Source organism: Arachis ipaensis, chromosome B5, assembly GCF_059453495.1.
Source record: "Arachis ipaensis isolate K30076 ecotype BB chromosome B5, ASM5945349v1, whole genome shotgun sequence".
NCBI classification, from domain to species: domain Eukaryota; kingdom Viridiplantae; phylum Streptophyta; class Magnoliopsida; order Fabales; family Fabaceae; genus Arachis; species Arachis ipaensis.
The window spans coordinates 32,462,898-32,607,076 of NC_142440.1; the positions used below are offsets into that span (position 1 = coordinate 32,462,898).

At 35.1% G+C, this 144,179-nt stretch overlaps 5 protein-coding genes across 8 annotated transcripts; 2 read left to right on the forward strand and 3 right to left on the reverse strand.

Annotated features, from left to right (window-relative positions):
- Positions 1–14,010: 14,010 nt before the first annotated feature.
- On the reverse strand, positions 14,011–37,087 carry LOC110271875 (uncharacterized). 2 transcript variants are annotated; one of them, XM_088486329.1, is made up of 4 exons: positions 36,679–37,087; positions 35,424–35,545; positions 35,199–35,317; positions 14,011–14,346 (listed from the first exon to the last, which is right to left on the reverse strand). In XM_088486329.1, exons 1-4 carry the CDS (start codon positions 36,679–36,681, stop codon positions 14,018–14,020), a joined length of 573 nt encoding a protein of 190 aa, XP_088342455.1. In that variant the 5' UTR covers positions 36,682–37,087; the 3' UTR covers positions 14,011–14,017. The 2 variants fall into 2 exon arrangements, with proteins under 2 accessions (XP_088342455.1, XP_088342454.1); XM_088486328.1 differs by having other exon boundaries at positions 35,660–37,087.
- A 1,669-nt stretch (positions 37,088–38,756) lies between these two features.
- Positions 38,757–46,155, reverse strand: LOC107643441 (disease resistance protein RPV1). 3 transcript variants are annotated; one of them, XM_088488238.1, is made up of 6 exons: positions 45,680–46,155; positions 43,069–44,191; positions 41,738–42,130; positions 39,937–41,538; positions 39,505–39,613; positions 39,180–39,389 (listed from the first exon to the last, which is right to left on the reverse strand). In XM_088488238.1, the coding sequence occupies exons 1-6, from the start codon at positions 46,153–46,155 to the stop codon at positions 39,322–39,324; spliced, it is 3,771 nt and encodes a 1,256-aa protein (XP_088344364.1). In that variant the 3' UTR covers positions 39,180–39,321. The 3 variants fall into 3 exon arrangements, with proteins under 3 accessions (XP_016202572.1, XP_020979158.1, XP_088344364.1); XM_016347086.3 differs by having other exon boundaries at positions 38,757–39,613; XM_021123499.2 differs by lacking the exon at positions 45,680–46,155 and adding an exon at positions 44,958–45,135 and having other exon boundaries at positions 38,824–39,613.
- A 143-nt stretch (positions 46,156–46,298) lies between these two features.
- LOC107643440 (uncharacterized) lies at positions 46,299–55,536 on the forward strand. Its single transcript, XM_088488237.1, has 5 exons — positions 46,299–47,095; positions 48,165–49,272; positions 50,560–50,979; positions 52,985–54,574; positions 54,832–55,536. Exons 1-5 carry the CDS (start codon positions 46,605–46,607, stop codon positions 55,507–55,509), a joined length of 4,287 nt encoding a protein of 1,428 aa, XP_088344363.1. The 5' UTR covers positions 46,299–46,604; the 3' UTR covers positions 55,510–55,536.
- A 185-nt stretch (positions 55,537–55,721) lies between these two features.
- On the reverse strand, positions 55,722–72,260 carry LOC107643442 (phospholipid-transporting ATPase 3). The gene is made up of 27 exons (XM_016347087.3): positions 71,667–72,260; positions 69,598–69,663; positions 69,174–69,235; positions 68,222–68,303; positions 67,779–67,889; positions 66,933–67,010; positions 66,754–66,850; positions 65,451–65,557; positions 65,185–65,250; positions 64,438–64,559; positions 64,133–64,223; positions 63,963–64,040; positions 63,765–63,881; positions 62,113–62,259; positions 61,935–62,039; positions 60,793–60,935; positions 59,849–59,950; positions 59,707–59,770; positions 59,403–59,615; positions 58,729–58,894; positions 58,564–58,643; positions 58,223–58,462; positions 57,854–58,075; positions 57,595–57,762; positions 57,074–57,436; positions 56,881–56,987; positions 55,722–56,364 (listed from the first exon to the last, which is right to left on the reverse strand). The coding sequence occupies exons 1-27, from the start codon at positions 71,790–71,792 to the stop codon at positions 56,061–56,063; spliced, it is 3,627 nt and encodes a 1,208-aa protein (XP_016202573.1). The 5' UTR covers positions 71,793–72,260; the 3' UTR covers positions 55,722–56,060.
- A 43,665-nt stretch (positions 72,261–115,925) lies between these two features.
- On the forward strand, positions 115,926–118,673 carry LOC107643439 (uncharacterized). Its single transcript, XM_016347083.3, has 4 exons — positions 115,926–116,203; positions 116,305–116,514; positions 117,315–117,380; positions 118,215–118,673. The coding sequence occupies exons 1-4, from the start codon at positions 116,027–116,029 to the stop codon at positions 118,347–118,349; spliced, it is 588 nt and encodes a 195-aa protein (XP_016202569.1). The 5' UTR covers positions 115,926–116,026; the 3' UTR covers positions 118,350–118,673.
- Positions 118,674–144,179: the final 25,506 nt, after the last annotated feature.

Genomic DNA, 144,179 nt, shown 5'->3' on the forward strand with positions numbered 1-144,179 from the left:
ATTTCATTCGCCGGTCCATCATGCTCACGAGTAACCAGTCCGAGTGTACTGCGGACCGAGCAGTCATGATCCACTGTATTCTGTTGGGAAAGCCAGTGGAGGTGGCAAACGTTATTGCTGATCAATTCTACCACATCGTCACCAACACCAAGGACAATGCTAGATTGGGCTTCCCACATCTCATCTTCCGCCTCTGTGATGCTGCTAGAGTGAAGATAGAGAATGACTTTTCTATCCCAACCGAGAAGCCCATCACAAAGAAACAGCTAGAACAGACAAGGGAACATTGAAGGCACCCCATAGAACAGGCTGAGGAAGGAGATGAAGAAAAGCTACCTCAGGGACAAGATCAGCCACCACAGGAGTATTGGCAGCAGCTTGCATCCTCCATGGAGCAGATGAGGGTCGCCAATGACAACCGCTGGCAGCAGTACATGGCATCTGTTGATGAGATGAGAGCCATACAGAATAGCCGATGGGAGCATCTCTGTACATCCCTTGATGAGATTAGAGCAGATTAGCGCTCTCAGCGGCAGGAGATCCAGCAGCTGAGGCAGGATTACAGCCGTCTGAGAGGACCCTACGGAGCTCAGCCCGAGGAGAGAGATCCCCATCAGGGAGATTGAGGTGGCTCAGTTCCTTTTTATCCTCATTATCATTTTACTGTTATTTTTATGATTAGGTTCCTGTTTTCTGTTTATTTTGTTATTGCATGATCAGTGGTTATTTCAATTCCTAAGTCTAGTTAACTTATTACCTACTTCATTATTTTATTCTCATTTTTATGCTAAAAAAAAAAAGAGTGTCTCATGTATTGCTCACTAAGCTTGAAAATCAAAAGAAAAGAAAGAAGTGATGTAATGCATGAAAAGAGTGAGTTTATATCTAAGATTTATCATATTTACTTAAATATGGTGGTGTTATTTGTAATTCTGAATGAATGACATGAACAGAGCATATTTGAATTTGAATCAAGGGATGCTGATGTATGAGGAACAGGGATTTAGAGAATTATTATGACTTCTCTGAAATAAAAAAAATTTAATCCTTGAAGTAAAAGAGACAGCAAGATAAGCATAAAAGCAAGGTCCAAGGCTCTGAGCATCAATGACTAGGGAGGTCAGACATGATTAAAAGCTCAAAGAGTTGTTTCCCTCGTCATATGCTTGTGGTGTTCTTGTGTCAAGTAATCCTTGAGACAAAACATTTAGAGTCGAGATCAAATGCAATTAACGGAGTATGCCAAAGGCTTTGAGCACCACTGTCTGGGAGTAACTGAAAAAAAAAAGGGAGAGAAAAATCAGAATTTAGAAAGAGTTCCCCAGTCAAGTGCTTGTGGTGTTTCTGTGTCAAGTAAAGCTTGAGACAAAACATTTAAAGTCACGGCTAGGCTCAAGGTGCAAAGCACCAAAGAAAAGAGAATTAAGTTAAATCTTGCTGTGTTCAAGGATTAAACTGGAGTATAGAGATCAGAGAATTCATAATATGATCCGGGTTCTAATTCCGCATGACACTGACATTCCTCTGATTCAAAGGAGAGTGAGATACTAAAACTGTTCAGAGTTACAATGAATAAACCCCACTTTAAGAATATATTTGAGCATAACTGAACTCTTACTTTTCATGCAAATTCACATCTTAATCATGCACTTATTTTGGTTGCTTGAGGACAAGCAACAATTCAAGTTTGGTGTTGTGATGCGTGAGCATCTTATTTATCTTTTCCTTGTGAATTTGCACTTGAATTGATAAGTTTAATCAAAATTTAAATATCTTTTAGCCACTATGGATGCTACTTTGAGTTGTGCACAATTCTATTTATTTCAGGTAGCATTCGAATGGATTTGACGGAGTTTCGTAGCAGAAAAGGAGGAAAGCGAATGATGTTGTCAATCCTGACCCCCCTGCACTCAAACTGAAATAACTTGAGCTACAGAGGTCCAATTGACGTGATTTCAGCGGCATTGGAAAGATAACTTCCAGGCCTTTCCAACGATATATAATAGTACACATTTCTTCTCCAGAAAACTCTGCCCACTCCACGTTGAACTTGGCCCCTGCCAAGTTCAACGTGAACTTGAAAGCTTCCAGGGGAAACCACACGTTACATCCCACGCTGAACTTGGGAAAAGCCAAGTTCAGCGTGGACTCAAACCTATGCGCACAAGACTCCACTGTATCATCCACACTAAACTTGGGAAAAGTCAAGTTCAGCGTGGACCTCAACATCTCCAGTGGTCCCCATTCACTCCAACAAAGGCTACACACAGAATTTAATTTATTTTTTTATTAAACTTTTATTATTTTTTATAATTAGGAAAAGATATTATTTTATTTAGAAAATATATTTTACATTAATTAGGATTAGATATAAAAGGGAAAAGAATTATCCCTTCGGGCTCTCTTCTCTTCTCTTCTCTTCTACCTCATTCCGCAATTTAGAGTTTTTTAGAATCCTTATTTTTCTCTCTGAACTATGAGCAACTAAACCTCCATTGTTAAGGTTAGGAGCTCTGTCTATTGTATGATTGATAATATTATCTTTCTATTTTAATTCATGTACTGATTTATATTTCAAGAATTGTTTTCATTCTTTATCTTATGAATTTGGGTGGAATGGAAGTATGACCCTCTTTCTAATTGAGTTCTTGTATAACTTGGAAAAGCTCTTTACTTGAACAATACCTTGAAAACATATTCTCCTAAATTTCTAATTATCTGGACTTAACGGGATATGTGACATATAATCCTCTTATATTTGGGTAATTAGGATTTCTGTGGCACATAAACTAGAATTGAACTTTATCCTCTAATTGGAATTGAGTGACCAAGGAATTGACGGTTGATGAAAGTTAGAGTAGACTAAGAAGGTCTAAGGAATTAGGGCTTAGTCATATATAGTTTGCCATGAATTGAATTTTGCATGATTAAAATAGTTAGTAAGAAAAGTCAATCCGGAAAATAGATATCTCTGAAGCCTTAACTGTTTCTCCACATATTATTCACAACTCGTTTACTGCTTGCTTTCTAATGAATTTACTGTTTAATGCTTTTGAACTCTTAAACACTATTTTCTGCTTGTCTAACTAAGTAAATTAATCAACCATTGTTGCTTAGTCCATCAATCCTCGTGGGATCGACCCTTACTCATGTAAGGTATTACTTGGTACAACCCGGTGCACTTGTCGGTAAGTTTGTGGGTTACAAATACCGCACCAGTAATCGTCAGGATGGAGTGCGAAAAGGCAAGGGTAAAAAGGACATTTCTTTTCGCTTTCAAATTAGTCATAAAGAACATTTAATGCTCTTAGAACAAGTATCGAAACGACGCGCCCAAGCAACAGCTGGGGGCAACTCACGCGCACTAAAGGCGGGACCTCGTCAACAGGTTCCCGAGCAAAGAAAGGCCTAACCCGAGAAAATGCAAGTAATTCGAACGTGCCAACCGTGAGCCTTACGGCTCGCCACGTTGGGAGTACTGTTACGGCCCATCCCAATAAGGGCCGGAGGTGCATTTCACGAACCAACGACTTGATGGGTATTCGACCCGTAGTAAAGGTGATCTGTGCGTCACCTCACGCCTTACTGAAAACTTGGATAGCTGGCAGAAGTTTTCAGGCAGATGGGCCTAAGACAAATGGCCCACCCGAGTACAGAGTATAAATGGGATGGACCTACCCCTTCTCAGAGGTACTTCACTCTTACCCTAATTTGCCGCCTCGTTGTACGGACACTAACTTTGGTATCGGAGTGTCCTTGTAGGTGGTCCCACTCGCCGACCCACCAACAATCAAGACAACCCTCACCTCGAAGAGCTCGCGTTCAAATCCAAATCTTCCTTCACACGAACTGTTACTCTTGACCCACACCATTCGATCTGCCACTCCCACGAGCAACCGAACAAAATACTGTTTATTAAATAAAAAATGTATTTTTTATCAAATTAAATAAAATTTATTTTTTATTTATTATATTTTATATCAATAAATTAGATTTAAAATTTAAAATTTATAATTTACAGTTTAAAAAATAATAAAAAAATAATTTAAACAATTTAAAATTATTTTATTTAATATTTATTAATTAAAATTAAATAATTAAATAATTTTAAATATAATAAATATATATTATAAATATTATATATATAAAATTATAAACATTATGTTATATAAAATAACTTTAACTATTATTTCTCTAGTATTAAAGATATTATTACGCATAGGAATCACGGATATATGTTACCATGTTATATTCAATAAATGCTTTTTTAGAAGATTTTTATTAACACGATTTAAACTAAGTTTTATTTTTTTTTTTCTTTAATAAATATGTTATACACATTTAAGTTTTCACCAAAAAAAAATGCACATTTAAGTTTTTTTAAAATTATATGACAATATCTAAGTTGGCAACTTGACGGTTATTTGAAATAAATCAAATAATAAAAAAACCTAAATATTGTTTGAAATTACGTTTAAATGAAAATATGATTTTGTAATTTTAAATTTAATTTAAATATAATCAGTCGGATGTAGTTCGAACAAATAAATTTTAAATTTTGCATTTATATTTAGAGTTATATTTATTGGTTTAAATCAAATAGTATATAATTTTATATTATAAGCTAGTATATGTTCCCGTACACACTGTACGGGGTAATTAATAAAAATATATAAATTTTTTTATTAAAAGAGATTAAACAAAAAATATATATAATAATTATTAATATAAATATTTTATAAAATTATAATTAAAATTAAAGTTTAATTATTTTTAATGTTAAAAATATTAAAAATAATCAGTATTTGTCTTAACTGATTTAGATTGGTTGAGTGGTCATCTCACTCGTCTAAAGTATTAGAGTTTCGAATCCCATCTTGTGTATGTAACAACTCATTGGCTAGCGGCATATCGTTAATAAATGGAGCTTCAATCCGTGAAAGATTAGTTTTTGACCTGCTGAGTTGGAAAATACAGTGAAAGAAAATAGTATTTGTCTTAAAAGTAGAACGATTCTCATCGATGATAGCATACTTATGGAGATTTGCCTTTGTTGAAATTTAACTGTGATAGTTTTATTTATTAGTACCATATTCATTCAAATGATGTCAAATAATATGATCAACGATATTACCGGTTAAAATTTTATATTTTATGACATGACTTTCAAGCTTCTAAACTTATAAACTTATGTCATTGCAAAAGCTATTAGATTTATTAATATTTCTTAGTAATATTACCAAAATACCGTCGTTGAGTATTAGTTTATTTAAAAAAATATATAATAACTTTTATTATTCAATATATAATTTATACTATTGAAAAATAAATTATTATTCCTAGATTGGTAAATATATTTTTCTCTATTTTTATATAATTTTTTGGCAATAATTTCCATTAAAAAAATGAATGATTACAGTATCTTATAATATGATGTATAAAATAATTTTTTATTTTAAAATTAATTCTGGTTAGTGAAAAAAATTCAAAATATTTTCTTACACAAATTTAAATTTAAATTTGAATTCAAAATTAATTAATAACTCATATTTTTTAAAATTTTAATTAATAACAAAAATAAAATTAGTTAGGTGTAAATTATTCAGCATTTAAATTTCAATTATAAAAAATTGAGTTAGAAATTAATTATAACTTAATAATCGATAATATATATATATATATATATATATATATATATATATATATAATTTAATTTTTTTTAAGAGAGCTCTTGTACAATTTATTAAGAATTAATTTATTGTCTAAATTTTTTTATAAACTTTGTAGTATGTGAAAATAGTGATCTTATTTTTTATTATTATTTAAAAAATTATTCATAATTTTTTAATATGTAATTAACTTAATTAATAATCTTTATTATTATTTTTCTACCAAAAAAATCATGTTTATATTATTTTGTATATTTTTTAATACTAATAAATATGTAGGTATTTGTACTATTATATTTATTGTCTTAGATAATGGCTTAAGTTACTTATTTCGTATGTTAAATAATATAAATTATATTTTATATATTAAATTCATCATTTATCCATATTAAGAGCAAAAAAATTATGTAATAGATCGTATGTTATAAAGATTAGTTGATTTACATATAAATTATCTTTAGAAAAATAAAAAATAATTTATCACATATAATAACCCTTGATATATGTAGTGTCATGTATATATTAGGATGATCTATTTTAATTATGTAAGTAATTATTATTATTCACTTTTTCATTAAGATAGTAAATAATATTTAAAATTAAAAAAAAAAGATAATTAGAATTTTTTTAGTTTGATTACAAAATCTATTGTAAGTATACCTAATTTTTATATATACTAAATATAATTATATTTAATAGTATAGTATTTATTACAGCAATGACCCAAAATATTAACTCAAGTGAGTAAGATCAACTTAGGCCTATTGTTAGAATCCTAAATCCGAATTAGGTTTGTTGTCTTAAAATCCAATGCAGATAAAGTTCATGTGTCCTATCTCAAATCGGCTCAAATTGAATTTCCGTTGTTAGTTAAATATAGTAATAGATACTCGTGGGGGCACAGCGGACCTCTTTTTCCGTCTTTCACTTCCGTTTAAAAAAAAAATATATCCCCTATCCTCTCTCCATCTTCGTCGCAAGTCTCCCTATTTAATTATCCCCTCGGCAAATGTCTACCCACGATTATCTATGGATATCTTTTAAAAATTTTAAAAAAAAATAACAAAAAAAACTATAATATAATAATTATAAAATAATCAATTTAATATAATTCAACACAACTCATAATATATTCATTATAAAAAATAATATTTCAAAAAAATATATAAAAATATTTTTCAACATAATATAATATTTTAGGGCGAGACTAAGTGACAAAATGACGAATTTAAGTGGTAAAAAAAGTGAGTTAGAGAAAGAGTAGATACAAAATCAAGGCTAAGGATGAGTCTAGAAGAAAAAAAAGAGTTTAAATTAGAGACAGAAATTAGCATTACTAAATTTAAGATATATATATATATATATATAACGGGTCTCTTGAAGAGGGTACATATGTCCCCATCCCAGTCTATTTCACGTGGACAAGTCTCCACCCGTAAAAAATTTACAGATCCCTATTTAATCCCAAATTGCAAGTAATTCAGCGAATATCCATTTGGCTGGTCTTTTTATCATTTTAATTGCTAGCATTTGTTGGTTCATGATGTAAAACTACTCTAGCCACTTAATCATTCTCATAAAATCACGTGTATCCTTGTTACAACAATATTAATCGAAAATAAGTGGTTAAACACTAAATGAATTACATTTTTCATATATATAACAATGGCTAATATCACATATTATAACTTGTGAAATTATATTATAAAATATTAATAAATTTGAACAACTTTAAAAAAATAAAAAATATTAAAAAATTACTGTTTGATTCATAAGATTTTATTTTTAGAAATTTGTCTATAGTTTATGATTAATAATGAAATTACATATATGCTATTTATTTTATATGTATTTTGTTTTATTTGATAGAAACTTATACTTTTTTTTGTATCGACGATGTTAATGATAATAGAGAGATTTTTACCATTAAATAAAACTATAGAGAAATTAAAAATAAAATTTGTTGATATTTTTTTGATAATTTATTTAATTTTTAATTAAAATTAAAATTAAATTATATATTTAATTTATATTTATTTGTTTATTATAATAATTATTTGTAATAGATAATATATTTAAGTATTTTTGAAAGAAATAATTTAATTTTACGCAATTAAAAGATAACCATGAAATTGAATTTAAGAAGAAGTAAAATATAATAAACACATTGGGAGTAAAAGTTAAATAAATAATTAAAAATAAGATAAAAAAAGTAACTAAAAGAAGTAGAAATGGACTGCAAAGACTATACATATAGTCGATAAAAAATACACTGCAAGAAAAATTTAGTATAAATTAATGAATATAAAATATGAAAGACAAAAATTAAGATATGTTCCTATTAAAAAATTTCAAGAAAAAATTATGAAGAAGAACTTATTAATAAAGTTCTAAAAAAATATTACGGAAAATTTGAAATATTAATAAACAAAATAATAATATCTTTAAAAATTATTAATTAAAATACATAAAAACATATATAAAACAAAATCATCAAAAATTTTGGCAAAATAAAGAAATGACAAATATTATAATAGAAGTACAAAAAAAAGAGAAAGAAAGTATAAAGTACATTTTAATTTTATATATATGTGTGTGAAAGTTTTAAATTAAATTCATTTATTTTATTTTTTATTTATTATTTATTAAATAATTTAATATTTATTTTGGTCAAATCAAATAATTAGTATAATTAATTATTTATACTTAATGTTATTTATCTAGTAGTATAACTGAAACATATTAAAATATTAAGAATAAAACTAAAACTAAATATTAAGGATCAAATTAAAAAATTTATATTTACTATCTTATAATTTTTTTAGATAAAAATAAGAAATAATATATTTATAAATAAATAAAAATTATTATTAAAAATTGAATATCCAAATAAAATAAATTAAAAATAAACTATAACTTGTAAAAGCAATTTATAAGATTTGTTACACAAATATTAAAATGTATGAACCGTGATGTCGCTAAGGTAAGTTTGGAAGAGAGACAGAGACTGAGAGACTGAGACTAAAACTGAAATAAGTTCCAGTATTATGTTTGGTGTAAAGTGAGAGACAGAGACTGAAATAAGAATGATCTCTAATTTAATTTGCATAAAGAGTAAAGTTGGAATTAATTAATTGAAATGAAGATATTTTAGATATAAAATGTTATTAAAGTTCAATTTTCATTCGAAAAAATTTCAGTCTTGTGTCCCCACTTTTTGAAAGTACTGAAATATTGAAATTTTGAAAATATAGACTGAAATTTTAATACCAGTCTTTGGGCCAACAAACATGATATTGAGTTTCAGTCTCTCAGTCTCTGTTCTAGTACAATACAAATACAAATCATACAATATAAACAAATGTATAAAAGTAGAAATAAAATCTTCAAACTCAATTAATATAACAATAAATGAAAATTTTGTTATTTATCTACTAAACACAATAATAAATATTGGACAAAATGAAATCATATTTTTATAAATATACTTATAGATAACTAAAAAATTAAAAACAAACACACTAAACAACATATAGCATCAATGGTAAAATATAACCTAAAAAAATCACTTAAATTCAAAAAGAGCGCGCATGTGATGAAATATAATAAATTTATATATGAGAATTGAGGAGTAAAAATAAAATAAAAAATAAAATAAAGAGAACAATTAAAAAAAGTAAAAAAGGTAAAACAAATAATGTGTGGAATAAATAAAAAATGTATTATAATGGAAGATTAATATAATCAATAAATATAAAAGATAAAAGAGAAAAATTAAAATACGATCTCATTAAACAAATTTTAAGAAAAAAATTTTGAAGAAGAATCTATTAATCAACTTTTATAAAAATATTATAAAAAATTTAAAATGCCTTTAAATAAAATAATTTTATTAATCAAAATACATAAAAAAATAATTGATATAAAATAAAATTATAAAAAAATTTAGCAAAATTAAGATAGAAAAAACCAAAATAAAAAAATTACAAACATTATACTCGAAGCACAAAATAGAGAAGAAAAAGGGATAGAAAGCACGTTCTAATTATATAATGACTAAATACAATAAATTCTGATGACTAAAAATAATAAATTAAACTAAAGAAAATTTAAAAATATAATATGAGAATATAGAAATCATAGAATATATAATATAGAAGTATATATACATTAATAACCAAATAAAATCGTAGCATATAGAATTGGAATTCTTCAATATTTTTAAATGAATTAAATTAATTCATTTAAAAATAATAAATATTCATTCACTACAATTATTAATACCCGTTTTATTTACTGGACCGTACTAATAAGAGAGTAATTAAAAAATATATTTGACCAGTTTAAATAATTTATTTAAGTATCAATTAATTAAATGAATTCATTTATTTTATTGCCTTATATATTATTTATTAAATTATTTAATATTTATGTGGTTTAATGAATCAAACAAAGTTTTAAATAATTTATTATCTATTTTAATTAAATTAAATATTGGATTAGTTATGATTGATGTAACTTAATGAATTAAATAAAATATTAAATGATGAAATATTATTTATTCTAATAAAATCAAATCAAATATAATTATTTAGTTATAATTTATATTTATTTTATAAGGACACATTTTAAAAATATTTATTTTTAAATAATTTTTAAAAAATATTTTTTTATAATGTTTCTAGTTTATGCTTTAAGGGCACAATTAGCAGAATCTATTAAAAAATACTTAATTAGTTAATATAAATAATTAGTATACTTGATTTGGTTCAATAAATTAAAAGAAACAAATGTGAAAGGAAGGGATAAAAAAAGTGAACGAATAAAAATGTGTAGCTATCAAAAGATAATAAAAAAAAGTCTTTTTTAGTTTTTTTATTTATTAATTATTAACTTATTATAATTAATTTTACACCATTTATTATGTGTCATTCTCATTCATCTTACAAATTAACACAATCAATTAGTTTAATTATAGATAATTAATTATAATTGATATAACTTATTTCACTATATTTTCTAAAAAAATAATTAAAAAGACACGTTTTAATTTTCTGCTAAAGTAAAATAAAATAAAATACATAAATTGAATAGATATAAATCTAAAAATTATAAAATTTTATTAACAATTCAAATAAATTAGTACTATAAAACTAAATTTAATGTCTATTTAAAATAATTACCGACTTTCTATTCTTCTAATTATTAATAATTTAAGTAAAATAATACCCTATAACTTAATTTTTTATTTATTTTAAGTAATTACTAATATTTTATTTTTCTAATTATTTTCTTGTCTTATTTATCATTCATGCTTTCGATCAAATACACTAATAAACAAATAAACTAAATTAACTACCTCAATTATACTTGGACTATTCAACAATTCAACATAATTTTTTCAATTTGGGATTAACTATTAACCATAGAAAATAGAAAATTTAGAGTAATTTAGTATTATGAACATTAATTATGTATTGTGAAATAACCTAAAATCATAATGTAATTTATTTTTAAAGAAATAATCAAGCATTATTGTTAATTATGAAATAACCTAAAATTATAATGCATTTTATTTTAAAAAAACAATCAATCATTAACATTAATAAATAGAAACTATCGTCAAAATATTTTGATTAAAAATATGAGGGATTAATTACTATTCATTATTAATAATATATCGATTATATTAAAAAATAAAAATATAATTATCCACATATATATATATATATAAATGAATTTAAAAAATAAAGATGGTTAAGTAATTAAGATTTTTTTGAAATAAATAATAAAAAAAACAAATGTTATAAACTGTATTCTTTCAAAAAATAATTCTTATAGAAATAAATGTTAAATAAGAGAAATTCTAAAAACATATATTAAATTATAACTAAATTTTGTATATTTTATTTTAAACATAATACAAAAATTTAATTTAAATTTATTTTTTTAAAATTTTAGCCTTTCTCCTAAATACAACCTTTCAGATGTTATAGTAACGTAAGTCAGGTATAGAAGTGTGGTATATTCTCACCTACAAATTCAAAAGAGATTCTCGCTAGATCTATGGATGCTTTACACATTATACAGGGAAAGAAATCAAAGGATAACATCTATATCATCGTATACATACGGCGGATGAAATTAATTAATATTATTGTAATTTCTATAGTAAAAGTTTTAATTAATTAGGAGCTTCCAGTAGATGATCAAAAGAATTATTTTTCCCCCGTAATTAACATGCATGAATATGTAGCTAATTCTTAGAAGAAGGGGTAAATATATATAATAATTTATGTATATATTCTTTGTCAATAATTTTATGTAAATTGTGTGTAATATGAATGTAATAAATTATATTAGATTCATATATATGTAAGTTTGAATAAAAGCTGATAAAATATAAAAAAATTAATGTATTAATAAATTATTTAGCATTTATTAATGGTTAATATTATTTATCTATTTATATACTAAATTAATGCCTGACTTTGTATCAAGTAACTCATTTTAGTCTTTAAAATTAAATATCATGCACCAAATTAGTCCTAATATTTCATATTAACAATTTAATGGACAAATCCAAAAATATCTATACGATAATGTCCTAATATTTTAGCATACTGTAAATTATATTATAATTTTATATATTATATTATAACTTTAAATCAACTCCTTAAACACATAAAGTACAGATGACAAAAGAGAATATTACAAATAAAATTATAATAAGATTATTTAAAAATACCGTAAAAAAGATACATATCTTTTGTTAATCAAAAGTTAGAAGAAAAAAAATATACGCCTAATAATGGAGCAACTAAAATAGATAAAAATTTTTAAAAAATATAAAAAAATAAAATATATAAGTAGAAACAAAATAAAAAAATTAAATAAATTACAAAAATTGTACCCTAAATACAAGAGAGAGAAAGAGAGAAAGAGAGAAAGAGAAAAAAGAGAGAAGGGAGAATGAATGAGTAAAAAACATATTATGATCTCGTATAAATAGATGACATTGAAAAAAATAAACTAATTAAATTAATTCATGCATTTCGTTATCATAGTTATTATTTACTAAAATAATTTGATATTTACTTCAATCAAATCAAATCAAATAATTAATATAATTAACTAAATTAATTAATTGATATAATTAATTATAAATAATTAATTTATATAAATTATAATAAATTGTGAGATTTGAATGTCTAATCAAATTAATTAATTGATATTATTCATTAGTTATAATTAATTTGCTTTACATAATTAAAAGAAATAAATCAAAAAACACTCTCAGAAGCATGCCACGTCAGCTCCATCATTAAATACAGAAATCCGATTTTTATATAATAGAATAGATAGATAAATTAGTGTGCTTAAATTATATTAAATAGTTTATTATTAATTTTAAGAGTAGTTAATAAAAATTAAACTCTGAAAAGTTTATTAATTTCTTCTAAACATGGAAATTTTACGCTAACTTTTTATGAAATATTAAAATGTTACCTAAATCATAATAAGGTTTTTTTTCTTAATATTTTTTGTATGATTAACCAAAAGAATAAATTATTTCTGATTAATCATTTCTTAATATTTTTTAATATCTGTACCGCTAACCTTTTATGGAGTATTCGATGATTAATTATTTTTGTTGCATTTATGTTATGTTTAACCTAACTCCCATTTTTCGCTAAAGAAAATAAATCGTTAACATTTCTAATTTATTGTATAAATATTATGTTAACATCAGGTGCAAACGTAGGGATTAAATATCCTAGTTTAACATAATAATATAAAGAAAAATGTTAAAAGATTATTAGAATTAATTATTTTTGGTTATCAGTTAGTTATTAATATTTAAAAGTATGAGATAAAATATATTATTAAATTAAATTAACAGTCAAATGATAGTTAAAAATAATAAATTTTAATAATTTCTAATATTTCTCTAATATAAACTTGTGTTAAGAATATATATGTTAGAGAAAAACTCTAATGACTCCTGACAATTATCTCAAAAGACAATGAAGTTCTTGACAAAAAAAATATCCAATTCGACTCCTAAATTTTATTTTTATGGGATTGATTAGTCCTATATTAAAAAAAGTCAATATTATTTTTTTTTACAAAAATTAATCAGTAAAAAAAAATCAGAAGCCGAATTGAGTATTTTTTTGTCAAAAGACGGGGTGAAAATTGAATCACACGGGGTGCACGGGAGTTGATAGGCTGTGTTTTGAAACAACTCCGAGAGGAACAAAACCAAGAGGCACATTGAACATGGAGCAAAGGAAACACAGTTCTATATATGAAAATTGACCGTTAGCTTTCTCTCCGTACAATTTCTACTCGTTCATCTTTCTGCCTAGTCTTATGAGTAATTTAGGGAGAACGGAATATACTCCGGTCGACCACCAACCAACGGAACAAGAACAAGACCTCCTCCAACGCAGTGTAAAAAAGGTCAGATAAGGTAATGAAGGTTTCACTGGAACTACTGCGCTCATCCCTCGGGTAGAAGACTGGATGCAGGAGGAGCCAGAACAAGCAAGGAAAACATATGCAAGCATGGTCAGGGGCTCATCCAGAGTAGGCGAAGCTGACCCCATAAAAGATGATCCTTTGGAAGATGAAGACAATAGAATGGACAGCAAGGAGAAAGAAGCCCCAACACCTGCAAAAGACGAGTCAAATGAGAACTAGAGTAACATAGAGAAGTCAGATATCACAGTGCAAGATATGGGAGAGGAACTATTTAACATCGTCATAAGTGAAAAGGTTGAAAGAGAACTATGGAAGCCATGGTGGAGATCACTAATTGTTAAACTACTAGGAAGAAAGATAAGTTATCCTGTCATGAAAAGAAGGCTTGAGATCATGTGGGGCAGATTTGGAGGTATTGATGTTATCGACTTGGGAAACGATTTCTACCTCGTCAAGTTTTATGCTCAAGAAGACCTCGACCACGCTCTTCTTGACGGACCATGGAAAATATATGATCACTACCTAGCAGTCAGGCTCTGGGAACCAAACTTTAATCCACTTTTAACTTTTATAGACAAGATAACAGCATGGATCAGACTTCCCGGCCTGCCCATAGAGCTGTACAATGATAAAATTTTGAAAAAAAAACAGGGGATCTGATTGGCAAGACATGCAAAGTTGACTATAACACTTCCGATCTATGCAGGGGTAAGTTTGCTAGATTATGTGTGGAAGTTGATCTAACCAAACCACTCTTGGAAGTATACATGATCAATGGTAAATTTTATCAGATTGAATACGAAGGAATACATCAGTTATGCTTCCTGTGTGGGAAAATAGACCATGAGCAAAAACAATGCACCCTAGGAAAAGAGATAGACTCAGAGAGAGGGCAGCACATACAGGTGAGAGACGAGAACCATAAAGAAACAAGCATGCAGCAAGCTGAAGGGCAAAACACTCATGGAATGGATGCAAAGGTAGAGGAAGCAAGAAGAAAAGAGAAGGGCAAAGAAACAATACAACACACCAGCAATAACTTTGGTCCATGGATGATTGTCCAAAAACAAAGAAGATCTAGGAGAGCCAACAGAGGAAGGAAACAAAAACGGTAAAGGCACAAGCAAAGCAGCAGAAAAGGAGAAGAAAAATGAAAATTCATCCAGATTCAAGGTGCTAAAAGTAGAGGAGACCCAACAAGAAGAGGAAGAACTACAACAAAGGGAGGAAGAAATAGATACTAACAAGCAAACTACACACAAAGCAGCCCCACAGAAAAACAAAGGGAAAAATCAAATGCAATAGAACCAGAAAAAACTAAAGAAAAACAACAACAACGGGTCTCTCACTCAGAACTTACCTAAACAAATAGCACAAAGTAAAGGGAAAGCAATAGGATCATACAAAGCAATTAAGATTACACAAGGAAAGACCTCCAGCCACAACCAAGAAAGACCAGTAGAGAAAACACACAGAAAAAACTGGAATGAGACAAATGATGACACACAAAGTACTGAACTAGAGGAGATACAATGCACAGAATTAAATCATAATTTTATGGAAGAAGGGAGACCTCCAGATCCAGAAAAATCATATTGAAACCAGGAGGATAGCATGGAGACAGAGATGCAAAAAGAGATTGAAAACCTAATAGAAGGTGTGGACTTCGAAACACCATCTATTAGTGAGCCCAAAGACAATGAAGCCGTAGACATGCAAGTACAATAAACACCCCATGAATATGTTTATCCTATCCTGGAATGTTAGAGGGGCGGCTAGTAGCGCTTTTAGACGCACTTTCAAAGAGTTACTTAAACAATACAAGGCTGATATAGTGGTACTCATGGAAACCAGAATAAGTGGAGATAACGCTAGAAATGCTATTAGAAACATGGGATTCAATCACTTCATTATAGAAGAAGCACAGGGTTTCGCTGGGGGTATATGGATTTGTTGGAACAATGACAACTTGAAGATAACCAAGCTGGAATCTCACTCTTAATACATTCACACCAAAATTGAGGCTCCGTACAAGGAGGAGTGTTATCTTATTGCTGTTTATGTGAGCCCTCAAGCTCAGAATCGCAGATTCCTTTGGCCCCTCCTCCAAAATATTGCAAATAGATTAGACAAGACGTGGTTTCTCACTGGGGACTTTAATGAGCTCAAGGATCCAACTGAAAAGAAAAGAGGGGGTGATACAAATAACAGAGTTTGTAAAAAATTTAAGGAATGGATTAATCACTGTGGTCTTATTGACCTCGGTTTTGTTGGGACACGATTCACATGGCACTACAACAAATATGGCCTTTAGCAATGTCAAATTTTGCAACGCCTTAAAACCGTTCTCTTAGATAGGTTTAGACAATGGTTTTTTAAAGTGTTACTGTTGAATTCAATTTTTTATCAATATACAGCAACAAATTAAAACTGTTCTCTTTGACTATTTTAAAGAACGATTTTATAACCGTTACCATGATTTGCATTTAAGCAACGGTTTTTTATTGTTGTTTAAAGAATTATACAAAAGAAACGTATTAAAACCTTTGCCGAAATGCTACACTTTAAAACCGTTCTATTAGATGGTCTTAAACAACGGTTTTTACAGTGTTGCTGTTGAAGTTCATTTTTTCATTACGCTATAGTAACAAAATAAAACCGTTCTCTTTGACTATTTTAAAGAACGGTTTTACAACCATTACAACAATTGTTTATAAAACAACTATTTTTTAATATTATTTAAATAATTATACAAATTAAACAATACCAATAAAAATAATTTCAGATAATCATATAAATATAAACTATTTTTTCTATAAATACTAAATTTATAAAATACTCAAAAATTATTGTTATAAATAAATAATAAATATTATTTTTAAAAAAATAAAATTAAAATAAATTTATAATAAATATTATATATTATTATTATTATAAATATATAAAAAATATTATATTTTGAAAACATAAAGTTAAAATAAATTTATAATAAATATTATATATTTTTATTATAAATATATAACAAATATTAATATAAAAAATAAAATTAAAATAATTTTAGAATAAATATTATATATCCATTGAATAAATATTTTACTTTATAATTTTATTAAAATCTTTATATTATCTTTAATTTTTTTTTTCTTAACCCTGACTCTATAACCTAATTTCCAAATTAACCATACATAAACTTAAAGAAAAGAAAAGAAACAAGAGAAAAGGGAGCTCGAAGGGGGGAAACCAGAAGGGCGAAGAAACAGAGAAGAAGAGAGGGAAGAGATGGAAGGGACGGCGCCAGCAAGGGTTCCACCATTGTCGCTGTCGCCGTCGCCGTCGCCGTCGCCGTAGAGTGGAGGTGGAGGAGTGACACACAGAGAGAGAGAGAGAGTCTGACGTGAGGGAGAAGAGAACGCGAGAACTAGGGAAGGAGGGAGGCTCTATTCCGCGTCGCCATTCCTTCACGCCGCCGAAGGAGGTCACGTCACCGTCAGATCTGAAGCCGAGGAGCCGAACGCCGTCGAAGCCGCACCGTCGCATCACCGTGGCTGTGCCTCCGTCGAACCCGTCATACCGCCGCTGCCATGATGTCATTGCTGTCGCGAGGGAGAAGAGATGCGTGAGGAAGGAAGCTCGTAGGGGAGAAAAAAGACGCCGCCTGTGCTGCCAGCTCGATCGCGTCTGATCTCCACTGTCGCCGTCGAAGGTCCGTCGCCGAGGACGTGGAGAGGAGCCGCCGTTCATACTTGTCGCCACCAAAAGAGGAGCCGCTGCCGCCATCGATTGTCACTGGAGAACACACCGTACCGCCGTGCCTCTGGTCGCCGGAATCACGGACCGGAGAGAAGGGGGCTGCCTCTCCTGTTGCTGCTGCCTCGTTCTTTTATTGTAAGCCATCTCTGTTTTGAATTCCATTGAATTCATTTTTGTTTTTGATTCCATTGAGTTTGAATTCTCCATTTTGCTGCAACCATGGTCACTGTTGTTGGAGTTTAATTGATTTGGTTTCTGTTTTGATTTGAATTTTGATTTGGTATAATGCTGCCTGTTTTGGTCACTGCTTCTCTGAGTTTAAATGATGGGTTCTCTCAGTGATAATATTCTAGGTGATTGAGTGATGCAACTTTTATGTAAATTAAGATTTATGACACTCCCTGTAAACATAGAGATGGATTATCACACTTCACCACCCTAAAGATACTGTAAACATGGAGATGGATTATAACTGGTGACTATTTCCTTATGAGGAGTAACATTCTAGAGTTATGCATGAGTTATAGAGTTCATGAGTACATGCAATCCATCTTTTTGATTTTGTAGCACTATGCTTTTGCTATATTTCAATGTCAGACTTAATTTGATACCCTGAACAAGCTGCTCTTACATTGTATTTTTATTGTTGCTATACTGTGCATTATTTCTACTATTATTTTTGCTTTGTATATGACTAATATATGACCTGTTTTCACATTAAGATTGGTGTATTAGTACTTCTATTGATTAGGCACATCTTATTAAAAGATGGGAATTTTTTTTCTGCTTTTTGCAATAGGTGTGGAACATGGAAAGGAGATAAACTCTGCAGTAGTTACAGACAAGTGCGGTACTGCTCTGAGAAACACCAGGTAGCCGAATTGTTTAGATGTTTTATTTAGTCTTCTTTCCACAAATTTTATCCTAATAGTTATCTTTTGTTTTCCTCATCCCCTCTCTCTATTAGTAAACATTATTAGCATTAGGCTTAGTATTATATTTAATTTGCTAACTTTTTTGTTCACTGGAAAATCATTATGAAGGTGAGGGAGAACTTAGTATTATATTTAATTCTGCTTCACTGCTTCTACCTCGCTGCTTCTGCTTCACTGCCTTAGCTGATTGTGGGTTGTCATCTGTGGTAAGTGGTCTTTTTCTGATTTTCTTTTGTTTAGTTAGGGCGTGTTTGGGTGTTGGCCATTTTTGTTGGAGTTAAGAAGAAGAAAGGAAAGCGGTGTGTGAGTTTCTGCTTTTGTGTTTGCTTCAGTCCTTTGAATAGTGATTAGAGTTTGGATTATGAGATGAGACATGATTAACTGATTATGGTGTTGCGATTAGGGAGCAGAATAAAGTATGGGAATGTGGGATTTGCTAATCTTTTGCTGTTGCTTTTGTTCACTAAATTACTATTTGGAAATGTTGTTGCTTTTGTTCACTAAATTATTATTTGGGGGCGGCAGGGCGGGGGTTGAAAAAGAGTGTTCGGTGAGCATGATGATGAAAATGGTTGTATGTGAGGACATGGCTTTTTGTTATTTTCATTAATAAGCACGATTAATTTACTTGAATTGATTAATTTGAGCTAGGCTTTCAATAAAATCAAGACTCAAGTTAAATAGCAAAACCCGAACAAGAAAATCAAGACTCAAGTGTTAAATAGTTAGTTTTCTTATAGCAGTTGTGAGAGTCTGTGACTTTTACTTGGTGCACTAGGCTATAAATAACTCTCTCTCTCTCTCTCTCTCTCTCTCTCTCTATATATGTCATTGAGTTGTAATTGCTGTGATTTTTCTATAAATAACTCTCTCTACGCAGCTGGAATAAATCATTAGCAATAGTGAAATTATGGAATTTTATTCATCTGGCTAAATGGATGAAGCAGTTTTTTTTTTTCAATTAAATGTATATAAATCGATAAGAGGGATGGTATATAATGCTAAAAATATTAATGTTTTAGTCTCTTTGAATATATTATGGTAATTTTTGTAACACCCTAACTACCAAAGCTCACGCTTCCGGCTGCGCAACTCTGATAGCTCGGGCATTACGACGACACTTATACTATTTAATACTAAAATATGAGCCTGTTTAAAACTTTAAACCGTGATACCGCTCCCAAAAATACTTTCGTTCGATAACGTACATCTATAAATACCATACAACTTACAACAACTCATAAAGAGTACATCCATATATATATACATAAATACATATAAATAACTTTACAAGCATTAACCAATACAATTCCTATCCCTCTTACAGATTATATCAAGATAAAGGCGAGGGTACAATAAACCATAACTAAAACAATACAGAGCATCACAACAACAATTAAATAAGCTCTTCGTAACTTCTGCGCCCATATCCTGAAAGGGGAAAAATGTAGGGGGGTGAGAACATCATCCTCGAAAGGGTTCTCAGTAGAGGGTTTTTGGGAATTACTGTAATAGGATACATGAAGATAAACCGTACCAGTGATTAATAACCGTCTTATGCCTCTTTTCAAAAACAACGGTTTACAATAAAAGAGGAATCGGAAATCTTTTCTGAAAGAGGAACAGTTCAATTCTCAAAAACTCAAAAGCCTTTCAAAACGGTTTATCTATGCTGAACCAAAATAGCCTTTCACGCATTTCCAAACCATAACCACAATACCGAAACCAACCATCGGTCCATCTCAATTCAACCACGGCCCTAGGCCCAAACAATCCAACCAACAACCAATCACCACAATCCAACAGAGTCCCAGATGCAAACACAGGAAGGAAGTTCAAGCACAAACAAACAGTTATTACAAGTAGAACAGTTAGCAATTAATCACATAGGCAAACCAAGTATAATATGCACACCCAAACAATGTCACATAAATGCATATGATGCATGCCTGTCCCTAGTGGCTGATGATATCATCTGTCGGTTATAGAGCCAACCCGACAAGTCCTGGTAGCTAACCATTGGACTGTCCCTCTGTCGTGCATCCCTAACTCGAGTTATACTTATCATAAACTTGATCATAATCATGATCCATATCCATCACCCTTACTGGTGAATATTTATCCATCACCATCACTGGTGAATATTCATGGGGGCGAGCTCATCCGGGACTTTCACAGTGCCCGGCCACACTTACGACATAGGGTCAACAGAGTATCAAGTCTCAACCTGGAGCACGTGGTGGCTAGCCACTGCTACTACCCAGGGAAACTCGTATCTCAGATAGTGGAAGTGCAACATTCACATTTATCAATGATTCAGCATAAACATGCAATCAATCTCATCCATGGATCAACATCCATCTCAGCCATCCGGCTCACGGTTCATTCTAGAACCAGCCAATATTCATATCATACACAGCCATTCCGGCTCACGGTTCAATCCAGAACCAATCAGTATGTATAAACATACACAGCCATTCCGGCTCTCAATAAAACAACACTTCCACATTCAAAATCATCAAATTCATGAAATCGGCATTTAAGCCATAAATCATTTTCTCGACTCATTTCACTTTGAAATCAAGTTTCAACTCTTTTCAGCCTTGGCTTTAAAGATCTCATTTCTCAAATCATCTCAGGCTCATAAGCCACTTTTACTCAAGGTAAATTCTCCTTTCAAAACAATGCCACTCTCGGCATCTTCTTTCCAAAACTTCCATAATCATGGCAAGTTAAAAGCCTCTTTGAGATATTCAAAATCACCCATCCAACAATGGGATTTTATAACAAAAGTTTCTCGGCAGAGTCCCAAGTCTTTAGGGGAGAATAACATATCTCATTTCACCAAATTCCTTTAAAATCATTAAAACATTGGCTTTCTGATTTGAGTAAGAAAATAGGATCTAAGCCAAACCGAGTCACGTAATCTTCACTTCTTTCAAAACCATTTCCTTTACTTAAACAAAACCGGCTTCAATTCCATAACTAAATCTGAAGCGTTTCAAACTGATAAGAGAATCATCTTTGTTGTGTTAAACTAGAGTTCAAAAGATACTTTGAATCTTATTTAAAACGTCAAAATAATGAGGCTCATCAATCGAAATCCAATTCCTTTTAAAATCACGAAAACTCTCCCAAGGGACAATCTTTGTGTTTAATAGAGAAAAATATAAACCCGTTTTACCTTTTAAAACAGCCTCAAAGCAAAATTCTCTTTCAAATGACTTGTACCCAAAGACATACTGTTCTTCTTGGAAAATAAGGATAAATCATGATTCTCTTTTCAATAATTCTTTCAAAGCATAACTTCATTGCTTTCTTAATTGTTCTAAGTAAAGGTAATAAAGAAGCCATAATTTTACAATCCTCAAAATAGATAGGAAAGGCATTAAACTCAAAATTCCCCAATTAACATTTCAAATAAGGACTCGGATTCTATAGAAATTTCGGCAGCACCTCCCCTAAAACTTGGACTTTTGCCACCCGGTTCGGGTCCCAACTAAACCGTTTCTCATTCCTTTTCAACAGCTCAAAACCAGAAATCAATTCAAAAGCAAGCTAAATCCAACAGTCGCCTCAGTGGCATATCTCAAGGAAGCCATTTCAAAAATCAACTCAATATCAACCGATTTAACTCATTTCTAAAGCTTTAAAGAATCGGTTCAGCAATAAATCATTTATTAAAACCAAATCAATTAAAGCAACCCAGGCTGAATTTCAAGAGTATTCTATCTTTCACATCATCAAAATAATTGACTCAATTCAAACCAATCCTCAACGGATTAAACTCATTTCAAATCTTTAAAGAATCAACTTCAAACATTACATTTCACAATCCACACAACAATTCGGCCAAACCAATATCCATAGTCATTCGAGTCAATCAAATAATACATAAGGCAGATACAATCACCAAATACACAATATCTCACATCAGTACCCATATGTAATAATTCCAATAATAAACTATAGTTTTTGGAAAGCGCCCCTACCTCAAAACGCAATTCCATAATCCAAACGCCTCATCAAGTCCTTTCCGCCTCAACCCGAACTGACGGCAACCAAAACCTCAGCTCACAGCCACGTTCACAATAACCATAGCAACACTAATCGCAACATACAATAATCAGGACTCTATCCCTCGTTACCAAAATTCATATTCATTAACCAAACAAAACGAAATACTAACGCGAGGCTTTCTGAAACATACTTATCGAAACGAAGAAGGAACGGCTGAACCGAACAGCGGCGGTCTCTGAACCGGTTCGGCGGCAGCCCGGCAGCCACCTCAAGCGACAGCAGCGACCGGACTCCGGCGTTGGTAACTGAAACCCACATACAGAGGTGATAAAGCTTCCGGAATCTTAAACGAATGAAAACCAAATTCAAAGCCCTTACCGGTAGAGTTTTCCGGCGACGGCAGAAGTAGCCAGAGGCTCCGGCGGCGGTCCTGGAAGTCACAGAACCACTCCCGGCGGTCAGTATCACAGAGACGCAGCTCCCTTGTCCGGCAGCGGCACCTGCGACGGCCTGAACACTCTTCTGGCTGCATTTCAGCTTGCCATCACCTGCAGCGGCGAGCTCAGATGGTGGCAGACACAACCTTCCTCCTTACTCGTTCCGATCTCCCTCTCTCCAGCGGCAACAAGGGAATGGCAGATCTTTCACAACGGCGGCGGCAAGCTCGCGGCAACAGCCGGCGACGAGCAGACCGGCTACTAGGCGGCGCGACCCTTTCCCCCATCGCGGCTCTCTCCTTCGCCTCAAATCTGCTCTGCGACGGCGCAAGGACGGCGGCGCAGCTGGATTGGGTGCGGCGGTTCCAACAGAGACGAGTTCCTCCGGCTCGTGCAGCAGCGTCGTTGGGAGAAGCAGCGGCGACAGTGCGGCCTCAGGGGGACGGCGACGCCTCCCTCCGCGGATCCTCTCTCTCCATCACATCTCTCTTCAACTGGCGGCGATGAAGGTGATCGGCATGGTGACGGGCTCGGCGGCTGCGTCGCTCTCCTCCCCTCCCCCACCGGCGAACTCTTTCCTTCTTCCCCCTCTATTTCGTTTTCTTTCTCCCCTTGGGTCTCACTGTGTGCGTGTGTTTGTGTTCATCTGCGCAGCAAAGAGGATGAAGGAGAGACTGTTGGCTGCGCAGCATGAAGAGAAGGGTTTTTGGGGATGGTGTATCAAAATTAGGGTTAGGGTTAAGCTAGGGGTAGTTTTGTAATTTCACATAAATTGAGGATAATATAATAATTGAAACCCAATTTAAATCCAACACTAATTATGTATAGAAAATACTATTTGCTCACCAATTTCACAAATTATTTTCAATAAAATATCCAAATCAAATAATTAGGAGTAATATAATTAAATTCTTTATTTTCCAAAGTAGCAGTATTAATATTGAAAATATTAATTATTTAATTCAAATCATATAGAAATCCTTATTATTTCACAACTACCAATTTTATACTCTGAATATAGAAAATAATCCAATAATTGTGAAATTGGATAATAATCATAACTTATCTCAAATCCCATAAATCAAAACTTGCCTTAATTATCTTTAATAAAATGATTTCCGAAATTAAGGCTATAAATAACAATATGATTTGAGACTTGATCAAAATAAGACTTTTCAAAGTTCTGGGTCTTACATTCTACCCACCTTATAAAAATTTTCGTCCTCGAAAATTGATACAAAACGAAAGAAATTTCATAACAGTTCACCTTTGAACACATTTAAGAAAGAAGCAAAAATATCTCAACATATAAACATATATACGATTTTCAAATACTTGGATGGTTGTATGCATAAAGATACAAAGGCAGGAGTGTGATTGTAAAGCAAACGTTATAAGATAGGCTCAATGTACAAGGTCATATGACCTCAATGTTTCACAAAACTTGAGGTGCCAAAATAGGGTGCCAAATAAGATAGGCGTTCACAAAGCAAAGATGACATGGTTCAAACATGTGATAGTAAAGCAAGGCATCGAAGGCTATAAAACATGATGGGGTTAAAACGACGTGCTTAACATCCGCACACTAATCTCATATCAACCTCAAGGCTTCAACTTTCCAACTCCGTCAAGCACTTTTCAACCTCATAGCCAAACATAAGCCTAACACCCGCAAGCTCGTTTGCAAGGGATAAAACACCCACAACTCATCATAACGTTACACACCTACCGCTTTACCTTCCATATATACATATCACGTCTTAAAGAACTAACGCATCGCGTTACTATATCTACAGATCGCACGTGATATCAAAACAATTCTCGAGTCTACTCAGAAGAATACGAGGTCTTAAAAATAGAGACAAATGTCAAGGACAATACTCATAGATTTGAAGGAATATATCCAATTCCAGATGAACAAGGATGTTCAAACAATGAAGTTTGCTAGAAATAGATCAATAGGAAGAAAACCAGCGCACCAGTTTGAAACAAACTCAAGCCAAGTCGAAGAAGTATAAGGTTTACACAAGAGAATATTTCAAACCCAAGGCAAAGCTCACAGAACTCAAGAGCACAATTACAAATACTTTCGAATACATTGTTCATGAAGGAACCGAAACTTGCGGAAAAACCACTTCGCAGTCTAAAAGAATGGTTAAGTGACAAACATTCTCCAAGAGAATAACAAAAGCATAATCGTGGCTTTACTTCAATACAATTTCATGTTGAAGTAAATCATGTAGAGTTTTAAAAACAAAATGCACACAAGTTTCGCTAAGAGCTAAAATATTTCCTCAAATATTTTAGAAAGATAATTAGGTGCACAACTTAACCAAAAGTAATTCATAAAACTCGGAAGAGAAATCAGATGCTTGTTCAAAAATTCCCAAAGTTCATATTCAAACAAGCGTGTATAACATTCATAGCAAGGGTGAAAGAGGAAGTCAAACTCTTTTTAGAAAAGAAATTTCGAGCTAAAAATTTGCTTACCATCTGGTAAGGAAATAGGTGGTGCGTTACAAACAAACCAATTTCCACTAAACAAGGGAGCTTTCCAAAACCTCATTTAAAATAGCGCTTGCCAACTTTGAATTAACTTCGTCAAAATTGAACAATGGTTTCAATCTCAATCAAGCAACAGAAAATAAATTCCGTTTAATATTTCTTCAAAGAGAATTCAAAATTCTTTTAAAAGGTTCAAAATAAGACTCCAAAAGTGTTCTTGAAATCACCAACTCAGAAGAACATTCAAGAAGTTTAAGATGCACTAAAAAGGAGTCAAGCCTTGCAAGAAAGGATCTTAATTTAAAGTAGTTCAAACAAGTTCCACTAGACATGAAACATTAAACAAGTTTTAAATTGATCCAAAAGAATACAAAAGTCATAGAAAAAGACAACTCAATCATTTGTAATTTCTCAATGAAAATTCTTTGACTAAAAACTCTTGTAGAGATAATGAGAGAATAAACGATGCACTAATTTGAAACGAATCAAACTGACTCATATAAGAATGAGATTCACAAGAGAGGACAAACCAAGATCAATGGTAATGTTCACAAGATGTAAAAGATTAGTTAAAAACAGAATCACGCATGACATTCATAGAGGTGAAAAGCTTAAGAAGGAGCGAGTCTGATTACAAGAAGAAAGCTATGAGTCCAATATTTTCAAAAGAACAACAATATCATAAACCATGTAGTAGGCTAAATCAAACTCAAATCAAAATGAATTAAGTAAAGTTTATCAAATGAAACTCAACCGGGATAAAAGCGAGAAATCCCCTTTCTTTCCAGAATTTTGAAAAATACCCCAAATACATAATCAAATGAAGATGTACATTGGAACTATTGTAAAATTACTAGAAAGTCAAATCTACTTTTAAAGTAAGTGCAATTCCGTAAACCAGTAAAAGTACAGGCGAGGTATTAGAAAGAAATAGTTGTTAAACTGTATAAATAATCTCAAAGTCTCATATATAGAAAAGTATATATCTAATCAACAGCAATTTATAAAATCTCAAAATTGGCTGTGATCACTGTCAAGTAAGAGAAAAACTGAATCAACAATTTCTCAAAGAATGGACTCAGAATCAGGAGTTAAAAATGCACAGCGCTTTAAGACAAGTTCAAGGCTATATCAATGAATACAGGAATAAAAAAGAACTCAAACAGAGGAAGGTAGATGCAACAAGGATCTCAAACAAGCATATGCACTTAAGATCAAACAAGAATGCCTGTGGATAGAGGAATAAAGTTTAAAAATCAAACTACTCCTCAAAAGGATCAGCAATCAAGAACTTCAAGTTAGGACATGAAAGAACAGGACGGCTCAAATGAAATTCAAGACACAAAACTGAATAGCCTCGAGAAATAGTTTCTAGCGTTCTCAAAACCCGTGATTCGCTTTACTCAAGACTCGTCTATCATCTATGATAACCCATTAGCGCTTTCATATACAAAATTCACTAGTATTAAGCCGGCCAAACTTAATACAAAGAATTTTGCAATGCAAGACTAACATCGTTAATCAATAGACCGTCATGTGCATCAAGCTCTAATTCTCGTCATTCGACAAGACCTAATACATGACAAACGCTCAGAGTATGCAATTGAAGCATAGTTGGTCCATTCCTCAGGCTCTACAGGAAGGACTGCTCTGATACCATAATGTAACACCCTAACTACCAAAGCTCACGCTTCCGGCTGCGCAACTCTGATAGCTCGGGCATTACGACGACACTTATACTATTTAATACTAAAATATGAGCCTGTTTAAAACTTTAAACCGTGATACCGCTCCCAAAAATACTTTCGTTCGATAACGTACATCTATAAATACCATACAACTTACAACAACTCATAAAGAGTACATCCATATATATATACATAAATACATATAAATAACTTTACAAGCATTAACCAATACAATTCCTATCCCTCTTACAGATTATATCAAGATAAAGGCGAGGGTACAATAAACCATAACTAAAACAATACAGAGCATCACAACAACAATTAAATAAGCTCTTCGTAACTTCTGCGCCCATATCCTGAAAGGGGAAAAATGTAGGGGGGTGAGAACATCATCCTCGAAAGGGTTCTCAGTAGAGGGTTTTTGGGAATTACTGTAATAGGATACATGAAGATAAACCGTACCAGTGATTAATAACCGTCTTATGCCTCTTTTCAAAAACAACGGTTTACAATAAAAGAGGAATCGGAAATCTTTTCTGAAAGAGGAACAGTTCAATTCTCAAAAACTCAAAAGCCTTTCAAAACGGTTTATCTATGCTGAACCAAAATAGCCTTTCACGCATTTCCAAACCATAACCACAATACCGAAACCAACCATCGGTCCATCTCAATTCAACCACGGCCCTAGGCCCAAACAATCCAACCAACAACCAATCACCACAATCCAACAGAGTCCCAGATGCAAACACAGGAAGGAAGTTCAAGCACAAACAAACAGTTATTACAAGTAGAACAGTTAGCAATTAATCACATAGGCAAACCAAGTATAATATGCACACCCAAACAATGTCACATAAATGCATATGATGCATGCCTGTCCCTAGTGGCTGATGATATCATCTGTCGGTTATAGAGCCAACCCGACAAGTCCTGGTAGCTAACCATTGGACTGTCCCTCTGTCGTGCATCCCCAACTCGAGTTATACTTATCATAAACTTGATCATAATCATGATCCATATCCATCACCCTTACTGGTGAATATTTATCCATCACCATCACTGGTGAATATTCATGGGGGCGAGCTCATCCGGGACTTTCACAGTGCCCGGCCACACTTACGACATAGGGTCAACAGAGTATCAAGTCTCAACCTGGAGCACGTGGTGGCTAGCCACTGCTACTACCCAGGGAAACTCGTATCTCAGATAGTGGAAGTGCAACATTCACATTTATCAATGATTCAGCATAAACATGCAATCAATCTCATCCATGGATCAACATCCATCTCAGCCATCCGGCTCACGGTTCATTCTAGAACCAGCCAATATTCATATCATACACAGCCATTCCGGCTCACGGTTCAATCCAGAACCAATCAGTATGTATAAACATACACAGCCATTCCGGCTCTCAATAAAACAACACTTCCACATTCAAAATCATCAAATTCATGAAATCGGCATTTAAGCCATAAATCATTTTCTCGACTCATTTCACTTTGAAATCAAGTTTCAACTCTTTTCAGCCTTGGCTTTAAAGATCTCATTTCTCAAATCATCTCAGGCTCATAAGCCACTTTTACTCAAGGTAAATTCTCCTTTCAAAACAATGCCACTCTCGGCATCTTCTTTCCAAAACTTCCATAATCATGGCAAGTTAAAAGCCTCTTTGAGATATTCAAAATCACCCATCCAACAATGGGATTTTATAACAAAAGTTTCTCGGCAGAGTCCCAAGTCTTTAGGGGAGAATAACATATCTCATTTCACCAAATTCCTTTAAAATCATTAAAACATTGGCTTTCTGATTTGAGTAAGAAAATAGGATCTAAGCCAAACCGAGTCACGTAATCTTCACTTCTTTCAAAACCATTTCCTTTACTTAAACAAAACCGGCTTCAATTCCATAACTAAATCTGAAGCGTTTCAAACTGATAAGAGAATCATCTTTGTTGTGTTAAACTAGAGTTCAAAAGATACTTTGAATCTTATTTAAAACGTCAAAATAATGAGGCTCATCAATCGAAATCCAATTCCTTTTAAAATCACGAAAACTCTCCCAAGGGACAATCTTTGTGTTTAATAGAGAAAAACATAAACCCGTTTTACCTTTTAAAACAGCCTCAAAGCAAAATTCTCTTTCAAATGACTTGTACCCAAAGACATACTGTTCTTCTTGGAAAATAAGGATAAATCATGATTCTCTTTTCAATAATTCTTTCAAAGCATAACTTCATTGCTTTCTTAATTGTTCTAAGTAAAGGTAATAAAGAAGCCATAATTTCACAATCCTCAAAATAGATAGGAAAGGCATTAAACTCAAAATTCCCCAATTAACATTTCAAATAAGGACTCGGATTCTATAGAAATTTCGGCAGCACCTCCCCTAAAACTTGGACTTTTGCCACCCGGTTCGGGTCCCAACTAAACCGTTTCTCATTCCTTTTCAACAGCTCAAAACCAGAAATCAATTCAAAAGCAAGCTAAATCCAACAGTCGCCTCAGTGGCATATCTCAAGGAAGCCATTTCAAAAATCAACTCAATATCAACCGATTTAACTCATTTCTAAAGCTTTAAAGAATCGGTTCAGCAATAAATCATTTATTAAAACCAAATCAATTAAAGCAACCCAGGCTGAATTTCAAGAGTATTCTATCTTTCACATCATCAAAATAATTGACTCAATTCAAACCAATCCTCAACGGATTAAACTCATTTCAAATCTTTAAAGAATCAACTTCAAACATTACATTTCACAATCCACACAACAATTCGGCCAAACCAATATCCATAGTCATTCGAGTCAATCAAATAATACATAAGGCAGATACAATCACCAAATACACAATATCTCACATCAGTACCCATATGTAATAATTCCAATAATAAACTATAGTTTTTGGAAAGCGCCCCTACCTCAAAACGCAATTCCATAATCCAAACGCCTCATCAAGTCCTTTCCGCCTCAACCCGAACTGACGGCAACCAAAACCTCAGCTCACAGCCACGTTCACAATAACCATAGCAACACTAATCGCAACATACAATAATCAGGACTCTATCCCTCGTTACCAAAATTCATATTCATTAACCAAACAAAACGAAATACTAACGCGAGGCTTTCTGAAACATACTTATCGAAACGAAGAAGGAACGGCTGAACCGAACAGCGGCGGTCTCTGAACCGGTTCGGCGGCAGCCCGGCAGCCACCTCAAGCGACAGCAGCGACCGGACTCCGGCGTTGGTAACTGAAACCCACATACAGAGGTGATAAAGCTTCCGGAATCTTAAACGAATGAAAACCAAATTCAAAGCCCTTACCGGTAGAGTTTTCCGGCGACGGCAGAAGTAGCCAGAGGCTCCGGCGGCGGTCCTGGAAGTCACAGAACCACTCCCGGCGGTCAGTATCACAGAGACGCAGCTCCCTTGTCCGGCAGCGGCACCTGCGACGGCCTGAACACTCTTCTGGCTGCATTTCAGCTTGCCATCACCTGCAGCGGCGAGCTCAGATGGTGGCAGACACAACCTTCCTCCTTACTCGTTCCGATCTCCCTCTCTCCAGCGGCAACAAGGGAATGGCAGATCTTTCACAACGGCGGCGGCAAGCTCGCGGCAACAGCCGGCGACGAGCAGACCGGCTACTAGGCGGCGCGACCCTTTCCCCCATCGCGGCTCTCTCCTTCGCCTCAAATCTGCTCTGCGACGGCGCAAGGACGGCGGCGCAGCTGGATTGGGTGCGGCGGTTCCAACAGAGACGAGTTCCTCCGGCTCGTGCAGCAGCGTCGTTGGGAGAAGCAGCGGCGACAGTGCGGCCTCAGGGGGACGGCGACGCCTCCCTCCGCGGATCCTCTCTCTCCATCACATCTCTCTTCAACTGGCGGCGATGAAGGTGATCGGCATGGTGACGGGCTCGGCGGCTGCGTCGCTCTCCTCCCCTCCCCCACCGGCGAACTCTTTCCTTCTTCCCCCTCTATTTCGTTTTCTTTCTCCCCTTGGGTCTCACTGTGTGCGTGTGTTTGTGTTCATCTGCGCAGCAAAGAGGATGAAGGAGAGACTGTTGGCTGCGCAGCATGAAGAGAAGGGTTTTTGGGGATGGTGTATCAAAATTAGGGTTAGGGTTAAGCTAGGGGTAGTTTTGTAATTTCACATAAATTGAGGATAATATAATAATTGAAACCCAATTTAAATCCAACACTAATTATGTATAGAAAATACTATTTGCTCACCAATTTCACAAATTATTTTCAATAAAATATCCAAATCAAATAATTAGGAGTAATATAATTAAATCCTTTATTTTCCAAAGTAGCAGTATTAATATTGAAAATATTAATTATTTAATTCAAATCATATAGAAATCCTTATTATTTCACAACTACCAATTTTATACTCTGAATATAGAAAATAATCCAATAATTGTGAAATTGGATAATAATCATAACTTATCTCAAATCCCATAAATCAAAACTTGCCTTAATTATCTTTAATAAAATGATTTCCGAAATTAAGGCTATAAATAACAATATGATTTGAGACTTGATCAAAATAAGACTTTTCAAAGTTCTGGGTCTTACAATTTTAATTATTCTCTTTGTATAGAGACAACCGTGAAGAAAACATGAGGACCTACACAATGGTTGAAGATTCATGCAAGATAGTTGGAAGATAGAGAAGAAATTACTCTAAATATTGAAGGAGAGAGAATTGGTCCTACTGATGAAGTTGTAAACAACTTGAGCAAATTGGGCATAGTGGCAAGGAATTCATATGTTTGTCCATTAATTTTTACAAACTGGAAGGGGATTAAAGATAAAGAAGCTATTTGGGAATATGTTCAAGTGAGAATATTAGTCTTGTTTCTTTTAGAAACATAAGGAAATGTACACATTTTATTCTTATTAGCAAATAATATGTGATTGTGGATCTTATAACAATTTTTATAAGTCAAATTTGATGGAAATGTTCAATTATTTTTCTTTAGTGACTTTATTCAAGTAGTTTAGATTATTTATTGACACTAATAATTAAAAAAAAATTGAAATTAAAACCGTTGCCAAAAAGACACCAATGGTAATGCTTTAAAACCGTTGTCTTAGAAGACTATAAAATGGCAATGGTATTAAAACCGTTGCCAAAAAATGACACCAACGATAACGCTTTAAAACCGTTGGCTTTGTGAATAATAAAACTACAACAGTTTAAAACCGTTGCCTATTCAGTTATGGTTTTAAACCGTTGGAGCATGAAAGAGAACAGTTTAAAACCGTTGCTTATAGAGTAACGGTTCGAAACCGTTGTTTAAAATTTTCTTTCAAAACCGTTGTCTATGCCAGTAACTTTGGCAACGGTTTTTTTGTTATCGTTGCCTTAGGTAAAAAACCGTTGCCTTTGATCATTGGCAACGGCCGCATATACCACAGGTCAAAAACCGTTGCCAAAGCGTTGCTTAAAGCTTTAGGAACGGTTTTTCAATCTACGGCAACGGTTTTTGACCATTGCGAAAATCCTTATTTGTTGTAATGTGGAGAGGACCAAAGCGTGAATGACAAGACAGAATGCTAAAAAGACTTGATAGAGCGCTGGCCAATTCAAAATGGAACTTAACCTATCAGAATGCTACGGTCCAGGTCCTTCCTAGGATTAATTCGGACCACCACCCCTTGCTCATATCAGACGGAGGAGAAAGCAGTAGAAGAGGAGATAGACCGTTCAGATTCGAACTTAAGTGGTCTACCCACACAGATTATGAGAACATCCTGCAGCAACACTGGGACGAGGAAATGTCACTCCCGAGTAGCCTGAACAATGTTCGGGAGGGGCTAATAAAATGGAATAAAGAAGTCTTTGGTAATATATTTAGAAAGAAAAGGAGAATCTTGAATAGACTGACAGGAATTCAGAGGCACCATTCCTACGGAAACAACCCCTTCTTGGAACAACTTGAATCCTCCCTTCAAAGGGAGCTGAATGAGGTACTCGATAAGGAGGAAATATTTTGGCTTCAAAAGTCCAGAGAACAGTGGATCACAGAAGGAGATAGAAATACAAAATTTTATCACAACAAGACTATTATCAGAAGAAGAAAAAATAAAATCCTGAAACTAAGAGACCAACAGGGACATTGGATTGAGGAAGAAACACATTTGAAAAAGCACATTGAAGAATACTTCATAAAGCTCTACAAAGAAGAGGTAAATAGTGTTCCTTTTGATTTAACTAACATATCACTACCTAATTTGGAACCATCTACCTGCAGGATCTTGGAAACTACCCCTACAGATCAGGTAATCAAGGATGCACTTCAAAGTATAGGTTCCCTAAAAGCACCAGGAGAAGATGGTTTTCCAGCTGTATTTTATAAAAACAATTGAAGCCTACTACGTAAGAAGACGTATGAACACATCAGAAGCTGCTGGAACAACTCGGACCTAATCAAAGTATCCAATTCTACTTTGTTGGCCCTCATTCCAAAAAATCAACATCCGGAATTGATATCTCAATTTAGACCGATAGCTCTCTGCAACGTTTAGTACAAGATCCTCACCAAGATCATAGTTCAAAGATTAAAACCAATACTAAATGATAGGATCTCCCCCCACCAATCCAGCTTCATTCCGAGAAGAAACATGCAAGACAACATAATGATAGCTAAAGAAATTATGCACTCGATGAGAAAGATGAGAGGAAAAAAGGCTATATGGCAATTAAAATTGACTTTGAAAAGGCTTATGATAGAATCAGCTGGGACTTCATCAACCGAAGACTACTGGAATTTAATCTTCCAACAAAATTGATAAACATCATCATGAATGGAGTAAGATCAGTGAGCTACAAGGTTCTTTGGAATGGAAACAAGCTGCGTAGCTTCTCCCCTACTAGAGGAGTTCGACAAGGAGATCCGATTTTGCCCTATCTTTTTGTGATATGTATGGATAAACTATCCCAATACATAGAACAAGAAGTAGGAAAAGGAAATTGGAATCCCATTAGAGTGGGAAGAGACGGACCGGAAGTTTCACATTTGATGTTTTCAGATGATTTGTTGCTTTTTACAGAGGCTTCCCCCCAGCAAATCAGTAATATTAAGGAGATTCTAAGACTCTTTCATCAGGCAGCAGGCATAAAGGTCAACCAAGCTAAATCATCTATAGTGTTCTCAAAAAATGTCATAGCCCAAACAAAGAATGAAATTCTAAGAAGATCCGAGTTCAAGGAAAGCAATGCCCTAGGACGTTACCTTGGAGCGCTCATAAACAACAACAGAAGAGGAAAAGATAATTCCAAAATAATCATTGAGAGAGTTCAAACAAGTTAAAGGGTTGGAAAAGCAAATGCCTATCCCTAGCTGGTAGAATTACTCTTGCCCAATCTGTCATAAGCCCAACCGTTAATTTTGAGATGCAACATGGAAGAATCCCAAGGGGTGTATGCCTTGAAATTGAAAAACTACAAAGAGACTTCATCCGGGGTGATAATGAGAATCAAAGAAAGTTGCACCACATCAACTGGAAGACACTATGTGCGCCTAAACATGATGGAGGCCTTGGTCTAAGAAAGCTAAAATCAATGAATGACGCCTTCCTATTGAAAATCCTATGGCAACTCAGAGAAAGACCTAACACTCTCTGCTCAAAAGTCATATCTTATAAACATTGCAATGGTAATATTCATACAGCCCAACCAGTAGCAAGAAGCTCAGACTCACCTCTTTGGAAGGAATTGGTCAAATTATGGCCAACATACAAGGAGAATACCATCTGCATTATAGGAAATGGCTTGTCTACAAATTTATGGCTTGATCCTTGGGTTGAAGAGACAGCAAACCTGTTAAGTGAAACAATGCAGAATATTACTGATCTTGAAAGCACTGTATGGGAATGGACAGACAATGAAGAAAACTGGGATAATAACAAACTGAGGAGATTTCTACCTGAAGAAGTTGTACACAAGATAACAGCCACCCTCCCACCTGCTGAGGAACATGGAGATGACAGAATAGGCTAGAGACACTCCGAGGATGGAAATTTCATGGTAGGAGCAACCTACAAAGCTCTGAAAAATTGATCAAAACCATAACAGAATACCTGGAGCAAACTATGAAAATGGGAAGGCCCACAAAAGGCCAACAACCTTCAGAAATGGATTCACATAAACTTCAACAACAACCTGGGAGCAAACCAAAATATGAACTGGATAGATATGTTCAATATTGCTTGCTGGAGCTTCTGGAGATGGCAAAATCGGGAGGTGCATGAAACTGGTTACCAAAGACCGCCGGAAACACACATGGAGATCTTGAAAGGAGTAGAGACATGCCGAGAAGCTTTCAAGAAGAGAAGAAGAATAATGCAAGCTCATCGAAGAGAAGAAATAGCCATTAGATGGAACCCTACCCCTATTGATTGGATTACCTTGAATTTGGATGAGGCCATGGAAAGGGGAACGGGGAGAGCAGGCTGTGGTGGACTCTTAAGGGATGGGAGGGGAAAATGGATTGGTGGGTTTTCCTATTTCATTGGGCGCTGTGTCAGCATATAAGGCTGAGTTGTGGGGAGTTGCCAAAGGCTTGGAGATAGCCTGGACTATGGGAATCAGAAAATTGGTGGTGGAATGTGACTCACAAGTAGTAATTTCAACTTTGAATGGGCAAAAAGATCTCAACAGACATCCAAATGCTCTGATTAGAAACATTAATATTTGGAGACAGAAGAATTGAAAAATTTGTTTTGTAAATATTTATAGAGAAGAAAATAGATGTGCTGATTGTCTTGCTCTTAAAAATTTAGATTTACAGTTAGGCCTTCACTTTTGAGACACACCTTCTAGAGAAGTGATTAGTCTTTTAGCTGATGATAAACAAGAAGTCTCTATACCCCGCTTAGTTTGTACTTAGTCTCTTTTTTTTGGGCAGTTTAGCCCGACACAAAACCAAAAAAAAAAAAAAAAGGAAACACAGTTCTTCATGACTTTTATAGAATAAGACCCTACATTGATTGTTCGTTTTAGTGAGCATGGTCAAACTAGAACACACCTTCACTGAACCCTAAACAACAGCAAAGACAAAACCACAAAAATTGAAAGACAAGTAAAATTAAAAGTTCACATATGCCTAATCAGTCTGACATAGTTAGGAAAGAAGTATTGCCTCCTATCCTGCTAAACAGACACCGCAATCTGACCTTTACCATAATCGGAGTTGGAAGAAACGTATTCTGCGCTGACAAGGTATACGAGAAACTCTGTCCCTAATCCTCTTCGGTTCGCCCGCCTCCGACGCCGACGAATACCTCCTCTGCTCCTCTTAGGAACGCAACCCTTCAAAGCAGGCGACGAACGCCGCTGCTCCTCTACGGCACAGCTCCCGCCGACGACTGCACGCCGGAAATCGCCCACTGCCTTACGCGACTTAGCCACCAACAACACATGGAACACTAGTTTATCCTCGATGGTTCACACTACCACTTTTCCAATATTGCATTGCTTCTCCATCCAATCGTGCTTCCAACTTGCCCAATCTTGCTGACTTTGAAAGTTGGAAATTTACAGATTTGTCTCAAATAATTTGTCCTATGTTTAACTTGTTAATAACTATTGTTTAAAGATCCAAAAATGTTACCGTGAATCATTAGCTGAGTTACAGTCGTTAATAAGGTTACACTATCATTCATTCAAGTCAATCGCTGCCACATGTCCAATTCAGATTTGTTCTTCACCCTTAGCCACCCAACTATTTCAGCCACAAGAGACATCCCCTTTTAAATAATATTCATGTCATATGATAATGTAATATTGCAAGATATTTTTAGTCGATAGACTGATCTGGCCAATCGATTTTTGCGTTCCGTGCGATGCATGAATCTTCTGTTAGTTACTTACTATAGGGTGAATTGTTAGCCTTAACCGAGATCTACTTTCCATCGTCATATAAGTAACAAGTCCTAAATTAATAAACGAAAAATGAATTAACATAAGGTAATGCTAGGTAGACAAAAAAAACAGGCAGAATTTGTCTTATTTAGCATTAATTAATTGTCGCAACAATTAATGAATGCTAAAGCAAGTTATGGCTGTTTTTTGCTGATTTTTTTTTGTTACCAAACATTTCCGATTAACATATCACTACAAGTGCAAGAGTAGCCATTATGGAAGATGAGGATGCTAAACAATATATCAGTTGGCATTTATTTGAGGCACAAATAAAACACAAACAATAATTATACTTGTGACACCTGATGAATTTTCCTTGCATGGCAAGTTACTAGCTCTTGCACTAATCTTCAGACTCATTTGCACCACCAGCTTCAGGGTCATATGCATCTTCTACAGAGTTAAAAAACTCTGCCATTTTTTCTGAGACAGATTTCAAGCTTGGCTCCACAGAACTCTCATCTCCCCCATAATCATCATCCCCTTCTAAGATCAAATGAATTCCAGAATCTTTCAGCACCAACCTCTTATCTACGAGAGGGTTTCTTGTAGTCACACATAATGTACCTCCATCTCTCATAAAATGCACTAATGGATGAAAATCTGCAAAGCGACACATATGCATGTGTTCTTGGTTTGTTTTTGGCACCCCATGTAGGTATACTGAAGTACTATATGAAGACCCTGGGATGCCCTCTGATGCTGAGACTGACCAAAATAATAACTAATTGATTTGTTTTAAAATGTTTCTTATATCTTTTATGTCAAATTTTTTGTCTTTTGCATAGGTGATTGTAAAGCTGTCAATATTTTGTTGAAATTAGATGCCAACTATAATGTATATTGGTGTTGCTTACAAGCCTTTTATTCATACATGATGTTTGCTCGTGTATTATCAACCTCAGAATATGACATAATATTTTCCTCAAATTTAAAGTTTATTGTTTAGTTTCATGAACGGTGAACTTTGAGTTATAGTCAATTATGTTCAGATTATATGACAAATCATTATTTATTTCTTATTTATTTTTGTGGTCTTGATCAAAAGTTGATTCTCTTTGCTAAAGTTGGAGCTTGTATTCAAAGATTAGATTAGGTGTGCCAGAACGAATTAAATCTTACCTGATTTTAAGTAGTTATGAAATTAATGATATATCCAATCAAGTTTTAAACAAAAGACACATCCATCACATACACAGCCAAAGTTTGAAACACAAGACACATCTATTAAAGACACACAATTAAAGACACATCCAAACATTAGTTGGTTAAAACAAAACAAGTGTTTAACAAATGCATAAAGACATATAAGTGTCTTAACAAAGAAGGCAGATTCACACTTAAAATTTTTTTATAAGAGATAACTAAAGAAAGTTCACAAGTCTTGAAAAGCAACATCAAAGTTTTAAACAGAAAACACATCTATTAAAAACACATTCAAATAAGTTTTAAACAGAAAACACTTCCAACAGAAGACACATCTAAACAAATTTTAAACAAAAGACACATCCAACAGAGGATGAGGATGCTAAACAATATATCAGTTGGCATTTATTTGAGGCACAAATAAAACACAAAACAATAATTATACTTGTGACACCTGATGAATTTTCCCTGCATGTTAAGTTACTAGCTCTTGCACTAATCTTCAGACTCATTTGCACCACCAGGTTCAGGATCATATGCATCTTCTACGGAGTTAAAAAACTCTGCCATTTTTTCTGAGACAGACTTCAAGCTTGGCTCCACAGAACTCTCATCTCCCCCATAATCATCATCCCCTTCTAAGATCAAATGAATTCCAGAATCTTTCAGCTCCAACCTCTTATCTACGAGAGGGTTTCTCGTAGTCACAGATAATGTACCTCCATCTCTCATAAAATGCACTAATGGATGAAAATCTACAAAGCGACACATGTGCATGTGTTCTTGGTTCGTTTTTGGCACCCCACGTAGGTATACTGAAGTGCTATACACTTGTTTGCCCGATTTGAGAACAGTTGCCACAACATCAACAATTCCAGGCATCATGTCATTATTGGGAATGCTATGGTTGATGGAAAGAACAATGCATATAACAATACCTTTTAGCTCACGGTTTTTGCGCTTGGTAAAGTTCACAGTTTGTCTCGAAAACCATTCGGGAAATTTGGTTCCCGGCATGCTCAAGTTTCTTATATTCCTTAATGCAACCTGTTATTCAAATTCTCATTGTAAGTCACATTTCAGAACATGTGTCACACAATTTATCTCTATTCGTATATGTGATTGTAAGAGAAAAATGAAATTAGAAAGAAAGAGGATGATGAGAAACAGACATAAGTTCAAACATAGAAACAGTTTGAAACTGTATAAGGAACTGACATTTTATTAGTTAACAATTAGTCGATTTTTTTTGTTTAATGTTAAATTTTTTTTTTAACCCTCACTTTTTGTTTTTGTGATAGAAAACTATAAAATTTATGTAATTGACCTACTCAGTGAGACAAGATTTTATAATGATGTGGGAAACTAACCTTTGAAAGTCTTTTCCTTACTTGAGAGGAGCATGCAATACAGCCACCTAAATACATTCTTCTCAAAGATTTCAAGCTTTCAAGCCCTGGAATATCCACCACTTTCGCGCAGTTTGTGAGATCTAACTCTTGTAAGCACTCTAAGTCTGTAACCTCAGATACATTTTCCAACAAGGTGCAGTTTTCAGCATTCAACTCAATCAAGCTTGAAGGAAGAGAAGGCAGAGATCTCAACTCAATGCAATCTCGCAAGTAAAGCCTTTTGAGGATTGAGAGTCCCTTCAAGCTACATGGAAGGCTATGAAAATTGTTTTGAGATAAATCTAATTTTTCTAATGATGATAGTTTCTCAAAATCATTGGGAATTTCCCCCGATATTCGCCAAGCTCGAGCATCCAATACATTTAACAGAATCAGATCACAGAAGTTAGTTGGAAGTTGAAAAGAATGATGAGCACTTTCTTCCTCTGCAGGAAATCTATCATCATTCGCAACCAAATGTGGTCGTTTCGCCATTTCCAATGTCATCAAGCTTGAGAGCAAACCAAATGTTTCAGGCAATTTTGTTAGTGCAGTTTCCTCCATCATCAAGTGGTGCAATTCCTTCAATTTTCCAATTGATGTTGGAAGCTCTTTGAGCATTCTGCATTTGTTCATATTTAATGTAACAAGATTCTCCAGCAAGCCAATGGACTCTGGAAGTTCCTCTATAGTTGAATCACTTATGTCTAAAGTACTTAGTGCTGCTAATCTGCCAATAGATTCAGGCAATGATTTAAGATTAATGCAATTCCTCATTTCAAATTTCCTTAATATTATCATAGCTCCAATCTGATCCGGCAAATTCGCAATCGCTGTACCATCTAACTGAAGCTCAACTACTGAAGCTAAGCCGTTAATTGTGTCCGGCAATTGACCGAGAAGCTTGCATTGTCCAGCTGATAGCTCCTTCAAAGATGATAATGAACCAATAGAAGAAGGGAGTTCTTTGATTTCACTACAATTAACTGAAAGTCTTGTCAATGATATGAGATTGCCAATAGTTTCAGGAATTGCAGTGAGAGATTGACACCACCTCAAACTAAGTATCTCAAGGCTTGCAAGTGACCCAACTGAGTTAGGTAGTTCTTCTAATGCAGACTGATCAAGTGAGAGTACTTGCAGAGAAGTCAGGTTTCCGATACATTTCGGAAGCCTTTTCAGATTTTGGCAACCATCTAATACAAGCATTTCAAGTCTTTCCAGGCTGAAGATTGATTCAGGTATCTCAGCAATGGCAGTGTTATCAGCAAGTAGTTTTCTCAGTGACTTCATGTGGCCCATGTTTGATGGCAAGGCTTTTAGTTTCGCACAGCCGGTGAGCAACATGTTCTCTAGATTTTTCAGCCCGGATACGTCGTAGGGAAGTTCCTTAAGATTTGAACAGTAGCTCAAATTCAAATCGTGTAATGCACTGAGGCTCCCAATTGACTCATGAATGCTTGTTAGAGAAGTGCATCTTTCAAGTACAAGCTTGTCTAAACTTGCACAAGAAGATAAATCAGGAATTGAGGTTAGATTCCTACAGAGGGAGAGATTCAGAACCTTCAAATTCTCTGGCACCTGCTAAAGAGTGTTCATTTTAGTGTATGATGGATATCAAAGAGTAAGTGTAGTAGCTTTCTGCTTTGTATTGCATATTTTGATGTGTATACTAAAATACTTTCAATAGGAGTATGCAAGAATTTCCAATTAAATATGCTTGTAACATTTATATAAAATTATAAATAAATTATTGATTGATAAATTTGATAATACATACCTTTTTTGTTCTCAAGCCCCACAAGCTTTCAATATTGCTGTGTGAGAGATCAAGGACAGTGAATTTCTGTGACCAAAAGTCAGAAGGCAGGGTTTTGAAAGAACATCCTTGCCACTGTAGCCATTTGATTTCAGAGGGAAGAAATTGAAACTTCCCTTCCATTCTCAAATTATTGATCTCAAGTAGTCTCAAGTTCACCATTGATTTAAATGCTTTTGTCTGGAATGTAAGCCCTTTTTCTTTCTTGGCAAGGATTGATTTAAAAAATGCTGATGGATTTGTTATGATGGAGGTGCATTGAAGTTTGTGCCTCAAAATTGTTTCAGCTTCTGCATCATTGAGAATATATTTTCCCTGGAAATCGAGGGTGATCCCTTGTGTAAATCTTGTTCCCTATAAAAAAGAATAACGTTTATATTTCATCAATATATTTTTCTGGTGTATGAGTAGCATGCCATGTAAGGAACTGAAAAAGCTAGTTATACATCAACCAATTCCCAGAGAAAATCTACAGAAAAATTGAAAAGCTAATCTAAGTTTTTCCAACTCTTCTGCCTAAGTTCATTTGTACTAACCTGTTATAATAAAATAAATAAATAAATAAAATATATTTTAAAATAAAAGATGGTGACAAATTATGATACGGATAGTCACCATAATAAATTGTTGTTAACTATGGTTCATTACTTTCTGAAGTTAACGTGTCGCACAATTTTAAATACAATAACAACAATTCTCGTATGGTATTTTTTGGTGACTTTTCTCGTATGGTATTAAACTAATTGAATGTATCTTAATCAAAATTCGAATAAAAAAATCCGATTCTATAATATCATATCTAGGGTTTGATATATGATTTTTTTTCTTAAAAATATATAAATATTTCTATTTTTAAAAATTTAACTATAAGATCATTTGTTAAAAAATTATTTATTATTTTAACTAATTTTGTATTTATTATTATTAAATATATTTAAAAGTAAAAAATTAATTAATAAATTAGACACCTTTATCTTAGTCGGCTCCACCCATTGACGTAAAATTTTAGCGAAAGTATGAGAATACAATGGAATATTTATACAATGGGTACAATGGAGGTTTAGGGAGTATTAGAGATATAATCATTAATGTTACTTTTTTTTATCAACTAAAATTTTTGGAATGAGTGGTATCATGACATGGTATTAGAGTGCTAGATTCAAAAAAAAACTTTTTCATTATTCGACTCAGTTATCAATTTAACGTAAAATCCACTAAATTTTCACCTTAATTTAAATATAAGACAAAAAAAAAATTGTGTTGATAATGTAGAATTTCTGTTTGACTCGTACCTTATTCCCTCGCAAAACGTTCAATATTTCATCACGTTTCCAAAACCTGCTTCGCATTCCCCCATCAACACGCCCTTCATCTTCAACAATTTGCCTTCCCATGCCTTTGATTTGATCATGCACAATTACAGTATTGTCCTCACCGATCTTAATCAAACACCTTAACGTAAGAACGGTGATTGCTACCTCTGCACTAAAACCACAACCTCTTTCAACATCAACCACTTCATCTCTCTTCATCTCCATTTGCACCAACAAACAAGCAATGTCCAAGAACACCGTTTTCTCTTCTTCATCCAACCCATCGTAGCTTATCTTGAGCACATCTTGGAGGTTCTTGTGCTGAATCCGCTTCAGCTTTTCGAGTTCATCCACCCATTCTTCCACCCTTCTTTTGTCAAACAAGAACGAACCAAACACTTCTAGTGCCAATGGTAATCCTCCAGTTAGCTTTACTATCTGTTCCGATAGCCCAAGAAATTCTTGTGTTGGAGGATGCTTTCTTTTAAAAGCGTGATTACTGAATAGTTGCAATGATTCAGTTGAACTCAATTCTTTAACCTCATAAACCAAATCAACATTGTTATCAAGTAAGAGTTTCCTATCCCTTGTAGTGACGATAACGCGGCTTCCTTCGTAAAACCATTCCTTTTTTCCAAACAGAGAATGAAGCTGTTCTGTATCATCAACATCGTCTAAGACTATTAGCACTCTGTTTTCTGCAACTAACCTTTTGATTGCAGCAATGCCTGAATTTATGTTATTGATTTGAATGGAGTTGGAAGAATCGGGTTTTAGATCACCAATGATTCTCTTTTGAAGAGAAACCAAGCCGTTATCTTTTGACGAAGCTTCTCTGACATTTGCAATGAAGGTGCGGTGTTCAAAATTAGCAACGAGGTTGTTGTAGAGAGTCTTGGCAAGAGTTGTCTTTCCAACACCGCCCATGCCATATAGCCCAAACAATTTGAAACCGTTGGATTTGAGCTCTAACGAATTCAGCAACTCTTGGACACGGCGATCGAGCCCAACTGTAAATGGAGCAACACCTAAGGGAGTGTTGCTCAATTCTCTCAAAACCCTTGTCACCAATTCTCTTATCAAAGTAGCTCGGCGTTCAGCACTGTTACAAAGCGGAGCACATACGAGGGGATCAGTAACACACCAAACAAGATAATGAAAATATAAAATAAGCACAAAAGGGAGGCAAATTGAGTTAAACAAATTATGAATTCATACAAAAATATTTAGGAATTGATTTGTCAGCTGATTTTTATGGTATGCACATTTTTTAAAACCAAATTGGCATCAACTAGCAGTGTTTTTGTAAATAGTATTTGGAGTTCAAGATGCTAACATCAAAATGCTAGTGATGAACAAAAGCTTGTAGGAATCGGTTTGAGAATACACATCACATCTCTTACTATTGAATTTGTATCAATTTGTCACGTGATACAAAAATTAATAGGGAAAGATATGGTATATCTCTCTTTGTCAATTTCCTCAATGTAGAAAAATTTGTTCAAAAACTTTTAACGATAAATAATTTTAGAGTTCAACTAGGTTATTAACTTTCTTTAACCGATATAAGCCAACTCTTTTGAAATTACATTTTTATTTTAAATTTTAAGTTTTAAATTTTAAATTCTCAAAAAAAAAACTTTATAATAATAAAATAAATTAGTTAATATTAATTAATTAAAAATTAATATTTCATATTTATTCATAATTTTCACATATTTTGTTTTGGCAAGGGACACTTGACTCTTGCTGTTATTACTCTACTTAACATGTAATCATAGAATAAATAGTTCACTGCACAACAAGGACCGTAAAATCACATCTAAAATAAAACTTATACACGGTGTAAAAAATACAAAGTTGCAAACCTTATAAAGTATAAACTTATTTTAATCCAAGTCAACGACGACATTTAGAGTAAAATGGATTTGGGAGTTGGGACTGATGGTGAAAAGGTGCAATGGACTCCATGTGAAGTTGATAATAGAAAGTCTAATATCAACTAATTTGATTTATTTGACTAAATTTTCATCTAACTGTTCTCAACTATCAACTTCGTCTCAAGTCTAAGTGTACCTGAATTTTTACCAAGTTATAAGCAAAGGTTAGTAATTAAATAAACAAAAATACATACTAACACAAAAAATTAATCATTAAATTAATTATTATATATAAATATATATTTTTTATTTATTTTTAATATATATTTTATAGTTTAACTAAAATATATGAATGGTTGATTTTTTTTTATGTAAATATTGCACGATTGTTAAATAAAAATGGTATAATACAAGGCTGCATGTTATCATCGCGCCCAATAGTCCAATACATGATGTAAGTTGCTGAACATTTAAAATTCACAATATTTCGAAGTCAAAGACTCCACGAGCTTCATCAACATGCGACACCAACTTGCACATTTTTATGCCATTCCATATACCGTCATTAAGAAAATGTTTGTGTATTATACAGTTACTGAGATATTTAAGAGAAAATTATTTATTTATACGGATGAGTGATCTGAGGGTAAATAAATTTTGAGCATTAAACTTTGAAGGAAGATGATCAAATAGAGAAAAGAAGCAAGCACCTGGTTTGATCATCAAGAAGAAGACCAGCTCGGTTACCCACTCTCGTCATGGCCTCCCTCCACCTCAAAACCTTAACTGCATCAACCTTCTTTTCTTTGATCCTAAAAGCCTCTTCAAAGGGACCGATTTGTTTCCTAACATCTCTTGGATCAACACCATAGAACACAGGGAGAATGAGCTTGTCAGAGTCACAGATCTTTGCCAGCTCCTCAAGGCACCACCGGGATCCTGCATAGTTAGGCGAGAGAACAACAATGGAGGCGGCAGAATCGTCAATGGCTTCGAGCAGAGTAGGAGCAATTTCGTCGCCGCGCTCCAATCCATCGTCGTCGCGAAAGACTCTAACGCCACGCAATTGGAGCTCGTCGTAGAGTGGTGCTATGAAGGAGTGGCGCGTGTCTGGTCCCCTGAAACTCAAGAACACGTCCCAACGGAGCCTAAAAGCTCCTGGTGTTGATGAAATTTCTGTACACATGGTTGCTTAGCTGGTTTTCCTCTCTTTCTTTTCTTATCTTGTTAGGAGGAGAAAGATACCAAGTAAAACATCTTAAATGATGAATCGTATTCAATTTCAGGGAGTAGAGAGAACATTTATGAGTTTAGTTGGGTTTGTGTGGGATCTGGGGCTGCGTGGGAATCAAGTAGCATAGACCTGAAAAAAGTGAAGTCAATCACGTGTTTTGTTTCCTTCTTTTCTTTGCCGATAATTAAGTTCCAAAAATTCAAGGTGGAGCCCTTTAACTTTAATCATGCACGTACAGCAACCATTGACCTTTAGTAAACCCTAAACCAAAATCATTAAATCAAAGCAATCCAATCCGATTCCATTTACATTCCAATTTCCAACTTCCCTTAAAATTTAAGCACCTTCCTCATTTTCCCTCATTTTATTATCAAAACTTAAAAACAAAATAAAGGAGATCCATGTCGCCGGAAAGTGACATCACGATGCCATCTCCGGCATCTTTCCGTCTCCGGTGGGATGTGTTCCTGAGCTTCCGCGGCTCCGACACCAGGGAGGCCTTCACGGAGGACCTCCACGGCGCTCTCGAAGCCGCTGGCGTGCGCGCCTTCATCGACAACGAAGGATTACAGCGTGGCGACTCGATCTCGCCGAGTCTGGTGGAAGCAATCGCGGATTCCGCCGCCGCCATTGTTATTCTCTCGCCCGACTACGCTTCCTCGCACTGGTGCCTTGAGGAGCTGGCGAAGATCTGCGAGTGCGGTTGGAAGCTGGTGCTGCCCGTTTTCTACCGGGTTGACCCGTCTCATGTCCGAAAACAGAAGGGACCTTTCGAGAAGGCGTTTCGGTTGCACGAAGAGAGTGAGAGGTTTAGGAATAAGGTTGCCAGTTGGAGGAGTGCTATGAACAAAGTTGGTGGAATTGCTGGTTGGGTTTTTGGTGATCATAATAGGTATAGATATATCATTTTTGGAAAATATTATATTATATCTTTCAGTTTCGAGCTTTCTATTCTAATCTGGTTGACTTAATACTTTAACAAGTATTTAAATACTTGTGTCAATCGTGGTTGATTGATTCTACGTAATTAATTTAGCGTTACTTATTGTTTATAGTTTTCTTGCTTTGCTTTATTTGTTTAAGATTAAAGCCATCGCCCATAATGCCCATCATTATACTGCTACACAAAATCATCCACCGTTAAATGGGATGTGAGCTCCTTTTACACAAAAATGGATGAATCCATGATAATCAAATATAAAAGATTTAAAATTAATATGTTCAACTAACGTTCTTCTTCAAATGCCTTTGATGCCTTTGACACAAGCATTGATTTTTGTATATTTCCATTCCACAACATAAACTGTCATACTAATTAAGTGAAGTTTACTATATAGATTTATGCCTTTGCATTATAAAATTTTTTTGTAGTCAGCCATTTTTAGCAATTTTGACCCGCATTTAGCTAGTACATTGCTAATTTATTTTAAGCAAATAAATTTTATTAGTTTATATATGTAAATTTTGATATATATGTAAATTTTGGTAAATGTGAGTATAAACGGTATTAATTCATGTGTGTAAACTTTGATTATAAGTACAAATTATATGATTTTTATGAGCAAATCTTTGTAAATATAGGTGTAAATTATTATTAGTCAAATACTGATTCAAAATGATAATATATGCTATTGCATTATCATATATCATCATATTTATATTTAATTTTTTTTTCAATAATTTCTTCCTTAGTTTCTTGCACTCGGAACTACCTCTAGTTGTAAGGCTTCCTTCCATCTAATCCACTCTCAAAAATAGAGCATTTGGTCTGTTTCTATATGTTTTTGGAATAATCACCTCTTTTATTCCAGTATTTCCAGTAATTAGTTCTTGTGATATGAAAGTAAACAGTTATATCACTGTATAGCCAAACTGGCTTATCTTTATTCATTAATTGTTGTATATAAGGTATGAATCTCTTTTTTTGGCTGATTTTCCAACTGTGTTTTATGTTTGGACAGCAACAAGGATCAGTTAATTCGAGTTTTGGTGCAAACGGTCTTGAAGCAGATGAGGAATACTCCATTGACAGTGGCACAGTATACAGTTGGGCTTGATGACAGAGTTGCAGAGTTAAGGAAGTTAGTTGACGTAAGATCCAGTGATGTCAAAGTGATAGGATTGTATGGAATGGGAGGGGTCGGTAAGACAACTCTGGCCAAGGGACTCTTCAACAGCCTTGTTGATCATTTTGATAGACGCAGCTTCATCTCAAATGTTAGAGAAGTTGCAAACAATGAAGATGGTATGGTTTCACTCCAGGAAAGAATTCTTGGTGATCTTTCCCCTGGAACTGAGAATCCCATCAATGATGTTAATGCTGGTATTTCTGCGATCAAAAGAATTGTAGAGGAAAATCGAGTTCTGGTTTTTCTTGATGATGTTGATGATGTAAAACAGCTTGACTCATTAATTGGTAAGAGAGAATGGTTTTCTAAAGGAAGCTGTGTTGTGATTACTACACGGGACAGAGCCGTTTTACAGGAGAGGTATGTTAATGTGAAGTATGAGGTGAAGGAATTGAAAGTGTCTCAAGCACTGGAATTGTTCTGTTACCATTCCATGAGAAGAAAGGTTCCTGCTGATGGTTTTCTCAATCTCTCTGAACAAATTGTGTCTCTTACAGGAGGATTGCCTCTGGCTTTGGAAGTTTTCGGCTCATTCTTATTCGATAAGAGGACGATTAACGAATGGAAAGACACAGTGTTGAAGCTTAAAGATATTCGGCCGGATAAACTTCAAGGTGCTCTGAAGATCAGCTTTGATGCCTTGGATGAACAAGACAAGTGTGTGTTCCTTGACATTGCTTGCTTGTTTGTGCAAATGGAAATGAAGAGGGATGATGTGGTTGATATACTGAATGGTTGTGGTTTTAGAGGGGAGATTGCAATAACGGTCTTAACTACAAAGTGTTTAATTAAGATCATTAAGGATGGTGTAGTGTGGATGCATGATCAGGTTAGAGACATGGGAAGGCAAATTGTTCAAAATCAAAGTATTCTAGATTGTGGTTCACGTAGCAGGTTATGGGATCGTCATGAAATCTTGGGTGTCTTGAAGAATAAGAAGGTAACTATTGTAGGAGACCTTGTTTGAATACAAAATACATTTTGGAATATCAATACAAATTGAAAATAAATTAAATTATACATATATTTATATACAAATATATTAGTGGCTGATTTTAATGGCTAATTGGACGAATAGCATTTTTAGAACTTCCCTTCTAATTTACCTATTGGCTATTTAGTTTTGATGGGGAGTAAAATTACAATATTTGAGTCTTTTACTAAAAATACAGTTAATCTGAGTTAACTTTATGAAGTTTTTTTAGAAAGGATAAGAATCTCTTGATGATATTTTTTTTAAAAAAAAAGTTTTAAGTCCAAAACGGCAAAACCTTTAATTAAGAAATAAAAAACCCTACTCTTTCAAGAATCAAACAATAATTACTCTCTTGCAGCTATTTAACTTTGGTGTCTGGTATATGTCTAATACTCTAATGGTTTACCAAGTTACTTTTTTATTGCTAAAAAAATGGTTTCTAAACAGTTAAATGTCGTATTTTGTGTTCGACATCCATTTTACCATCTTTAAAATTCTACTGTGATTTTATTCTAATACTCGAACATTTTTTTCTATCTTATATCTTATTAAACATCTCATAAATACCTAATTTTAAATGTTTTAAATAATACTATTCTTGACACAAATTAGAGAGAATTGATCTACATTACTCCTAAAACACAACTTTTTCTATGAACTCTCTCCAGCACTTCTCTTAGAATTTAATGGGTGTCTACATTTTATGGGGGGTATAAACATATTTTCCTTCAAAATAGTTGCAATAACTTATTTTAAATAGCTTATCTATCTTTTAGTGGGTTTACATACACATGAATTAGATTTAGGATTTAAGGTTTAAAAAAAAAGTGAATTCTATAGTGCTTGTAGTATAGTGCTTAACTTTTGCCTAATTTATTTATTATGGTAAATTTTGAATATTTAATAATTATTTATTTTTATACTTTTAAAATTAAATATTGATTTTTAACTTTTTTAAAAAGTTAGACAAACATTCGTAGACATCATAGCAATCACCTAAAAAAATACATATGAATTGAATTATAATAAGCTCTAAATAATCAGTATTTGTAGAAAACCTAGTGAAACCTTGTCTACCACCATGCTTTAATTATGGGGCCTTATCAGCATCAAACTGATACATAACACCCTTTATCTTGCGAGACAACTTTGTTATTGTTATTGTTATTGTTATTGTTGTTGTTAAAGTCCTTTCATTCAATTCAATTTCTTTGAGAATGAAAATCTAACAATGAATACTAATATCTATAGGGAACAAGAAAAGTTGAAGGTATTGTCCTTGATTGTGTAAAGAGGAGTCTGGCTAAACCTAGAGACCGTACTGCTGAAGAGATTACCTGGGACAATTTTCGACAAATGCCAGGTTACAAAACAGCATCAGCATATATGAAGGCAAAGTATAAGAAATATGTGGAGCATAGAGGAGAGAAAGCAAAAAAATTTACACTTGATACAAAGGACTTCCAACCTATGGTTTCCTTAAGGTTGCTTCAAATTAATTATTCAATACTTGAAGGACAGGGCAAATTTCTGCCTCAAGGAGTAAAGTGGTTACAATGGAAACAATGTCCTCTAAAGAACATGTCTTCTTCCTATTATCCATTGGAACTTGCCGTGCTTGATCTCTCGGAAAGCAAGATTGAAACACTGTGGGGAAAGCATCATAACAAGGTTTGATTTCTTGTTAGCTGATGAACTGACTGATGGAATCTTTTATATTTTTATTTTTCATCTCCACATGTGTTTTGAGATTTTACTTTTGTTCTTAGCTTGCCTTAAAAGTATTTTTTTATTGAAGTCCCTATTAGTAAAATTTGGTTGGCATAATTTTGACATGAAAGGAATACTACTGTTTTGAATTTTGATGCTATTTAAGTCCCCCTTTTTTCTAATTTTCTTTTTAAATTCATTTCATAACTGGGGGAAAAAACCTTTAAAATGATTGTTTTATGACAAGATATCATATGAAAATAAGATTTTATTAGCTACATTAACAAAAACGAAAATAATAATAATAATAATAATAATAATAATAATAATAATAATAATAATAATTATTATTATTATTATTATTATTATTATTATTATTATTATTATTATTTTCTTTTCACGTCATGGACTGATACATTGGCATTATTTTAGTATGAGAAAGTATTAGGAGCTAATATATTTTCAACTAATAAAATAGACAATAATTCATCATTAAAAAGGAATATTTAAAACTAAAAAAAAAATGAAAACATCCAAAATTCAACTAAAAAAGATATCTAAAAAAGAAATAAACTAAATCTAATTAGAATTTAGAATTTAGAATTTAGAATTTAGAGTAACCGACAATGGGTGGCAAGCAATGGTCGATGGTGCATGGTGGTAGAATGGTATGGTTGGCGGTGATAGTAGGTGGCTTAGTGGTCCGTAATGGATGAAATTGTAGTGTTGAGAGGAATGAAAAAGTAAAAAAGGGTACATGAGTAATTTAAAAATAAAATATATTATTTTTATATTTGTTTTATTGAGGTTTTGGCTAACCCAATACTTAATGACTGAATGATATTAGTTTCCTAACATTATTCTTTTAGTCTTTTTATTTTTAAAAGACCAAATTTCTTTCACTCCAAAAAAACAGACACCAAGATTCTTTTTCCCAACTATTTGATTAAATCTTTGAAGAATTGGCTGTAATTCTAAATTTAATTATGTTTCTTTTAATTGATTAAACATTCATTTTTGGTATTTCATTCGCCGGCCTTTATTTATATCATATAAAAATAGCTTTGAAGAGTGTTTATTTCTGTGTATGTTTCAGATTATTATTGAGAAAAAGTACCAGAAGACAACCCCCCCCCCCCCCTTCTCTCTTTTTCTCTTCCTCTCTTTCTGCGGCGAAAAAAGAAAAGCTATACTTTTAAAAATAAATTATTTCGGATACTAAAAAAGTTTTAAATATAGAAGATACCATGATGATTTTAAATAGAAACTAATATCTCAACCGTAAAATTAATAAATTATTAACACGACTTATTTTGATAGGGCCATTTTCAGAATATGACAATCAAGGGACCAAAAAAAAAAAATCAAGGGAATCTGGTCTATTCTTCTAAGATTTATAGTTGTAAAAGCCTTTTTTCCATAAAAGAAATTCCTAAGAAAATAGGTCAGATTCATCGGAGTTTCTTTCACGAAAAAAAGGATCCAACAAATATGAATCATGGAATAATAGATCATGTTCCGTTGATTGCCATGTTATTTAAAATATATGGCCTACCAGGATAAGTCTTTTATGGTTGACTTCACAATTGAGATCTCTAAAGATGAAGGATCCACCTCAACTATTATTCCAAAGCCGTCTCTTGAAAATCTATAATGAGTTAGTTTTTCTAAATATTGTTTAGATCAATCAATCTTTTATTCCGGAATATGGACAATCAGATTTATTGACTAAATTTTTTCTTTGGCTTGAGATTAATGGAGTACACTAATATTATTTTCTATGATTGCCAAATTAAGTTACTATAAAGGTTTCAGCAAAATTGGAATACATAAACAAAATTTTTTGAGAAAGCTAAAGTGATGTCATTTTTTAGGCCTTCACCAGGAAAAAAAAACCTCATTTACTATATCATCTTTGTCTTTATTAATGAGTATGACTGTGAGAAACTACGATTTTTTTTTCCAGGTAGCTGAGTGCCTGATGGTTTTAAACCTCTCCAGTTGCCACCATTTAGTTGCAATTCCGGATTTAACTGGTTACCATTGTCTAAAAAAGATTATATTGGAGAACTGCACTGCTTTAACTAGGATTCATGAATCAGTTGGAAATTTAAGTACCCTGGTTCACTTGAACTTAGGCGCATGCCATAACCTTGTTGAGTTACCTAGTGATGTCTCTGGGTTGAAACATCTCGAGGACTTGATTCTTTCTGGATGTTGGAAATTGAAAGCATTACCAAAGGACCTAAGCTGCTTGGTCTCTTTAAGAAAGCTTCTCATTGATGAGACTGCCATAACTGTGTTACCTGATTCCATCTTCCACCTCACCAAACTGGAAAAGTTGAGTTGCAGTGGTTGCCGTCTTTTGAGAAGGATACCCACCTGCATTGGGAAACTCTGTTCTCTGCGAGAATTATCACTAAACCATACAGCTTTGGATGAATTGCCTGATTCTATTGGATCTTTGCAGAATCTTGAGAAACTTGGTTTGGTTGGGTGTAAGTCCCTCTCTATTATTCCAGATTCTGTTGGGACACTAATTTCATTGACACACTTGTTTTTGGATGTCAGTGGAATCAAAGAGTTGCCTGATTCTATTGGTTCTTTATCATATCTAAGGCAATTGTCTGTTAGTGGCTGCACTTCTCTTGGTGAATTGCCTATGTCAATAAAGGCTTTAGTCTCTCTTGTTGAGCTTCATTTAGATAAGACACCAATTACTATTTTGCCAGAACATATAGGGGCCATGAAAATGCTACAAAAGCTTGGGATGGCGAATTGTAAAGATCTCAAGTTTCTACCTGCATCGATTGGAGACATGTCGGCCCTTACTACCTTGGACATGTATAACACTAATATTACTGAATTGCCAGAGTCAATTGGAATGTTGGAAAATCTTATTCATTTAAGGCTAGACATGTGCAAAGAGCTCAAAAGGCTTCCAAAATCCTTGGGAAATTTGAAATCTCTATGCTGGTTACGGATGAAGGAAACAGCAGTTACACAGCTACCTGATAGCTTTGGGATGCTTTCAAGATTGGTAAAATTAGACATGGAAAGAAGGTATTACCTCAATATGGTTGGAGACAAGAATACCGAAGAACCCAATTCAGTTGGAATCTTAAGAGGTTTTTGTAAACTAACTTTGTTGCAAGAGCTAAATGCACATGGATGGAGAATAGCTGGAAAAATCCCAGATGACTTTGAAAAGTTGTCATCACTAGAAACTCTAAATTTATGCCAGAATAATATTATCAGCCTTCCAGCCAGCATGAGAGGCCTTTCCTGTCTAAAAAAGCTTTTGTTGTCAAATTGCACTCAGCTCATTTTTCTGCCATCTCTTCCCTCTAGCTTAGTAGAGGTCGATGTTGCGAACTGTATTGCATTAGAGCGCATATCTGATATTTCAAACTTAGATAACATAGAGGAGTTGAACCTTACAAATTGTGAAAAGCTGGAAGACATACCAGGTATTGAGCACTTAAAGTCCTTGAGAAGATTGTACATGAGTGGATGCATTGGATGCTCCCATGCTGTGATGAGAAGATTTTCCAAGGTTTGTATGGTTATTTCTTCTCTTAATCAGATCTCTAATTTCCACCAAGTTAAAAAAAAAAAAAATGTTTATGCCGCCTTATGTTTGCAAGGTATTGAATGAATATGGTACTTTCCTTGTTTTGGAATTAAGAGAAGGATAATTAATAAGGAGTTTAGACCGATAAATCATTACTCATATATTCTTCCAACCTGACCTTTCCAACTTCATGTTTAATACCAAGTTTATGTTTTCTTTTGTAATAACTTTTGTCACAGGCTCTGCTTAAAAATTTACGGATTTTGATTATGCCTGGAAGCAAAGATATTCCAGATTGGATTTCAGGAGAATCAATTATCTTTTCCAAGAGAACAAACCGTGAGCTTAAGGGTATTATTTGTGCCGGTGTACTCTCTTTCGACGGTATACCTGAAAACCAAAGAGATGCCTTGCAGTTAGTGGATGTTCAGGCAAAAGTCTTCAATTTGACTGATAATGTATATAGCACTACGTTTCGCCTGTTAGGTGTACCTAGGACAAATGAAGACCACATCTTCTTGCACAGATTTGGAGCTCATACTTCATTGGTTCACCAGTTGAAAGATAAATACACCTTGCATTTGACAAAGCGGAATGCACCCTTTGTTCAGGAATTGAAGCTGAAGAACTGCGGAATTCATTTGGTCTTCGAAGGTGATGATGACTATGAAGGAGATGAAGATTCGCTAGATGAAAGCCAATATTCGGTGTCACAAAAATTAGCCAAGTTCTTCAACTCTTGTTATTGCCCGAGATCGCCTTTGCATGTGAATACAAGTACGTCAAATGAACCACTTGAGATCGGGAGGAGTATAACAAGAAGCACAGTTCCAGACCCATGGCTTCGTTCCATCTTTTTTAGTGCGATATTTTTGTGTGCTTTGAGCTATTTATACTTCAGATACCTCAATTTTTGAAGAATGTTGAAGAATTCTTTCCAATTTTGATCTGCTGATGGCATATCTTCTCAAGTTTTTTGAACCCTAGCTGTATTGACTTGAAAAGAAAAGCAAAACCTAAACATTAAACACGTATATGTGAGTTACATTCTTTGTCAATGATACAATACAACCCATGTCCAGATATGTAAAAAACACTAAAAGAAAAGAAAAATATTGAACACTTGGCATTTGAAAAATGATACTATATCCAGATATGTCAAAAACACAATGAAAAATATTGAACACTTCGTAAATGAAAATTGATTCACTTTTCTTTTTCTAGGGGGGAAAAATATGGACGTGAGTAACTAAAATAGTGGAATATACATCTGTAACAACCCTAAAAGATCTGCTCTACTTACCCCCAAGCTAGGGAGACAGAGAGCACAAAATATACCTAAATGAAACCACTCAATATTTAATATGGTACATGGTGATGTTACAAATCTCCTAGGCTGCCTCTCAATGAAAAAGCAAAACTACGGTCAATGTACAAACATCTTCCTCCAAGTTTCTTTGTTGTCTGATTACTTATGTCCAATCTTTGGCCGAGATTTCATGCTAGCACGTCTTGCAACATCCCATGCCTTTGTTGGAGCAAATACACCAAGTTGTGCGGCAAAAAATGACTCGTAACCAGGTGAGTCGAAAGCAAACCCAGTGTGCTTTGATATCTCACGTGGGAGTTGAGATATGGCATGGCTCCTGGCCTCAGCTGGTGTAAGGTTGTTCCCTATTTCTAACAGGTGTGCCCTGCTGGTATCAGTATCATCATGTCTATGCATCTCTTGAATAATCTGATAATCATATGGGAAGAACCATCTCTGAACCCTGTAACAATATGAAAAGGAAAAAAAGTAAATAAAGGGGAAACCCCAAAAAATAGGTGACAGGATAGACATAGAAACCACTGGGATATAGTAATATAGTTATATGAATAATTTCAGTTGTCGGCTTCCTTCTTAGTCCATTCATACCATAGATGCAAGTGCCCATTAATGAAAAAAGGACAAAAAGAAAAAACAAAAGAAAATAAAAAAGGTTATGTTGTGAAGGTGCTTAATTTTTTACTGCATGATTATCATTAAAGCAAATGCAGCAGAGACTATCACGAATTAAACATCCATAGTAAAATGTATATCGTTCTTGAAAGTGGAAATTGGTAATAACATCGATATTTTGATTAAAGGTCTCTTTTTTGTGACTATCAATGTTTGTAATGCTTCACGCCAAAGTGATGCAACCTTATGTAAATTAGTCATGCATCCCCAATGGAGGAATGATATCTCCCACAAATAGCATGCATAGACAAGATATGAACTGAGTGTTCTTCAAATCAGACGTTACCCTTGGTAAATAAAGTCACAGAAAAGTGCAGCAACAGGAACAAGTAGTAGTGTGAGGTAGAAACATAATGTACTCATCAAGACATATATGACAAAATACATATTCTCCTGCAATTGGAATAAAGCTTGAGTTAGCCATGTTTCTAACGGGGAATAATTAGATTACCAGCTTCTGAATGCAGAGAAAAACTCACCTGTCGATCATAAGGAGTGCTGATCCCAGAATATAAAAAAATAAAAATAAACCATGCTAAAATACTTCCACCAACACTAATATAGTGCCATCTTGTAATTGAATTACAAATCATGAGAAGTCGCAAGTTGACAGTTACTACAACACATGTGAAGGCCATTGTACTGACATCCCAGAGTCCAAATGTTTTGCCTGCTGAATTTTTACCACTTAAACTTGATGAACTCACAAAGTAATAGAATATTAGAGACTGGTAGAGAGAAAAAAAGGCCCATATAGCCACAACTCTCCACTTAAAAAACACATTTCTTATTCCCTCCATGTATAGTTCAGGATACTTCTTGGACAGAGAAGCGCTGACATCCTGACAAAGGTACAAGTAAATAATCAAAGCATGAAATTACAGGTTTAGGCAATGGGAACAAGCAAATGGTGTGTATTTCTACACTAAACAGTGCTACTAAAATTCTATTACTGAAAGTTAAGTTGTTATCAGAAGTAACGAGGGAGATAATATGCAACCTTGTCAAATAGTCCAACAATGATCACAGGCAGTGCTGTGAATATGACATTATATAATGACTGAAACCAATCATCATAGAATCTCTGGCCAGAAAACCCAGCTTGAAATGTAAACCAAAATTGGGTTAGAGTGAATGTGAGATTCTTGTAAAAGAAGTATGTCACCACCTGAAACAACCAAATTAACGGGTGTTACAAACACTGAAACAGGGAGAAAAAAGTCACACAAACAACTGTATAATTAGCAAAAATATAACACCTTGCATATTCGAAGATATGACCACCGGCCATGAACAAGAAGCAAGTCGGCAAGATATCGAAACTGGGCAATAGCAAAATCACTGGCCATCACAGCTTGCATCCCCTCCAAGCCACTTATGCCAACACCAACATGAGCAGCTTGAATCATGCTAACATCATTGGCCCCATCACCAATACTAAGTGTTATTTTCTGAGCACCTTTCTTGACCAAACTAGTGACCTGTAAAGCACCGTAATTGAAATCCAAACACCACCAATCCTACTGAGGCAAGTTACCCCCAACCAGTTCCTCATAACTAGACCCAAATTTACTGATCCAAAATAAGGATTGCAAAATGACTTTAATTGCCTTCAGGCATAAGTTTACCTGTGCTTTCTGTAGAGGAGATACTCGGCAGCACACAACAGCATGACAATTCAAACTCAAATTCAGCAGCATGACTCTCAAACTTGGATCCAGTGCATACATTAGACATTTTCCATCAATAACAAGTGCTAATTTAGGACCAGAGAGAGAGCTAAAGTAGCTTTGGGCCTCCTCAAGGCAGCTCTTCAGTTCTTTTTTAACTTCTTCTTTCATAAACCGTGCGATTTCTATTTGGTCCCCCTAGAAAAGGTTACAAAGCAATTAACTAAAACGGTATAAAATTCTAAATCAAAAATATTAAAAGTTATGCATTTAAACATAAAGTTACAGGTGAGGCTTACCCTTTCTTCAACCTCTCTAATTGCATCAGTTTCAGAGCTGATAATGAATTGCTTCATCTCATTGTTTATTAAATTGCATGCTGTAGCCAAACAGTGGAAAGAAAATATTAAGGTAATAGCTACTATATTTTATTTATTGGCCACAGAAATATCAAGCAGACTAACCATAGCCAATATTAATAGCTGTTTCAATCTTGTCCCCTGTAAGTACCCATATTTTAATGCCAGCTCTTTTAAGAGTCTCTATGCAAGCTGGTACTCCTTCTTGGAGCTTGTCTTCTATGGCAGTACTACCAATCAAGATGAGATCATGCTCTATAAGTTCTGCCACCTGTATTAATTTCTCAGGCATCAAAATGAACACAATAATTACACGTACAAAACTATGCATGAATTTGGAACTTATGCACTAGTGAATTTGGAACTATACAAGAAAGGATATCATTCAAATAAAAAGTTTTAAGTTTCAAATAAAAAGTTATATCATACAGCTAAAACCAGGGGAAAAAAGGATGGGGAAGGAGATGCAAGTTGAGAGAGAGAGAGAGAGAGAGAGAGAGAGAGAGAGAGAGAGAGAGAGAGAGAGATTCACAAGTTCCTTGAGGAAGCAAATGCACATTTGGACTCGACGGAACAACACTGATAAAAAGGGGGTGCATGCACTTGACCAAACTTAGCTAGAGATACTGATGTAACTGACACACTTTGCAGTGATACCAGGCAAAAACATTGAGGTGTGACCACAATAAACAAAATATAGATTCTAAAGAAGCTAAACCTTAAACTAATACAAACTGTTCCATAGAACATAACATATACCATAGTCAAATCAAATTTACCTCATCTAACTTCCTTTCACGATCACGCAGAGAAGATTTTGCCTGAATAAACTTCTCATTCCAGCTTTCATAAACATCAGGATGCAATTCTTTGTAAGCCAGGCATAATGTACGTAGCCCAGATGATCCAAACTGTTCTAAATGCTCCCTAGTCACTTTCTTAATATCATTATTACCATCAGCTAACCTCTCATAGATTACAGTATCAGCACCCTGTGAAAAGCAAGTTCCTTGAAAGATTTATCTTACTAGAAAAAAATTCATGCAGTATAAATATTGTATTGAAACTGAAGGAGATTATTACCTTACAGTACAATACAAGCCTTCCATCAGGATAGCGACATACAACAGACTGGCGCTTCCTTGTACTATTAATGGAACAAAGATTACTAGTTTTGTCCAAAATGTCTAAAACTATGTGCCCATTAAGAGGGAGAAATGGTTACCTATTAAACTCAAGCACATTCAAAATCTCATATGGAACATCTTGAATTTTACCCATCTTCTCAACATGTGATTCGCGGACATATATCATTGTTGGTGTTCGCCTGAGAAACAACAGTATTTATCAGGTCAGCTCAAACTAGAATGGTGCCTCTAAAACCTAGCAGCTCCAATAACTAGTAGTAGATCCAAGAATAGAAGGTCATATTTCGGACTAAAAGGAGTATGTTGCCACAGAGCTTTTCAAATGAAGGCTCAAATCAGTCACAGCTTTTGAAGGATAAGAAAGATTTAGCCCTCCTTTTTTTTTAACATTGGAAGAACTGTCTGAGAAAGAAAATGCAAAAAACTACAGAGGGAAGTGAGAATTTCACACATATTCATGGTTCACCCAATATCAAGACACCATCAGATTGTCAGCCCGAATGAGTCCAGAGGCTTCTTAGCTGTATCTCTCACTCATTTCCTTCTATTGACTCAAATTCACAACTAAACCATGTCACACTAAGTGGGATCTGCTATCACCATTAATAACGAAAAGGTGAAATTTTCATTTCTAATTTGAAACTCAATAACTTGGTAATTTTAGATCTCATTCCCTTCAATGAATTACATGAATAAAGTATAGCCTATCATAAATTTGCTCACATTTCTGCTGGTTTAAGCACAGAAAGCTAGACCTAGGTCTACAGCAAAGGTGCATTTGGATTGAATCAAATTTAAATGACTCAGGATAGGATAACTCACTACACATGGCAACCATATAGGACGAGTGACACAAAATAGGGAGTGTGCCTACATTCAATTTATATGTGCGTGGTGTAGTTAGAACTTCAAAATACCCAACAAAATTTGATGAGTTGTGTGCAACATACAAAGGTAAGGCAAAACAAGACAACAGTTATACAGTAAACTATACAGTAGAAAACAGTGAAGTTGTTTGAACCTATAAAAGAAGAAACCAAAGTTCTTTGCAGCAATAACCAGAGCAGCCTCATCAGGTGAAGCAGCTTGATATTTAATCTTCTCGGGGGACTCATCACCCTCAGGAAGCACAGTATGGCAGATAGCAAGGCACCTAAAGAATTCCTACAGAACAACATATATATCAACCTAAGCAGTGGTACAGGATGAGAACTATTATTTCATGGTGTAAGCATACACAACCAATATATATATACCAAAACCATAATACAAGATGAGAACTATTATTATATCATGGTATAAGCATACAGAAAACACAATTGTAAGTGCTTAACCAAAAGAAACAAGAGAACAAAGCTTATGAGAAATGTGGGCAAACAAAACCAATCAAATTTTCTTTGAGAAAGTAAGAAATTGACATAGCTGGATCGCCCTCTATCCAGGCTATGCAAACTCATATAGTTGCAAATAAACAGAAGATGTGATTACTTCTAAGCAATCAGGCATTTTTTATATTTTTCCTAAAGATTAAAAAAGTTCAAAAAAATTAGTTCACGGATAAGTGGTAACCATGAAATTGCAGGAAAAGTAACATCTACAATACATTGGCAGGCAAGTCATATCATTCAGCACAACTGTCTAGATCCTTTTCTAGTGAAAATCATAGAATAAGAAATTTTCTATGTAGAGTAGTAAGAGGAATATGCAATGTTTCATGAACATATGGAAACTCAAATTGCAAACTGATGCTAAAAAGAACCATTAAAAAAATGCTAGTATCAATAATAGATTATGCAGATATTAAAATCATAAGCGCCTATATTCTAGATAAAGACCATTACATGAAGTGCAAAATTCCAATGTATAAACAGCCCAGATATTAAAATCTTGCCTGCAATTCACAACACTTGGCAACAGTAAAGTAATTTTTGCCATTTCATGAAATACATTTATAGAACAACCCTTAATATTACGTGATAAACTATGATGAGACAACAAAGGGTAAAATCCAATTAATTTACATTACTAAAAAAGATATGTTAAGAGAACTGCATGGGTATATATGATAAAATCCTTCTAAGTCAGCATCAACAATATGATCTTACAGACCCAAGGCATATTAAAAGCATAATAACCCAATTCACACTAAGCTAAATGACTTACCTTGCAGTTATCAGGATTAGGCTCATTCCTCCAAGCTCCTCTCATAAGCCTAGGATCATCAAAATTAAAACCCTTCTCTCGCACTGCATTGGATGAGATATTTTCCTGTGGACAAGGTATAATCATTATTCTTGACCCTGATATCTGGCTACTTCAGTTTAATGCACACCTGTATTACCTCAATTTTTTTGCCACTACGCTCAGCAATTCCCCTTTCAATTTCAGTCACACCAGTTCCATAGACTTCTCCTCCAATTGAACACTTGAAGAACTCCATTAAGTTTCTTGTTAGAGTCCCAGTTTTGTCAGAGAAGATGTATTCCACCTAATCAAATCAGCAAGTACACTTGTGAACTATAAATATTTCAATTTCAATAGCATCTACCGAGAAGCCCATATATCAATTTCTTCTGGAAAATAATTGGAAAGAAAACTTAGCACAAGCTGCAAAGTGTTAGTGTCTTTTTTTTTTTTTAATGCAAACTGAAATGTTATCCCCGGAGACAATTTGACTACCCATCATAGTATCCTAGTTAAGGAGAGATATGAGTTGAGAGAAACGTAAGAAGAAAAATGCAAGAGTTCAAGGATTAAGTGGGGGCATATGGCTAGTGAAAAGCGAAGAGATGTGCAAATGAAATGTGATATGCGATGACAAAAGGGATTAGTAACGCAGCCAGAAAAACACTTGAAGATTATGCAGAATCAAGATGTTTAAGAATTAAAAGGTAAAGAATCTTGGTGGTGTAACACCCACGTTCAAGAGAAGGTAAATAACATGTTTCAAAGAGCGGTCATTATAGCTAAACGCTGAAAACTTGGAAAAGTATAAGACAACAAACAGGGAGAAAAGGCAGTGACCGAACCAAGAACTAGTGCTCAAAGGGTTGTATAAACTTTTGGCAAAAAAGATGGGGAAAGAGGTATTAACAGGTTAGCAAAATGGAGAGAAAGAGACAATATTTAGACCAGGCGACATGCATCAAGGATGGGAGGGCAAGACTCTGGTCATGGAACAAGATATATAATGAAGGATATTTGACTCTTCCATAGTATGATATGGTGAATACACGAGGAGAACCGAAATTTTAGTTTCTATGGTAGAATTTGACTGGTTGAAGTAAAGGATATATTGAAGCAAAGAGATAATGGCATGGCTATAGATCATGGCAATATATCTATTTAAGTATGACACGGTCTAGGAGGGAAGAAATCGTATCTATTGTTCCATGAATCACTGAAATCAATATGCAAACTCACATCTCGATTCATGGTTACTACCTCAAGGAAACATCTTCTAAGTGAAATTTGCTCTTGCTAATTATTAGAGCATCTAGGTAACACAATAAAACAAAAGGGAAGCCCGGTGCATAAGCATCCCATGTTAACACAAGGTTTGGGGAAGGACAACACTCAAAGGGTGTGATATACGCAGCCTAACCTAATAATTACATCAGTGGCTGTTTCTACGGCTTGAACCTGTGACCTTGAGATGACACAGTGATAACTCAACCGTTGCTCGAAGGCTCCCCTTCCATCTAGGTAACACAGGAAGGGAAAAAAAATATATTTTCACAGTATCCAGGTACTGAGGATGGATTTTGTTAATAGGTTTTCACCACACACTTGGTGGTAGTTGTTCATTGTTTTCAGAACATGAATCTTTGAGTAAGTTTGATGGTTGTTCTTGGCAGAGGAATTACTATTCACTACACAAAAAAAGATCTGACTTGAACTTGTGCTAGCATATCTTGTTCTCTCTTGCACTTTCTGTCTTCCTTGTCAATAATAATGTTTTGTCAGGTAAAACAAAATGCATTATCACCTTACCTGCCCAAGTTCTTCATTCAGATTGGAAGTTCGGGCCAATGCCGGGGTATTGGTTTCAAGATGGTACATGTGCAGGTCCTTGTTGATAAATTGAGTGGATTGAATAAATTTAATCATCTGATACATAAACCAAAAATAAATTTTCCGCCTTTTCATGAAAATGGCATTTTCTTGGTTATATAAATGACTCAAACATACCTCTATGGACACATAAAGTGAAATTGGGATGATAGTTGAGTATAACGTGATGAGGGTAAACATAGTCAGAAGGAAAACCTGAAAACATGAGAAGCAGAACAGAATTAAGTTAATTAAAAAAGAATTATGTTGAGATAGTCATCCAGCTTTTACATTGAAATATTTAGTACCAAAAATCTGTTTCTTGGGTCAAACTGTGCTCCGCCCTCCTCTGATGATTCAAGATGTAGGTAGAAATACTTCTTGTTTACAAAGACAGCACTACAGTTTACATAAATCCGAGAAAATTGTACATTAATAGTTAATTAATTAATAATTAATAACAGTAATAACAAAAAAGAGTACATCCATTGAGAGTGTAAATAAAGCTAAACCCTTCCCTTCCCAGCAGTACCAGGACAAGCAATTATAAAGCTCCCAAAGCATTAGCCAAAAGCAATGATGTGCAAGAAAACTAAATGTGTTACCCACAGACCTGCCAACAGCTCCAATAAAACACATCACAAAAAGAGTGGCGAAAAGAGTGAGAATGAGCTTGTCAAGCTTCCTCTCTAATGTACTTCTTTTGGAAGGAACATTCATAGCATTCATCATCACCTGCGATGTGTTGGATAACATAAACAAACGCAAAAGGAAAACATGCAGTGATAATAAGGAAAAGAACATCCAGAAAAGCATTTACAGCCAGAAAGAAACTCCGTGCTACTCAATCACAAGCCTAAGCTAACCCAAGCTTCCAAAAGGAGAACTCAAACAAAAATAATACAAATCAAACCACCAATAAATGGACACGTAATTAAGTGAAATAACACTGCATGTGTTGGATACTACTTTTGAAGTAGCCATAAATGTAGGAATCAAGCACAAGCGTCTCAACATCAAAGTTTATTTTCAGGTCTTTTTCTTCCTTCCCTGGACACCCCATCCCCATCCACCACCTCCCCTGCTGCAGAAAAAAAGGGGGAAGATCCACAAGCATTTCATATCATACCACCCCACAAGAATTAAAAATATAAATGCTAATGAATAACAATAATAATGATGAAATCAAACTAGTAAATAATAAAAGAACTGTGTGCCGGTAGCACATTTAATAATCAATGCATTGCTACGCCTACAATTTACATATTTAATTGTGTTAGGCTTCATGAAACACAAAGGATTGGAAAGTTGAAAGACATATGCATGAATCATAATTAGGCATCACTTTATGGTAACAAACCTTTGTTTCATGTCCAGTAAAAATGACCACCCCAACAATATACTCTGTATTCCTGAGACTGCAGCCCTGAAAGGTAGGAAATTTCAATCTGTCAAGGCCAGTGTAAGTTTCCCAAAAGAGGAGTGACCCATAGATCAATATCTGTCTAATAAATCTATGATTAAAACAAAAGTTCACACATCCCATCAACTCAAGAATTATGACTATTTTATGAATGGCGATGGAGCTCACAAGAGCCAAACCAGAGACAGGAAATCATAACATACTCGCAATAAAAGTTGATTTGGGCTGACAGGCAGTGTTTGATTTTGAAGTATAAGATTGCCAGTGAAGGTATACAATGAATTGTTTGGCTGCTCACACTGAACTTCAGCTGCAAGTAGCAGGGAAAAAAAAAGACAGTCATAACAAAAGATAAACAAGCCACAGATCAAATTTCACAAATACCACAAAAGTGGACACTAATCAAAATGTTATTGATTGTCCATTACATGAACTGAGTATTAATATTCTAAGGAGATTGGAAGGAAAGCAATCATACATGAAAAGCTATTTGCCTTTACATAAAATCACAATTCAAGAGTTTGTAACTAAAAGAAAGGAGTAATTAAACAGAAACATAAACATGTCAATGCATAAGTAATATGTGAAAAACTAGGATCCCAGAAGCCAGAGAACTATTCAGACAATTGGAAGGAGAGAATCACAAGAAACAGACAGCATGGAGAAAAGTTCTAGTTTAAGTTGGCAAAAAGATATGAACAGGCTTGGGTCACTTATGGTGAGGATACCCTGTATAATGTAGAAAATAATGCAAGAGAAATATTCCAGGTTGAACATCCAACTATGATTTTTATGTAATAGTAGTCAATAAAGGAGCTAATTAGAAGTTCATCCAATGTCTAACATCACAATCAGTATCTAAGAATCAGTAATCGTTATTGTTACAGTTGACAGTAGTATATTCACATATTTAAAGCATAATTGATGATAATATCCTATTAGCGTGAGAGAATTTAGAGACAAAATAGAGAGAATAAAGAGAGATCTGAATATTCTAGTATTATTGATCTGAATGATACAACGCACATTCATGTGCTTATATACAAAGACAGAAGCTTGTGCACAAGCTATCCTAGAGGGTTAAATTAAGGATTCTCATGCTATAGTTAGTTACTGCTACAGCTGACAAGGGTAGTTAGTGTAATTCTGAGTTCAAGAGGGAAAAGAGGGAAGAAGAAAAAAAACACAAAACAAGAGGATGAAACTAAAAAGGATGCTGCACATTTCTGTAATCTGTAGACATAGATATTGAATTGCTCAGCAGAACCAATCCAAGCTTTTAGGCATCAGGTGCTCACATAAATTAGCCAAAGAACATTGACATTAGAAAAATCTATCTAGTAACCACAGATGTATCACATAAAATGCATCTGAGATAAAATATTTGTCGACAGGTTGTCACCAAGTAAAGTAGAACTTCAATAACAAATCAATGGTGCATTCACTGCAATAAGAAAGGAAGATAGTGCTAAAGAATTGAGGGTCAATCAATGAAAAAATCAAAACCTTTGAACTCAGATGCCTTCTCCGGAGTCAAGTAATCCCATGTTTTTTCCAATGCTTTCCTGATCTTCAAATTGGTTTCCCCATCCAAATTAGCAGTCTGTCATCCAAAAGCAATGATTAATGTATGGCTAAGAAATGTCAAGCACCTCTTATTTTCAGATTAAAACAAATTAACCAACCTCAATGTAGCAAACACCGTCTGCATTTGTACTAGCCAGAAAAAGCAGATCTGCAGGAAAGAATCCATCCTGCTTAACCTACAAACAAGAAACAAGCATTGTAAAATGAAGCCAGCAATCGAAGCAGCACTACCAGCTCCACAAACTAAAAATCCTAGTGGTCTCCAAACTATAGGTATCCACAACCCAAACTAATAACTATAGTTAGAATCTCCAATTGAGAAAGAGAAGTCAGCATGGAAAAATATGTTTAGAACAAAAGCCACTTTCAAAATCCAGAAGAATACAACAAATTACCAAGAGTTACAACCATATTGCTCTATGAAACCTTAACACTGCTGCAGCCACACATAAGCAAGCGCATAAAGGGAGGAATCAGCAAGCAAGTTTTATAGAGAATGAAGCACATCTATTATAACAACACATATATTGGAAAAGAAAAAGCATAAATCTTAAAATATCGTCATGTAAGATAAATAGGAATAGGTTCGCAAACTCATTACACATTGGAATAAATTGGTCAGCAATACTGAGAAGTTGAAAAGAGATAAACCAGGCACAAGTGAGAATTAGGCATATTCAAACTCCTTAAGTGATTATGAAAATACGGAATAACAATTGCTACCAAAAAGGGGTAAGTGATGATAACAAGGGGGTTTCTCCTAAAAGATAATGAGAACTGAGAAACTTCATCACAGATAAAAGATATGCAGCCAAAAACATAATAACCAATATAAGATTTAAGAGAATATTGTTATTCCTATAAGAAATACCCAAAGAAGTAGTTAAGTACCAGTTTAAAATAAAAGTATGTCAACATTAAATGCAGATATAAACCACTCTCACCTTGATGACATCACCAACTTGCAACTTTTTCCATGGAATAGACACCCACTTTTGGTCTTGTAAAACATCTATCATATTATTGTTTATGGACATATCATTCTGAAAACGCTTCTGTAAAATTAACAAGATAAAACCAATGCAAATAATACATTAGTCACACTGGCATAATCAATTCTAAGATGTTGAAATTTTCAACTAGGGGGGCAAAACGGAAAAAAAATGAACATGAAATCAGCACAGTTGCCAATTTATTAAGAAAACCCACTCAATATTCCACAGGCTTATAAGTAAAATGCATAATAATATGCTTATTCTAAATATTTATCTAGCCAACTTTTTCTAATAGGTCCTTATTTGACATTGCAGTATTACCAGAAAACATGAATAGGAAAAACAATCAAGGAAGTAATGTACAGGAATTCAAGAGTAAATAAAAATCTAACCCAGTCCTCAAAAGCTTCCTTAATAAGTGAGAGGAGCAGCACCAAAGATAGAGGAATCACATTAGTTATTGGAGACACCGGGCTGCAGTTTCAGAAAATATCTAATTACTGATTAGAGAAGTTGTGACTCAATAAAACTAAAAACTGGTGAAAAGAGCATATAAAAGGAAGAAATCTGCAGCTTAAGTATATATTACTGATAATCACCTTCACATATTAAATCATGACAGAGAAGCATAATTCAAAGTTGAAGAATAACAGATCAAAATAACAAATCATTGCTAATAAGAAACAAAATACTATAAACTCAATGAGCAAACGATAATCAAAACAAAGAAAAATCTATGACACCAAATAAAGCTTCATGTAGACCATTTCAGGTTATCAAGTAGTTGGATTAACAATTTGTCAGCTAAAACACGTGTAGGCATCTGTAAATAAAATTGGAAACTCAAAACCATCCAAAAAGGAATAATCAAACATGAGAGCAAAGTAACAAAAGCCACTGACACAGTTAAATATTCCTCTCAAATATTTTGAGAGATTAGAAACCAATGCTTTATAGATAGCTGTCCTTCTGGTTGTTGTTTGCTACTGTATGGAGGACCTCTTGATGCCCATCTCCTTGTATTATTCTTCTCTCCATCATAACAATATTCTTATTTTATCAAAACAATAATAATACTAATAACAACCAATGACACAGGCTGCATTAACATCTAGAAAACCAAGTGTAAAGATAAAACTTCTTAATATCATATGATGATTCTTTCTAATAAAAATACCTAGATTGATAATGCTACCACCTATATCACGTCGTTAGCAAGTAAACTAAAGAAATAAAATGTTACTATTCCCCAGTAGATACGATCTTATTTTTCAAAGCTAAGGTTGAAAGTAGTAAAACAATACCTAACTGGTTTAATTGTAAATTTATCTAGCATTTGCAAACCTGATTGGCGTGGTAGACAAAATTGAGATTGTAAGGAAGTAGAGATTAGCAACCCGCCTAAACTGCAACGAAGACATGTATTTTTAGCTTCAGTTAAGTGAAAACATTGATTAGCAGGAAACAGATTGGCGTCATCATCTACAAACTCTTTTTTTCTTTTGACAGAATACAAATATTATTTACCTTCAACAAGCAGTATATTAGTTTTAAAAAGAGGAAAGAAGGTAAACATTAACCATTTTGAGCGCATACTAAATTCATTTCACATACTTTAAATCAAGAATCAAGACCCTTATATTCTTTAGAGAAAATAAATTAAAAATCCCATATAGTGGTAGGCAAAACTTAGAATATTTGAAAAAGTATAAATCACATGCATTCCACAGTGCACAGTCTCAATAGGCGAAAAGCTTGGAGTATTTACCTGTTCAAACAATCCTTTTGGCAAAAAAGTGAAGAAGTTGTACTTTGTAGTCGATATTGAATTCCCCTAATATGATACATATTAATTAGTCAAAAACCTTAAATCAAGATATGTGAAATATGCTACAGTAATACAATATCAGACAAGACAAAGATATCCGTAATTTCTGGAAGTTGAGGGAAAAAACAGAACACTAAAGAATTGGTTTCAAGGTGTGACCATAACACAGAAATAAGATTAAATTTGAGTTTACAGTTCACACAAAAAAGTAACAGTTGATGGAACTACATGATGGCTTAGTTTACTGCAGGTCAACTAACACGCATAGCTACTTTAAGAAAACTTATAAAGCGGGGGAAATATTTATAGCTTAACTTTTCAATTTAAACATGTTCTGGCCTATAAAAATATGGCATTTTCAGAGTCAAACATCACAAATCTTCCCTAAGCTCTTACTCTTGAACTTAGATGATAGAAAAGATTCAAACAGGTGGGATGAATAAGCTAAATATTTAATGTTACACGAGATTCCAACATCTCAGCATACCAATGCACCACTCCTGCACCTGAGTAATCTTAATTTGATTCCAACTATAACATTTGAAGTACACTCCTTATATATAACTCGTTATAAAAAAAAAGACATCAGCATCAGCTTTCTAGTTCTAGTCAGTTACCACCCTTTTGAATAAGGTTCACTAATTTCCTTTGTATTTATATTCATTTATAAAATTTAAGACAAAATAATGGCATCAGCAATTCAGCCACAACCTTATCTCATCTCAATGAAGATTAATATATTATTATGATCCTTCCTTTCAAGAAGAACAAACAAGTAAAACTCAAATCATCCCCCTATTTCTTTTTCTTCCTATTATATTTCACTTCGACAAAAGAAACTAGTTTGTATGCAGGCATCTCCGTCTTTTATATTAAATTGAACTGAAATTGCATACCTCACGGAACTCCTATGCAACAAAAAGAAAATTAAAAAAAAAAAAAAGATTCATATATGGGCCTTCTCCGAACATGCCATATATCTTTCTTATGATTGGCACTACCTCAACTCTATCTCTCTAATCAATTAATTTGTAATTATATCTAGTCTAACGAGCCCACTCATCCATTTATGCATCTTCATCTCCATAACATTAAACTTATGTCCCTATTGGCTTTTAATAGTCAACATGTAGTCTCATACAAGTTGCAACATTACCATTCTAAAATAACCATGCAGTAAAATTTAACCCTAAACTTTAGTTGTACATTTTACAGCAAAGAAATCTGGAACACTCCTTCATTTTCTGCAACCAGCTTGAATATTATGATTTATGTCTTCCACTATCCCCTATCATTTTTTGGATAATGGAGCAAAATAATTAATTTCCGTGAATTGTTGAATCTTGTTATCTCCAATTTTCACTTCGAAGTTTCAAGTTTATACATACCTTACAAAACTTACATTCCATATAATGTACTTCATCTTACTGCTACCTATGCTATTGCCACGATACATATTTGCCACAACTACAAATTGGGGAAGAGTGTCATTTGAATTTCTATAGGGGAAAATGAATTGGAATCTTTGGGATTACTATAAGTAAATTCTCTCAAAATATCATTCACATCCGTTTCCCTGGTTCCATTCTCCTTAAATTCTAGTTCGTAACATGCCGCAGTGATGCAGTTGCAACCCAAATATTGCGGTAGCAATTGTGTTGCGAAGCACAGTTTGAAACCAAAATATCTATAGATCAATCAGCATACATAAAGCAAATATTAACAGCACAGCTCCAGCAAAATCGCTCCAAATAAAAACAAAAAAAAAAACAGTAAATTATCCCTTACTTCTACTCAATCAACAAGTGACAAATTTCTAGCGCACACTACTATGGCTTGATTATTCGAAAGAACAAAGAAAGCAAGCATCTGAACTAAAACAAGTACAAACAGCCAAAAACGAAGTCACTCAAAGTTCCTGAATCTAAAATCAGTAGAAATGGAACAAGATAGCATAATCGCAAAACACAGTGCATAAAAAACAAGTGAAGTAAACGAAGAAGGAAAACCTTGAATCGAACAGGAAGATTGGCCTCGCGATCGTTGCAGTATATGGTGCGGTGACCCGGCGACTGCGGCTGAACTCTTCCGAGTCGAACCGTCCGAGACGACGGAATTCGCTCGGGCTGACTCATTCCGTAACTCGATCTGTTAAAGAGTGAAGCAGACAACGAAGACCTTGTTGGTGACGGCGGCGATGACGATGACGATGACGGTGACGGTGGTTGAGACCTACCTCAACCGCTCCGTTCCTCGTTTTCCGATTTCACGCGCTTTTTTTTTTCACTTTCGTGTATTTCGGAGGACTGAAACGGAAAACGAGTCATTTTATTCGATTTCAATTCAATTCAACCTCCACGAAATTTTCCGGTTTCCATTTTTACCCTTCTGCGTTTTTTATGTCTTCGGAGATCTCGCGTTCGTGCTAGATTATTTATTCCCTTTCCTCCTTCGCGCCCCCGCAACCCGGAGCGTATAATGCACTTTTCAAATTTGTATGTTTAAGAAAATTATTACATAAAAAAAGTTAAATAAGTGAACCAAACTTGTAAGAAAAAGTCCGAACCACTCGAAATGGTTATTTATTTATTTATGTGAATTTATTATTTTATTTAATTGAATATTTGAATATATAAAACTGATCATTTTTTATGAAACAAAAAATATCAGGATTTAGGACGCTGGATTTGTGAAATTAGTTGGTTAGTTGGCTAATGGCTAGTAATGTGAGGAAGAGGACGCGAGCGGAAAGAGCGTGGAAAATGTTAAGAAGCCAAGTTCCCACGTAGGACTTCCCATTACATTTTGTGGCACACAAAGAAGAGGCTATTGGTATTGCAGTGGAGTGCGACGTCGTTTTAAGGCAATGGCCGCAGAGAATATCCGAGTTCTTTGGGAAGGAAAGTGGGGCCAGTGAGTGAGGAAGTTGTAGAAGTTGAAGCGACAAAGGTTTGAGTTAGACTTGGTTGAGGCTTTATTAAGGCAGTTACCATTCTTAACGGTCTATGTCAACCCAAATAAGATTTTGCCTTCAACACTTTATATATTTATAGTTATTTTTAAGATTTTGCTAATAAATGTCTTTAAAATCCTTATAAGAACTTTAAATTATTAAATTTGTAATATAAATTAATTTTAAAATTTTTAACAATATTAAACGTATAAAACTTTACTTGTCTATAGAAGATTTTAATTTTTATATTTTTAACAAATTTTTTTGTTTAAACAATTTTATTATTACATTTAATGCATAAAAAATTAATTTATATACGCTCTTGACCAAGTGCAAATTGCGCTAGTTTTCTTCTTCTAATTGTATCGATTTCAATACAAAAAGGTCAGTAGCAAAAATCCATATCATATATATATATATATATATATATATATATATATATAATAATCATTAACCTGATAATTTGTTGAAATTAATTTTCGGATCATAATAAAAGAAAATTATCAGGTGTTCCATCGTATTATGTTGGAACAGCATTATTCTAACTTTTTATCCAATAACGTTGTATCTTTTGTCGTTTACTGTAAATGTGATTGATAATTATATTTCCAATGAATGTGGAGGAAAAGACATAACTGGACAGCTTTAAGACTCCTGTGTAGGAATGTTTATGCGCGAATGAAATCGGGTTTGATGTGATCCAGACCCGACCCGAAATATATATCGGGATTATTTGTTAGATCCAAACCTGACTCTAAATCTGATGAAACCTACACATTTTCGGACCACGATGATATCGGGTGAAAACCAAGCCGTTAACATTACCTTTTTGTAAGCTAGCATATGAAAATATCCAAATTTCTAAGACTCCAACTATAATTTGACATGGTAAAATTCACTTAGAAAAATATAACAAGAACCAACCCTTTCCTAAAATTAAAGCATAACCACAATCAATACTAATACTGTCTAATAACACCAAATATTTAAATCAATACAAATAACACAATATTATACATTAGTCTAAAGTCTTATACATTTTAAACATAAAATATTAACTTATAGTCTTATAATGACTAATAACACAGAATATTAAGATTTATAATATTTAAATTCCATATAAGAATAGCCATCATCCATCACTAATAACACAAAATATTAATTGTGTATGACGACCGGGCCACCGGGCCGAGTTCGGGTGACCCGAGTTCTGGCCCGACCCGATCCAAAATAATGACCAGGTCTATTTTTGAGATCCTTACCCGGCCCTAGACCCGATAAAATCACACCAAATTAGCCCCTAAAAGATTCGGGGCCGGATCGGGTCTCGGACCGAGCCGGGCCATGAACACCCCTACTCATGTGCATGATTGAATGACGTTGTGCTGTGAGCTGTGACTCGAAGAGAGAGAATTAGCCAATATCATGTAGGAAACAAAGGTGCCAATTAAAATTTGTTGGTAATCGAGTGGTGTTAGAAAGAAAAAGTCACCAACCTAGTTAGGGGATGTTAGGAGGAATGGGTGGTCTATGATGGCAAACACGACGATTTTCGTTTTCAGATACACCCATTTTGACAACGGGTTGGTTGATGAAGAAAGGGAACAGTCAGTTGCAAGATATTCGCGACACATGTTAGTAATTAATTGACAAGAGATGTTGATTTGTGTGAGGAATGGCTTTTACGGTTTATATATTTGTTGCGTTAGAAATTGTTGTTGTGTTGAATTTAAGTGATGGAGTTTATAGAGTATGGATTCGTAGGTTGGGGGAAGGATTTATCTATTCATAGTCATAGTAGTCTGTTTATGGTGATGAGTAGCTGGTACTTATTATTGCATACCGAATGTGTGATGGTAGGTTGTTTTGAGGTACCGTAATTGAGATTTGCATCGGCTGGTTGTAGGTAAAGTGTGTTTGTAGTGGATGTAGTTAGTGAGTGAGCAACATAAAGTTTAAGGTGCAGGATGCATACGCATGATAAGCAATGAGCAGTTAGATTGGTGTGGCTTTGAGGCAGGTAGTGGCTTGTATTGATTTTTTATAGTCGAAAATTTAGGTTTATGCAAATGTGGTTTGAGTAGTATTATCAATATGAATTAATTGGGCAGAAGCGTGGGAACACATATGTTTTGAATAATTGATTTGTTAAGTTTTTATGTTGTATAATATGATAGTGACTTTTATGATGTAAGAAGAATTTGCAAAAAATTGGACAGTAAAGTATTAATTTATAGATAAGGTGTATGAACGAATCATTATTGAAATTGGAAATGTTGGTTTTTGTAAAATTGAAATTTGTAGGCATTGAGTAGATTGTTTTGGGACTTTTGCTAGTACCAAGGTAAGATCCTACGTCCGAGATAGAGGAGTGTCTTGGAAGATTAGTGGATGATGCATTCATGGATGTGGCTTCAATTGGTGGTTTGAATCAAAGGGTCCAGGAAGATGACCTAGAAGAGGTATGTAATTGTGAGGTTGTTATGTGATATGTATTAAGATTGGGATTTTTTAGAAGTGATGTTGAATCATGTGTTCATGTGTGTGTGCTTTGGATTGAGTTGCTCATTAAATCTATTGTAGAAAACGAGACTTAACATGAGAATTAATGACGATGAGGCAGAGGTTGGTAGAGGTGAGGAAAGAGTAGACATAGAAATAGCTACAGGAAAGAGTGTAACAGTAACTGCCGATGATTCCCTCTAAATGGAGTTAAACAATCCGAAGGAGGCAGCTCGAATGTACAAAGAGTATAGTCGAGTGAAGGGTTTTGCTATACGTGAAAGGAAGAAGATTAAAAACAAGAAATGTGATTTGTTACGGTAAACGTATTTGTGCAATGGAGAAAGCTTCCGGGACAGGAAATGGTTAGAGAAGCAGGATAGTAAAAAGGATCACGAGGTGTTTACTAGGTGCGGGTGTCCTGCCGAGATGCAAATAAAGCCCAGAGTTAGTATTGAAAAATGGTATGTTTCATGATTTGTGGATGATTATAACCACGATCTCCTTCCTGCAAAGTTTGTTGAGTATTTGCCTATACACTGCAAGATTTCTGATGTTGATTTAGCTCACATTAATAGCATGAGGCAAGTGGGAATTTTTATCCCAAAAATGTACGAGTCAATTGCTGCACAAGCCGATGGATTCAATCGAGTTTCATTTACTAAGAGAGACTTGTACAATGAGGTGAGACGGCAACGGGCTTTGTAAAATGGTGACGTCAATACAGCACTAAGGATATTGGAGGTTGTCTTCTAGAAGAGACGATAAGATATTTTGGAGGTATAAGATATGGGATGGGCGGCACATATATGATCTATTCTGGAGTGACGGGTACAGTCAATAGGATTATAAATTATTTGGTTATATTCTTGCATTTGATGCAATATACGCTCATAACAAGTACAAACTCCCGGTGGTGGTTTTTTTTGGGTGAATCATCACAATCAAACTTGTGCTGCAACTGTGATGGTGTCTTGTGAATCACAATCTTCTTACATATAAGTGTTGTAAAAATTTTTGGAATGTATGGGTCATAAAACTCCAAAAGTGGTGATAACTAATGGCGATAGATCAATGCGCATAGCCATCCAAGAGGTGTTCCTCAATTCTCATTGTCGCCTTTGTGCATGCCACTTGAGGAACAATAAATCATAAATAATGAAATTCCAATTCTTTGACAATTCAATTTCTCTTTAACCTAATTAATCACTAATTTCTTAGTCAATTATTTAAGTAAATAGGTGAAGCACAAATGCACAATTCTGATTTAGTTTCAAATAAGATTAAAAAATAGTCCTTAGGTTGACTTATATAATTATATGTCACTTATCCAAACTAGTCCTAAACAATTAAAACTTACAAGAAATAATGATTTCCAAAAGTTTTCTAATTCAAATTTTATGTCACTTGTTCAAATTAGAGCAATTGAAAATCATAAAGCGTCGCACGCTCTTTGAAATACTATTCCTAGTTAAATAAAACAGTCGTGAGAAAGAATTTTCAAGCTAATTCTAATATTTCTTTTTCCAAAACAATATTTAGAATCCAAAATGGAGTTAGAATATTTTCCAACAATTTTAAATCTTTAGGAACATAGAACGAAAACTCAATCATGAAATAGATCAAAGCATAAACCTCAAATAAAGTAAAATACTTAGATTAATAATCCATAAAAAGAGGAATAGAGCTCCTAATCTTAATCGAGGAGATTAGTGACTCATAGTGTGCTTGAAAATAAAAAAACAATGAATTGAAAACGGTTGAAGGTCCCGTCAAAGTGTCTTCAGGAACTTTTTATACTTAATCCTAAAATAAAACCTAAACTTCAAATTCAAAATTCATTAAAACAAAACCAAATCAAATTTTTCCTAATTAATCTTCAATTCTCATTGTAATTTAGGTTTAAAGCTTGATGATTCAATTCTTCAGCATCATGGGCTTGGAGTGGTAATTGGGCTTGTCAACTTGGGCGTGTGGCACGTCCACCTTTGGCGTGTTGCACACCAACTTCTGGCTTAGAGGAACCTTCGAAGGTGTGTAAGAATGGCACACCCGTTATGATTAGCGTGTGACACACCACAAAAATTGGTCCTTGGGAGTGTCCATCCCTGGCATGTGGCACGCTCAAACTTGGCGTGTTGCATGCCACTTTGTGTCTTGGCCTAGAGTTGTCCACCTTGAAGCTAGCCCCCTGGAAATATGCATTCTTGGCGTGTGGCACGCCAACTTCTTGTTTGCTTTGGATGTGGCCATCAAAGGCGTGTGGTACGCCCACCTTGCTGGCGTGTTACACGCCACTTCTTGGCTTGGAGTTTGGGTGTCATGGACGGCGTGTGGCACGCTGATGAACGGACTTTTGCTAGTAAAGAATTCACAATAAATTCTCGTTGCAAGTATAGTTTCTAAACTAACAATAATCCTTTCATACAAAAACTTGTTTGTCACTAAAGCAAACCCAATGAAAATTAATAACCGAAGTATTTAAACCTCGGGTCATCTCTCAAGGAATTGCAGGGAGGTGTAGTTATTATTGGTTATGGAAAAAATATATATATTGGTTTTTTAAGATAAGAAGCAAGAATAGTAAATGGCAATGGAAGTGAACTAACTATAAAAACTCTTGGCAGGGTATGAGAACTGGACGTCCTATCCTAGTTATCCTTATTAATTGTGATGAGAATTGTCTATTGCTCCCACTTGGTCAATCTCTAACTATGAAGGTATGTTAAGTGGATAAATTAATTTGATTCCTCATGTCCTAGTCAATTTCTAAGGAGAGACTAGAGTTATTGGAATTCAAATTAACTAGCAAGGATAACAATTATCAATCAACAAGGAGTTTGATAACTCAAGTGTCTCCAATTACTCAACCAAAGCTAAGAATGTAAAAAGCTAAATTAAAATCATAAATCTGAAATACCTCAAATTGCATTAAATAAAGAAATCAAATCTAGCATGGAGTTTATCAACCAAATAGCAACATAAGACAATTAACAAGGGAAAATAAATAAGCTAGAGTACTAGAAGAATTAAAAGTAGAAGAGAAAACTAAATTAAAGGAACATTAAACCTGGAAATTGAAAGAAGAAATACTAAATCCTAAAACCTAAGAGAGAGGAGAGAGCCTCTCTCTCTAGAAACTACATCTAAACCTAAAATTATGTGAATGAATATTCTGTGAATGAATGGATTGATTTCCCCACTCTGTAGCCTCTAATTTGTGTTTTCTGGGCCGAAAACTGGGTCAAAAACAACCCAGAAATCGTCCCCAGCGATTTCTAATACGTCCAGCACCTCGCTCTATCACGCGTACACGTCGTCCACGGGTACGCGTGGATTGAACTTTTGCCAGGTCATGCGTACGCGTGATCCACGCGTGTGCATTGCCTATCTTCAGGGAAACTATTACAAATTATATATCATTGTGAAGCTCCGGATGTTAGCTTTTCAACGCAACTGAAACCGCCTCATTTGGACCTCTGTAGCTCAAGTTATGATCGATTGAGTGCGAAGAGGTCAGGCTGACAGCTTTAGCAATTCCTTCAGTTTCTTGCATTCCTTCCATTTTTGCATGCTTCCTTTCCATCCTCTAAACCATTCCTGTCCTATAAACCTTGAAAACACTTAACACACATATCATGGCATCGAATGGTAATTAGAGAGGATTAAAATTAGCTAAATTAAGACCAAAGAAACATATTTTCAATCATAGCACAAAATCAGGAAGGAAAATGTAAAACATGCAATTTATATGAATAAGTGTGAGAATAGTGGATAAAATCCACTCAATTAAGTACAAGATGTACCACGAAATAGTGGTGCATCACACGCCCCTTTGCTCCTTGCTTCTTGTGACTTTTAGGGCCTTTGGGGAGTTGGCTCAGTGTGCCATACCCTTCACTAGTGTGTGGAACGCCACTTCTTTGATTTGGGTATGAGGGCGTCTTGCACGCCCAGTGTTCTTCCTCCTATGAAGTCCTCATCCTTCATGATTTTCTTTGCTTATACTTTACTTCTCTTTTTCTATTATTTTCCTACACATACCAAAGCTCAAAATAACTCCAATAAATATTGATTAAAGCACAAAAAATCTCAATTATAACAAGAAAAAATCACTAACTTTATTTAAGAAAATAATAAAGAAAACAACTAAAGATGCTCATGTATCAGTGTGAAATTGTCAGAAAAAAACGCTCAAATGCTAGAATCACAAGTTTTCGGCGAGGTTGAGTTCCAATTTGAAGAAAGTCTCCAACAGCGGTGTTTTTCACCAAAATTGCAACCAAATCAACCCCAATGGTCAAATATGAAGTTAAGGAAGTAAATCCCCACAAATTCTCTCTCTTTTAACAGTTTACCCTAGCAATTTATCCTCCATCCATGGTGACTTTAGTTTTTCAAATTTCACCTCACTCAATCTATTACTTTTCCTCTTTTTAAATTTTGAAAATCACCAAATCGGAGTATTGGTTGCATTACCATGACCCGTGGATATTGCGGCGTGACTTCGAGCCTGTGACTATGACTGCATTATTGTGACTCTGTGACCATAAGTGTATCTCTATCTCTCTCCAACTGCGATCGCATTGGAAGGTTGTTGAGTTGCTGTCCTGGCTCGCTGCTAACTGTTTCTCTTTTCACTTCCCATGTTGTGTGATTTTAGGTAAACCTTAAAATTCTTTTTCTCCCTTGATTGTTTGATTTCACTCCCTCATCCCTTTGTTTAATATCTCAAATTCTTAATTCTTTAGGATCAACCGCTCAAGTATTCAATGTTGAGGGAGAAAGTACCTATGTGACTTTGTTACAAAGTGAATGATATGCTCTATGAATGATGATTTTAAATTTTAAATTATGGTGGTACTTAGGATTCTAATTCATGTGTTTATTATTGATTATATTGTAGGTTAACTTGCTTTTTTATGTTAGCTTATTAGTGATTTGATTAAGTTACTTATCCTCTGTTGCATGCTTATATAGTTATATTTCTAAGAATTTGTAAATTGTTACTCTCTTATCGGTTACTTTCCCTATTGTATGTATAATATTGCTAATTCTAAGAATTGATGCATTATGAGTTGAATTGAACTGAAATAAATAATTGAATCTTTTTGAAAATTTTTTTTACTCTATTTTGGTGCCGTATAAACTTTTGATTTGTGAAATTGTGTTTTGATTTGTAAGTTGAGTTATGAATTTGTGTTATAACTTGTGACTTTTGATTTGTTATGATATATATTAGTTATAGTCTTATAGATAATATTTGAAATTTATTTTATTATTTGTGAAATTAATTTTTGCCATCAAATTTCTTATAATTTTTATATTTTACGAGTCACATTTACATTTCGTTTTACAATTCAACGAATTACAATTTTGAACTAGGTTAGCAAGTCATAGGGTACAATGGATTTTGTTACAAACCTGTCGACGCCATCAGGAAGACCAACATGGTATTGAAACTTCCCCCAGTTGGTCGGGTCTGGAGTGACATGCCTGAAGTTAACTAAGTTATGATTCAGCATGAAGAGTTTTCCCAACACGCGACACTGGATTCACACACAAAATTTCATAATGTTAGGCAATCGTTGCTACCAACTTAAATGAACCCAATCATCTTTTTCGTGGACATTATTGCAAAATGTTAACAAAAATAGCAGATCCCCCATCCACCCGACTAGATAAAAAAATATATGTTCTAGTATATTATCATGTATGGTAGTGTATAATCATAATATGGAGGACACGTCAAAATAAAATCACTCTTAGAAGGCATGTACTCACAATCTTAGTCATGTTGGCCTCCCTTCTGACCATGATCTCGGAGGTCTTGTTGACATAAATTGCATAACCCTAACTAATTTGACATCCAACATCATCAAGTATCAATGATCAGCTAGCTTCAATATCGGCACAAATACTTGAGAAGACAACAATTGATTCAGTCGTAGAGTTTTTAACTTTTAGCCCTGAATAAGGTAGCATAGCTAACATCTAATTAAATCACCCAAGGCCTTACATAATGCAGATCATTTGTTTTTGGCATCCATGGGAGTGTATAGGCCGCCTCAAGTCGGTCAAAGTGGGTGTTGCAAAGATCATCTGCGGCGAAGTCGAACGATAGGTACCATATACGAGGAGCTATAAGTTTCAACGCAACCATTGAACCCACCATGCAAGCTGTGTTTATGAGTTGAACAGGAGGAACTAAAAGATATATCAGCGTTATTCAACAGGCAAAAAATTGTGCATTGAAGAGACGAGTTTAGATTCAACATGATTGTTTGTAAAAACTTGCATAACTTACATCAAGAGTGGGGTGTCTACGGTGGAACAAGTGACATGAAAACTTCCTTTGGAATGATAAACTTATGATACCTGAAGAAGGTCTCCTTGTTAAGGTCACAAAATTTGTTGTGGTCATCAACGGACCTAATTTTTCGAAAACATGTGTTTATAAAAGTAGAAATATTTTTTTGTAGAGAAAACTGCACTCTCCTTGAGAGATATTAAAATGACACTCTCTATCATCTAATTATTAAATGTACACTCTCTTCTCTTATAATTTTTTAAAAACCTCCTCTTTAACCATTTTAAAAATTTTTGTGTTAACTAACCCTAATTTTACCTATTTTTTAAGAAAAAGTAATTTGTTTCCTACAAAGATACCCTTTAGCAAAAATTTTATTTTTGTTATTAACTTTTTGTTTACTAAAATATCCTTTAACAAATTATTTTTGTAGTAATCAAACTATATTTTTACGAAAATATCCTACAAAATATTTGTTAATGATTAAATTATTCTTTTACTAACATATTGTTCAATAATTTTTCAGTTACTGTATTGTGATTTTACAGAAATTTTTGTTAACAATTTTTTTATTAAATTTTCTATTGATTTCATGATATCAATGCATAGTACTTTAACATTAAATTAAAACAATATTTCCTGTGAGATTAATAATGAAATAAAAAATGTAAAACCAAATTAGTATAACCATGTTTTTTTTTTGTGTCTGTAACGAAACTTAAAACAAATAGGAACACAAACCCAAAAAGCTACACAGTAGAATCCTTCAACAAAATCTGCTTGAGGTCATCACTTGGCTGAATCCACACCAAATGAGAATAAACACTCTTAACCCCTATCTTAGCTAGATAATTCGCAGCAACATTAGCTTTTCTTCTAACCCAAGTAAAGGACACCTCCCAGTTTTTACTTAACAACCCTATAATCTTCTCTATAATATCCATATTATCACGTGCAGCATAATTGGTAATATTGTTCAGCAAAAGATACACATCCATAAAATCAGTTTCACAAATCAGGGAATCACAACCAACTTCCCACGCAATCATAAGACTATTCCAGACTGCCAATAACTCATTTTTGAAAACTGAATCAAAGGGCAAACTCCCAGAGCTACCTAGAACCCAAGTGCTATAATGATTACGAATAACACAACCAAAGCCTGCAACAAGAGAGTCTGGGAGAACACTAGCATCACAATTGACCATAAGAACACTCTGAGGGAGGTGGCTGCCACCAAAAATTCTGGACTGCATAATCCCAAAAGTTTCTATCCTTCTTCACCCTTTTCAACTCATTCACCAAGGCTCTCGCAAGGCAAGAGATTTTTCTCCTAGGCCAAGGTTCATTCGGGATGAAAAAATCATTACATCTATTCTGCCAAATCCACTAAATTTCAGCAGCCACTACTTCCTCTTTACCATTAATAATGCTAGTAATCCATGATAGAAAGTCAGAAGCATTAACGTGTTCAACAATAGAAGGATCTAAAGAATTCCATATATGACGAGCAGTGCAACAATCCCAAAGGCAATGTAAAACAGATTCAGACTCGTGACTATATTTATTACAAAGGTCACTTACTGCTAAACCCCTTTTATGACGGAAGACATTAGTGGGAATGACATCATTCAATGCAAGCCAAAAGAGAAATCTAACCTTTTCCGGAATGGAAAGTTTCCATAGCCACTTCCAATTTCCATCACCTCTCCATTGAAATTTCATATGTGCAAGCCAAATGTACCTGCTTTTGGTAGTATAACCCTTTAAAGAAGCTAGTTTCCAAATCCAACCTGATTTATTCACACTCCTTTCAGGAGGAGGAATAGCCCCCAAAAAGGATTTAATATCCTCGAAAATTGGGGTGGACAAGTTTTCAAAATTTCAAGTCCTATCATAGTAAACATCATCCAACTTAAGCAATAAATCAGAGACATGAACAAACAGAAGAAAATTTGCAAGAATACCTAAAGGAATCCAAGGATCATACCACCAGGACTGAAGAGAACTCCCTGTTTGCCACCCAAGACCCTCTTTGATGGTCATATAGACTTTGGAGATGCTTTTCCACACAAAGGATCCATGTTTAGTCGATCCCCAATCCCTATTTTGCTTCAAATATTTATGAGAAAGAAGTTTCACCCAGAACCGCTCCTTATCCTTCAACATTTGTCAAACCAATTTACCAATAAGTGCCACATTAACACATTGCGAGTCTCTAACTGCAAGCCCTCCTAGATTTTTGGAAGCCACAACTTTCTTCCACTTAACTAAAGGAAGACCTTTGCCATCCGCATTACCTTTCCATAAGAATTAGCGCATCATGGAGTCAATCTTGTCATGAGCATAGGAAGGGAAAAGGGAAGTTTGCATTTGATAGACTAGAATTGAAGATAGAACAGATTTTACCAAACACAATCTCCCAGCCTTATTTAGCATGCGCCCTTTCCAACTAGCCAATCTAGCACAAATTTTCTCGATCACCTCTTCAACCGTCTTTCGTGTAGCTCTATCATGATCAATATTCACCCCCAAATATCTTCCCAAGTGTTGAGTGAAGTGAATGCTAGAAATACCAGATAAAATATCCATCCTTCTTTGAGAAATATTTTTAGAGCATTGAGCTTTTGACTTGGACAAATTCACCTTAAGCCCAGATGCCTTTGTAAAGATGTCCAAAGCTTCCATGACTATTTCAATGATTCTTAGTGGCCTTACAAAAGAGGAGCAAATCATCAGCAAACATAAGATGTGAGACTCTAGGCCCTCCTTTCGAAATAGCCACTGGGATCCAAGAACCACTAGAGACAAAGTGAGAAATAAGGCAAGCAAGTCTTTCCATGCAAATAATAAAAAGGTATGGCGACATTAGATCTCCTTGTCTCAGACCCCTTAGAGCCTTGAAACTTTGAAGTCTTTCCCCATTCCATAGAATGGACAAGGAAGAAGAGCACACACAATGCATAATAAGTCTGACAGTTGTAGCTGAAAATCCAAAACTCTTTAAAGAATGCTCGAAAAAATGCCAATCAACAAGGTCATACGCCTTCTCAAGATCAATCTTTAAAGCAATAGTTCCTTTCTTGGACTTTGTCTTCCTCATGAAATAAAGAATTTCTTGAGCAATAATAATATTTTCACTAGTTCCTCGTCCAGGAATAAATCCGCCTTGCAACGGGCCAATTACCTCAGAAAGGAATGGGCAAAATCGATTCACTAGAACCTTAGTTACAATTTTGTAGATAACATTGCATAAGCTAATTGGCCTAAATTTCTTCATATTCGTCGGATCATCGACCTTTGGAATAAGAACAATCAAAGCCTCAAAGAAATGATTATCAATACAACTCCCTCCGAAGGCTTGCCTCACAATCTTCCACACATCTATCCCCACTACATCCCAATACCTTTTAAAGAAAATTACTTGGAAACCATCCGGGCCAGGAGCTTTAAAAGAACTCATCTCCATGACCACTCTTCTAACTTTCTCAAAAGTGACATCCTCTTGTAATCTAAAGCAGGCATCCTGACTAAGCTGCGGAAGAGGGATATCCTTCAAACCATCAATCCTTACCTCCTCTCTAGAACAGAATAACCGCTGAAAATACATGTTAGCTTCCTCTTTAAGGACACTCTCATCTTTTGACCAAGTGCCATCTTCAAGCATCAGACTATGAATCTTATTTCTCTTCTTCCTCACAATTGTTTGGAGATGGAAGAAACTAGTGTTTCTGTTCCCAAATTTGACCTACTGATCTCTTGATTTCTGGAACCACAACAACTCTTCTCTCAAAAGAATAATATTAAGCTCATTTTGAAGGTCGTTCTCCACTTCTCTTAATAAAACATCATCCGACTGCTCCAAAAGACTCTACACCCTGTTAATGCAGATCTCCAATTCTCTTTTCTTAACAAAAATATTTCCAAAGATATCCGAATTAAACTTATGGGCATCTCTCTGAACCGCAACAAGGCTTTTAACAACATCTGGGGTTTCAGAATTCCACACTTTATGAAAAACATTACGAAATGGAGGATGAGTAATCTAAGCCACTTGAAATATGAATAGACGACATTTATTCTTCTTGCTATAATTAACCGGCCTGCAACGAACTAAAATGGGCGAGTGGTCTGAGTGAAATCTCTCCAAAATCTCACAAAAAGCTTTAGGAAAACGCAAATGCCAATCCTTACAAACGAAAGCTCTATCCAGCTTTTTTGAGACATTTGTTCCTCTCCGAACCTTTCTAAACGAAGAAAATTTCCTTCCTTTAGTTTCCATGTCCATTATTCCACAAGAGTCCATTGCATTCCCAAAAGCCTCTGCTCTGTTTTTGTTAAAAATACCCCTTTGACTTTAGTAGAATAAAGCACTTCATTAAAATCTCCAAGAACTACCCAAGGGCCGTGCAAATAACCAGCAATACCACTAGTGCACGAAATCGTGATCATACTTTTTACAACTCCGCACAACTAACCAGCAAGTGCACTGGGTCGTCCAAGTAATACCTTACGTGAGTAAGGGTCGATCCCACGGAGATTGTCGGCTTGAAGCAAGCTATGGTCATCTTGTAAATCTCAGTTAGACGGATTAAATTGGTTATGAAGTTTTGATAATTAAAATGTAAATAAAGCATAAAATAAGATAGAAATACTTATGTAATTTATTGGTGGGAATTTCAGATAAGCGTATGAAGATGCTTGTTGCCTCTGAACCTCTGCTTTCCTACTGCCTTCTTCCAACCATGCATTACTTATTTCCATTGAAAGCTGTATGATCCTCTCGGATGAAAACAAATCCATATGCACTGTCACCACACGGCTAATCATCTGTCGGTTCCCGCTAGTGTTGGAATAGGACCATTGTCCTTTTGCACACTATCACTTGTGCCCCACATTCGCAGGTTTGAAGCTCGTCACAGTCATCCCTTCCCAGATCCTACTCGGAATACCACAGACAAGGTTTAGACTTTCCGGATCCCGGATCCTACTCGGAATACCACAGACAATATTTAGACTTTTCGGATCCCAGGAATGTTGCCAATGGTTCTAGCCTATACCACGAAGATACTAATCTCACGGACTCGGTCTGAGTATTAGATATCCAAGAGAATATATTCCAGCTGGCGTCCAATGGCTACGTTGAACATCATGTAGACCGCTTTGTGGTTGTTAGGCATGCGGATCTTGGCTAAGCGAGTAACGAAGATTGGGTGATTGTCACGGGTCACCCCTTCATTCTGACTTAACTGAATTAAGAACAAGAGTATATCTTGGAGAAGAAGTAGGCGTGAATTGAAGGAAAAATAATAGTACTTGCATTAATTCATGAAGAACAGCAGAGCTCCACACCTTAATCTATGGGGTGTAGAAACTTCACCGTTGAAAATACATAAGTGAAAATAGGGTAGGCATGGCCGAGTGGCCAGCCTCCCATGGAGGTATCAAAGTGTAAAAGTTACATCATATGGTCTAAGACGTAAAATAAATCTCTAAAAGTAGTTTTTATACTAAACTAGTTACTAGGGTTTACAGAAAACGAGTAACTAAGTGCAGATAGTGCAGAAATCCACTTTCGGGGCCCACTTGGTGTGTGCTTGAGCTGAGCATTAAAGCTTTCTCGTGCTTAGGCTGTCCTTGGAGTTAAATGCCAGCTGGGGTGCCATTTTGGGCGTTAAACGCTGGTTTTAGTGTCAGTTCTGGCGTTTTACGCCAGAATTCTTTGGGCTAATTTTGAACGCCAATTTGGGCCATCAAAGCTCGGGCAAAGTATGGACTATTATATATTGCTGGAAAGCCCAGGATGTCTAATTTCCAACGCAATTAAGAGCGCGCCAATTGGGTTTTTGTAGCTCCCAAAAATCTGTTTCGAGTGCAGAATGATCAGAATCCAACAGCATCTGCAGTCCTTTTTCAGCCTCTGAATCAGATTTTTGCTCAAGTCCCTCAATTTCAGCCAGAAAATACCTGAAATCATAGAAAAACACACAAACTCATAGTAAAATTTAGAAATATGATTTTTGAATAAAAACTAATAAAAACATAATAAAAACTAACTAAAACATACTAAAAACTATATAAAAACAATGCCAAAAATGGTATAAATTATCCGCTCATCAACCACTAAGATAATCCCAAGTCTCATCACGAAGATGCGCTTGTGAAGGCACATACACTGCACTGCACATCAACCGAGAAGAACCATCAACAACTTCAAAGGTGATACAATGGTTGTTAACATCCAGGACTCTAAATTGACCCCAATTTTTTTCAACCAACGCCCAAATACCTCCACTCTGCCCTCTAGCCTCTAAAACACCAATCTCACAGTAGCTCAAATTACCCCAAAAAGATTTTATCCTCTCAAAGTAAATATGGGTTTCAAGAAAAATAAAAATTGTGGGGTGAAACTTTCTAACAATTTCGTTACAGTGAACTCGGGGTAATTTATTAGAAGCCCCTCTAACATTCCAAGATAATATGCTAATATCCATAAAAAACAAAAAACAGATAAAGTAGAGGTACTAATCGAAATTTATCTCAAAGCATGCCCTGCTTCTCACCCACGACCTCCTTTTCATTGCTGCTTTCCTTGGCCGCGGATTCCTCTGATTTATCGAAAAGAACTTGAAGCCTTCCATCTTATGGTGAATTTTGCAAAAAGTTTGGCTTAACTCTCTTTCTCGCCAATATAGTTGCTGTTGTGCCATGATTCCCATCTTCTCCAATAGAGGCCAATAGAGGAGAAGTCACAAGCTTCATTGGATATGAGGCTTTTGTATATTTGTTCCAAGCCTGATTAGCTACCTAATCCACCTTCACACTTGGCCCACCTTTGTGTTTTGGGAGAACACCCATGTGCTTTTTCATGGGCCCTTTCTGCTGAGGCCTAACAACCTTCTTCACACTCTCCTTCTCTACTTTCTTTTTTCCTTTTTTAGACACTACTTGGGCTCACCCCTCATTAGCATCCCCTTTTCCAATTGCATGAGTTTTGGAAAAGTCATGCAATGTTACAGGCTTTGATATCTCCTTTCCTTGCTCTTTGTCTAGCGCAATATCCACAACCTTCAGATTCTTTTTCATGGTTACGACATTTTTTCCAAAAACAAATGTAGCAGGTCCACTGTTGTCCTCCGCCATACCTCCCTTTTGCTCCCCCTCCGATGCACTCTCACCTTACTTTTGCAATCCACCGCAAAATGTCCATAACATCTACATTTCTCACAAATTAATGCCAAACTCTCATACTCAACCTTATACACAAGATCGTCCACCTCAATCTCATTAATGACTGGGGATCCTAGATCAATAAGAACGCAAGCTCTTGCAAATTTACCCTTCTTCGCCTCTTTAGTGGCAACATCATCAACTTTGATAGGGTCTCCCACTGCCGTGGCAATTCTATGCATGACTTTCTCTTGATAGTAATGGATATTTAATCCAGTAATGCGATTCCAAACCAAAGTAGTTCCAAAGGATTCTTCAGCGGGACGAAAAGAGATAGTCCATGTTTAATAACCATGTTTAATAATATGCATTAATATCGTGAGATTAACAGTAAAACATAAAAAAAATTTCTTAAAGAAAACTTTGGTAAAATTACAATTTAGTTACTAAAAAATTATTGTAGGATATCGAAGTAAAAAATAATTTAATCATGAAAAAAATGTTGACGGATATTTTGGTAAAAATATAATTTAATCACTAGAAAATAATTTGTTAAAGATATTTTAGTAAAAAAAATTAATAACAAGAACAAAATTTTTGCTAAAAGTATTTTTGTAAAAAGTAATTTATTAAAAAAAGATAGAGATGATGTTTATTAACACAGAAGTTATAAATTGGGTTAAAGAGGAAAACTAAATAGTTAGCCAAGGTGACAATGACATAGTTTAGATTGTTCATATGCCAGATTGTGTTTCTTCCCGCAACCATATGTGGCCAGTGAAAGAGCAAAACTCTAGCGCGATCTAAATTTTCACAAATAAATTTCCGTTGAAAGTATAGCTTCTAGACCGACAAGAATTCCTTTCTTACAAACGTTTTGGTTGTCACTTAAGCAAACCCAATAAAATTGATAATCGAGTATTTAAATCTCGGGTCGTCTTCTCAAGGAATTGCAGGGAAGTATGATTTATTATTGGTTATGGAAAATAATATTTTTGGATTTTAAAAGGTTTGAACAAGGGAAATAAATTGCAGGAATTAATAAATTAATAACTAATAAAACTCTTGGCAAAGTATGAAAATTTGGAAGTCCTATCCTAGTTATCCTTATCAATGGTAATGAGAATTGAGTTTTAATCCCACTTAGTTAACATTCACTAAAGCAAAGGAAAGTCAAGTGGACTAATTAGTTAGATCCTCAGGTCCTACCAATTCCTAAGAAAGGACTAGAGTTAGTGGAATTCAATTCAATTAGCAAAAATAACAATTATCAATCACGATGAGTTTGATAACTCAAGAGTCTCCAATTAATCAATTAATGCCAAAGATATAAAAATTTAAATAAAAAGTCATAAATCTGAAATACCTCAATTGCATTAATAAAGATATCAAATGTAACATGAAAAAGTTCATAAATTAAATTGGAAAAATAAATAAAAAGAACATTGAACCTGGAAATTGAGAAGAAGTTGTAAGTTGAAATAATAAAAATCCTAAATCCTTTAAGAGGAATCCTAATCCTAAATCCTAAGAGAGAGGAGAGAACCTCTCTCTCTAAAACTACATCTAAATCATGAAAAGTGAATAATAGAAGACTTGTCTATGAATGGATGCATTTTCCCACTTTATAGCCTCTAATCTGTGTTTTCTGGGCCAAAAACTGGGTCAAAAACAGCCCAGAAATCGCCCCCAGCGAATTCTGGTACGTACAGGTCGTGGAAAAGTGACGCGGAGGCGTCGTCCACGCGTTCACACGGATTGGGTTTTCGCCAGGTCATGCGTTCGCGTGATCCACACGTTCGCGTCTTCTGGATTCGAGGCAGCTATGGCAAATTATATATCGTTTCAAAGCCCCGGATGTTAGCTTTCCAACACAACTAGAACCATCTCATTTGGACCTTTGTAGCTCGAGTTATGATCGTTTGAGTGCGAAGAGGTCAGGCTGGACAGCTTAGCACTTCCTTCAACTTCTTGTATTCTTTCCACTTTTGCATGCTTCCTTTTCCATCCTCTGAGCCATTCCTACCCTGTAATATCTGAAATCACTTAACACACATATCACGGCATCGAATGGTAATAAGAGAGGATTAAACATAATGAAATTAAGGCCAAAGAAACATGTTTTCAATCATAGCACAAAATCAGGAAGGAAAACGTAAAACATGCGATTTCTATGAATAAGCATGAGAATAGTGGATGAAAAACCACTCAATTTAGCACAATATAAACCATAAAATAGTGGTTTATCAGCCTCCCCACACTTAAACATTAGCATGTCCTCATGCTAAGCTCAAGAGAAGCTATAAATGAGTGAAGAGGAATGGTAGAATGTATGAAATGCAACCTATTTAGATGAGTGCAACTACTTGCAACATGTTTCTACCTACTTAGTTAAAAGTAAATAAGTTCTCCAAGACAAATATGAATCAAATTCCACTAATTCAAATCATACAGTGAAAACAAGTAAACTTGTAAGAAGATAGCTCATGAAAGCAGGGAATATAGAATCAAGCATTGAACCCTCACTGGTAGTGTATATCACTCTAGTCTCTCAAGTGTATAGGGTAATTCACTCTACTCTTCTCTAATCATGCTTTCTAAACTTTGTTTTTCATCTAACCAATCAACAAATATTTAGTATACCAATGCAAACATTATGAGGTCTTTTCAAGGTTGTAATGAGGCTGAGGTAAAGGTAAGGATGTACATATAAGGCTAAGTGAGCTAACAAAGTGAATCCTTGATTAGTCTAAGATCTCACCTAACATACACACTTTATATAATTTTAAAGTTCTTTACCTAGCTACCCAAATTTTTCCACTTTTGTATTACATGCTCATGTACCAAATTTAATTTTTGAATTTTGTCCCATGTGCATTGATTCTTTTTATTTTGCATCGGAAAAATTTTTGTATCCCCTTATTTAATTACTTAAAATTTCTTTTGTTTTTTTATTTTTTATTTTTTTTTATTTTTTTCTTTTTTTAATGCACATGGTAATTTAATTATTTTGATTTCACATGAGCATGCTTCCTAAACCTTGAAATAACTTATTCAATTTAATTCTCTTTTTTTTTCCTATCATCCCATGTTCCCATAAAATTCTCCACACTTAAATTATATACAATATCTATCTTAAGCTAACCAAGGATTCAACTTGGAATTTTTATTTTGTTTTTCTGCTTAAGGCTAGTAATTTGGTTATGAAATAGAAGGGGTTAAAAAGTTCAAAGTGGCTAATAAGGGTGACATAAAAGGGTAGGCTTATTTGGGATAAGTGAGCAAAAACAAGTAATGGCCTCAATCATATGCAAGCATATAAATACACTAAATAATGGATATATAGAATGGAACAAAGCAAAGATTGCAATTATAGAGAAGAAAACACACAAGAATAAAAATTTATGGTTAAATAATGTAACCATGTAAATAAGCTCAAAATCTCACAGGTTGTGTGTTCTTTGGCTCAAAAACCATGTTCCAAATACAACTTCAAACAAATTTAACACATAGAAAATTTTAATTTTTAATTTAAATTAGTGAAAATTTTCAAAAATAGGGTCTTAAAAAGAAACTTATTATTTTTCAACTAAGTAGTACTTAAATGCAAACAATCAACTACACATGCAATCTATTATGCAATGCAACAATGAACTAATAAAGAAAATAAAATAATGGTGTTGGAAAGAAGAAAATAGCTAACCCATGGAGATCGGTATCGACCTCCCCACACTTAAAGATTGCACCGTCCTCGGTGCATGCTAAGATGTACAAGTGGATAGGTTGCTTCAACTGATACTTTTGTCCAAAGATTGTGCAGGTGGACTTGTTTGTCTTCCCATTAAGAAGCTTTTCCTTTCCCTTCGTGGTGGCCATCCTGAAAGAAGAGGGAAAAGAAGAAAAATAACCCAAAAATAAAGATAGAAAATAAATAAAATATGGGTGTTAATACCAGATAATAAGGGTCTCAATTACATGGTAGCTACAATATACAAGTGAGAAAACAGTAGAAGTACATGGCAAATCAAGAGTGCAAAAATTTACAATAATGGGGAAGAGAGTGCAAGACAATATAAATTCATGTCAATGCAAAATTAATACAAATATCATAAAAGATTAGCATTGACTTAAATAATATTACCCAACAGTGTAAAACAAGTCACTGAGCACCAAAATAATACCAGAAAAGACACAACAGTTGAATATGAACAAGTGACACCAATGGAAAAATAATAAATTTAGAAAAGAAAAGAAAAATATGCACAAAATTAAAATGCAATGAATGAAATATGCAATTAAGTAAAATAGAATGAAGGTGAAAAAAGAATGAGAAGTGAAAGAAATAAAGTAAGAAAGAAAGAAGAAAAAAAGAAAAGATAGAAGAGATTAGGATTAGAAAAGAAAAGATAAGATAATTGGCGCTGATCTGGATAAGTTGTGCGGCGCAGGCGACGCGGACGCATGAGTGACGCGGTCGCGTGGTGCGCAATAAGGTCAGGTGACACGGACACGTGTCACGCGATCGCGTGACCGGATTTGTGTGATTGGCGCGAGTGCAGCCTCGCATTCGCGTAACTCTCTGTTTCAAGCTCATTTTGCCAAAAATCTGGGTGACGCGTTCGCGTGGGTGACGCGATCGCGTGAATGGCCTCATTTTGAAAACGACGCGGACGCGTGGGTGACGCGCTTGCATGGTAGGGCTTGTGCTTCTAGCACGAGTCCGGCCCAGCTCCCTCATAACTTACCGCCATACACCCATTTACGTCGATTTTACAGAGCCACGCGTTTGCGTGGGTGACGCGGACGCGTCGGGAGGCTGTTTCACAAACGACGCAAACGTGTCAGCGATGCGGTCGCATGGGCAAATTTGTGCCTAAGGCACGCCTCCAGTCACGCCTTCGCGTGACTCTCTGTTCACTTTTCTTTTCTTCCTAATGCACTTGTGACGCGGACGCGTCAGCAACGCTATCGTGTCGCGTGCTTCTCTCTTTTTTTTTTTGCAAAAATGCTGAATGCAGTATGCAAATGCTGATGCAGATGTTATGAATAATTCCATGTTCAATGAAATAAAATAAAATTAAAAAACAAACAAAACTAAATAAAAGGAATGATCATACCATGGTGGGTCGTCTCCCACCTAGCACTTTTAGTTAGAGTCCTTAAGTTGGACATTTGATGAGCTTCCTGTTATGGTGGCTTGTGCTTAAATTCATCCAGAAATCTCCACCAGTGTTTGGAATTCCAACAGCCTCCGGGGTCCCAAACTAGGCATGTAAAGCCCTCGAGTAGCTTCAAACAGATTCTCAGGCTCCCGGGGTGTTGAATGTCAGAATAGATTCCAGGATCCCAAACTTTGCTTTTAAATCCCTCTTTGTCTTGATCTATATTCTTCCATCCAGGCAGTTTAGAAATTGTATTCTCACCAAGATGACCAAACTTCTTCCGAGACCCATTCAATTGAACTTGATACCAATCCTTGCACTTCAGATTAAAGTGTGGAACCTTATTGAATCTGGCACACCAGCTCTGAGTACGAGCCATTTCCCTCTTACTCTTAAACCCGCAGAGAGCTCTAAGCTGGCCATCTGTTTCAAGCAAACCATATTCAAGTGGAAAAGTAAAGATAAAGGTTAAGGATTGTACCCACTTGAAGCTTGTATTAGGTGGTAATGGCCTTGGGATAGGTGTTTCCAGTGGTTCTGTAAGCTCTACTCCCTTGTATTTTTCTGTGAATTCCTCCACTTCTTTGCAAAATACTTCAACTGCAACTGCGCCTTGATTAAAGTCTTCTATGTCTTCCTCGTCACTCAAGTCATAAGTCGGAGGTTGTGAGAAGTCTACCTCGACATCATCTTCGTATTCACTTGGATAAGGTTCTTCAGGCTCAAGGAGTTCCGTTGCGGATGCAGGTTTGTGACTAGGAGAGCTTGATTCACGATCATCACTGCCTATGGAATCAATTTCTTGGTCTATTCCGTCTAATTTTTCACAAGGCATATGCTTTGGAGGTTGTGCACTATCCTCCTTGGCATCGGATTCGAACTTCTCGGCGGAACCCTTTACAGTTCTCGATTCCCATGGAGGTTCAGCATCTCCTAAATCTTCAATCTTTTCTTCCTCTACAACGATTATGGCTTCCTCCACTTGTTCCAATACAAAGCCATGCTCCTCATTGTCCACCGAAGTTTCTAGTGTCTCCTTTATGCTTCGCTCTTCTTTTGATTCCCCATATGTAGCCATGGGAGTACTTTGAGTGCTCAGATGTTGGGAAGCTAATTTATTCACTACCTCAGTTAAGGCAGTAGTGAGTTCCAGTACGCCCCTTTGCATCTTCGCTTGCCCTTGAAGAAGAACGCGAAGGTTGTTATCCATTTGAGATTGGGGTGGATATGAGGGTTCATTAGTTGGGAGAGAGGGTTCATAATAAGAATGTGGTGGTTCTTGGGAGTAATTGGATTGGAATTGTGGTGGATAAGGGTCATACGGTGGTGAATGGTGAAAAGGAACTTGTGAGTGTGGTGGTTCAAAGCTATGTTGAGAGGGTGGTTCATAAGCACAGGGTGGAACTTGTTGGTAACTACAAAGGGATCCACCGTATCTATTGCCTTGGCATGCATTGTAGAATGGTCGTCGTCTGTGATACTGTGGAGGGTGTTGTTGCCTAAAGGGTTGATTAAGTCCTCTTGGCTCCATCCATCCTTGATTGCTCTGATCTTGATGCATGTTCCTGCCATAGCTTTCATTCCCTTCAACAATATTAGAACCAAACTCAAAGCGAGAGGGGTGAGAATTCATGGTAGCTAATAAGAATAAAAAAATGAAAACAGAAACAAATAAACAAGCAAAAGAAAAATATTCACAATAACCAATAATAAGGCACACGTTTGCAATTCCCCGGCAACGGCGCCATTTTGAAAGAGCGAAACTCTCGCGCGATCTAGAATTTTCACAAATAAATTCCCGTTGTAAGTATAGCTTCTAGACCGACAAGAATTCCTTTCTTACAAACATTTTGGTTGTCACTTAAGCAAACCCAATAAAATTGATAACCGAGTATTTAAACCTCGGGTTGTCTTTTCAAGGAATTGCAGAGAAGTATGATTTATTATTGGTTATGGAAAACAGTATTTTTGGGTTTTAAAAGGTTTGAACAAGGGAAATAAATTGCAGGAATTAATAAATTAATAACTAACAAAACTCTTGGCAAAGTATAAAAATTTGGAAGTCCTATCCTAGTTATCCTTATCAATGGGGATGAGAATTGAGTTTCAATCCCACTTAGTTAACCTTCACTAAAGCAAAGGAAAGTCAAGTGGACTAATTAGTTAGATCCTCAGGTCCTAGCCAATTCCTAAGAAAGGACTAGAGTTAGTGGAATTCAATTCAATTAGCAAAAATAACAATTATCAATCACGATGAGTTTGATAACTCAAGAGTCTTTAATTAATCAATTAAAGCTAAAGATATAAAAAGCTAAATAAAAAGTCATAAATCTGAAATACCTCAATTGCATTAATAAAGATATCAAATGTAACATGGAAAAGTTCATAAATTAAATTGGAAAAATAAATAAAAAGAACATTGAACCTGGAAATTGAGAAGAAGTTATAAGTTGAAATAATAAAAATCCTAAATCCTTTAAGAGGAATCCTAATCCTAAATCCTAAGAGAGACGAGAGAACCTCTCTCTCTAAAACTACATATAAATCATGAAAAGTGAATAATAGAAGACTTGTCTATGAATGGATGCATTCTCCCCACTTTATAGTCTCTAATCTGTATTTTCTGGGCCAAAAACTGGGTCAAAAATAGCCCAGAAATCGCTCCCAGTGAATTCTGGTACGTACAGATCGTGGAAAAGTGACGCGGAGGCGTCGTCCACGCGTTCGCGCAGATTGGGTTTTCGCCAGGTCATGCGTCCACGTGATCCACGCGTTCGCATCGCCTGGCTTCGAGGCAGCTATAGCAAATTATATATCGTTGTGAAGCCTCGGATGTTATCTTTCCAACGCAACTAAAACCATCTCATTTGGACCTTTGTAGCTCGAGTTATGACCGTTTGAGTGCGAAGAGGTCAGGCTGGACAACTTAGCAGTTCCTTCTGCTTCTTGTATTCCTTCTACTTTTGCATGCTTCCTCTTCCATCCTCTGAGCCATTCCTACCCTGTAATCTTTGAAATCACTTAACACACATATCACGGCATCGAATGATAATAAGAGAGGATTAAACATAATGAAATTAAGGCCAAAGAAACATGTTTTCAATCATAGCACAAAATCAAGAAGGAAAACGTAAAACATGCGATTTCTATGAATAAGCGTGAGAATAATGGATGAAAAACCACTCAATTTAGCACAATATAAACCATAAAATAGTGGTTTATCAGCCAGCTTTATTTGCTCCATAATCAATCCCTTTTTTGGAGTTGGTCTAAAGCCAATGTCAAATGCTTGGAAATAAATTGGTGGAGAAATTAGTTCACAAAATCTCAACGTATATAAACTTAGAGATTTCATGTCGCATAGGGGATGAAAACTCACCATCGGCATAGAGTTACCATTGTTCTCGAATGCATGTCTATGTTGTCCGGTGGGGTTACTTTGTCTTATAACTGGCCTTGCAGGAGGCACGAACGAGGCAATTGATGTTAGTATTTTCTTAATGGTGGATGACCACATCCAATGTGTTGTCATCTCGACACGCTCCAATTTAGGCATCTTAGGGAGCCTTGCAGGAGTTGGCGTCAAAGAGTAAAGACCTAATGTTGTCTCGAACTGGTTCCACAGCGGAAGGTGCGCCAGTGATAAATCCATATTTTATGATAATTTTTGGGTTGAAAATAGTAGATTTATCAACTTATCTTGCACTTATTCATGAAAAATGCATGCTTTTAAGAATTTCTCCTAATTGTGCTTTAGTGTCAAAAATATGCTTTTCAGACCATTAAATTGTCAAAATTTAATTCACTTATATCCCATTCAATGTCTTGATGTGTTTGTTGAGTGATTTCAATTTTAGAAGGTAAAAATGACTTGAAGAAGTGGAGAGAAAGCATGCAAAAGTGGAGAATTCATGAAAAAAAAATGAGTTTTGAAAATTTGTCAGGTTGTGCGTACACATGGGTCGTGCGTATGCATCTTTTTCTTGTCTCCGTCATCCCTTTAGGAAGTTCCAATGCACTTGTTGTTGAAAGCCACTTTGCCTACGACCCTGCCGTTAGCAAGGAAGATTGTGCCCATCTTTGCATTCGCAGACTGTGATAAACTCTCAAGTAGCGTTTGGTGGAGAGACAGAGACAGAAAGACTGAGACTGAGAGACAGAGACTAAGAGACAGGGATTGAAATAAATCTCAGTATTCTGTTTGGTGCAAAATAGGAGACAGGAATTGAAACAAGAATAAAATTCTAATTTAATTTGCACAAAGGGTAAAATTGAAATTAATTAATTGAAATGAAACTATTTTAGGTATACAATGTTATTAAAGTTTCAGTCTCCATCTCTAAAAATTTCAGTTCCCTGTATCCCTACTTTTTGGAGGTACTGAAATACTGAAATTTTAGAGACAGAGACAGAAATTTTAGTACCAGTCTTTGAACTAACAAACAGGATACTGAGTCTCAGTCTCTCAGTCTCTGTCTCAGTACCTCAAAATAAACGCTACCTCAATGCCTACATCAACGACTACAACTTTTGTCTCCTTCTTCGGTGAAAAGAGAGGATCGCTGAGATCGCTCAAGATTTAGCATCCATGGAAACCAGGTTGAACAATCTCACCCGGTACAATGACGCACTCAAGATGGCACTTTACAGAACCGAAAACACCTGCCATGGCTTGGTTGACGATGCAACTTCCAACGATAGTGCATGCATGAGATAGCAAGTGCATAGTCGGGGAGCATTAGGTCAATTTTTATAGGTCATTTTCCACTCAGTCCTGCCACACAACTATTTCTTTTGGATTTACCACTCTTAAAGCTCCTACTATGTTGTCAAAATCTAACTGTAGTCAAATCTTCTCTTCCTAGTATGAAAAGCTTAATGGCATCCTTATCAACAATGTCTAACATATTAATGCTAATCACCATGTCCATAATGATCTTATCCGTCTACCATTGTGTTGTATTTTTATGGGTTAAGTACGATTTTGGTCCCTAAGGTAAGGGCTGCAAATTTTTTTCGTCCCCAGCCTTTTTTTGCCTACAAAATGGTCTGTAAAGTTTAACTCAGTTTTAAAATCATCATTTTTACTAAATTTTTTATTTTTATTACCAAATTACTCCTAATAAAAAAATTAAAATAAAAAAGGAAAGAAAACACGTAAAGGAAAAAGGGGGAAGGGAAAACACATTAAGGGAGAATAAGGGGTTCAGCCATTCAGGGAAGAAGAGGGGGAAGGGTCCTCGCCGCCGCCGCCGCTGTTCCTCTTCCTGGCTCGACGTTGACACCAGCAGATCCGCGAGGGTGGACGTCACACGCCGCTCGCTGTTTCTGCTCTTCCTCCTCGCTCGGTCGCCGGTCGTCGCTACTCCTCGCCGGTTTCTGGTTTTTGGTTTCTTCTGGTTCTGCTGCTGATTATCAATTCTTTTGGTTTCTTATGTTTTTTCTTATGATTCCATTAGCCATTGTTGTTGTTGTTGTTCTTTTGATTCCATTATCCATTCTTTTTTCTGAGTTCTGGGTTCTTGTTTTTCTGAGTTCTGGGTTTTGAGTTTTGATGATGATGATGATGACTTTCTAAGTTTTGGGTTCTTGTTGTTGTTCTTCTTCTGCTTCTAGCTACTTTTGTTGTTGTTGTTCTTCTAATTGTTGTTCTTTATTTCTGGTTGTTGTTGTTTCATTAGTGTTTCTTCTGTTCTGCTATAACTTCAGCTTCTGGATCAGCTTCTGCTTCTAGTTGATTTTGGGGAAGAAGGGAGAAGAGTATTTTCGTCCGAAGGAAGATTTTAAAACTTAGTTAAACCTTAGGGACCATTTCATAGAAAAAAAAGGCCGAAAACAAAAAAATTTTTCAATCCCTACCTCAGGAACTAAAATCGTACTTAACTCTATTTTTATTTATTCTCATATGATCATTCTTCTTATATCATATGCCTTTTTAAATTAACAAATGCATTCCCACATAAGCATAAAAAACTTCAACCATACATTTAACAAACATAATCACCGAAAACAATATTTAACAAGCCTAATCACCAAAACATAACAAGTATTTGATCTAATACAAATTCATACATATTAATCAAAGAATTCCTGATTACATGTATTGTATTCGTATTAATTACCAATATATTTTGCTACTTTACGTAAAATACCTTGCAATTTTCTTTATTTTTCTTTTGGCGTTAACAATCTTCCAAAAGCTAAGACAATTATTCTACTAAATATTGGAATTTATTAAATTCTTTCTTACTCAACCCACTCCACACGTTAAATTTTAAAAAAATAAAATAAAATAAAACAACATACATCAGCTTCTTACTAGCAATCCATTTAACGAATAAGCCCATTAGGTTACACATACCGATATTTCAACCAAAAGCTAAACAACATCTCAGCTCAGCTACGTTTATCCAGCCCCTTTCGACAAATTACTATAGTAAGATCCATAACTTTTAAAAAATTTTATTATGAACTAATTTTAATTTATTTATTTATTAAATATATTAATTTTATAAATTATTTTATTAAAGATAATTAAAATAAATTTTGATTAATATTAAATTTAAAATAATTTAAAATTTTATCTGATTTTAATTTATCAAATTATTTTTTATATTTAAATTATAAAATTTAGTAATTGTAAAATAATAAGAATTTTATATGACTTGATTTAAATAATTGAGATTTTAGAATTTAATACTTTAATTTTTATAAATAAATAAAATTAATTATATTATCTCTAATTTTAAATTAGAATACTTTATTAAAAGCCAATTAGCAAATTGATAATTAAGTAATATTTTTTTAAAGTAATTTTAAGGGATTAAATTGAATTTCAAATAAATATAATATATCCTAATTAACCCAAATATTCCCAAATTAAATTCTAACTCTAAAATTCAAAAACACACTCTAACCCTAACCTAACCTAGCCATCGTCTCACCGCCACTCCCCTAACTCAGTCCCATCCCTTCAGAAAGAAAGAATGAAAGAAAATGGAGAAAGAAGAGGAAGAAACAGAGAAAGAAAAGAGAAGTGAGGGAAAAACAGAGAAGAAAGAGGGGGAAGAGAGGAAGGAGCCAGCTGTCGCTACCGTTGGAGTCGCGTCACCGTCGAACCTGCCGTTGCGACTGAGAGGAAGCCCGCCGCCATTGGTCGCCGTGCCGTTGGGAAGCAAGAACTGCGAAGGGAGAGGGAGCTGCCGCCACGCCAGTTGCTGTCACTATGGAAGGTGGAGCTGTCGCGGAAGAGAGATGCGACGGAGAGAGAGGGTCCGCGGAGGGCTCACCACCATTCATGCCTCCCATCGCTGTCAGTTTCGCGCAGAGCTCCCATGGATGTCACCGTCGAGTTGTCCTGTCACCGCCAGATCCGTTGAAGTCGTTGATGGCGAAGAAAGAGAGAAAGACGTGCGAATTGAGGGGAGAGGAGGAGTGTCACCGCCATTGTTGCTTCGCCGTCGCCGCCACTGCTGTTGGAAGCTGCGTCACTACGGCTGTGGTTGCCGAAAACTGCAGCTAAAGCCTCTTTTTCTTGGGTTTTGATTATCGCGAGTTACTCTGCTGTCAGTAAAGGTCCCCGCAGCTATTGCCGCTTCCTTGCCTCATTCCTCTTTAGCTGCAATAAGTTATTCTAGCCTTGATATCCTCACCACTATTATTCTGCTATAGATTATTGAGAATTTCACGATATTAACGTTCTAGGGTAGAGTTCCAGTAATTACATGGTTGAGATAAAAGCCATTTCTATTGTTACGAAAGTAAACGGAGTTGTGGATGCAATTGTCGCTAAGTGCGGGCCGGGAGAAAAGGGTTTCTTTGACGCATTTGTTTTATGAGTTTCGATTATTCAAGGTAGGAGCTCTTTTCTTAAACTTATTTTACTTTCGAGAGTTGTTACAAGTTGATATTAATGCAAAAAGTATATTTTTGTGATTTCGTAAGTCTTATGGACTGAATTAAGTTGCTTTGGATGATTGTAATTGTCTGTCTGGTGGAATTGTTGACTATTTGAGAAGGTTGTATATTTTGAGTTATTGATTTTGTTAAACTAGCGGTTGCCGAATTGGTTTTCTTGAGGTTTGGAAATGATTTGTTATTGAAAATGAATTGATTTTAGAAAAGATTTAATATTGGAATTGGTTTTGTTTGGAAGAGAGTTAATATTGAAATTTGGTTTGATAATGAACCTGATTTGATATTGGAATTTGGTTTAAAACGAATTTGAAAAGGATTTGATATTTGAAAACAGTTTGATTATTAAAAATGATTTTCTATTTGGATTTGGTTGAGAAGGGTTTGAGGAATGTTTGGATGGGACCCAAAAAGGGTAGCAATGTCCGAGGTTTAGAGGAGATACTGGCGAAATTTTTATAAAAATTGGAGGCTTCATTTTAAGTGAGTTATTTAGAAAAGAATGAATTGATGATGATAATAACATTGATAAATAATGAATTAAAAAGCATATGTGACTTGCGAAATTGTGACAAATTGTTAACCCTCTATATGTAAGATGTGACAGGCACTTTAACTCCGTGGGTTCCCCCATGGGCATGCATATATATATGAATTTGAGCTTGGGATTTTGTCTCCCCCATGGATGAGCTTGGGATTTTCCCATGATTATTTTTGAGCTTGGGGATGTGTGTACAGAGGGACTGTCCACGGTTAGCTACCAGGACATGTCGGGCTGGCTATATAACCGATAGATGTTATCATCAGTCATAGGACAGGCATACATCATATGCATATGTATGTTTTGCTTGGGTGTGCATTGTTTTGGTTTGCCTATTTGTTTAATTATGCTTGTCTGCTATTTGGCCTACTTGCTGTATTTGCATCCTATCTGTATTTTCCTTGTTTGTATTGTATGCGTGTGCAACTGAGAGATCCCTCATACTGGTGGTGGTGAAGCTGAGAGTTGTTTTCCTGATGTGATGATTTGATCGCTGATTTGAATGAATTGCTTGAGCTGGGGGCTGTGATTGGTTTCTGATTAAGGTTTTAGTAAAGTATGAAAAATCAAGCTGGTCCAATATAGACTTAATGAACATATGCTTGGAACAGGTTGGTTATTCATACAGTTTAGGAAACTGATTAAGATTTTCTTATAAGGAAAAGAAAGGTTTTGGATTTTCTGGATAATTAAATATTGGTTTTTGAAAAGGTTTTGGATGATTAGCTGTTAGATTTTAAAAAGATTCATAGGATGAACGATAATCACTGCCTTGAAATCAATTCTTCTCTTTATACATATCTTATAACAATTCTTAAACCCTCTACTAAGAACTCTTTTGAGGACAATGTTCTCACCTCCTACAGTTTCATCTTTTCAGGACGGACAAGGAAGCTTGTGGAATTTTGTTAAGTTCATAGATATGTTTTTTTTTTGTATACATATGCTATAGACTTTCTCTCACCTTTATTATTATATTCTTACAAGAGGAATAGGAGTCGTGACTGTAATAATACATATGTATATAATATTTGTAAGTTGCTTGAGCAAGAAGTTTTGTATATATGTATATGCTTATTTATTTTCAGTTAAAAAGTATTTCCATTTTTATTAAAAAGAAATCAGCAATACGGTTTCGAGTCAAATACTCTTATTTTATTATTAAATATATGAAGTCGTCGTTGTAACACCCTGATTACCCTAAGCCTTACCTCTAGCTGTAAAGCAAAGGTTAATCAAAGGTTACGACAATTCTGAGGCTTATACATATTTATATATAGAAAAAAATAATATATTCTAGAAGCCCGATGAATGATTAAGCTCAAAGATAGAATTACAAAAGCACGAGATGGTCACACGAAGCAAACGGACAAGATACAAAATATAGATGCAAGAGAAAAGAACATATATAGATATAAGAGTATAATAATCATAGGGAACTAGCCGTAGCTTGCGGAGTTTAAGCCGACTAGTTATAAACAGAAAAATACAGAATTTTGGAGTTGAAACAGCTTATACAACTTATCTCTCAAGTAAGCCTCTAAGGCCATAAAGATAAATATACAAAGAGATGTGAGAGTAACTATAACAAAGTAAAATAGAAATAAACCAAGGAGGAACCATACTTCGCTCTGTCACCATATCCGCAATTTTACCGAGGTGAATTACGACCTGCATCTAAAAAATAACAACAAAGTATGGAATAAAAACCGGAGGTTCCCAGTATGGTAAGAGTGCCCAATAATGTAAGATGTAAGGTTCCGGGACGCCGAAGGCAATCCTAGAACTTCATATCGCATACGGATATTCATGCTTAGAATAAAATAAATAAATAAAGAACTTAAACCATAACTGAGTTATCTAAACTTAGGGGGGATTCTAACTAATACTAATCACACCGCTATATCCCACAGCCTTCGCCAACCTAATCTCCGTGCGATCCCATCGCCACTGCCTACCTAACCTCCTCAGCACCAGACAATCATAATTAATGCAAATAAGTAATACACAGGTAATAATCATATATCACAAATAATTCAAGAAGCAAGTAGGCATATTATACAATTAGGCAAACTCAAGTAATCAGAGCAAACAAGCACATAAAAGATGCATATGATGAGTACCTATCCTATTGGCTCGTGATATCACTTGTCGGTCTGTAAATGCCAACCCGACACATCCTCCCGGATGTAGCCTTTTCTGCCATGCCAGGGATATAGTGCCCTGCACACTCATGCAGTAGCGAACCTGCTACGCCAGAGATATAGTGCGCTGCACACTCATGTAGTACGGAGTCTACTACGCCAGGGATATAGGCCCCGCACACTTCATGCAGCAGGAAGGAAACAACAACTACTCATGTAGCAGAGATGCGAGAGTAACTATAACAAAGTAAAATAGAAATAAACCAAGGAGGAACCATACTCCGCTCTGTCACCATATCTGCAATTGCACTGAGGTGAATTACGACCTACATTTGAAAAATAACAACAAAGTATGGAATGAGAACCGGAGGTTCTCAGTATGGTAACAGTACCGAATAATGTAAGATGTAAGGCTCCGGGACGCTGAAGGTAATTCTAGAACTTCACATCACATACAGATATTCATGCTTAGAATAAAATAAATAAATAAAGAACTTAAACCATAACTGAGTTATCTAAACTTAGGGGGGGATTCTAACTAATACTAATCACACCGCTATATCCCACAGCCTTCGCCAACCTAACCTCCGTGCGATCCCATCGCCACCGCCTACCTAACCTCCTCAGCATCAGACAATCACAATTAATGCAAACAAGTAATACATAGGTAATAATCATATATCACAATTAATTCAAGAAGCAAGTAGGCATATTATACAATTAGGCAAACTCAAGTAATCAGAGCAAACAAGCACATAAAAGATGCATATGATGAGTACCTATCCTATTGGCTCGTGATATCACTTGTCGGTCCGTAAATGCCAACCCGACACATCCTCCCGGATGTAGCATTTTCTGCCACGCCAGGGATATAGTGCCTTACACACTCATGCAATAGCGAACCTGCTACGTCAGAGATATAGTGCCCTGCACACTCATGTAGTACGGAGTCTACTACGCCAAGGATATAGGCCCCGCACACTTCATGCAGCAGAAAGAAAACAACAACAACTACTCATGTAGCAGAGAAATCTGCTAATTCTCTGCTACGCCAGGGATATAGGCCCTGCATACTCTCAACAACATCTACTCATGCAGCAAAGGAATCTGCTACGCCAGGGATATAGGCCCTGCACACTCTCAACAACATATACTCATGCAGCAGAGGAATCTACTAAGCCAGGGATATAGGCCCTGCACACTCTCATATAATCCAATAATTTCATCATTACAACTCCGAGTCCTCGACTCATCTCAACCACTGTCCATCAACTTCAAAACATCACCGGTCATTACCATTTCTCATCTCAAATCACTTTCATTTATCAATTCTCAACATTCTAAGGATATAGTGCCTGGCACACTTTCCTTCAATATCCATCAAGCTCATTATAACCATCATCAGTTCCTCAACTCATTGTCAATAATCACCAAGTTCACTACTCTTCCTTCTCTCTCAACCAAACTCATCCTCAGTACACCAGAAACCTAAACCTCCGTTCTCTAACTTTTCAAAGTAATACTAAGTAAATTTCCTAGGACCTTTCCCATGTTGTGATACCCAAAGAAAATAAGCCAAAGAATCTTAAAAAGGTGTCACAGAAGCTTACAAGCTTGTTGGGAAGGTGAAATAGTTGAAAACAGAATTTTAGTTGAAAAACAGGGCATGTGCGTACGCACAGGGGTGTGCGTGCGCACGCCCAAGGAGGTTTTTTAAATGTGTGCGTACGCATAGAGGTGTGCGTATGCACAAGTGCAAATTTTTACAATTCTGCTCGCTCGCACATGGTGTGCTCGCGCCCTCAACAGAATGCCCTTCCCAACGTGTGCATGCGCACAGGTTGTAAAACATCATTGGTTATGCGTGCGCACAGGTCGTGCTAGCGCTGCCAACAGCAAGCCTTCCCCTGTGTGTGCGTACACACAAGGCTGTGCGTGTGCACAGGTTCGAAAAATCACAGGGGTGTGCGTCCGCATAAGGCTGTGCGTGCACACACAAACCAGAAATCACAAAATTCTGCAACGTTGTAGAATTTCAGATTTTGACACCAAACTTTGAATGATCATAACTTCCTCTACAAAAATCCAAATTTTACAAACTTTATATCAATTTGAAGACTTTTGAATGAACTTTAATTCTAAACAAGTTTTAACAAATTTTGAAAACTGAGGTACAAGTTATGATCCGTCAAAGTTCACCAAAAACTAGTTTTTACCAAAATTTGCAAGGTTCTCAATTTCCCAAATTTCTCAACCAAAACCAAACCAAAACCACATTAATTCCATCCCACATCAGATTTTACCATTTTTGTCATAATCCACTACTCATATCATCAAAATTCTCAAACCCAATTATCCATAATTTCACATTAAGACCCCTTCTCAATCCAACAAACTTAACAATAATCATTCTACCACTTTCAATCATCAACATCAACCTCAAGATTCAAAATCCAAAATCCAAAATCATCATCAACATATATCATCAAATCTCAACACCCACCAACACAACTCATCAATAATCATCATCTAACAATATGTATATCAACACATTCAAACCCATTCCTCCTACATCCAAACCATCATCAAACATACATTTTATATACAATTAATCATATAATCACATCTTTCAACCTATCTTAAGGTCAACTAGCCTAAGTGTCCAAAAACATTACATATTACATAAAGAAAATCGAAACCATACCTTGGTCGATTCCCAATATGCGCAAACACCAAAAGCTTAGCTCCAACAAGCTTCCATCAAGCTCCAAACCACCAAAGCCAAACCAAAAGCCACAACCAACTCCAAAAACAAGCTTCATACATACAACATAACCATACATTAACAACTAAAGCTAACACTATACTAAACCACAAGGATATAGAGGTTCCTTACCTTACCCAATGAGATTAGAGATAAAATCCAAAAATTATCCGCTACTAGAGATCACCTAAACAAACAAAATCACAAAATCTACAAAAAAATCAAACCCCCAAAACGCAGAAAGTCAGGGCAGGAAACTAGGGCGTGAATTTCAAAATCTTACCAGAAAAACCTAGACAGAAAGAAAGAGCTCGTGGATAGCTTCGCGTAGCCGCAAACAACTTGTCAATCGGAGTTCCTAGCTCAAGATATGATCAAAACAAGGTTGGGGTGAATAGTAAAACCCCAAACCCCTTCTCTTCTCTCTTCTCACCGTCCCTCTCTTTCTTTTTTGAAAATGAGGCTAAATGCCTCTTAGTTGGGGCATTTATATGTTGGACTTGGGGCCCACTTGGACCCGGTCTAACCCGCTAAGTATTTTTGGTCCGTTTGACCCACTTTGGGCCAAAATCTTTAAGATTAGTTTTCGGTTTTCGATTTTAAGATTAGTTTCCGGTTTTCGATTTTAAATTATTTTTGTCCTTTCAAAACAATAGATCAATTTTCAGAATCTTATTTTCCAAAATACGCGATACTGGACAGACTAGAGCCAGTATTGCCAACTTAAGCGCCAGTAAGCATTTTTACAAAAACTTTTCGAAAAAGATACATTTCCAACTCAGAAAAATTTATTGAAATCAAATTTCACATTTATATTTTCAAATTAAAACTTCTAAATTTTGAATTTACTCCGAGCACTTAAAAATTATTATTTTTATTAAAACGGTTTTTACGTAAAAAACTCTGATTCTTACAATCGTAATACTTTTTGCTATAAGAATAACGCAGCCAGAAGCATGACATTCTAATAGCAAGAGTGTTACAAGCTCACTTCTTAGAGATGTGTGAAAAATTCAAACTTTCAAATGAAGCCAAATATAATAAGGGATCATCCTGTTCCTTGCGCACCATGCACCTCTCTATATTGCTGTCCATAATACAGAATTTTTATCCGATCATCACCATTAACATTTTTACATTAAATTTATATGGCTAAAGCGATTGGAATAAAAAACTTCTAGCTTTGTACATTGGAACAAGTGCTAACCTTCCTGTACTAAATTAAGAGGTTATTTCTTCTTTTGTATTAATATAATTGATTAAATCTAATTTACAAAATATGTAATACAACTAAAAATTTTATTAAATAATAATTGTGGTTAAAATACAGATGATCTATATGTTATAATTAGGCTTAATTAATGTTAAACTCAAATTTGTGATATTAAAATTGGATTAACATCGACAATTATCCTATATTATTTTAACTCAATTCTTGGTTGTAGCTGATGATATAGACGTTGAGACAAATATGCTTTATTCGATTATATAAGAACTTGAGAACAAAGGTAAAATGTATGCTTTAAGAAAGTGAAAGAGAAGAATTATCAATTTGTACAAATATTAAGTTGAGCGTCAAAATACCTTTTGTAGTACCCACACTCCCTTTCTTAGTGGTCCGAATTATAATTCTTCCACCCAAAAGGAGGATTGCACCAAAGATCTAGAAGGGACAAGATATAGTTCATAATAATTACTATATAAGAACAATAGATATCCCTTGTTTAGTTCTTTTTAAAGGAATTTTTGGTGAACAAAGACTAAAAAAAAGAAAAAAAAAAAGCAAAAAACAAATGACAAGGAACAAGGATGACAAGGAGAAGTCCCGTAATTTAGATAGTTTAGAAGTAACTGAAGTAGGGGAGGGATGACTATAGCCAAACTCCTGTGTAGCAATTACCATGGGCACCATATTTGGCGAATCAATCCACCACACCATTTGCACTCAGCTGGATCAGCACAAAACACATATCCCAATTTTCATGATTCTTGAATTCGAAAATCCTTTGTAATAGAACCTTCTCTTCATACCCCTTAGGGAAGTACTAGTGATTTACAAGAAGAAAGCGTCCGTTGAGTCCACCTCGCAGATCACTTGGTTGGCTCTTACCTCCAGAGCAATCAACAACTCCTACCAAATTGTCCAAATCTCTGTACAAAGCACACTTACCCTAGGCACCTTATTATACCTACTATGGACCCAATTGTCATCTTCACTACGGAGAACACAACCAAATTCAGCCAACTCTTTTCCATGAATACGATTCTGTCGCAATTCAATTTCAAAAAATCTAGATTCCAGACAATACCAGAAACGGGTGGCAGCTGAATCAGTTTATATAAGTGTAAAAAATCTCCATTGCTCTAAATATTTCCGTCATGGCACACACATTGAGTCTCACTAAAAAAGTAGAGGAACCCTTGTTGGCAATGAGGTCCTCATTTTGGTCAACTCATATGCACCACAGTCCCATTGCAAATTTGTACAGGTTTTCACTATCAAAACCCTGAAGAATCCAAGCTTTAAGGTCTTGAACATTGAAAAAATGAGGATTGGCAAAATCTAAAAGAGTCTAGATATCGTTTACCTTGGAGCAGTCTCTTAAGCAATGAAGGATAGTCTTAGAGTGAGCTCGACATCTAAGACAGAGAGCAGACTCAACCAATTTGCAATGGTACCATAGTGCAGTTGTAGGAAACATGTTGTGGAGCCCCCAACTAGAGAATAAGTCTAAGTTTCTCTAGAATGTGCAACTTTCATAGCCACCTCTAGTCCTCTTGAGCATCGCAATCAACATACAGATTTATTGAACTGCCAAAGATATCTATTTTTCGTAGAATATACCCCTTTGACTCATCTCTAATCAGGCTTACATTTAGCAGCCAAAGACAACTGGTGACTCAGAATCACATTTTTTAGCTCATCTGGCATATGAGAGTATATACGATTCAGCTGCCAAGAGTTATCCACAAAGGTATCATTTATCTTATATTCATTTTCTCTTATCTCAATAATCTCCATCTTGCCTCCAACTGTACTAGATATCATCTAAGGGAAAAACCACAAGGAATTATTCAAAGACCTAATAGACCAAGAAAATCCATTCTTTAGTGCAGCTGCAGCTTTGATAATAACTTTCCATATCAGGAACGAGTGGTTCCCAACTTGAACACCAAAAATACTTTTGTTTAAGAGATACTTTCTGTTAGTGTTGCAAGTGTGAGGAATGTTAAAATTAGTACCACATCAAAGAAAGCATGGAAGAGTGAGGAGTTTATAAGATGAGAGACTTATTAACTTGACACCTTAAAGTTTTGAGTTGGATGTGGTGTCTTCTCATCTTATGTTCTCTCACTTGATTCTTCCTCGAAGTCTCCCCGATGATCGAGAGCTCCTCACGGTTGGCCCAACACTTCCATCTCAAAATTTGGACCCAAATAGTTATATACTCTATCTTTTTATATATCAATTATATTTGGGTATAACAATTTAAAAGTATTTTTTGTTTATTTATGAAAAAATATATTTTTTAACAACTTAACGACACTCAAACTAGGGGTACACATGAGTCGCGTGAAGTCGGATTTGATGTGACCCAGACCCGACCCGAAGTATACACAGGGTCTATTTATTAGACCCGAATCCAACCCTAGACCCGATGAAATCAACACACTTTCGGGCCACAATTATACCGGGTGAAAACCGGGTCGTTAACATTACATTACATTGATACCTTCTTGTAAGTTAGGGTATAAAAATATCCAAATTTTTAAGACTCCAACCATTATTTGACATGGTAAAATTCACTTAGAAAAATATAACAAGAACCAACCTTTCTTCAAAATTAAAGCATAACCACAATCAATACTAATATTTTCTAATAACACCAAATATTTAAATCAATACAAATAACACAATATTATGTATTAGTCTAAAGTCTTATGCATTCTAAACATAAAACATTAACTTATAGTCTTATAATGACTAATAATACAAAATATTAAGGTTTACAATACTTAAATTCCACATAAGAATAGCCATGATCCATCACTAATAACACAAAATATTAATTGTGTATGATGACCGGGCCACCAGGCCGAGTTCGGGTGACCCGAGCTATGGCCCGGACCTGACCTGAAATAATGACCAGATCTATTTTTGAGATTCTTACCCGACCCTAAACCTGATGAAATCACACCAAATTAGCCTCTAATGTGTTCAGGGTCGGACTGAGTCTTCAGACCGGGTCGGGTCATGTGCACCCCTAAATCAAACACAGTAACACATTCTTTTTGGGCTAGCACACCATTAGTATTGTTTTTGTTTATACAATACTCTCTTCTGGTACTTGTCAATATAACTATTTTGGAAAAATAATTATTTCTACATTAGAAAATTCAAAACGGTGACAAAATTATTTACAAAAAAAGTGAAATCAACTTTGTACCCATAAATGATGGGTTTCTTTGACAAAAATGTCCAAACCTTAAATTTTGGTTAATTAAGTTAAAAAATAATTCAAAATTTCCAAATTACGACCCTCGTCATCTCCTACCATCACATCACATACTCTACTCTCACCTTTACATTCCAAACGCACTATTGTATACTCATACCCATATGTCTACGATTCTCACTTGTTACTCTCACCCTAAACCATTACCACTACAAAAAAAAAAAAAACAATAGAAAACATGATTCCAGCTATGTCGTCAAATCTTGAGCTTCACAAATTTGAGAAAAAAAATATAAAAATAAAACTAACAAAAAATAGAGAAAACATGATACATTATCGTGATTGATCAAATAAAATCAATTCAAAAGCGTGAGAGAGAAAGGACGAAAAATTAGCATTTTCAACTTTATTTTTGTTGTTGAGAGGGAGGGGGGAGAGAGGAGCATAAAAGAAAAATAGCAAGAGATAAAATAAAAATAGGTAAAAATTTTAGCGATGAGTAGGTAGCTTTAATGAAGAAAGTTTTCACTTTATTCAATATAAACGATAGTGGGTAGAAGAGAACTCACCAAGCCTATGACGCTTTTTATTTTTAATATGAACGTTAGATACGTGTAATACTAAGAAATGAGAATTTGAGTGTGTTATGCACAGATATGAGACAAATAACGGTTTATATTAAAATCGTTATACATGATTTAAATAAAATCGTGATTAACGATTTCATGGAGGAGAGAGAATGTGCAAGAGGAGCTAGAAATCATCCGATTAGTGATTAACGGCTGAATTTAAAAAAATGTAATTGTCTATAAAAGAAATTGGTACTAACAATTTCTTTGTGTCAGAGATTCTAAATATAAACCGTAACTTTTGATTTCAGTGAGGACAAAATTTTGTCATTTTCTCAAATTGTTAGTCATATTTTGTGATATTTTTTGTCCCTTCAAATTGTAAGTGCCGATTTGTTCTACACCGATTCAACCCATATCGACGCATTACACCAAATTTGCATAATAATACCGTATTACACCATTCACTTTACAATATCAAAGAATTTAGCCATATAAAGGGTGAAGTGAACCTCATTGTCCCTCTAATTTTTCTCAATTTCTGGATTTGATGGCCAAGCACAAAAAGGCTGACCCATTTGATAGCCAACTCCACAATGCCTTCAAGATCCTCGATAAAAATTTCATCGCCAGAATGGTTGCTAAGTAAACTCCTCACACATGAGGTCATTGCAAATTCCATTCTTTTTGCTTTTAGATTTTCTCAAATGTGTTCTCTTTTTTTTTTCTCAACTATTTTCGTAGTGTTGTTTCTTTTTTTTTTATTTTTTATTTTAGGGAAAAGATGAAAGTAATGATGATTAGGGGTGTTCAAGACTGGAGTCGATCTGAAACACGGTTCAAACCCAAGACATATTTTGTCAGTTTAGGTTTGTCATTTTTACCTGGTTATTTTCGAATTGGGTCATGGTTCAAGTCACTCGGTCTGGTTCGAAATTCTTTTTTATGATAAAAATATATTTTAGAGTGAAAGCAATAATGCCATATTATACTTTTATACTTCAATTAATATTTTTTATATTATAAGTATTGTTTTTTTAAATAATTTATTTTGGTATAAATATGATATAATATTTGTTAAATTTAATTTTTAAAAATAAAATTTTATTACTTTAGTATATAAAATTTACAAATTTGTACATATTTATTTTAAAATTTTGTATATACTTGTTAAATTTGTCATTTTCTCAAATCGTTAGTCACATTTTATGATATTTTTGTCTCTTCAAATCGGAAGTGACGATTTGTTCTACACCGATTCAACCCATATCGACGCATTATACTCAATTTGCATAATAATCCCGTATTACACCATTCACTTTACAATATAAAAAAAAATTAGCCGTATAAAGGCCGAAGAGAACCTCATCGCCCCTCTGATTTTTCTCAATTTCTGAATCTGATGACCAAGCACAAAAAGGCTGACCCCTTCGATAGCCAACTCTGCAACGCCCTTAAAGTCCTCGACAAGAATTTCATCGCCAGAATGGTTGCTAAGTAAAATCCTCACACATGAGGTCATCGCAAATTCTATTCTTTCTGCTTTCTGAATTTTCTTAAATGTATTCTCTTTTTTTTTTCTCAACTATTTTCGTAGTACTATTTTTTATTATTTTTATTTTTTATTTTAGGGAAAAGACGAAGATAATGATGATTAGGGGTGTTTAAAACTGGACTCAATCCGAAACGTGATTCGAACCTAAGGCATATTTTGTCAGGTTTAGGTTTGTCATTCTTATTCGATGTTATTTTTGGATCGGGTTATGCTTTAAGTCACCCAGTCCAGTTCGAAGTTCTTTTTTTATGATAAAAATATATATTTTAGAGTGAAAGCAATAATGCCACATAATATTTTTATACTTCAATTAATATTTTTTAGAGTAAAGGACAAATAGGTCCCTGACCTTTTTTCCCGCAGACATTTTCGTCTCTGACCATTGAAAAATACTTTTAAGTCCCTAACGTCCTTAAAAGTTGAACGGATCAGTCTCTCTGTCCAAATGCCTCCGTCAGACCCAACGAAAAAGTCTGACGTGGCTCCCGTAATGCTTGTCACGCGTACTCGTGGGTCATGCGTACGCGTCGCCTGGCAGACTCTCCTCTCACGCGTACGCGTCGCAATGAATTCAGTAAATCCTCATTTCTTCATGAAATCTCCACTTTGCATGCTTTTTTTCCATTTCTTTCAAGCCATTCTTGCTTTCAAAACTTTAAATCACTTAAACAAATATATCATGGCATCGAATGGGAGAAAAGCAAATTAAATTTAACAATTTAATAACCTAGAAAGCATGTTTTCAATCATTAAGCACACTTAGGAGAAATTCACAAAACCATGCTATTTTAGTGAATAAATGTGAAAAATGTTGATAAATTTCACCAAATTCAATACAATATAAACCATAAAATTGTGGTTCATCAACTTTCCCACACTTAAGCATTAGCATGTCCTCATGCTAAACTCTTGTGGTTCATCAACTAATATGCAAAATGCGTCTACCTACTTAGTTAAAAATGAATCAATCTCCAAGAACATATATGAACAAGTAGGGCTAAGATAGTATGATGATTTATGAATTCCACTAATTTAAATCTCAAAATGAAGTATAAATATACTTGCAAGAAGAAAGCTCGTGAAAGCAAGGAATAAGGGATTGATCATCGAACCCTCACCAGAAGTGTTTGCACTCTAATCTCGCTAGTGTTTGAGGGTCGATTCTCTCAATTCTCTACTAATCTTGCTTTCGAAGCCTTGCTCTTCTTCTACCAATCAACATATATTCAATGCATGGAACACATATCAAGAGGTCTTTTTAAGGGTTGTAATGGGGTTAGGGCTAAATTTAATTTACTTTTCTCCCATTCGATGCCTTGATATGTTTGTTTGAGTGATTTAAAGTTTTGAAGGCAAGAATGACTTGAAAGAAATGGAAAAAAAGCATGCAAAGTGGAGAATTTATGAAGAAATGTGGATTTGTTAAATTCATGGCGATGCGTACGCATGTGTCACGCGTATGCGTGACCCACGCGTACGCGTGACAAGCATTACGGGAGCCACGTCAAACTTTTCCGTTGGGTCTGACGGAGGCATTTGGATGGAGGGACTGATCAGTCCAACTTTTACGGACGTCAGAAACATAAAAGTATTTTTCAATGACAGGAACGAAAATGTTTACAAGAAAAAAAGTTAGGAACCTATTTGTCATTTATTCTATTTTTTATATCATATGTATTGTTTTTTTTAGAAGTAATTTATTTTGGTATAAATATGATATAATATTTATTAAATTTAAATTTTTTAAAAAATATTATTTTAATATATAAAATTTACAAATTTATATATACTTGTTTTATATCAAGTCGGCCCAATTTATTTTGCGCCACTTTTAGGTTGAGTCAAAATAGACTTGTCTACCTTTTAAGATCTGGTTCAGGTCTCATTAAATCCAACCCCACCAGTCCATAAACACCATTAATGATGATGATGGTGGCACAAGGAGTGCTTTTTCGTGAATAGTTTTGGGTTGTTACTGCATATATAAAGTGAAATTCGAATTCTCTAACACTTATTTAAACAGATGAATAAGCTTACCACTCGACCAACCCAAATTGACTAGTCTTAGCCAACATTTTTTTTTGTCATGAGTCTTAGTCAACATTAAAATGGTATCTTCCAACTTTTGGACCTGGCTAATGGTAGAGCCCATTTGGTTAGAAAGAAAGGCCGATAGCTCCTTACGGAATCTACCAACCAAAATATAATAAGGATATGATGATTCTTGTTTGGTGTTCTTCGCCTTCGGCTTCCCCCTCCCTCAGATCGATAATAAATAAAGTCCATAAAAAGTTAAAAACAGAACAAAATAGCAAAGCAAAATAACAAATGGCATCAAGTACTGCAACTGCGCCACAATTTTTCAACCTCACTCACTCTCTTCCACCTTCTTCCAAGTTTCTCCATTTCACTAATGTTCCTTCTTCTCTTCAACATCCCTTTCCTTCTGGAATCTTCTACAAGCATCGTTCACATCAATTACTAATCTGCGATTGCAATAGCAAGGTACACAATTACATAGACATACATGATTTGTATATTTTTCATTCAACTACCGTTCAAACAGTGACAGAAAACTGTACTTTCAAATTCGGTTCACTTTGAAGTTGAATAACTCGAGTGGAGGAGAACAATATGAGTTGGATGAAGGACTTTTCGGTGGGTATGATGGGGTTGATGACGAGAGTGATGAGGATGATGCAGAGAGCAGCCTCGATTTGTTTATCAGATTCTTTCAAAGCATGTTCAGGAAATTCTCTAAGCGTGCCAAGAAGGCCTCTCGCTCCGTTTTGCCATCAGTGATTTCGCCTCAGCTTGTAAGTTTCTTCTAGTTTTTCTTTTATTCACTATTTGGAACCCTTATTTTCAAATTGGGTATCAAGAAGTACTATCTATTTTCCATTTTGTTTTTTCACTTCTGACTTCTGAGTTACTTGTAAGTTGTAGCTAACAAATTAATGTTCAGGTTATTATTATTAGCCCAATATAGATCACTCTTAATCACTAGTAATTGGTTCATTGGGGAAATTGCTTGAACCTTCCTTTTTATTTAATTTGGCGACTCTATAATAATATAAGGCAATGATCTACTTTATTCAGAATTTCAGATGTTATTATAAGAACCTGACTAAACCGGATTTGGATCCTCTAAATTTTGAATTTCAAAGTGTGATTTCTCACCATTTATTTTATAGGTGGGACCAAAAGAAAATATGAGAGAGAAACCATTCAAGGGTGAGTGATCATACTTTATCTTCTAAAGTGAAAATTCAAAATTTAGAGGATCCAAATTCGACTAAACTAGTTCGAGGCCCTCAGGCTCAAAATCAATAAATTCCATTGGGAATGGGATGAGCTTATTCAGTTAGTTTAGCACTTGAAGTGGTTCAGAACTTATTTCTTATAAGAAAATTCAAAATCGGAGTGTTCTGAATAGAAAAAATTGGATAGGAGGATTTAGTCCGATACTGATTCTGCACTTGTAGTTCAGATACTAGTCTTGGGGTCTGGAAGCTCAGTTAATTGTAGTTACCTATTTTTTTTTTCTTTGTATTTATCTTTGGCGGCATTCTTTCTAGTTTCACTTATTTGTTTTCATTTGTTTGGGGAAATTCAGGTTTCTTTTGCAGTGGATGGGACTCTGCTACTTGCTTCACTTTCCATAGCCAAAGCACTTCTTGAGGTATTTGCTTCTTCCCATTGCTGTGTGGCTTGATTGAGAACCCATGTTTAGTCAAACTCTTTGTTTGTGTTGCTTCACCTTCATATCTATCGTCTAGAGTATCATCATTCACCCCCTATAAACACTAATTGAATTGATATCACGCCATTTTCCTTTGTTGTAGATAAGAGATGTGAGGAAGGATTGTAATAGTTTCTAGAATAAATAAATAATATGCTTTTTCATGTTTGTTTAACAACTTAATAGTATCTTACAGCTCATTTGATCAGAATTCCTTTATTGAAATGTTATTTGCGGAATCACAGAATGCAAAGCTTCCTCTTCTATTATCTCCCCTATTTTTTTCTCTTTTTTCTCAGAATTCCTCATCGTTGATATTTTATTATAATGTTTTAGGCCTTGAAACATATATTGATTATGAAATCATTACTTGTGAAGAGTTCATTTGAACATCCAAAAGCTAACTCAAATGAGTTCTTAATTTACACCAGAGGAAAAAAAAAACAGAAAGAATAAAAGTTTGAGATCATAAAATTAACATGCTACTGTTGAAATTTCAAGAGAGAGTAATTTAGTCTATATTAGCTAAGGTTTAGTGTTAAGATATGACAGCTGACCTGTTTTATAATTTCTTATTTCTCCCTTAATCTATTGATTTTAATTTCTCCAGTCTTTTGTATTCCCCTTAGCCACTTTATCCCAACACAAGCAAAACATGAACTGTGGTTTTGGCATAATTCGGTGAATTCCTTTGATTTTGTGATTGAGAATTGCATTCTAAGTTCGAAACCTAACAAACAACAATCGCTGACGATTATTTACTGTAAATCTTAGGTCTTCTGCACACTTGGAGGCACTGTATTTGCTGCAATTCTGCTTCTGCGTGTGATTTGGGCAGCAGTTTCTTACTTCCAGTCAAGTGGAAATAGCTTCAATCAGGGTGGGAGTTCCTTTGGTGCTGTAGCCTAGACGGCTCTTCATATTTTACAAAATTTTTCTGTATTAATTTTTAGGTAATAGACTAACAGTAATATATGAAGGGAAATTTTTCTTCAGCTACATATTGTATATGAGAAAGTATGTAGTCATCATTCGTGCTAGTGTTTGTTCACTTGAAACATGTGATATTGATATTTTGATAGGTGAATGGATCATATCACTTCTTATTCCATTTGAAGGAAGCTAGAGTTGTGACATCCATTAGTGTGACAAAGGTGCAGCACAGCTTCGAAGACGAATGTGTAATATGGACAAGCAGCATTCTTTATAAAAAGTAGAGACTAATTATCTAAATCAATGCCTAAGGTTTTTAAAAGGCGACACTTTAGTTCTCAAAAAATTTTAATACACAATTACATTCCTAATGTTTATTTTCGTTAGTCAATATAGTTCTTAGTCAATTTTTTTTCAATAGTCAATTACGTCAAATGATAATTTGGAATGTTCACTTGCCTACGTGGCTATTAAGTGTTTCCGTGTAGTGAGGTGGACAAATGGATCTTTATAGCCAATGGACAGAATAGTCTCTATAGCCATTGCAGAAAGACGTCGTTTTGTTTAGATCGTATAGTGTAAAAGTGTGTTGAAAATGATGAGCTCTCATCAAACTATGTGATGCGAGTTCTTGAGAGGAGCAAAAAGAATGAGACGAGAAATGGAAATGATGAGGAAAAAAAATGACGAGAAGAAGTGAGAGAAATGAGCCAGATTGAGTTGAATGTAATGAATGGCAAAAACTAAATTGCAATTGTACATAGTTGCTATTTATATACAATGCTAAATTAACTCTCCTTTAACTAACTTATCAACTTGCCAAAAATATCTACCTAACTGCCTCTAATTAATTTAAGTTAACAACTAACTCAGCACCTCAAGTTGCAGCCAACTAATAGAACTTCACATAGCTAATTAACTTCACACAAATCACACTCTTGACTAAACCAATCAAGTCACACTCTCTGCAAAGCTAGGGGCATGGAGATCTAGCAGATCTAGCTTGGACAAATTCAGTGAAAAGGTCCCTGGTGCCAATGGCTTAGTGAGGAACTCTGCTAATTGATCGGCCGAAGACACTAGAAGCAAGTGTGTCAACCCAGACTGAAACTTCTAACGAGCAATATGGCAATTAGCTTCAATATACTTGGTTTTTTGTGAAAATAGGATTGGCAGCTATATGAATGGCTAAACAATTGTTACAAAATGGTAATTGGAGCTTGTAAAAGGCATGCCAATGTCTCTGAAGATGTAGGATAGCCACTAGGCTTCACAAGTGGTGCTTGCTAAAGCACAATATTCTGCCTCCGAAGAAGATCTAGATATAGTCGACTACGTCTTACACTTCAAACTGATCAAAACAAATCCTAAATAGAAACAATATCCAGTAATTGAGCGTTTCACATCCACACAAGCAACCCAATCAGAGTTTGAAAATCCAGTAACCTTGAAGTTTACTGGGAAGAATATGCTAATCGTGGAACATCCTTTATGGTACTTCAATACTCTGAAAGCAGCTTGCAAGTGAGTAGTAGTGGGGCAGTCAATAAATTGGCTCTAACGGCCAATTGCATAAGAAATATCAAGCCTAGTGTTGGCCAAGTACATGAGACGACCAACTAATTGCCTATAATTCATGAAATCAGAGAGCAAAGTTCCACCTTCCTTGGACAGCTTCGAAGTGTAGTGCATTGAGGTGTTTGCTGGTTTACAATCCAAAAATCCCAAATCCTCAAGAATGTCTAAGGCATACTTTCTCTGACACAAGTGAATGCCTTTGCTTGATTGAGCTACTTCCATCCCTAAGAAAAACTTCTAGTCACCAATATCTTTGATCTTAATTTTATCATGAAGAATAGCTTTGATTCTTGCAATCTTTGAGTGTCTAGAGAATGATCTAAAACTAACTTCTTGTAGCCAGAATTTATGAGAGTTACTGTGAGCTTCAGGTTCTGCTGCCTAGTTGCTTTCCTTAGACCATAAAGTGACTTTTGCAGTCTACATACCATGCCTAGTTCAATGTCAGTGAGCCCTAGTGGGATCTTCATGTACACTTCCTCATTCAAGTCACTATGCAAAAATGCAGTATTAACATCAAGCTGTTTCAAATACTAGTTCTTAGTTGTTGCCATGGTCAGAACCAATCTCAAAGTTGTCATCCAAACCACAGGGTTCAAAGTATCAATGAAATCCATTTGTTCAGCCTATAGCTCATTTAACATTCGGATGTTTGCTGATTCTCCAAGTGTTGTTTAATTCAAGAGATTTCAACTCACTTTGAATTGCTTCTCACCAGCATTGATGAACATCAGCTTTCAACATCAAGATTTGAGGAGATGGTAAAGCACAGGGATTTTTTTGTTTAAAAATAAGCTTCTCATATGACAAATTATTCGACATAAGATACCTTTGGGTAGAAGCAGGTGTTAAGTCCGTTTTGGCTAACATACAATGATAGTATTTTATGTACGAGGGTGGTTTCCTATTTCTAATTGGCCTACTAGATGGTGAATGAGCATTATCAATGAATGAAATGTTTCTAACATGCTGTAAAGTGGAAACTGTACTCTTCTCAAGTTCTCTAGTGATACTTTTCTGTGGATTGGTGCCTAAATTAGTATCATTATTTGGAATGATTGTATCGGTTTTTAGTTCATCATGATGTATGAATGCTGAAGAATTATTAGTGTAGTAGGTGAAATGATCAAGGTCTTCAAATTGAACCTTTTGCTCTGAAATTGCTTTGTTATAAGGTTGATTAGCAAGTTTATTGTTAGCATTCATGTAAGGAAAGTAATTTTCATAAAAGGTGACATGTTTTCAAGTGAAAATCTCTCTATTTTTGAGCTCAATCAAAATATAACCCTTTGTACCTTTTTTGTAGACTAAGAAGACACACTTTCTAGCTCGTTGATCAAGCTTGGTTCTGCCATTGCTAATGATGCTGGCATAAGCTAGGCATCCAAAAACCTCTATGTTAGTCAAGTAAGGTAAACTATGAAACAAAATTTGATAGGGACCAATTATTTAAAAAAGTACATGGAATTCTATTTATAAGGTGGGTTGCATGACCAATTGCAAACTGCTTAAAAACTTTGGAACTTTAGAGTGAAATACATTTAATTTGTACATTGAACAAAGTTTTGTAAGAGAGTGGAAGTCAAGTCTCTGACTTTGCTTTCATAAAGTAGATCCAAGTATGTCTACTTTTATCATTCATTATTGTCAAAAAGTACCTATGAGCTACACTGAAAGGTGTGGACAATGACCCCAAAATATCCATGTGGACAAGGCCAATACAATTTTTAGATTCATTGAGACTATGCAAGGATGGTAATTTTTTTTTTTGTTTTCCCAAATGACATAAGGTATAGGGTAAAACACTCAAATAAACTAAAGCCATCCAAATATTACATAAATCACCCAAAACCAAAAATCTTATGTGAATGTTCCCATACATGTCATTATATAAATCGAATGAGTCAAATTTGATTATAATTTATAGTAGTAAATCGAAAAGGGGTGATTCAATTTATAGTAGTAAATTTTGTCCTGAGTTTGAAGGGGGTAAGGATGCTAGGAGATTTCTAGTGAATGCTGCTTTTGTGAAGACTGAAGTCGAGTTTGGCTACTGGTTTGACATCCTCCGCTCTGAAGATCCTACAATGTGTGACTGGACTAATCGTCTGCGCAGTGGACTCAGCATCGAGATGAAGGTCGGAGGTTGAGAATATGACTACAAACGTCTCTGAGTGTGTAAACTCGATACTGAAGGGTGTAAAGAACCTTCCAGTTTGTTCGTTGGTGAAGTCTATCTATGGGAGATTGGCTGATAAACCATAATTTTATGGTTCATATTGTGTTTAATTGTGTGGTTTTATCATAATCTTTACCCACTTATTCGTATGATTAGCATGCATTTACAATTCCTTCCCAAAATTATTCCATGATTGAAAACTTGCTTCCTAGAGACTTTTAATTATGTATTTTAATTCTCCTTTATCCCATTCGATGCCGTGATCCGTGTGTTAAGTGTTTCAGGCTTTATAGGGCATGAATGACTTGGAGATTGGAAAGGGAGTTTGCAAAAATGGAAGGAACACAAGAAATTGAGGAGATGACCAGCGAGAAGTGATGCGGACGCATGGCTCACGCGACCGCACGACATAGAGGAAATTACAGTGACGCGTCCGTGTGAATCACGCGATCGCGCGGATTGGAACTGCACAAGTGACGCGAAGGCGTGAACGATGCGCACGCGTGGCAAGGTAAAACGCTGGATGACGCGTCTGCGTGAATGACGCGATCGCGTGACGTGCGCGATCTGCAGAATCTGCAGAATTCGCTGGGGGCGATTTCGGGCCCTGTTTTGACCCAATTTTTGGCCCAGAAAAGCATATTAGAGCCAGGGAACATGCAGAGACCAAAGGGGGGATTCATTCCACACAATTTTGAGTTTTAGATCTAATTTTACTTCTCCTCTAGGTTTTCTCTCTACACATTCATAGTTCTTAGGATTTTATTTTCTATTACTTTTGCATTTGGATATTGAGAAGAGTTATTACCTCAGCCAAGACTTCGCCATTCTAGTTTTTTTCTTTACTTGTCTCTTACTCTTCCATGTCCTTAATTTACTCAATTTTGCTATTGGATTATTGTTAGAATTTATTAATACAAGAACTATTTTTATTTTAATTGATCTTTTTTTATTATCATTTATCATGTCATTCTTTATTTTCCTTATGTTGTGAAATTTACATTCATAATGAGCGAGTAGTTCCATAACTTGAATGGGAGTTGATTGAAAGGAGGATCTTGAGCTGGAATGCTCAAAAGAAAAATTGTAATTGGGTTTATTGTTGGTTTGTCCTCTAATCACTGACACTAATCCTTCCTAAGGAAGAGGATTAGAACTTGTGAATAGAAATAGCTTTCCAACTTGTTTGACTTTCCCTTACCTAGTAAGGGATAACTAAACAGAACAACCTTCAATTATTAATTAATCTTGAGAGTACTCCAACAAGAATAGGGCTTCCAACTAATCTACTCCCAGTCAAGGTTTTTATTTAAGATTACATAAATTCTCTGAATTAATTTCCTGTTACTCAACTCAAACCGTTTTTTCTTTTTGAAAACATCTCATTAATAAAATAGCACATCTTTTTGCAACTCGTTGGGAGACGACCTGGGATTCATACTCCCAGTATTTTAATTTTAATTTTTGTGACAACCCTTCTAAATTGATAAGCGGATTTCTGGTTGGTTAAGAACTGTACTTGCAACGCATCTCTTATAATAATTTCTTAACTCGTCAATTTCTGCCACGTCATTGGCAGAGCTATTTTTTGCATAGGAAGAGAGGTAGAGGCACAGTTAGAAACCAAGCATCAATTTAGTCAGCATCCGATGAAGGCAATTGAGGCTAATCTGAAGGCCTCAAAGTGTTTCACGATGACTTTAACAGGGATAATTCTGAGCTCATTGTGGTTGAAACCACGCCGACAGGGAGCTTCTCACTCGGCTCTTACAGATTGTCCTTCAGGGACTACATCTGTGACTGCAGGTATTTTTAGGCACTTCATTATCCATGTCACCATGCGTTAGCGTGGTGTGCATATTCATGTCTGGATTGATCAACTTATGTCTATGAAGTGTATCGCCTCAGCTCGGTATTTAATGCATATCGGATGGGGTTCACCCTTCCAATCCCTAAGGGCACCCCAGGACTACTAGGATCCGGACCACAATGGACGAGGCTCACCCGAACAGACCCAAAAGATGTGGCCTTTGCAGACAGCCTGGCCACAACGTAGGAGGTGTCCACAAGGAGGAGTCAACGTTGGTTCTACTTCCGCCAATAACGTTTAGTGTTGGGCTTATTTAGTGTAGTGTTTTGTCTTCAGTTTTAATCTTGTTGTTGTTTAGTCATGTTGTTGTTAGTCTATTTGTTGTTTACATTTGATGGCTTGTGTAATGTTTAGTCTTATGTAGTGTAATGAAATATCGACGTATAATGGAAAAGTCGCATAACATACATGTGCTTCTAAACATAATGAAATACATGTGCTTCTAAACATAATGAAATACATGTGCTTTTGAATGGAAACATGAACATACACTAATGAAATTAACAAGTTCAAAACTATGTTCGGATAAAGCATGAACGTAGCTACGATACTAAATCGTATCTAATAACATAAAACAATAGGGAAGACCTAACATGAACGGCCTAGTGCCAAAAACACAAGTCAAAAGAGATGTAATCCTGTGAAGTAGCGCCAGGGGAGCCTGATCCGCCGTGCTCTCTGCGCTAGAGGGACTGATGATCGGACTTTTGACGGTTTAGAATTCACAATTGAAGTCTCGTTGCAGGTATATTTTTCAAACCAATCAAGAATCCTTTCATGCAAAAATTTTGGTGTTGTCACGAATAACAAACCCCAAATGAATTTATAACCAGAGTATTTGGACTCCGGGTCGTCTCACGAAGAGTTGCAATGAAGTGTATGATTATTGGCTACGAGGGGTATAGGGGGGTTTTGGTTGATATTGGAAAGAAAATAAATGGCAAGAAAAGTAAATTGAGCAAGTAATTAAAGAAAGCAATTAATAGAGAGAGACATTCATGGCAATGGATTGAGATCATAGGCTTTCTATCCTAGTCATGCATGATTAATTCGCCTTATTTAGTTAACTCACACATTGGGAGAATGTCAAACAAGACTAATTAATCATGTCACAAATATAAACAAGAATTTATCTCATTACGTCAACTCTAACAAATAGGGAGAAAGTCTAACGAGACTAGCTAATCTCAATCCAAAAGTCCTAACCAACTTACTAATTAAACTAGCAAAAGATTAGCGTCAATGGAAACAATATTCCAAAAGTCCTAATCAACTCACTAATTAAATTAGCAAAAGATTAGCGTCAATGGAAATAATATTAGCTAACAACTCTAGATCACCAACATAAGTTGGGTTTTCATGACTCAAGATTACCTAATTATTCTTTCCAAGCCAAGAATGCTCAAAATCTACTCTAATATCTTACCAAGTATTTTGTCAAACACTTGGTAGGCATAAAAGAAAAGCATGATAAATGACAAGGAAAGTAAATCTACACTACTCAATTGCAAGGAATTAAACAATAACAATTCAAATGAACAATAAAGAACATGAATCATAAATTGCATGGAATTGAAAATAGAAGAACAAAAATGCATCAACATAAAAGTAGAGAATTACATGAATTAAATACAAAACTAGAGAAAGGAAGAGTATAGGAACAAGAAATTATAAAGGAAAAGTAAATCAAGGCATGAATTAAACCTAGATCTAAGAAATCCTAATCCTAATTCTAGAGAGAAGAGGGAGCTTCTCTCTCTAGAAAACTAACTAAAGGCTCATGTTGGCTAAACTAATTGCTCCCCCCTTGCCCAAGCTTGAATTATGCATGAAATAGCATTAGAAATGAGTTGGGTTGGGCCCAAAGTGCTTCAGAAATCGCTGGGGGCGATTTCACTTTAGTGGGCCACGGGCAGAATCGGCGTGCTCGCATACATGGCGCATGCGCGCCCCTGAACGCGAAGCAACATATAACAAATTTTATATCATTTCGAAGTCCCGGATGTTAGCTTTCCAACGCAACTGGAACCGCCTCATTTGGACCTCTGTAGCTCAAGTTATGGTTGTTTGAGTGCGAAGAGGTCATGCTTGATAGCTTTACGGTTCCTTCATTTCTTCATGAGTTCTCCCACTTTGCATGCTTTTCTCCTCACTTCTTCCATCCAATACTTGCCTTATGAACCTGAAATCACTCAACAAACATATCAAGGCATCAAATGGAATTAAAGTGGATTAAATTTAGCTATTTTAAGGCCTAAAAAGCATGTTTTCACATTTAAGTACAATTCAAAGGAGAATTATGAAACCATGCTATTTCATTGAATAAATGTGGGAGAAGGTGAATAAATCCCCCAAAATAAGCACAAAATAAACCACGAAATCGGGGTTTATCAAATCTCCCCACACTTAAACTAAGCATGTCCTCATGCTAAAATCAAGAAAGAAGCAAAGGGTATCACATTTATTCAATGCAAACTACTAACTAAATGCAATCTATCTATATGCAATCTATCTACATGAATGCATCCACTTGGTCAAAATGAGTCAATTTCCAAGAATACATATACAAGCACAAGGGCTAAGGTAATAGCAATCAAATTAACCCACAATTGAATTGAATCATTGAAATATTTTACAAACTTGCAAGAAAAGATAATCATGGGTGGAAACATGTAATTGAGCGATCGAACCCTCACCGGATGTGTATCCGCTCTAGTCACTCAAGTGTATAGGGTTGATTCACTCAATTCTCTCCTAATCATGCTTTCCAAGATTTGTTTTTCATCTAACAATCAACAATTACTTTATGCATGTATACAATTATCATGAGGGCTTTCCCATAGGTTGTAATGGAGTTAGGGTCAAGGTAGGATGCATATGGTCAAGTGAGCTTGAAATTTGAATCTTTGATTAACCTAAACTTCCCACCTAACCTCGCAATTGTTGGGCATGATGACAAGCGCAAAAGAATCAATGGATTTTATTCCGAACATGATCGAGAACCGACAGATGATTAGCCGTGCTGTGACAGAGCACCTGGACCATTTTCACTGAGAGGATGGGATGTAGCCATTGACAACGGTGATGCCCTACATACAGTTTGCCATGGAAAGGATGGGATGTAGCCATTTCCAACAGCAACAGCACCTTCATACGCTTATCTGAAATTTCTACCAATGAGTTACATAAGTATCTCTATCTTTATTTTATGCTTTATTAATTATCTAATCTCCCATAACCATATGATTTCGCCTGACTGAGATTTACAAGATGACCATAGCTTGCTTCATACCAACAATCTCCGTGGGATCGATCCTTACTCGCGTAAGGTATTACTTGGACGACCCAGTGCACTTTCTGGTCAGCTACACGGAGTTGTGATAAATTATGAATTAAGATTAGAGCACCAAGTTTTTAGAGCCATTACCAGGGATCACAATTTCGCGTACCATCGAGCCACCTCCACTCACGCTGACTGAAGTGTGTCCCGACACGATGTCTTTGCTCAACATGAGGGTTGTCCGAAACATCAAGCACCTGATCCATCTGTGGAGCCTATCCTGGATCTCTCTGCAATTTATCGGCCGGGATTGCGTCTGTTCTGGGGTCTCCAAGGAATAGCTCAGACAACAAGAATCGCCTACTGTACTAATGCTGCCACTCTAAGTATTCATGAGAGGGACCTGGATCAGGAACAACATCGAACCGTAAGACATGCTGCGCCTTGTTGATCCAATGAGTGTGCCAACTCTGTAAGGTAGTTGGAAACCATCGGTCACCACCTCTGCCATTCTCTGACATAAAAAATTCGATGTTCAGTGCGGGTCGCGGCTGATGCTGTACTCTTCCAAGCTGTGGTAGAACCCGATCCACCTGATGCCACTCTATGACAGCAAAGTAGATCAATACCGTCACAGACCTTCATAACACTGTGTGTCGCGGCTCTAGTATCTTGGGATGCATGACCTGTATGACATTCGGCGAGCTATACGACATCCAAGCAAATTGAAAAGGGAAATTGGGTCGAAAGTAAGTCATCATGACCAGTAACGACACAAAATAACTGAAGAATAAAACACTAAAGTGTATGAATCTCACATTGTCAGGACAAAATAAATCTATCCTCAGCCTGCAGTGTGCGACTCGAGGTCCCTTCTCGCTCGATGTCGGCTAATAACCTGACCACCTGCCACCTAAGATATGTGATAAACCACAATTTTATGGTTTATCTTGTATTGAATTTGGTGGATTTTATCAACTTTTCCCACATTTATTCAATGAAATAGCATGGTTTTGTGAATTTCTCCTAAATTGTGCTCAAGAGTGAAAACATACTTTTTAGGCCTTTAATTTGCTAATTTTAATTCTCTTTAATTTCATTCGATGCCTTGATATGTTTGTTAAGTGATTTCAGGTTTAGAAGGCAAAGATTGGATCGAAGAAATGAAGAAAAAAAGCATGCAAAGTGGAGAATTCATGAAGAAATGAGGATTTGGGAATCTGCCATGCGAAGTGTACGCGTGACCCACGCGTACGCGTGACCTGAAAAATGCAGCGTGACCCACGCGTACATGTGACAAGCGGCACGTGACTTCATTAAAGAACACGCTGGGGGCGATTTCCGAGCTCATCCAGGCCCAGATCCAACTCATTTCTGAAGCTATTTCAGGCTGAAATAAAGAGAAAATAAGGGGGGAGCAATTAGGTTTAGATTTTAACATGTTTTAGAGTAGTTTTCTAGAGACAGAAGCTCCCTCTTCTCTCTAGAATTTAGGGTTTCTAGTTTAATTTCTCTTTAATTTTAGTCTTTGATTCTTATTTTAGTATAGTTTCATTTATATTTTCATGCTCTATTGTCTTAATTCTCTTAGTTCCTCTTATTAATTTATCTTTTATGTCACTTTTTATTTTATGAACACTCTTGTTAATTTTAGTTTTCATTTAATGCAATTTAATATTTTTATGTTTATTGATGTTTAATTGAGTTGTTATTATTAATTTCTTGCATTTGGTAGCCATAGATGTTATATTCTTGTACTTTTATCATGCTTTCATTTTATGCCTTCCAAGTGTTTGATAAAATGCTTTGTTAGGTTTTAGAGTAGATTTTTGTGTTCTTGACTTGGGTTGGTAACTTGGGTGTCCTTGAGTTACTAATGTCCAAGTGATTGATAATTTGTGTCCAATGACTCTAGTCACTCACTAAATTAATTGGTGAGTTAGCTAGGACTTATGGATTAGGATTAATAAAACCCATTTGAGTTTCCTCTAATGTTGGGGATGACAAAATGGGATTGATCCTTGTAATTATCATATTGTGGTTAGTAACAAGGATAGTGATCCTTAACCCTAAACCTTTATCAAGACCTTTTTACCATTTGAGTTTTCTTTACTTTCTTGCAATTTACTTTCTTGTTCATCATTCCAAAAACTCCAAAAATACTTTTCCAAAACCAATAATATGCACACTTTCCTGCAATTCTTTGAGAGACGAACCGAGGTTTAAATACTTCGATTTTTATTGGTTTGCTTAAGTGACAAAAAAAATTAAACTTTGATTGAGAGTTATTTGTTGGTTTAGAACTATACTTGCAACGAAGTTCATTTCTATTGAGAAATTCTAGCTAGACCAACAATAATCCTCACGTCAATATGTTATCAACAAGTCACAAAAAAATGGAAAAATAGGAACAGATCCATGAAAGGTGTTAAACCCATCTGGCCTAAAACCCAAAAATCGCCAGAAGATCCATGACTGAAGGAGCTGTAGTGGACTTGCCAACTTGACCACATGCTTGTTGACCACATGACATAGGCACCTGAATAACCACGATAGAGCGGCTGATTGATGCACCACTATTTCATAGTATATTTTGGGCTGAATTGAGTGGATTTTGTCACTTATTTTTACATTTATTCATAGAAATTGCATGTTTTACATTTTCCTTCCTAATTTTGTGCTATGATTGAAAACATGCTTCTTTGACTTTAAAATTGCTAATTTTTAATCCACTCTTGTTACCATCGATGAGGTGATATATTTGTTCAGTGATTTCAGGTTTTATAGGGCAGGAATAACTTAGAGGATGGAAAGAAAGCATGCAAGAATGGAAGGAACACAAGAATTTAAGAGATTTCAGAAGCTGACAGCGACGCGCGAGCGTGGGGGAATCATGGACATACGACGTGGATATTAACACCTTTCATGGACATACGACGTGGATATTAACACCTTTCATGGACATACGACTGGTGCAGCAGAAATACGACGCGCACGCGTGGATGACGTATACGCGTGACCAGGAATTGTTCAGCGACGCGTACGCGTGGTCGACGCATACGCGTGACAGAGCGTCACGTGCTGCAATTGCAGAAAATGCTGGGGGCAATTTCTGGGCCGTTTTCGGCCCAGTTTCAAGCCCAAAAACTCAGATTAGAGGCTGCAAAGCGGGGAAATCATGGACACTTCTCATACAACTTTCATTCAGACAATTTTAGGTTTTTAGATGTAGGTTTTCTAGAGAGAGAGAGACTCTCTCCTCTCTCTAGGTTTTAGGGCTTCTTTTAGTTTTAGTTTCAGTTCTTCTCAAATTCAGGTTCAATCTTTCTTTAATTTAGTTCTCTTACATTTATTTGTTTAAACACTTTATTTCATCTTCTTCTCTTGTTAATTTACCTTTTTCGCCATTTTTATGTTTATGAGCCCTTGTTAGATTTGATCTCTTTTAATGCAGTTTATGTTTTCCATGTTCATTGTTACTCTCTTTAATTGTTAGTCATTGATGCTTGCAATTGGTTGTTTAGATTTTACATTCTCTTGTTAGTTTTCTATACTTTTATTTTATGCCTTCCAAGTGTTTGATAAAATGCTTGGTTGGATTTTAATTTAGATTTTTATGTTCTTAACTTGGATTGATTATTTAGAGACTCTTAAGTTATCAAAAGTCTTTTGTTGATTGGTGATTGAAGATTGCCGGTTAGCTTGAACTTCACCAAAGTTAGTCTCTCACTATGAATTGACTAGGACTTGTGAACTCAAGTTAATTGTATGCACTTGAATTTTCTCCATTGATTAGAGGTTAACTAAGTAAAGGCAATTCACATTTACCATCACAATTGACAATGATAATGAGGATAGGACTTCTAACTCTCAATCCTTGCTAAGAGCTTTTGTAGTTATTACTTTATTTTCTTGCCATTTTACTTTCTTATTCCTTATTTCAAAACCCAAAAATACAGTTTTCCATAACCACTAATAAACACACCTCCCTGCAATTCCTTGAGCGACGACCCGAGGTTTAAATACTTCGGTTTATTTTTATTGGGTTTGTATTAGTGAAAAACAAATTAAACGTTGACTAAGGGAAATCTATTGGTTTAGAACTATACTTACAACGCTATAATTTTGAGAAATTCTTTACCGGCAATTTTCCTACGTCACTGATCCCCAGCTATATCTGCCCATGTCCTCTAACCTCGCTACATACGACAGCCACCTGATATGTATGTGTGTACCAGACTTGTCACCGAAGAGCTGCGTTGATAATAGCATCATGATGTACGCTCTCACGTGCCTTCTGACTATTTTCTTATCTGCACCCTCGAAAGGTCACTGGATGTCTCCTGCATCCAAATGCACTTCATAGTGAACTTGTCGATGTAGTCCGGTGGCGGCAACATACCCAACAACTTCTCGAACCAAACCCATGCTGGACGGCCGCCGTCGATGTACCGCTCAAAGTCCATCAAACATCCGCTGATGTATTGTCCGTCGTTCGGAACCCTAGCTAGTAAGTAGGCTACATCCTATAGCGTAATCGTGTACTCACCGAATGGCAGATGAAATGTTTGCGTCTCCAGATACCATCTCTCCACAAATACACTCACTAATGGCGCATCCAACCTAAACTAGTGGTCGTTGAGTCTCGCAAAATGGGCCAAGCCAGCCATCTGCAGGTACGGTATGATCCTATCATCTAACGACATACCATGCTGCCTCCTCATGCTCGTGATACAGGACTGCATGACATTGAAAAAAATTCTCTTAGATAACACTTTAGATAACAAAAATCACCAAAAACGGATAATTTTAATCAAATAATACTTTAACCAGAATTCAATTAAATTCTAACGGAATATAGTTAACCTACTATTTATAGCATACAACTAACCCTTTAGCATATGACTAATATTGTAGGGCCTCATTAATCTAACATTTCATAATTAAATTTTTTAAATAAATTAAATTATTCTAGATTCTTGCTAATCTTATGCTAATCTTATGCAGCCTGCATAATCCAAAACTTGAAATCCAAATTAACTTAAATTAAGTTAAATTAAATTAAACTCCACAAAATTTTTAACCTCGTTAAACTTGTAACAATAAAAACTCACAAACTCTAACCAAAGCTGTTAAATCTTCTCGCCAACATTCGTTAGTACCCCTTATCCAACATGCATTTGTGATTTCAATTTTCTAACACACTACTATCCCTATATCAATATTCTAACTACTATTTGAGGTTTAAAGATTCTAATAATTATAATATTCAAGTTCTAAATGGTTTAATATCACTATCAATCTTGTAACACACTACTATCCCTAAATGAATACTCTAACTACTACTTGAAGTTTCGACATTCTAATAATCAAGTTCTAAGTGATTTAATATTACAAATAATTATTTATTTCTTAAAAAAAATTAAATTTTATTTACTAACCTCTTCATGCACGCTACCAGCAATATGGGCGACTCCGTCCAATCGATAGATTCGATTTGGATCGTCTTCTATTTTCGTAGTATCAATCTTGTAGTATAGCTTGCCTTTCTCTAGATTTCGACTTTGGTGGCGTATGGGTTAATGAAATGTAATTCGAATCTAGTGAATTCGAATTCTATATATAGAGATTTGTGTGTAAATTGAATGAGGTTCTATCGATTTACTTTGAAGTACGTCTATAATAAATCAATACAAGCTGTGTCGATTTACCATGGTGCAATTCGAATACAACTAATTTGAATTACCATGGACCAAAACTATATACTAAATCAAATCACCTTGAATCAATTTACTATAGGTTAAATTAAACCGTGTGTACTCCTTAGTAAATTAACTTACCTTTTTTCGAATCATCCTACACCATAATAAATCGAATATGACTCACTTAATTTATATAATGACATGCATATAAACATTCACGTAAAGTTTTTGGCTTTGAGTGATCTATAGAATATTTAGATGGCTTTGATTTATTTGAGTGTTTTATCGTAAGATATGATGTCATTGACTTTGTAATTAATGAATGAAAATTCCTTTTTCATTATCACAATCTTATTGAATTGTATATATGTCCTAGTCTAATGTGGCCAAGAATCTTGTTGTCAATTGGCAATGCGCCTAAATCTTTATTAATTAGCTAAAATATGTAAAAAATGAAATGCTAATATTGTAGTTTCAGGTTTGTGGCAATGCAAGGTGAACAATGTACTGTATATAGATTATCCGTATTTAGCTACTCCAATCTTTCTCAATGTAGCTTAGTCCTGAATTTCATAGATATCATCATGAATAATAGCATTTTGCACTTCAAAATTGTTGTTAATTTTGACACTGAAAATAACTTAAAAAGTCAAATGATAGAATAAAGAGCACATTTGCTAAAAAGAGGTTGTTAGAAAATATGATAGTGCAACAATGCTATTTATTGTTAGGCTCTCATTACTCATTTTAACAACCAATGATTTCACCTTTTGATAGGTGCCAAAATCATTCAGATAGATAACAAAAAAAAAAAACGTGATTTATATCTCCGGTATCTATGACTTAAAGAGAGAGTTTTGGTCTAACTATTGATAAAATTCTTACATCAAACTGCAACAAATGAACTTTACCGTGACTCACTTTGGAATTGGGTTATTTTTGAATCAAAACATAACTTCACTAATGAACTAATTAACACAAATCACATTTTTGTTGCATTTTAAACAAAACGACATTGTTTTTGCAATAACTACATGGATTAATCTGTCCACTTTGCTACATGTGGATATTTAACGACGGTAAAAATTAGCATTCCAATACAATATCTTTTTCTTAAGTTATAATTTACATTTTTTCTAAAAGATTCTTTTACTAAGGCATAGATATAAAAAAAAATGAAACGACGTAGTTTTTCGACTAAATAAACTTACCGTTTGGCTTGATTTGTAAGGAAACCACATTTGAAAAAAAATTGAATAATATATGATTCGGTCTCAAAAAAGTTTTTTATCTACCTGATAAATTTTAATTATCAAATTGAATTCTAAATTTTATTTTAAAATAAATTAATTTCTAAATTAGATTGTTCTTCTATGAATGATTTGAGAATTTTAAACGTTTTTAATATTTTTATGTTTGAGTAATTCAGATAAATAAATAATTTGGAGTTTAAAATTATGCAGATATCTTAATCCATTTTTTGTTACATGTCTGTCCTAAGCATCCTTATATAAATCGAATCGAATTACACTATTTACATGTAAATCAAATCAATTGAATTCGATTTTGCATGTTGAGTAATAAATCAAACCAATTTGTTTCGATTTACTACTTATATATATATAGTTTATTGATATTTCTTACTTTAAGTTAATTATAATTTTAAAACATAAATGTTAATAAGAAAATACTCACATCTATATTCAAATAAAACATAAAAAATATAAAAAAGAATAAGAATAGAAATTCAAATTGTATTTTAGTTCAGATTTTAGAAAATTTACATTTTTACAAATTTATGAATTCAAAACGAAACAATAAACGATTTCTAAAATTTATTAAAAATCATCATTTGACTCATTAATATCTAAAGAATCATTACTAAGACTTTTAATGTTAAAAAAGTTATTATAAAATATAGTCTTCCAATGTGACATAGGAGTTAAAACTTAAATTTTTTCAAAATCAGAAGTAACAGATAGTTATATAATCCTCCAATGAACAACTATATTTATACAGTAATTTGAAAAATAACTAAAATATTATATCAATTAAATTATCGTTTAATTGTTAAAATTCAGTGTTTACACTTTGATGACATTATGCTCTGAAAAGTTCGAGTTAGAAATAATATCATCAAAGCGTAAGCTTTATACTTAATTTTACAAAGTAAATGATAATTTAATTAGTATAATATTTTAATTATTTCACAAATTACATATTGTATAAATATAGATATTTATTTTATATTGTATAACTATGTGTTACTTCTAACTTTGAAAAAATTTAAATTTTAACTCTTATACTACTTTAGAAGGCTATACTTTAATATCTTTTTTAACATAAAAAATTTCGATAATGATTCTTTAGATGTTATTGAGTCAAGAGATGATTTTTAATGAATTTTTAGAAATTCTTTATTATTTTGTTTTGAATTCATAAGTTTGTAAAAATGTAAGTTTTTTGGAATTTGAACTAAAACACAAAATAGAATTTTTATTTTTGTTTGTTTTGATGTTTTTGATATTTTATTTGAATTTAAACGAAGGTATTTTCTTATTGACATTTATATTTTAAAGTTAACTTAAAAGTAAGAAATCTCAATAAATTGTATAAGTAATAAATTGATTCGATTTACTATGTATATATTGTACAATGATAAATTGAATTAGCTTAATTCAATTTACATGTTACATGCTTTTCTGATCCACTAATAAATTGAAACAAATTGATTCGATTTATTAGTCAACATGTTAAATCGAATCAAATTGATAATTTCGATTTATATAAAAATATTTATGATAGGTTGTAACAAAAATTGATTTAAGATATCTGTATAATTTTGATCTCTAAATTATTTATTCATGTGAATTATCCTTCATGTTTTTACTAAATAATAATAAAGATTTATTTGTATAAATTTTTAGTAGAAATTGACTTTAGTAGTTAAAATTTGTTGGAAACATATAAATAAACGCTAACGTATTTATTGATTCACTTTTTATATATTAAATATGTGTTAAAATAATAAAACAGAATTATTTGAAAAAGTAACTTATTTATAAATTTACTACGAGGTTTTGAATTTTATTTATGAAAATAAGAAAATAAAATATAAAAACAAATTTAAAATTTATATTTTAAATTTTTAAAAAGGCAATCCGCTCGGAACAAATTGGAATTTTTTAAATAAATAAAATAAATATTTTAATTACTGAAATATGTAATTTGAAGAATTTTTACCGATTTTTAATATGTTTGATCTCGTTTACAGTATAAATGAGATAAGTATAAGCGTTTCTCATTTACACTGTAAATGAGATAAGACATAAACCCAGGTCCACGGATCATGTGTATACACGTCTTATGACACAGACCTTATCTCGTTTATATTGTAAACGGAAAAAAGGTTGGGGCGCGCCTATAAATACAACTCATTGACAGCGTCTCTTGGCCCACTTTCTATCCCCCTTAACCTTCATTTCTCCCCTTTTCGGATGCTTTCTTGATATTTTTTAGTTGCTCGGACATTATGGTGCGCGTTGAGCTGTTGACGCACGAGACTCCGATATCAATCGCCTGAACAATAGTTGGCACATTGCGGGAGTGATCGACTTCGAGTTTAATGTTGTTTTTATCTTTTAAATTAATAAGCGTATGTGATTATAATTAGGGTACTTTTATAGATTTAGTATTTTTATACATAAGTAGAATAGATTATCTTTAGGTAACATAAAATAGGTTAGTTGGCACGTTATTAATGTTTGTTAGGTGCTGAATTTATTTATAGTAAAAGTTAATTTACTAATTAACTTCATTTAATTTATTTATTAATTGTTTCCTAGATTTTTTTAAAATAAATAAAAGAAATGTATTAATTACTCTTTATCCTTGTTTATTACGTTATGTTATTACTCTGAGTCAAATTTAATATTTTTAACTTTAAATTTGAATATGCTAGAGAACTTAGTTTGAAATGCAAGATTTCAAACAGTTTTATTTTAAACAGAGGCCTCGTCTGCTACTACCTAAGCGGGTGAGTCATACTCTTGCACCATCGGACGCCATTGTCCCTTACCTGAGAGAGGCTGAGTTCGACGACACGGTGCAACTCAAGAACATCCTGTTTGACAACTCCCTGATCACTGCATTCGTGGAGCGCTGGCGTTCAGAGACCCACACTTTTCACCTGCTATGGGGTGAGTGCACTATCACCCTAAAGGACGTTGTGTACTACCTTAGGTTACGCACAAACAAAGATCCAATGGGTGGGTGCTTGCATGATTTTCAGACTTGGTACCGGCGCCCGACATGGGAGTAAGTAGAGGAGCTCCTAGGTGCTATACCCCCTCATGGTCAGCAGTAGGGTACCCAGAGGAAAGAGTCGTTTAGTATCAAGATGGCATAGCTTCGGGACCGAGTCCAGCACATGCCAATTGCTGCCGATCCAGCCACCCTTTAACAGTGTATCAGGCGTAACATCATGCTGTTGATCGGTGGTAATCTGATGACCGATAAGTTAAACAATCAGGTGCCTATTAGATGGCTGCTACTGTTGGATGACTTCGGGAGGTGCAATGTAACACCGTATCACTCAGAGCTTTACGCCTAAGACGTAAATCAAGGTACGTTCAAAACAAAACCAAAGACACATCGCTCACGAGAAACGGAAAGGCAAAAATCTTATACAGAAAATCAAGAGACATATATATAAGTAAAGTTCCAAAAGATAGTTATATAATCAAGATCTAGACTCAACCTGTGAAGCAAAAGCCGGTTAGAATATATATATATATATACAACCCAACAATACTCCAACAGACAAAATACAAATTCTAATTCTCCAAAGTCAACCTCTAGAAAGGACAAAACATGTTTTTATACAAGATCGGAGAAGGTACACACACACACACACACACACACATATATATCTAAATACATAACATAAATAGCCCCAAAAAATAGATCTTCGCTTCTAAAAGAGTTGTCCAGCATGCTCAGCAAGGTGCCTCATGTTCTGCATCTAAAAAATAACAAATACGCATGGAATGAGAACCAGAGGTTCTCAGTATGGTAAAGGTGCCCACATAGATAATATATAAGGTCCCGGGAAAGCCAGAGGTAATCCTAGAACTTAGACACTTGGATTTAAACCTAAGATCCATCTAAACCAGAAATTAGGTAAAACTATCTAACATATTTAGGTCTTAAATCCATCTTTAACCTAACACTCCATTTTTAAATCTATCTTTAACTTAACACTCCACTTTCTGTCTTCTCCAACCATTCGAATCACTAGTGAAACAACCCTCAGCATCACCTCCACCAGCATGAGGGATCTCTCAATTGCAAACACATACAAAACAGGCAAGGAAAATACAAGTATATATAGTAGTTACAATAGATAGGATAAGTAGCAATTAATTGTAGTTAAACAATTATGCAAGCCAGAACAAAATATTCTCAAACAAATCACACAAATGCACATGATGCATGTCTGCCCTATGGCCGATGAGTCTCATTTGTCGGTTATAAAGCCAAACCTGACATGTCCGGTAGCTAACCCTAGACAAAACACCAAACACAGAGCAAGTGGGACCAAACCGCAACCCTTACATCTTACCGCATACCCAGAGCAGGGGACAACTTCACCCTTGCCTCTTACCCAGGTGGTGTTACAGTTCTCAACCCAGAGCAAGCGGTGACAGAACTCAATCCTTGCATCTTACCCAGAGTCTTGAACTCTTTCCCGGAGCAAGTGGACAACACCACTGCATCTTATCCGGCTTATTGACTCTTACCTGGAGCAAGTAGATATCACCACTGCATCTTATCCGGAGTCACATTCAGAAATATATTCTCATTATCATTACAATTCATTATCATTCATCCATTCCCAATATCATTTCAATTCTTTCATACTCATTCAAAATTCATAATTAACTCAGTTTTCATCATTCTTCTTCCTCATCTCTTACCCAGAGCAAGTGGGTAATGCCACCGCATCTTATCTGGTTTCTCAATTCTTACCCGGAGCACATGGACAACACCACTACCTCTTATCCGGTCACATATATCTCAATCATAATCTATCATCATCATCTCAATCAAACTCATTCATTATCATCTCATTCATCATCTTCAATATCTCACCGAATTAGTCATTCACTTCTCAAATCTCAACACCCTTACCCCAATTCCTAGCCTAAAACCTAGCTATCGGACCTTAAACTGAGTTTTCAGAGGTTTGAAAAATCAAAGAAGTGTTCAATAGTTCAAAAATGGTGAATTCTCATCAAAATAGTTGTTTTGGAGATTTATAGGCTTGTCGGGAAGGTCAAACAGTGAAAAATAGAGTTTTAGTGTAAAACAGGGTGTTACGTACGCACACTTGGAAAGTCCTCAGGGTGTGCGTACGCACACCCATTGATGAACCACTATTTTATGGTTTATCTTGTGCTCATTTGAGTGGTTTTTGTCAAGTCCTTACCCACTTATTCATATGATTTGCATGATTTTACAATTCCCTCCTAGTTTGTTCTATGGTTGAAAACTTCCTTCATAGAGATCTTTAATTTGTGTATTTTAATTCTCTTTTATAGCATTCGATGCCGTGATCCATGTGTTAAGTGTTTCAGGCTTTATAGGGTAGGAATGGCTTAGAGAATGGAGAGGAAGCTTGCAAAAAATGGAAGGAACACAAGAAACTAAGGAGATAACCAGCGAGCAGCGACGCACACGCATGGCTCACGCGTGCGCATGACATGGAGAAATTTGCAGTGACGCGTGCGCGTGCCTGACGCGTACGCGTGGATTGGAGTTCTGTAAGATGACGCGTGCGCGTACTTAACGCGTACGCGTGACACGCCAAGACGACCAGCGACGCGTACGCGTGACATGTGCGATCTACAGAATTAACAGAAAACGCTAGGGGCGATTTTGGGCCGAGTTTTGACCCAGTTTTTGACCCAGAAACACAGACTAAAGCCAGGGAACATTCAGAGACTCAACACACATTCTCATTAGCATATTTTTAGAGTTTTAGATTGGAATCTAGAGAGAAAATTAATCTTCCTCTAGGTTTTATTTTACATTCACATTTTCTTAGTTTTATGCTTTTGCTTTTGGATATTGAAGAGTCATCACCTCCGTTGAAATTACTATTCTAGTTTGTTTTCTTACTCTCTATTTATTATTCCATATTCTTAATTCTTGTTTAAAGTTCTAATTGGATTATTTTCATGGATTGTTAAGGCAAATGATTACTTTTTCTTTTAATTAAATTGTAATTATTATCTATCATGTCTTCCTTTTATTCCCTTTTTAATTCTATGCAAGAAATGTTCATGTCAATGGAGTAGATTCCCTAGTTGACATGGGGTTGATTAAGATGAGACACTTGAGTTGGAATGCTCAAGTGATTAGTTAAATTAGAAGTTGTTGGCTAATTCTGTATTTACTAACGCTAGACCTTCCCAAGGGAGAGGACTAGGATTTGCGAATAAGAGTTAGCTCAGTCACTTGACTTTCCTTTATTTAGTAAGGGTTAACTAAGTGAAAATAACAACCTCTTTATACTACACTTGAGAAGATTCCAACAAGGATAGAACTTCCAATTAATCATTCCCCTAGTCAAGGCTTTTTATTTTGAATAATATAAATTCCTTTTAATTTTCATTGCACTTATTTACAATTGTTTATTTTCTGTCATTCAACTCTCAAAATCTCTCGGAAAACTCCTGATTAATAAATTATCACCCTTTTTGGCAACTCGTTGGGAGACGACCTGGGACTCATACTCCCAGTATTTTTATTCTAAATTTTTGTGACAACCTTTCTAAATTGATGAGGCGGATTTTAGCTGGTTAAGAGCTATACTCGCAACGTGTCTCTATATTGATTTCTTAATTGGCTGACTTTCGCCACTGCATCACCTGTCGTGCATATGCACGAGCCAAAACGCACTCTCTGGTTTGTCCGTGCACACACTAGTGTGCGTATGCACACACACCAGAAATACTAGTTTTCTGCAACTTAGGAAAATTTAGTTTTCGGCACCCAACTTCCAACATCCATAACTTTCTCTACAAAACCCTGATTTCCACAAAATTTATACCATTTTAAATCTTTTGAAATTATCTTTAATTGAAAATTGATTTTATTCAAATCCAAAATCCGAGGCTCACGTTATGGACGGCTGAAGTTGGTTAAAAATCAAGTTTTACCAAAAATCAACAAAGCCTTTATATTTCCAAAACCTCAATCCATACACAATTATTTAGCAACCAAAACAACTCCAAGTTCATATCCACCTATTTCCAAACACCTCTCATCATCAATCCATACATTCTCATCAACATACTCAAAATCCTCAATCCAATTACAAACATTATTCCTCGATTTTATCATCACAATTTACTAACACCATCAACCATCACAATCATCAACAATTATCATCAAACCTCATCAATATCAATAATCAATACATTACTATAACAAACTCAAAAATTTCACCAAACTTACTAAACCTTAATAATTCCATCTAGTTCAACTTAGCCTATGGTCAACTAGCCTAAGCTTTCACGTAACATTATATATTTTCTACGAGAAACCAAAATTATACCTTGGCCGATTCCTCTCTAAGCCCAGAACACCTCAATTATCCACCATTTCTCAAGCTCCAAAGCTCTAATTCCTCACCAATTGAATTTTCAGCTCCTAGAATTCAATTTTAAGCTTCCAAGAATCCACCAATTTAACTCCAAGTCACCCAATTCAATCTAATACAATCCAAATTCACTATAATTAACATAGGATTTGCTAATTAATGATTCATAGAGGGTTAAGAAGTTTATTACCTTATCCACTCAAAATTAGAGTGAAACACAACAATTGTCCAATGTTAGATTGTACCTAAACTACTAAAATCACCAAAATCACTCAATACTCACACTAAAATATGAATTCAGAAAGGGAAGGAAAACTGGGCACAAATAACAAAGTTTCTTACCACTTTGTTCAAATAGAGTTAAAGAGGAGTCCGAGACAAATGCGTGACAATAAACAGCTCGTCAATCGGAGCTCTAGATTGAAAAATACGAGGAGTTGAAGTTGGAACAAGGGTTAGGGTTCATGTTCTTCTCCCCCTTTCCAAGTTTAGCATGAATGATGGAATGAATGGGTGAAAATGGCTAAGTGGAGTCTTATATATATTGGCCTTGGTCCCGGTTTGGGCCCAGTTCAATCGGTTCCGACTGTTGGCTCAACTTTGGGCCAAAATATTTAAAATTAGTGTCTACATTCGTAGTTTAATTATTTTTACCTTTCGAAATTATCAAAATTAATTTCTTAATTTCTTTAAATAATAATTAATTTATTGATCAATTATTTACTAATTAACAGGGGTTTACATGCAACGGTCTGTCGTGGGGATCCACAATGCTTGCATGGACATACCACGCCTGATGCCATGCAGCACATCATGATACCATGGATATAGCTAGATACACTCTGCTCCTAGTCTCATGGATATACCACAGGTTTCCTCAGTGGTGTCCACCCGAGAGGCAGATCCCGTCGTTTTTCCTAGTAGTGAGACATCTATTGTCATTTACGTTTTTTGTCCTTTCTATTTCTGTAATCAAACTTTTTCTTCCATGGAGTGCGACAATGTGATTGGTTGTATATGTGAACAGGTTGATAGGTATGTCCCAGCAGAGTAGGGAGCAATATGAAAAGAGAGTCCTTAGATGACGTATGACATTAGATTAGTTGCCTTTGAATGAGGTACGCCCATTTGTTTTACTTAGTTAACTATAAATGTTTACCTCTCATACATACTGAACTGCTTTTGATGAGTCTATTACACTTTGATATGTATTTTCGGTGGACGCCGTACCACGACCCCGCACTGCAGGATATTAGTCCGGACTGGTTGATGGCCGAAGCAGAGTGGCAGACATGGATGTCTATTGTCTCCCTTGTTTGTTTTAATATTGTGGAGTTTCACCATACTAATTGGGTGAAATGCCAAGTCGGAGGGGAGCAGCCAATTCCTGGAGACCTGGTGAATGTCAACAGGTTTTTTACTAGCACAAGATAAAGAGAGGACGTGTGGTGGTCCACTTGTCTTCAGGAATTGTATGATGGATTTAGGACCTGAGTTGAGGAGGGGCACAGGATCTCTATTCAGCTATCCACAAAGGACAGGCCTACACAAGAGTATTGGGACTGGTACCAGCAGACCTACCAGGTTAGACATCTGTCTAGGGAGGACAAGCTAGATGATCCCAGACTTTTGACCCTCCCCAATGACATGTAGCCCACTGCCAGTCAGTCTAGGGACGTCCTCCACCTTCCTAGAGATGTCCCTGATCATCGTACGTGGGCCAGAGAGGTTCGACTAGACACTCAGATGCCAGCTCGGAGAGAGAGGGGTGCGAGGGATCCTGGAGGAGCTGCGGGACTGTAGAGGCCAGGGAGCAGGTCAGGCCTTGCAGGGAGCGGTTAGACGTCGAGTCTGAGGAAGAGGTTGAGTTTTCCCAATAGGAGGATCACGGCGACATACTAGACGACGCGGATGACTCACCCCCAACCCCACCACCCCCACCACCACCACCAGACTCACAAATGCACCAGGATGACCACTTTACGGCTCCACCTAGCTAGGTGGATTTGGGTGCATCGTCGAGTGGTCATGAGAGATCCATGGTAGAGGAGATCTAGTTCAACAAGGCATTTCAGATTCATACTACTAACTAACAGACCATGCATCATCTTACAGAGCAGTTCCGTACCAACAGAGAACAGAGTGATGCACAGGGTTCGCATTTCTCAATGGCACTTGCGTCTAACTCGGTGTGGGCTCTTCAGATGTCCCCAGGGGCTAGCACTTCATATGGACCAGATCTCCGACCAGGTTTTCAGTATGCTACACCTTTATCAGTTGACTACGGGCGACTGATGGCTGCCCCACAATGGTTACCCCCGCTGCCACAGTATCTGCCAATACCACCACACTACCAGACACAGCCATTTGATCAGTCATACCCACACCATCCATCCCTACCTCCACCACCATCGCATGCACAGGCACCACCAGATCCACAGGCTCCTCCGGACCCACGAGGTTGCAAATTATCTCAGCAGACACAACTGCCATTCTGTGGCACTGGGCATCACTTGCATTACCCATGAC

Coding starts and splice junctions, on each gene's coding strand:
- LOC110271875 (XM_088486328.1), bottom strand. CDS start 35,851: ATGAGCTTGCATTATTCTTCTTCTCTTCTTGAAAGCTTCTCGGCATGT. Junction 35,546..35,659: donor ATATTTTGGTTTGCTCCCAG/GTTGTTGTTGAA, acceptor TCAATTTTTCAG/AGCTTTGTAGGTTGCTCCTA. Junction 14,347..35,198: donor GACCAATTCCTTCCAAAGAG/GTGAGTCTGAGC, acceptor CGTCTTTTGCAG/GTGTTGGGGCTTCTTTCTCC.
- LOC107643441 (XM_016347086.3), bottom strand. CDS start 46,155: ATGTGTACAGAAATTTCATCAACACCAGGAGCTTTTAGGCTCCGTTGG. Junction 42,131..43,068: donor ACGTTTTGCGAGGGAATAAG/GTACGAGTCAAA, acceptor TCTTTTTTATAG/GGAACAAGATTTACACAAGG. Junction 39,614..39,936: donor TAAGGAAAAGACTTTCAAAG/GTTAGTTTCCCA, acceptor TTTGAATAACAG/GTTGCATTAAGGAATATAAG.
- LOC107643440 (XM_088488237.1), top strand. CDS start 46,605: ATGTCGCCGGAAAGTGACATCACGATGCCATCTCCGGCATCTTTCCGT. Junction 47,096..48,164: donor GTTTTTGGTGATCATAATAG/GTATAGATATAT, acceptor ATGTTTGGACAG/CAACAAGGATCAGTTAATTC. Junction 49,273..50,559: donor GTGTCTTGAAGAATAAGAAG/GTAACTATTGTA, acceptor TAATATCTATAG/GGAACAAGAAAAGTTGAAGG.
- LOC107643442 (XM_016347087.3), bottom strand. CDS start 71,792: ATGAGTCAGCCCGAGCGAATTCCGTCGTCTCGGACGGTTCGACTCGGA. Junction 69,664..71,666: donor ATCTTCCTGTTCGATTCAAG/GTTTTCCTTCTT, acceptor GTATCATATTAG/GGGAATTCAATATCGACTAC. Junction 69,236..69,597: donor CAAAAGGATTGTTTGAACAG/GTAAATACTCCA, acceptor TCTTCGTTGCAG/TTTAGGCGGGTTGCTAATCT.
- LOC107643439 (XM_016347083.3), top strand. CDS start 116,027: ATGGCATCAAGTACTGCAACTGCGCCACAATTTTTCAACCTCACTCAC. Junction 116,515..117,314: donor CAGTGATTTCGCCTCAGCTT/GTAAGTTTCTTC, acceptor GGGGAAATTCAG/GTTTCTTTTGCAGTGGATGG. Junction 117,381..118,214: donor TAGCCAAAGCACTTCTTGAG/GTATTTGCTTCT, acceptor TGTAAATCTTAG/GTCTTCTGCACACTTGGAGG.